This window comes from Clarias gariepinus, chromosome 28 (genome assembly GCF_024256425.1).
Source record: "Clarias gariepinus isolate MV-2021 ecotype Netherlands chromosome 28, CGAR_prim_01v2, whole genome shotgun sequence".
NCBI classification, from domain to species: domain Eukaryota; kingdom Metazoa; phylum Chordata; class Actinopteri; order Siluriformes; family Clariidae; genus Clarias; species Clarias gariepinus.
This window is the reverse complement of record NC_071127.1, coordinates 6,884,268-7,006,163: the sequence shown is the minus strand read 5'-3', so window position 1 is coordinate 7,006,163 and position 121,896 is coordinate 6,884,268. Positions and strand designations below refer to the sequence as shown.

At 37.5% G+C, this 121,896-nt stretch overlaps 4 protein-coding genes across 9 annotated transcripts in view; 2 read left to right on the top strand and 2 right to left on the bottom strand.

Annotated features, from left to right (window-relative positions):
* Nucleotides 1-5,854: 5,854 nt before the first annotated feature.
* Nucleotides 5,855-32,563, bottom strand: LOC128515820 (sodium channel protein type 4 subunit alpha B-like). Its single transcript, XM_053490024.1, has 25 exons — nucleotides 32,283-32,563; nucleotides 25,068-25,380; nucleotides 24,529-24,647; nucleotides 22,567-22,656; nucleotides 22,270-22,398; nucleotides 21,726-21,817; nucleotides 21,145-21,363; nucleotides 20,735-20,798; nucleotides 19,496-19,637; nucleotides 19,030-19,227; nucleotides 18,642-18,702; nucleotides 18,036-18,274; nucleotides 17,758-17,931; nucleotides 14,871-15,227; nucleotides 13,898-14,269; nucleotides 12,273-12,390; nucleotides 11,914-12,068; nucleotides 11,638-11,811; nucleotides 11,104-11,208; nucleotides 10,455-10,745; nucleotides 9,963-10,016; nucleotides 9,548-9,689; nucleotides 8,270-8,367; nucleotides 7,812-8,082; nucleotides 5,855-7,480 (listed from the first exon to the last, which is right to left on the bottom strand). Exons 1-25 carry the CDS (start codon nucleotides 32,381-32,383, stop codon nucleotides 6,687-6,689), a joined length of 4,872 nt encoding a protein of 1,623 aa, XP_053345999.1. The 5' UTR covers nucleotides 32,384-32,563; the 3' UTR covers nucleotides 5,855-6,686.
* A 20,658-nt stretch (nucleotides 32,564-53,221) lies between these two features.
* On the bottom strand, nucleotides 53,222-80,390 carry scn4ab (sodium channel, voltage-gated, type IV, alpha, b). Its single transcript, XM_053490541.1, has 25 exons — nucleotides 80,075-80,390; nucleotides 78,091-78,209; nucleotides 75,747-75,836; nucleotides 75,438-75,566; nucleotides 74,753-74,844; nucleotides 74,026-74,244; nucleotides 73,787-73,850; nucleotides 72,494-72,635; nucleotides 72,062-72,259; nucleotides 70,179-70,298; nucleotides 69,654-69,759; nucleotides 69,274-69,512; nucleotides 68,988-69,161; nucleotides 65,704-66,060; nucleotides 64,168-64,560; nucleotides 62,520-62,637; nucleotides 61,377-61,531; nucleotides 61,098-61,271; nucleotides 60,632-60,754; nucleotides 60,017-60,298; nucleotides 59,846-59,899; nucleotides 59,383-59,524; nucleotides 58,342-58,439; nucleotides 57,914-58,184; nucleotides 53,222-54,804 (listed from the first exon to the last, which is right to left on the bottom strand). The coding sequence occupies exons 1-25, from the start codon at nucleotides 80,339-80,341 to the stop codon at nucleotides 53,711-53,713; spliced, it is 5,220 nt and encodes a 1,739-aa protein (XP_053346516.1). The 5' UTR covers nucleotides 80,342-80,390; the 3' UTR covers nucleotides 53,222-53,710.
* A 24,047-nt stretch (nucleotides 80,391-104,437) lies between these two features.
* myl4 (myosin, light chain 4, alkali; atrial, embryonic) lies at nucleotides 104,438-108,159 on the top strand. The gene is made up of 7 exons (XM_053490489.1): nucleotides 104,438-104,569; nucleotides 106,443-106,470; nucleotides 106,867-107,016; nucleotides 107,140-107,313; nucleotides 107,609-107,686; nucleotides 107,894-107,936; nucleotides 108,043-108,159. Exons 1-6 carry the CDS (start codon nucleotides 104,468-104,470, stop codon nucleotides 107,920-107,922), a joined length of 561 nt encoding a protein of 186 aa, XP_053346464.1. The 5' UTR covers nucleotides 104,438-104,467; the 3' UTR covers nucleotides 107,923-107,936; nucleotides 108,043-108,159.
* Nucleotides 108,160-110,214: 2,055 nt separating this feature from the next.
* maptb (microtubule-associated protein tau b) overlaps nucleotides 110,215-121,896 on the top strand; it is a 44,045-nt gene continuing 32,363 nt past the window's right edge. For all 6 annotated transcript variants that reach the window (XM_053490487.1, XM_053490483.1, XM_053490488.1 and 3 more), the window contains exon 1: nucleotides 110,215-110,363. The gene's annotated coding sequence lies outside the window, so the exon portion shown is untranslated. The remainder of the gene's footprint in view (nucleotides 110,364-121,896) is intronic.

Below are 121,896 nucleotides of genomic sequence, written 5' to 3'. Positions count from 1 at the left end.
TGTGCTACAATTCATGCATGTTTTCTACATTTTTTGTTAAGCTCTTTGCTGTGTAACTCAGATCTATATTCAGTCAGTGCCGAGGTTTGGGCCACATCCTGTTTTGACTTGCTGCACAGGCAGATATGTACAGGAAACGAAATGTTCAGGTAAAATCATGTGTAAAACGTAGTACTTCCTCTATTAATTCTAGGTGTTTTTGTGTAAAAACATAATAAAAATCATCTCATTCTGGCAAATGCAGCCTCAGACAAACAACATACCCTATATGGCCAAAAGTATTCGCCCGCCTGCCTTCACATACATATGAACTTGAGTAACATCCAATTCTTAATACATAGTGTTTATTATGATGTTGGCCCCTTTGCAGCTATAACAGCTTCAACTCTTCTGGAAAGGCTTCCCACAGTGTTTAGGAGTGTGTTTATGGGTATTGTTGACCATCCTTCCAGAAGCACATTTGTGAGGTCAGACACTGATGTTGGACAAGAAGGCCTGGCTCACAGTCTCCATTGTAATTCATCCTAAAGGTGTTCTACCAGGTTAAGGCCAGTACTCCAGTCAAGTTCTTCCACACTAAACTTACTCATCCATGTCATTATGATCCTTGCTCTGTCCTTCTTATTGGAACACGTAGGGGTTGTCCCAAAACTGTTCCCAGAGAGTTGAGAGCATGAAATCGTCCAAAATGTCTTGGTATGTCTTGGAAATAAGGAGTAAATGTTACTCGAATTCATATGCATGTGAAGCCAGGCGTGCAAATCCTTTTTTTTTTTTTTTTTTTTTTTTAACAATTATTTATGTGACAAAAATGAAGACAAAAAAAAAGTCGGCAATACTAAGTACTTTCATGATTCAATAGGTTATAGATAAAATAGCCTATAGCTTTATAGATCAACCTTTAGCAGCAATAACATAAAGCAATCTTTTTCTGTGTAACTTTTACAGTCATTATTGAGGAATTCTGGCGCACTCTTTTTTACAATATTGCTTCAGTTCATTGAGATTTTTGCACATTCACTTATGCACAGCTCTTTTAAGGTTTCTGCCAGTGCATTTCAATTTGGCGGAGGTCTGGACTTTCCAGGTCTGGACTTTGACTAGACCATTCCAAAACCTTGATTCTTTTACTTTTCAGCCATTTTGCTGTAATGAACTGGTTTGCTTTAAATCATTGTCCTGTTGCATGACCCAATTTTTCACCTTCCTAGCTTCTACACATGACTGTATATGATTCTTGCATTAAAAAAACGCATTACAACCATTTTGCAATACAAAAATGAATGAAGATTGTTTCTTGTTGCTCTGATCTTAATAAATGTGTCTCTTAACCAGACTGCCATGACTCATCAGATAAATACCAACAGGCAATTATTCTTGTATCCTGATGGGAGTAAGAAGGGTAAGTGTGCCGGTTTAATATTACTCTCAAACCAAGCTTCCTCTATTAAATATAAGATATTAGATGCTATATATATTTGGTTCTAAAATAGATATTCTTCTTTCAGTTTATCTGTCTTGCTGTCAGACTAGGATTCACTTGCAGTGTCTGAGGTTCATATAGAGGCTCTGATCATCTTCCCTGTGCTATGAACCCATGTAAAGGGCAGCTACATTGGCATTATGGTGAATATTGCATGCATGAAGGGTATGCAGGGCGTGGCTCAAGGAGGACGGACTGGTTGTGGCATTTGCTGGCTTCTGTTCATTCCTTCAGATTGGGAAACGATATCCTGAGTGCCTTGATTAGGAGAATTATAATGAACAGAAATCCTACTGCACTTTAGTCACTTTAATAAATTTCATAAGTAACACTAAAGAGAACGTAGCACAGTAAGAGACGGAATAAAGATATTTAAAACCTAAAGGAAAGAGTTGTAATAAAAAAAAATGCACAAACATCCAGGTCCACCGACATGTCTTAGTTTATTTTTTCTTTCCTTTTTCCTTTCCTGTCTCAGTGTTAATATATGGTGCCCTGCTTGGATGAGCCCGCCACAGGCTATTTTAAAGTGCTATCATGTAACTCTGGTTTTAACAGCCGCATCCGTTACTTCCGCTGGTGCTGATGCTTCCCAAAAATAACTAAATCCTTTCATGTTGATGCCAAGTTATAGATGGAGTAGACCCTCTAAGGGCTGGATGTATTAATTACTTAGATTGTTCAAAGGTATCTAAGACCACAGAACCACAAAATGTTAGATGGTTAGATGTGGACATGCATTTAAAAAAAACAGCTTCATATATTTCTACATTGTTGATTCATTTTCTAAAAATAAATAAATAAATAAATAAAAACGCTCTAAGAATAGTAGACAAATTACAAGTTTACAGTAATGCACAGATTCTGAAACAGTATCGTTTTCTAAAGTAGCAGCTTATGGACTTGATATGTTCACAGGATAGTATAGCAGACGTGTGCAGATTTTCTGACATGTTAAAGAGGAGGTTTGCATGTTCAGGTTTCTTAGTAATGCTGTAACAAGCTGTGTTACAGCATTTACTGTATGAATCTCAAAACAATAAAAAAAAAGTAACAGACGGAAGGCAACAAATGTTGATAGCTATGTTTATAACATAAAACATAGAAAGAGTAATTCTTTAAGACCACAACAATTCTTAATTGTTGTAGAATAAGAGCAATAAATTATGGGTTGAAACCCCCTTCATCACAGTTTATTATAGCAATGTCTCTTTCTTCATACAGTATCTCCCAATTTCTTTCTTTTTTCTAAGCGTCCAAGGTTCAACATCATTTCTTTTAAGCTACTACAGTTGCTAGACATTCTGTCTGCTTGGGATTTTTAGAAAACCTCACCAATGACCTTTAACATCGAGGAACCACTGACCTTAAGGGAGACAGTGTCTCGATTTTCTGATTCGAGATCGAGAGTGACACTGTTAATGGTAAAGGCTGATCGCCTGCTGAAGTGAAGCAGATCTTACAGTGCTCTTCCTTTCACCCTTCTCTAAAATTCCACCGTGTTCCTCATGCCTTAGTCCCGGCTACAATTTCAAAGCGAGACATGTTGACTGTCGGGCTCTGATATGCGATGTCTCACATCGACCGCCGTCATTTCCGCCACAACACTTGTGTGCTCTCATGTTGCGTCTTCTAAGCAACGCTAGCTTGTTCGGAGACTGCTTTTGATGACAGGATAAACTTCAACTCGAGACGTCCATGTAGCAACCTGTTATCAGTAGGCTCATTCCTTTTATTCTTCATTCACAAATGAATGACAACAGGACGTTATATTTTTTAATTTTATAGTGCCTCACCCAAGTTACTCCAGTTGTGTTCAGAATCAGACCCAACCATATGCAGTGGGACTGTTTCTGGAAAGCAGAAAAATTTCTGTCAGTTTCAAAATGATGATATGATATCTTTTGGAAAAACTGCTACTTTTTTTTAAATAGGTGACAACTATACTGTAAAAACATTTATTTGTCACAAATACATAAAAGTGAAATCATTTTCTTTGAATATACTAGGTGGTTAAGAAGTTGGGGTCAGTCTACAGGGTGAGACTTAATCAATCATTTGTCCGCTTGGAGGTGCTAAACCCCCCAACGTTCTGATCCACTGAGCCCCCCCCCCCATAAACACGGTCTCTGGTAGGATAGGTTTTTGCCTTGGGTGAACCACCCTCTTGATGGTATCTGTGCCAAGTAGTAACCTCATAAAAGTTCATCACATTTTTTGGTATGCTACGTTCCAAAAGGTTTACCAGAGTTACTAAGTCATGCTATTGGAATCTACTACATAGCGGAAAAGGTCATGGCTGTGAAGTATATTTCCCAGAAGTCATCTAGAATCCTGACTTTGAGATTACAGTACTTCTAACAGCATTGACCTGGTTCAAGTTACACTCTCACTATAACTACCTCATCCGGCCCTGCACTCAATCAGTGTGAAAGCTTTGTGTTAACTTTAAGATAGCATTTTGCTCTTCATTCAATTTCTGGTTTTGACCTTGCGTCCTGTTAAATGTTAGCTTTCTTTCTTTCTTTTAGATTTTGCCCATTTGCTAATCATCTGACTGGCGATTGGATTCTTTGCCTTTGATCAGCCTGTAACATGCATTTATCTCTGCCATGTACCTGATGCTATATATACACCATATTGCCAAATATATTTAATCGTCTTCCTTCACATGCATCTTAAGTAAACTTGAGTAACTATAGGGTTTAATATCATGTTGGCTCGCCACCAGTTTTAACAGCTTCAACTCTGCTGGCAAGGTTTAGGAAAGTGTTTATGGGATTTTTTTTCTTCCAGAAGCACATTTGATAGGTCAGAAGATCTGGCTTGCAGTCTCCGCTCTAATTCATCCTAAAGGTGTTCTGTTGGGTTGAAGTGCAGGCCTCAACAGCATCAAACATTTTACCCTGTGAACATTCCTGGAAAACGTTCTTTAAAAAAATCATTTTACCCGCATTTGGTTACACCTATAGTCCAGCTCACTTAGTAGAGAGTGCTTTCACATGGGCAACTCCTAAAGCTTAAATGACTTAAAAGTCACAGTCCCAAAAATGACCTTATAGGACCAAATCAAATGAGAGAAAACTGCAGATAAATAATCTCCTCTTAGGTAACATAAATACCAAAACCCAAAATAATAGCAGCATATTTCAAGTTTTTTTTTTCCTTTAATGTTTTTTATGATAAACACATTTCATTACACAAATTATACAAAATGTAGGGATTCAACATTAAGAGAATCAAGCTTAATGATAAGGAAATTCTGATGTTTTTAAAGCATACAGAGAATTCCTCTAATCTCACATGTGAGCATATTGTAGATTTAAATTTAGAAAATAAAAAAAAATTAAAATGCATTCCTTGGATATATATCAGATGTCTTATATCATTTTTCAACTAAATTTTGTATACTGCTGCACTGCTAAAACCTTGATTCTGACTGGTTAGGAAATGTTGGTTTATCTCACTTTTCTCAGATAACAGGTTTGTCAGTAGTGCAGCTGCAAATCACACCTTATAGAATCACACCTCTAGTACTAACCAGTGTTAAAGAACTGGATTTGTTGCATATGCAGATTATATATGTTGAAGTTTTCTGTAACAAGATATTTATTTAAGTATATTTAAGTGTCTAGTATGTTATAAACATCTGAAGTGAGGAAAAAAAAGTGTATAATACATTCAGCATTTCCTATTACAGGAGAATATCCACTTTCAGGGAGGAATTAGTCATTTTAAAAATCTAAATACACCCACAAGTGTTTAAACACTGTGGTAGTGGTCAATTAATGGTTAAACGCATGCTACATGAACACATCAAGATTATAATTGTCTTGTTTTTATATACAGGAACAACTACTATAAAGTGTTTATTGGTATTTATATCAGTAACCTGAACACGTTATATAGGTTACATTATACTGCGTTTGTAGTCTTCTTCTTCTTCTACTTTATTCTATTCTTCTAATTATTATTATTATTATTATTATTATTATTATTGTTGTACTTTTTTATATTCATTGGGACTAACAAACAAATCTTACAGCAAATAAACCTAAACAACTTGTTTAAGGCCTCCACCCTTCTATATATTTCCGACAACTTTGAAAACATATGTAACCCAGTCTTTGATAACCCAGCTAAAGTATAATTTTTTTTTTTTAGGATTTATTGAGTTTTACATAAAAATTATATGCAGAATGATATAAAACTAAAATTCCAACCCTGGAATATAGATTAGAAGAATCAGACAAAAACATAATCTCTAATGAGATCAACTAATCTAATGAGAAACTTAATGTAATCAAATAAAAAATCTTTATCACCCTAATCAGCCACTTATATCATTAAAAAATGATTATTATTATTATTATTATTATTGATGAAGTTTGAGTTAATACTAAGTCAATAATGTTTTGTATCTCAAGGCTCACTGGTTTTAATCACTAATGTTTGTGCATTTAATAAAACACTTCCTTGGAATCACTCTAGGATCTAAAGGCAAACTGATCAACAAGGATTTTTGTTTTGTGTAGTTTTATCGCTATTCTGTATTATTTAGTTTTGCCTGTGGCCATAACAGTGAATAAACTATGATAAAACATTTGCACAAAATGTATCAAGAAAATGTATAAAAAAGCAAATAAGTAATTAAGCCCATTTTGAAATACTGTAATATTCAGATGTTTGCCCACTTGTCCGCCATCGCCCAGGAGGCTTCCTAAATTATAACCATGTATATATTTATATTTAAGGATAAACCCATCTATAATGAATTACATTATTATGTACACTGACCTGCTTCAAATGTGAATGAATATTTTGATTCCGAAACTGTCTGGAAACCCAAAAACACTGGTACAGTACATTGAACATATTTTAACCTAATACTGCAAAGCTTTTCTTCATTATATTTAAGAAAAAATTAAAATCAACCAAATGCACCCCACTCCCCTTTGGTACTGTACCTTTTGTATTTAAAATGGTTAGTGTGCTAGCACGCACAAGGTTGTGAAAATTTTCCCCATTTCTCATTATTTTGTTGTCTGTAGTCTACAGACAGAAGGAGAATCCATTACAATCTGACAAAACCTCTTTTTCGAAACACTCTTTTCACCTTAGGAAAGTGACATATTTGGAGGTAAACCAGCAGTTTTGTAAAAACCTTTGATGAATATGTAACCCGAAAAATTGCAAGATGTTTCTAGACCACTGACTGCACGTTTTTCTCAGAGGTCGTGCCAGGAGCAGTGACAGAGGCGGTGACCTTGTTCTGCAGAACTCCACCCGACGCCTTCTCACACGGGGACTTGAGTTTGTATTCGCGGTAGGCTCTCTGGATGACCTTAGCAGCCACTTCCTCCTGCTCTGGTTCAAGAGTGCTGCTTTCCAGCTTGTTCACCCTGAATTTCTCCTCCGAATTCGACTCGAATATCTTGGCGTCGTCCTCACATAAAGACTCGCTGCTCTCCTCTGTTGCAATGTTGAAGTTCTCCAGAATGACGACGATGTACATGTTGACCACCAGAAACAGGGATATCACTACGTAAGTGCAAAAGAAGATTATTCCCACAGCAGTATTCCCACAGTTACCCTTTACATCCGAGCCAGGATTATAAAAGTCCGGGTCACAGTCAGGAGGTCTGGTAATGATAGAGTTCATAAACCCGTCCCATCCAGCAGTTGTTGCAGTTATGAACAGACATATTAGACTGTTTCCGAAGGTCTCAAAATTGAACATGTCATCAATGACGGCAGATTTTTTTACATAGGCAAAGTTGTACATGCCACAAATGGAGAAGATGAACATGATCACAGAGAAGACGAGGCAGATGTTAACGACGGCAGGGAGGGACACCATCACGGAGCACAGGAGAGCTCGGATGCCTTTAGCAGGTCGGATCAGATGCAGAATGCGGCCAATTCTTGCAAGTCGGATGATATAGATAACCCGAGAAGACCCAAGGTACACCTCAAAGATGTCTGCTAAGAACATGCCTGAAAATGTAATAACTTAATGTAAACACATTAAGCTTAAATGTGTGGCGAACCACTATTTTAACTATTTTTGTTTTCATTCAGAAAAAAAAATTACACAGTAATTGTACTGAAGTTTCAAGAACTAAATTCTTAGTATTTAAAAAAATTGGTTTCATGTTGAATATTAACAGTATGTTCACATCTCCAATGCCAACAGCAGGTTTCATTACAAATAAACAAAACATACAGTTACATACAGTATTTGTTATATTCAATCTGATTGATGAGCTAATTTGATCAGTAAATCTCTCTCTCTTCTCTTAAAAAAAAAAAAAACTTTAATACTCACCCAAAATTGAAAGCAAAACCAGAATAAAATCAAAAATATTCCATCCAATGTGAAAGTAATACTTCCGCAGGGCGATGAGCTTAAACACACACTCTAAAGTGTAAATGACGTTAAAGATGAAGTCGATCATAAACAGGATAGTCTCCGTCTCGAAGCTCATGTCAACCGTCTCCACCATCAGGGCGACCATGTGCAGAAAGATCAAGCCCACCATCAGGATTTCGAACGACTCCTTTGTGACAATGTTGTAGATGAAGACTTGCAAACAATTCTGCAGGAAGTTCAGACATCAGATGTGAGGAAAAGAGATTTCAACATATCAAAATATTACAAACAGTGTTTTAATGTCAGATAGCGTTAGAGCATATTTACATGTGCGACCAGATATTTTGCTTAAGTGTTGCAGATATTATTGTTGGAGATGTTTATTTAACCATCATGTTGAGTACTGGACCTACCTTGGGGCGTGGAATCTGTTTCTGAGGTTTGTTACAGCCACGTTTTTTCAAAGCGTCACAATATTTCTTCTGGCTCTCTGTGATAAAAGGGTTTTTTCCTAAGTAATGAAAGATAAGAAGATAATTATTCTTTAAAGCATATTCTTCAATATTGTTTTAACTCATTTGACATGGTGATGAACACGCCTTACTTCATTCGTTATCATTTTCATATTATTATTATTATTATTCTACCATAGGCTGATTAAAGCTTGCTTATTATACAAGTATATTATTTACACTCAAGCTATATTTTTTTGACAGAGAATTAGATGACTTTGCTTATCTATTATTAATTATTAATATTAATATCATTCATTTCTCTCTTCTGATTGGTCAGATTAATTTATTCACACTTAATTGTTTTCAGGAGATGATTTACAGGGATTCTGCACTTTTAAAAATTAAAAAATAATTAAAAGGCATTCAAATTTGCCATTCAAAAAATGTATAATGTTAAAATAATGCCATCTTCTTGGGTGAGAATTTATTAGCATTTGATATTTATAACCATTCTTTATGAGTCTCTTTTGTGTCAGTAAGATCTGCTATTGGTTTACAGCTGCTATAACATTCTACCACATTTAAATGTAACTACAGTGCCATGAAAAAAGTTTTCGCCCCATTCCTGTTTTTTTTTTTTCCATATTTGTCACACGTAAATAATTTCATATTATCTAACTAATTTTAAAACTACACAAATGTAACTCAAGTAAATAGAAAATGTAGTTTTCAAATTATGATTTTATTTATTAAGGGGAAAAAAGCTGTCCAAACCTGCCTGGCAGTTCTATGTGAAAAAAAGTAATTGCCATAAAAATCTAATAACTGACTGTAACAACAACTGCAATCAAGAACTGGCAATGAGGCTTTCACATTTTGGCCCAATCCTCTTTGCAGAATTGTTTTAAGCCATATTGATGGGTTTAACCAGTTTCAAGTCATGCCACAGCATCTCAATCGAAATTTAAGTCCGGACTGATTTGTTTGATAATTTATAATTATTGTCACTGGAGTGAAGTACAAAAAGCAAAAAATAGAATGAAAAAGAGTAAAAGTAAAAAGTACACATGTTAAACTACAAGCAGAATGCTTGTAAGCTTTTCTGTCTGCCTTTTTCATTCTGCATTCTTTTTATTCTTATATTATGCACAGTTAATTAATTTTGTTTTACTTAATAATCGATTCTATCTTTTTTTTTTTTTGTTCAGTTGTCATCTTACTTTGTGTTAATGATACTTATCTTCAATTTTTGTTTCTTGAAGTTATCAATGATGATACCGATGAATAAGATGAGGGTAACGAAGGCCCCAAAGATGATGAAAAAAATAAAGTACTCGTACATGTAGAGGTTTGCCTCATATTGTGGCTGGTCCTCCACCTAGTTACAGAGGCAAAAGTAAAAAGTGAGTTAAAGGTAACACATCCATGGTACATAAACACTTTATACATTTAAATGTGGATGTTAAGTCAGATCATGTAAATAAGTTATATGTAATATGTAAATAGATGTAAATATCAGTTGCAGGGCTGAAAAAATGAGATAAAACCTTTTCAGTCATAGAACTTGTGTATTAATTCAATATTATTCATCAGGTTTTTGCAAGTACTTGAGGAAATATGTCCAGTGTTGTTCTGTTCCTCTGAACCTTACCATACGAGAATCAACAGCAGAATACATGATGTCCATCCAACCTTTAAATGTTGCCTGTGAGCCAACAAGAAATTAAAATTTATTATAAATAGTATATAATGCTATTCTGTAATCATACCTCCAATCCATCCATCCATCCATCCATCCATCCATCCATCCATTCTCTCTGGGCGGAGCTAAGGGTAGGACTGGAAAGGACGACCTACCATTTTCCATTAATGTTACTGACCATATTAACGGCATTGCTCAATGCATCTGCAGTCACCTACTTGCATAAACCACTTGAGGTTTAAGGCATTATTGACCCTAAAAAAAACATGCATATGTGTGTGTGTGTGTGTGTGTGTGTGTGTGTGTGTGAATGTTATAGGAAATCGGGGTGCACATTAGAAGATGTGCCTCCTCGAAAGCCACTGTGGAATTCAAATCCTGCATCCATTCATTCATCAGTCAAACCATTCAGTGATGTATGCAGTAGTATGGAAAACTAACCACTTGAAACAAGGCGAGGAAGCCCATGGCCACGTTATCGTAGTTGATCTTTATGTTCATCCATCGCACATCATCCATCGCATTGTTCTCATGAATCAGCTCTAAACATTCGGTTTTATTGTTCACCACATCAATTGTGAAAAACTCTTCAGAGGTTGTGTTAAAGCAATAGTGGAATTTTCCAGCAAACAGGTTTACGCCTATTATGCTAAAGATCAACCAGAAGATTATCCAGGCCACCATCACTTTAAACATGGAGGGAATGGCACCAACCAGGGCTTTAACCACCACCTGAGGAAGTTCACAAACATTCAAAACCACTTTTAAACCTAAATGAAAATGATATTATATAAATCATACTCAGTATTTAAAACCCACACTTTCTGTGTCCACTTCCTGGACCTGAAGTTTTCACCATGTAGATTATATGTAATGATATCTAATCCCACTATATGGTGTCACCCAGAGAAGCGTGGGATCCCTTTCCACTGAGTTTTCTCAATGTTTCTTCCTTGTGCCATGTTATGAAATTTTTATCTTCTATTTATTGCTAGACACTTCATTAGGCATCGAAATCTACAACCAAGTTTCTATATAGCTGATTTGTTTTATATATAATAATTTATCAAGGGACGAATAATGTACTTGCCCTCATTCCTTCAAATCTGGACAGGATGCGAAGAGGCCTCAGGGGTTTGATATGTTTGAATGCGGAGTAACCCAGAAAGTTCGACGTCATGCCGATCAGAAAGACCTGTGTGATAATTTTGCAATTTAATCATGTTGGTACATCAGATACATGAAAAATATTGCTGTTATTTTTTCTGTAAATTTTATACTTATATTTTTAATAAATATTATATTTATTCATATTTCTTATTCATATAATATTCCATAATGAGTAATTTTCTATCAGTAAATTTTAACTTGAGTAATTTTCTATCAGGATTTTAAAATGTAGGTGAACTATTACTAAAGTGGTACTTGGAAAACCAACATTATCCAAGAGATGCACATTAAGGAAGATTTGCTGCTTATGTTTTAATTAAACTTCACCACAAGGTCTTTGCCAATCATTAAGGAAATATAACTCCAATTAATTATGCTATAATGTCTTAAGACAATCTATAAAAAAAAATGCATATTAGGTTTTTCTTTGAAATGATGAACATAAAATACATACATTGACAATGAAGAAGTCCAGACAGCACCAAGCATTGGTGAAATAAGTCTTGAACCCATACGCAAACCATTTCAGGAGCATCTCAATGACAAAAATGTAGGTGAAGACCTGATCTGCATATTCAAGGATGATTTTAATGACCGTTCGCTGCTCCATGTAAATGTCTTCAAATGCCTTATAAGAGAAGAAGAAAACACAACATTTTCAGATCTTAAAGCTCTACCAGCTCATCAGAAATGTTTTTTAAGGATATCAATACTTTTCCCTTTAGCTCACCAAGGCAATGCTGCTGAGAAATATCATGAGTGTGATGAAGGCTTCGAAATAGCTGTGCTCCACAATGGCATAACAGATCTTACGGAAGTTCCACCATTTCTTTCCTTTGCCCTTGGTGATGTCCAAATTTAGGCATGGGCAGCATCTAATGCATTCTTTAATGCAGGTACCAGGATGTAAAGCATATGGACAAATTACACATTATAAATGATGTTAAAATGATCTCATTAAGTTTTCACTTCTATTACACAACTCTACTTTAGATCCAGTAAATCCAGTATAGTAATCAGTTAGTAGAAAGAAAACATTACATGATTAATTCTCATTTTACTTAAGGTTGTTTTCATTTAAAGACTCACTCTCTGAGCAGCAGTCCCCTGGGGTCATTTGATCTGTTTCATCATTTGAATCTGCCTTCTCCACCTCTGGAACTTTGTCTATAGTGCTGCAGCTGGAGAGGTCATTTTCTTCTTTCAGCTGTCCAAAAGAAGTGATAAAAAAGATATACTCATCAAAACATTTTCTCTGTGCTGTCTCAGGAATGCAGCATATGGAACAGGGTTAAACATATGGAAGCAATGTGGTTAGAAAAAAAAACATAATTTATAATGCTTGTTGAAGTTTTAACAAAAAAAAAATATATAAGCTATGTTCAGTGGTGAAAGAAAGAGCATTTCCCATGCACGCAATGCCCCAAGAATTCACTGGCTTGGGACTAAGCATCTGTTTGGCCATAAGAAAATAAATTCTTAGTAAGTCCAAATGGGAAAAGAGGCCCCAGTTTGCTAGGGAGCATTAGGATTGGACTTTTAAACAAATTAAAAGTTCATCTCTTTCTTTGGAGAGATAAGGTTTACTCTAAGATGTTTATTTAAAATTAATTGAAGAAGTCTCCAGTTTCATAGCTTTTAACACACTTCCTTTATATTGTACCTATTACTATCACATACATAATCAATTACTTTAAAAAGAACTCGTTTTCATGGTGCGCATTCCATCCATCCATCCATCTAGGACCCTCTCTAGTCCAACTAGGGAGGATGGAGGCCAATGGTGATCATTGTATTTATTCCCATTTGTCCAACATTAACACACTACGGGCAAATCTAGCCTAATCTAGATGTTTTTGGTCTTTGAGAGGAAACACACTAAGCACAGGGAGAACATGCAAACTCCATTCACATAGTCCCCGACATGGAAAGCAAACCCAGGACCCAAATGTAATTAAATGTAACTACGAACAGCTAAGAAGTACAGTAGGACTTGTAAATTTCAATTAGCATAAATAGTAATCAATGGCATATTGATGTGGTGCAAAGAATAAAATACTTTAGGACATGAAGGAGGATAATGGGAAGAGTGTTTGTACTGTATGAGTCTCAAGTAATGTGTTTCTGAAATGTCTGCATTTTAAAACAGCGTGTGTCAGGGAGGAAATCTGGGGGCGTTCAGGACCTAATTGATTATTATGTACTTATTAATATTTTCACAGTAGACATATAGACCGATCAGCACTAACATTAAAACCACTGACAAGTGATGTGAGTAACATTGATTATCTCATTACAAAGCTGATGTGTTGGGAGCAGGAAGAAGTTGCAAGAACAAAGATCTGAGCTAAGGATCTGGGCCAAATTGTGATTGTCTTGCTATAGACACGAGATCCAAAATGATCTCCAAAAGTGCAAATCTCTAAGCAGGGTGTTCCCAGAATGCTGTAGTAAGAACCTAATAAAAAAGGAAGGACAACATGGTCATGACCACCGAAGGCTCACTGCTGCTCATACTGTTGCTGCCACTCTGCTTTGATCCCACAGAAGAAATTGCTGAAAAAGTTAATGATTGCTGTAATAGAGAGTTGTGCTGATGATATGTGGTGTTCCCATTATGTCTGATCTGTGTATATACACCTTATTGAATCAATATTTAACAACTGGACCATTTTCTGCAGTGTCAAGTTGTGAAAAAATAAATAAATACTCACTTTCTTCTTTTCATCGATCTTCTCTTCATTCTCAGAAACAGTGTCATCAAGACAAGGGCTTTCAAAATCAGTCTCTCCTTTCGCGATTGGAACAAGAGTTATTTTAAGAGGATCATTAAGCTTTTTCAGCTCCACCTTTGTCTCGTCCTCTGCCCCATCCTTGTCCATGTAGTTCAAGCCTATTTTTTTCCCCTTTTTCTCATCTTCCCTTGATTTCCTGCCAAACAAATGACTTATGTGTGCCTTGACCCTGTTAATGCCCCTGCTGATTCTTGATCTGGCAATTTGCAGGTTGTTCACTTCACCATTGGATAATGCCAGATTGTCTCCACTGAAGGAGCTGAGCAGCAATGCCAGGAAGAGATTCAAAAGCTGTAGGAACCAAAAACACGTCTTTTACTCTTTATTTCTTTCTTCTAAAGCCTCCAGGCTCAGTAGAAAACAGATTAGTAGCACATTTTTGTCTTTTAAAAGAATGTACTGTATAACAACTTGATAAAAGAAATTATACTGTATATGTACTGTAGCTTTAAATAATCTGTTATAATTGGTCATTGACATTAACTGAGGACGATGACAATTAGCTCCTGGCTTGCAAAAGTGTTGAAAAGAATGAGTGGCACATCACAAGTTAATTGACTCAGCAAGACCTGGACTTTACAATTAAATGGATGCCACAATAAGTATACAGGCCTCAGTAGATTCTAGGAATAGAGATTCTAGAGCCACTTTTTGACACTATTAAAAATAAACAAATAAATAAATAAATAAATATAAATATTATATAATATTTTTAGACCATATAGGTTCATATCATGATGGGCTTTGCATTTGTACCACTGTAATAAAATTAGAAAATAATACCCACTCTGGCTGCTCATTATAAATACCTTCCTGCCTATACTGAGTCAAATGGATCTAGCCAACAAAACATTAGAACAAAAAAAAACTATGGGACTGAGATGAAACTTACCACCACTTTTCCAATTATAAGGACCATCATGTAGAAGGTAATGCACATGGTAGGGTTTGCAACCTCCATGCAGTCCCACATGGTTTCAATCCACTCACCACACAGGATCCGAAACACAATTAGGAATGAATGGAAAAAGTCTGTCATGTGCCAGCGTGGAAGTCCACAGTCCGCCGCAATTTTACAAACACAGTCCTTGTAGTTTTCCCCAAACAGTTGCATGCCCGCCACAGCAAAGATGAAGACGATGATGGCCAGGAGGAAGCTCAGGCTCCTCAGGGCACCCAGAGCATTACCAATGATCATAAACACGAAGTTCAGGGTAGACCATGGCTTTCCCAACTTACAGATACGCATCTGCATTAAACATAAGCCACAATATTACCTTCAATAGAACTGTCAAGACATACAGTTTAATAAGAATTAATAATGAACCTTGAGATGAAAGAAACACTGCAATGTTTGGATAATAAATATAAACAGCTATATTATATTATATTACATTACATTACATTACATTACATTACATTATATTATATTATATTATATTATATTATATTACATATCAAGAGAAGAGTTTTTACCTATTATTTCACATTTACTATTAAAACACATGGTCCACTTGAGATTTTTTTAATGTTTGCTCTATGATTCACGTCACTTCCTATCCACTCTCATAATTCATAAGGTTCCTATGATTAAAAATGTTTATACTTCTCATATGTGTACAATCATCCATCATCCACCATCCATCTAGGAACCTTTGTAGTACAACTAGTCCAATGGTGAGCATTGTATTTATTCTCATTTGTACGACTGTGATAGGACTCACGCATGTACTGTATTCACACACTATGGCCAATTTGGAAACTCCAATTAGCCTAATCTGCATGTCTTTGGACTGTGGAAGGAAACCAGAGAACCCGGAGGAACGCACCAAGCATGGGGAGAACATGCAAACTCCATGCACACAGACCCAATGCTGGAATCGAACCCAGGACCTAGAGGTGTAACATTTTAGAATTGGTTTGTTTTAATATATATATCACTTTTTGTAGTGAAGGAAGGTAAATTTATCTTGAGATGAAACCCATAATTTTGCCATATTCTCCACTCCCCTCCCATGGTTGCACATGTTGAAGTCCTTCCAGATGTTTTGTGTTACAGGGTTGAGGAGGCAATTGTAACATGACTTATATGTCTTTTCTTTCTTTCAGTGGGGGTGTGTGTGCGTGTGAATGTCCATAACCCAAAGTTGACCTAATGTTTTGTACAGACTCTTGTCTCTGGTTTTGTGTGTCAACCCTGGGAGAGGTCCAAACCATAAGTTCTTTATCAAACGCCTCTGCTTTCAGAGCACATCCTGCTATCATTCTATTCCCATGACTTAAGAACACAAAAAGCCCCGTTAGTGGATTGTATAATCATGTGCTGAGGCAGATGGTTACTCAAAAAAAAAAAAAAAGAAAAAAAAAAAAGAAAAGCTAATACTAATACACAGTAATCAACTAATCACCCTAGGTCACGCATACAGTAGGGACAAAAAGAATGTAAATCATGACATGTAGTGTATCTTTGCTCAGAGCCATTGATCGCATATGCATTTAAATAAAATGTATAAATCTATGACTGCTCACCTTCTAAGTGTGTGTTATTTATTTTTTATTTTATTATTATATTTTTTTTCAATGGAAGAGAAAAGATAAATGGTTTTCCTATTTTTTATAGATAAAAATCTGAAAAGTGTGGTGTGCATATGTATTCAGTCCCCTTCACTCCGATACCCCTAACTAAATTCCAGTGAAACCAATTGCTTTCAGAAGTCACCTCATTAGTAAATAGAGTCCACCTGGGTGTAATTTAATTTCAGTATAAATACAGCTGTTCTGTGAAGCCCTAAGAGGTTTCTTAGAGAACATTAGTGAACAAAAAGCATCAGAAAGCCCAAGGAACACACCAGACAGGTGCATTTGAATAAAATGTCGGGGATAAAGTTGAGGAAAAGTTTAAAGCAGGATGAGGTTATAAAATAATATTCCAAGCTTTGAACATATCACAGAGCACTGTTCAATCCATCGTCTGAAAATGTAAAGAGTATTGCACAACTGAAAACCTACAAAGATATGGCCGTTCATCTAAACTGACAGGCCTGGTCAAGGAGAGCATTAATCAGAGAAGCAGCCAAGAGGTCCAGGGTAACTCTGGAGGAGCTTCAGAGATCCACAGCTCAGGTGGGACAATCTGTCCACAGGACAATTACTAGTCATGCACTCAACAAATCTGTCCTTCATGGAAGTGTATGGCAAGAAGAAAGACATTTTTTAAAGAAAGAAAGCCATAAGAAGTCCTGTTTGCAATTTGCGACAAGCCATGTGTGGGATGTTGATCAGATGAAAACCAAAATTTACTTTTTTGGCCCAAATGCGAAATGCTATGTGTGGCAGAACACTAAGACTGTGCATGGTGGGGATAGTTTTTCTTATTCTGCATATTATATGCTGTATATGCTGCTATTCTGTCTCTTGGCCGTCCTGCACCTACATCACTTACCCTTTAACAGCCGGTCTCACTCATATAACCTGCCACTGCATCACTCATTCTGTCCCAGTTCAGGTCTCACTAATGGAGTATGTCTCTGGATCATTCACCCTTCCCCAGTGTCTTAGTTCTGGCCCTGCACTGTTTTATTGACACTAGTGTTAATGTCTGTCCACATTCCGCTGCCTCTTCTCATCCCTGGGTCCTCTATTACCCAACATGCTGCAATCATGATCTTTCACATTTAATCCTGCTCATGTGACCCATACTGCCCCAATATTATTTATCGTGTGTCCTTACCCTGCATCTGTTTACATGCAGTTTCTAGTAAGTGTGTACACATACTTACAACTCGGAAGACGCGGAGCACAGACAGTCCTTCTACATCAGCCAAGAAGAGTTCCAAAAGGCCGGTAATCACAATAAAGCTGTCAAACCTATTCCATCCAGCCTTGAAGTAGTGGTATGGGTCCATGGCTATGATTTTAAGGATCATCTCCAATGTATAGATGCCTAGGAACACCTAGGAATAAATGTTTATAACTTAGTGATTTTGATTAAGCACAATTTGGAAAATGCAAGTAGAAATATCATATTCATCATTTAGGTTTGTATTTAGTGTCTTACCAAATTCCCAAGAGCTACGACATCATTTAATTCTACAGTCATTGGATATTGTTCAAGGGCCAAAAACACAACGTTTAGTATGACGCAGATAGTGATGCCCAAGTCCACAAAAGGATCCATCACAATGAAGTAAAGCCATTTTTTAAATCTGACCCAGGGTGTACAGCAGTTCCACTTTAGGAAAATGTCTGCAAATTTGTACCAGCAAGGTGAGCATCGTCTCTTCAACTCTTCTGATTCTGAAAACATAATTTTTTATTGTATTGCATTACATACAATACTGCATCATGTCCTGCTCTGTTTGATTCATTGCCCTGCTCTACCTGAATTATGCCCTGTTCTGTCCCATCAATGCCCTCTCCTGTCCCAGCAATACCATGACCTGCACAGCGATGCCACATTTCCCTGAACCTAACCCTAAAAATCATCTTTGATGCCGTTGTGCAACCTCTCGTTTCCTGACAAAATATGTATACTATTGTAGTTGAATATTATATTAAATCTGTTGATGCACTTTTTAATATTAATGAACAAACTACAGTAATTACATCACCTTCTAGTGCTTGGCTTTCAGCATTCACTGCATTGACTTTATGTTGTGCTTACCAGGTACTTCATTTAGGTCCATAGTTCCTTTGGATCCATTTGATTCAGCAACCTCCCTAGACTTTAGACCCAGCAAAAAACAAATTGAATTAGAGTCAAATTGAACTGTAACCCCTTTCCAACACAGAAGCTACACAATGACTATGAACCAAGCGCTAATACTAGATCCACTTTATATTATTATTTTTATTTTCTTATGCAGCAACCAATAACATGCACACTACAAATTCCATTGTGCATGTCAAGGTAAAGTTCTTTAATCATAAATTACTAACCATAAACATCTTGTCAGCTGTAAACTGACAATGTAAATGTTTCTTAGTGCAAGTTTCCCTTGGTTAGGGGAACGGTGAATGAAATGAATGACATCATGATGGCTCATGCTTGCCTCAGAGTGCTTTTTGAGTTGCTCCATGATCTTGACATACGCCTTCTTTTTCCTTTTAGCTTCAGCTATAGTCGCTTCGTTCTTCTCTGCACATGCCATTGCCACCACAGCCAAAATCATACTGATCAGGTAGAAAGACACTGCAAACATAATGACCATGAAGAAGATCAGGTAGGTCTTCCCTGCTGACCGGAGAGTCTGGAATAGGCATTGGAAAAATGAAGTCTTTAATGTGATTTCCTTTCTCATTGCTTTTTTTGTAACTCATCTATTTTCATATTAATTTGTAGTCATTTTATTGCATACTGTTTTATTCATCAGGATGTATTTATATTTACATTATTTCAATGCTTACTTAAATACCTGCACAGCTTCATTAGTGAAGCATGACAATGCAACAATAAAAAAAGATGAGCAGACTAGGGTGTGTGCATATTAGAATGGAAAAAAATGTGGATGTACAAACCAGCTGGAACAAGTTTTCCCAGAAGTCCTGTGTCATGAGTCGGAAGAGGGCGAGAAAGGACCAACCAAAGGTGTCATAATTGGTGTATCCATAATTTGGATTCCTTCCTGCTTTCATACAAATGTATCCCTCAGGACATCTCCTGTCAATATAACAAGCAAAAGCTTAGTTATACACAAAGGTCGCCATAGTTGTACATACAGTAGTAGTACTTTATTCACAAAGGAATTGTTCAAAAGTATTTTTTTTATTTCTGCATATTTTGTCACACTTGATGATTGAGATCATCAAACAAATTTAAATATTAAACAAAGATAACCCTAATCAATACAAAATGCAGTTTTTTAAATATCATTCTCATTTATTAAAGATAAAGCTATCGAAAACTACCTGGCACTATGTGAAAAAATAATTGCCCCAAATGCTTTTTAAAAAGCTGAGGTAAATTTCACTTTCCACACCCATGCCTGGTTACTGCCAGAGCCGTTGAATCAAGAAACCACTTAAACAGAACATGTCTGACAAAATGAAGTGCGTTGAAAGATCTCAAAAGCAACATGAAGTAAAGAAATTCAAGATCTGATAAATAAAAAAAAAGGGATAGACATGCAGCAGTCTGGAATAAAAAAAAGTCTTTAAGTTTTTGCAGCAGCCTAGTCAAAGTCCCGACCTAAATCCGATTGAGATCCTAAATCAGGCTGTTTTAGATCGGGCCAAAATTTATCCACAGAGATGTAAAAGACTCATTGCCAGTTATCAAATGTTTGATTGCAGTTGTTGCTACCAAGGATGGGAGAAGTTAGTTTGATCTTTGTGTAATATTAAAAGATGATTTCCATCATTTAAATGTGATGAAGATATACATTTTTATAATATATAAATGTTTTATTTTAGATTTTAAAAAATTCAGTAGTGTTTGAGAGATACATATATTACAGAAATATGTCACAGAGTTACTGCTAAAGTGAACTGGAATGTTAAGAAAAGCTGATAGCATGTTGATGATTTGTTGTCACTACTCTTTTGAATGGCATGATGGATGGATGGATGGATGGATGGATGGATGGATGGATAGATAGATAGATAGATAGATAGATAGATAGATAGATAGATAGATAGATAGATAGATTTAGACTACCACACTTTTGTTTCCATAAGTTAATTATTATGAATAATTACAAAATATGAGCAATTTACAGTATTAACCAGTGAAACAGAATATGTATCTGACCAACCTACCCAGAATCTGAGCTGTTTCCACAAAGCAGTGGGTCTATGTGATCACGCAAATAGTAGTAATTCGCTGAAAAACAAAGAACTAAAAATCAGGATGATATTGTTTGGCCTAAAAAAAAATATATACATCTAATATTTCATAGGACAGTGTTTCACTTTTATTATGTCATGCATTCACTATGGCGGTGTTTTGACAACATATTAAAGATTAATCCCAGAGGGAAATTGCTTAAATGTCAAATTCATTGTCAAAATATTAATTTATGCCCAGAGGGCAGAAGTCTTGTGTAAGTGGTGAATGTGAAAATGATTCCTCGACAGTCCTCAAATCACTATTTTACCAAGCCATACACAAAATGAGGTTGGTAGAAATTTTAAGGAGCAGCAAATGTTAAACTCTGTAGTTCAGTTACATTGATCGTTGCGGAATTCTTCAAAGTCGAAAGTGCTGTTTGTATCTGCAGTATCGTTGGAGCTTGCTGGAGGCCACAGCACACATTTATGGCGCAGATTTCCCATGAACAGCTGCATGCTCAAGAGGGCGAAAACGCTGAGACAGAAGACGATCAGGATTACGACGTCTCCCACCTTCTTCACGGACTGAACCACTGAACCAACGGCGTTTTTTATACCTGCAGTGGACACACATGCATTCTGACCGTCATACCACTGCTACCAACAATGGCATTTTTCCTCATACCCTCTGAAAACTTTAGCTTTACCTCTGACCCTTACAAAGTCCTGACACTGGAGACTCTTCTTATGAATGTTAAACAGAAAGCAATATCAACAGTTAGGCATGTTTTCTTGCAAGTTATTTTTATTATAAAAACATTAACCTATCAGAATGAACAAAAAGATGATTAATACATAGCTAAGATTCTCAGATTTGAGATGTAAACTGTGCTTTGGTAATCACTTTGCTAATCAAAATGTGCTTAAAAAAGGATTTTTTAATGATAGCGTTCGTCATGTGATGTAGTCCAGAACACACCTGGAGTTATAGTGAATACTTTCAGGACACGAATCACACGCAAGGGGTTCAAAAATGAGACTTTTCCAATCTCTGCAAAGACTGTGATGTACCTGCAGACACAAAGGAATTCTAATTAATTGATCGAAACCTTTAGTTTATAGGAGCCTATAAGGAGGGGGTGTCTGAACAAGCCTCACTAATATCTAACTATCTAATGCCGTAGAGATAAATGTAATCATGACTGCTTTTGTTTTATGTAATTACTGTGACAAAAGTATAGAATATATAAATGCTGTCAGAACATTTAATAAGATAATTGCATGAATCGGTAAAACATGAAGCATGTTCCTAAGAAAGTGGACAGTAAGGGTTAAAAGATAGAAACAAAAAAGAAAAGACAGGAAAAAAGCACTAGAGTGTGCACCTGCACTCTGTGTGTGTTATTATTATTATTATTATTATTATTATTATCAATAATAATAATAATAATAATAATAATAATAATAAAATAGATTTTTTTAATTAAGCTGTTTCAGTAGCATGCATCACTCCTCATACTCACGCCATGATGACCACAATAAAATCCACCCAATTCCATGGATCTCGAAGGTACGTGAAGTGTCCAATACAGAACCCTCTGGACAAGACTTTAATTAGAGCCTCAAATGTGTAGATACCTATGAAGACATACCTGAAACACACACAAACGTACACACACACACACACACACACACACACACACACACACACACATACATTTTTATGTAAACAGCATTATACAGTATAATATGCATTTTTTTAAATAATGTATGTAATATAATAATATGTAAGGCTTGTTACAGTTCTTGTTCAGACTCACTCCATAATATTCCCCCACTGTGGCATACGGTTTATCGTCAGGAAAAAACAGTTCAACAGGATTGTTAGCATGATGAATATGCTGAACAATTTACTGAAAAGTCAAGGAGCAGTATGTGTGTGTCTGTGTGTGTGTGTGTGCAATTCAAAATAATTAAACTTAATTTAAAATATTTTATATCAATCACAGACAAACACTAATATCACTCATACAGTAGCGTTTTATGGTCTTGTTCATGCATATTGAGTCGTTATATTGATCAGCATAGGATGGAAAAGCAGAGTAACCTCATCGTGCTAAAAGGAGTCAAGCGTTTAATTTGACTGAAAGTCTGGGTTGTAGAGATGTTAAATAACAACATTGAAATGCTGATGTTTATATAAAAAACAGTTGATAATGTAAATGTGAACTATGCCTCAATCCTATCAACTTTCACAAAACTTACAGAAAAGAATACATATTTTTAAGATGCAGAAACCTGGAAAAGGCCACAAAGGCATATCTAAAAAGTATTTTTCAGTTCTCAGTAAAACAAAGGGTGTACAATTATGGGAAATAACAACAAAAACAACAAAAGATATGCTGAAAAGATTAATGTTAAGGGAAGAACACCAGGAAGGAAACCACTGCAAACAAACGCAGACAAAAACCTTATCACAACTCTGAAGAAGAAAGGAGCATCATGGACATGGACACAATGGAATGTTGATGGAGAAATGACTCCAAAATCACTGCATACAGTATGAAGACATTTTAGAGAAGAATGTCAGTGTACTGTAACTACTGTATGTATGATCTTAAGTTTAATAAAGTTTTGATGAGAATAAAAAACAAAATCTAATAAAGAAGTCAAGAAGACAATTTAGAATCCTGATTTAAGATTTTGTGGCATGTTGTGAGGAGGGACAGTTAAATAAATAAATACATGAATAAATTAATAAACTTTTTTGTAGTAAGAAACAGTGCAACATTTTTTCTCATCATTGTGCCACAAGGTTACTATCTATGGTGTCTAAGGGTCTACACTCTACAAGTCATTAAAGTTACTTACTTTTTCCAGCCTATACAATAAAAGACAAACTGTTTAAGTGTTGTTCTTTTGGGCAGATTTGTTTTTTTACACTGTCTGAAAGTGTGACATAAAAAAAAAGATAATTTTAGATTATTTTAAAAGATTATTGTACAAATAACTAGTTACTTACATAAGACTGTGATTTACAAAGCATTTTTTGTGCAACTGTTTATTTGCACAGTGAGATCTGTGTGTAAATCATTTACAAATGAAGAGAGATCTGGATTACAACATCAGTGATATTAAGCAACCCACTTTAGTAATATTCCATCTGGTTCTCCCAGCTCAACTCCATCAAGATCAATTTATGGAGAATGCGCCTTTAAGAATTCTTTGAATCCAGGCATGTGAAATGAAACATACCAATTTAATGGTAAAAGTATGTTCTACTTAGATTTTAACATTTAAAAAGTATATAGCAATCAACACTTAGCTACTTTTATTACTGATGAAAAAATTGGGTCAAAAATGGCAAAAAAGTTAGACTTTATTACTTATAAAGTTAGGCTAACTATTTTAGCATATTCTTATGGTACTGACACCAATATAGATCTTAAAAAAGCATGATAATAGTCATTGATTAGTAAACGTCTCATAGATATATAATTATCAATTATCTAATCTTCTTGTTTTTTCAGCTGCTCCCATCATGGGGCAAGCGTAACACTGGATACCCTACTTGACACAAGTCTCCCATTCCATCTTGGGATTGGTACTTACAGTAGGATGCCCTTCATCCAGTGGTTGGGTATTGAGGCCAGGCCTTCCACAATCAAGCAGCCTACCACCAAGCCACCAATGCCCAATTGTTTAATTATTTAACAATTAGAAGTTATTTCACTAATAATATTTTCCTAAGCAAACAGGACTTTATAAACCCCAAAGGATATGAGTGTAAGTGTATCCGGATGGCGACCCTTCGGATGGGGTTAAGGGGACTGAGAATGTAACAGGCTGGATCCACATTGAACCTATTGATTGTATTTCCTTTGCTGATCACATTGAAAGTCTGCAAAACACAAAAATAATTAACCAAATAAAATGCTTTGACATTATCAGCATTTAATTGTTGCAATTGAAATGATCACATATTGGAGAAAACACAGTAATATTCTGTAAACATGTGTTTTAGTTTTTACCATAAAAACTGACTACGCCTCAACATCTGGTTATGGTTATGTTTGGAGGAAATGTGTTCTAAAGTTAGTTCCTTTGGGAAAACTAAATATGGGAAGAGTTCTATGGCCCAAGGCAAAGGGCTTCATGAAACAAATGTTCAGATGTTAAGTTAGTTCATAAGTTAATGATGAAGTAAACATAAATTTGGCTTTATTTTACTGCTTTAAGGAACTTTTTTTTTTTTTTTTACTAGGACCAACTGAAGAGGAGGAAATTTAAAACCAGTATACATAAAGGAGCCAGGACTGACTTTCTTGGACCTGTAGTAGGGATCGAGCTCTTCCAGGGGGATGTTAAGGAGCTCAGGTGGAGGGTCTCCATAGATAAAAGGTAAAGATTTTCCAGCTTCCAGGTCTTTGGACGGTTTGGACAGTTCCTCATCAGGGATCTCTTTCTTGTGCACCCGTTCAGCATCGTTCTTGGTCTTGAGGTGCTCACAATCAGCAAGGGACTCCGGTGTGAAACGGCGGAACACATCGGTCCCTGCCGGGGGGAGCAAAGACACCATCTTCACATTCTGTTGGACAAGAGAGGAAACCACTTCGGGCTCTCTTAGCAACGCCCTATAGTGAGAGAGAGAAAGAGAGAGAGAGAGAGAGAGAGAGCACAGAGGTTAATTTGAGTTTTTTTAAATGTTTTTTATTAGCATTTTGTAATTTGCATCTAAACCACAGAAATTGAGACTAAAACTTACTTTTTATTAATTCAGTAGTAAGAGCTCAATTGCACTTCAACCTTTAGTCTTTTTCATAATTGTTTACATGGAAATGTTTTTTTTTTTAAAAATCTAACATTTATGGAAGGAATCTCCAATGTCAAAATATTGTAACAGTCAGAGGTAGAGCTGTAGCTTTCAGCTTTCTGATATGTGCAGAACGAAGGAGTGTATTTTTTTTTTTACAGTTTTTCAGTAACACGTCATTCTGTTTTTTTCTTAACGGTGGGAAAACAACTGTTCGTGCAGCTCCCTAATTGACAATAACAGAAGAATCCAAGACCACTGCGGTGATCAGACTCTAAGCAGCAGTAAAACAAATGTTGCAAACTTTAAAAAAAAAAATCTGTATGGACCATGAAATACGGCTGAGGTTCTGGCTGAGGTGGCCCATTGCTGTCGTTCTCGAATTAGAGAATCTGAAGCCTGATTCTGGAAAATCAACAGACAACCTGCCACCAACTTGTTGTAGAGACACATCTGTCTGTGGGAACTGTACACAATCAATCAGCAACACCTTATTACACAACTCAGCTAGGAATTATTGCCACATCCCCCATACAGTCCTGTCCTCACTCCAAGACATTTTTATATGTTTGGGCCATTAATGAAGTTCCTGGGAGACCAGCATTTCAGATGTGAAGTCAACAGTGCCAGTCAAAAGTTTAAACACAAGTTAGGATTTACTTTCTACAATACAGAATAATGTTTATATGTTATTGCAAAACCCATCAAGCATCATGATGACTATTACAACTATTTCTCATGAAGACCATCCCAGGAAAGCAAGACCAAGAGTTACTGCTACAGGGGAGAAGTTAATTTAAAAGTTCCAGCCTCAGACCAGAGTCAGGCAAGATGGCCAGGTTGATTAATATTTCCACCCCATTTTTTTTATTTCATTCATGTTTCTTAATTCATGTTTAACATAAATAAAACATAAAATAAAGGTAGATGTAGCCTAGCATATTTGTAAGTTGTATGTCAGTTGTGTAATTGTCAGTAATGCATGTTTCTGTGTTTATTGTTACCTTTGAAATGAAAAAGACATAATATACACATACAGTACACACCAACAATACTACATGAATATGCTTCTGAGAACAAAAGGGGTAAGATGATCATGGGCTTGTTGTCAAATGCAAGTTTGTCCAGGTTGAACAACTAACAGTTTTCACATTTTATAACATTTGTAGGCATAGATATGATGTTAGTCAGCAATAATATCATAGGAGTTGTCCTTTATCCAACAGGGGGAGCTTTTTGTACGGGATAAATGAAATATTCTTTAGTGTAGGCATCCTGCCCCACTTATATTACCAGTCAAAAGTTTGGACACACCTTCTAAGTCCATGGTGTTTTCTGATTTTCATTTCTTTCACCCTGTAAAACAATACTAGAGGCGTTTATCCAAAATACACAATAATCTCCTTTGAACAGTTGATATTGAGATGTATCTGCTACTTCTGCTCTGTAAATCCTTCATAACGCCTCTAATCTGAGGTGCTGGTTGTTAATTAGTGATTTCTCAGGCTGGTGACTCTAAATTAACGTCTCCTCTGCAGCAGAGGTAAGTTTTGGTCTTGCTTTCCTGTGAAGGTCTTCATGAGAGACAGTTTCATCATGGTGCTTAATGGGTTTTGGAAATGCACTTGACACAATACTGTTCCTACAAGAACTGTTCCAGAAAGTTTACCTTCATGTCCTAATAAATCCCTTAGGAGTGGGCGGACCCGCCGGTGGGTACACTTGCATTTTTTTCTGGTAAACGTAAAATAACTTAAAAGCTCAATTTTTTTTATCATATACATAAGTGTAGTACAACATTTGAATCTGTAAAGGGTCTCCTTTTATTAATGTACACTTACAATATTTACAAAACATTGTGCTTTTGTAAAATGAATAAAATAAACAGGGTGCGCTTTCAGCCGTCTCAGTCTTCGTGGAAATATTTTTGAAACGCGTCACTAAAATGAACTGAAACCCAGCAATTACTTCACACCCCTATATCTATAGAAAGCATAAAGGGTCTACTTTTAAATGATGCATGTCGCATCAAAAACAAACATTCTCAGTTCATGTAATCCGTATAAATCCAAGGGGAGGTACAAATTTTTTTGTCGCACTTTATTACCTGATAATGACCTGAGGCAGGACATGGCCACATGCTATTCACAGGGAAGCAGTCTGGGTACTCTACATACAAGGCCACGCCCTCATTAAGTGCCCTCACACAAACACACACACACACAGATTCAGGGAGTTTTCTTTGTGTTTGGAAGATGGCATTAGAGATGAGAAAATCGGGTTCTTTAACAGATTTGACTCCTGAATCATTCACTAAACGGATCTGGGTCTCTTCAGTCCTTTAAGTCACTTGAGTCAGTAGAGATTCAACGAATTAATAAAATAATAAATATATCAGCTGTATTTTACATTTACATTTACATTTAGGCATTTGGCAGACGCTTTTATCCAGAGCGACTTGCAAAAAGTGCTTTAAAGTTTACATCATTGGATACATACTTACACTGGGTTAACTAGGTTAATAACTAAGTGCCATTAGTCCAACACAACAGGGAAGAGTTTTTTTTTTTTTTTAATGGGTTAGAAACAGATATGCTATCGAGTATACTGTAGTTAGTTTTTAAAGTTTTAGATAGTTAAAAAAATAAAGTTCAGGTGGTAAAGCTGGGGTTTGAACTTGATTTGTGTACATTGCGCTAAAGCATCACACCGTTAGCATCTCACTATTCTAATCAAGTTGTGTTGTGTTGGATGTGATACAAATTCCAGAGCCGTTTTTTTTATCCCAGTTTGTCAGGATACACATCTACATCACACTAACATGTAACAAATATGTTGGGTGCTAATAAAATTAAATTATAGAGCACTATGTCTAACCACACACTATTGTAAAAGTGAAACAGCGGTGCTCAACAAATCTTCAGAATCCACTGAATCCTTGGACTCATGAACACACACTGTTTCACTACGCGCTACGAGTCTGCCAGATCCGCCGAGTCTCCCGGTTCAAATGAATCAAACAAATCAGAACCCACTTTTTTGAGTCTTTCAGGTTTCTGACCTGCATAAAGTTTTATAAACAACTCAGTCATCCACTTGTTCCTAGAGTTACTAGCTAACAACTACTGAGAACAAGTGAATTGTATAATTATCAGTTTGTATTGATGTATGTTGTTGTTAACAACAAGATAATTCAGTACTTAACTGATCCAAGTAAAGAAAGAAAAGGATTTGTGATTCGTGATTCGTGAGTCATATAAAGGATCAGGTTATTTAACGCAGATGAATCCGTATTCGCTCATCTCTAGATGGCATGCACTGTATAGCTGAGGAAGCTTTCAGAATGTTCTGGACAGTGGGAGGAGTTTACCTTTTCCTCCTTTTACTCATAACAACCAGGAGCATTTTGAAAAGTGAATAGATAGAGCAGAGGATATTCAAGCAAGCTGTTATGACAATGGGCAAATTATAATGTCTTATATAACTCTTAATCAGATAATATAAAACTAATATTGTTTTATTTTTCCCCATTTCCTCTAGCTTTTCTAGTTCATATGAAACATTGTTTTTCAATGTCACTTAGATACAGTAGTTAAGGGTAGCATGCTAACATGCTATCTTGTGTAGCTTAGCACAAACATGTTATTTTCCGGTGGCTATCTAGTTCCCTATGGAGTTTACAGATGTTTGTAAATGTTTTAATGTATTTCACCTTTAGATCATCGTTGCTAATATACATATATGTGGCTCAGTTCTTATGTTTAGCTTGTATTTACAAATATCTGCTTAGGTGTAAATGTTTAAAATGTGTTTAACATGTGTGCAAAGCATGTCCAGTGTTTGCTAATGTCCCAGTCTAAATGTTTGAGATGCACAACATGGTCTATTGCCTATCCACAAATACAGAGTTGCACAACAGATGTATACACACTTTCACAGTTGTTATCTATGCTAGGGCTGTAACAACGAATCGATAAAAATGTAAGTCCTAAAAATGTAAGATAAAAATGTAAGTCGCTCTGGATAAGAGCGTCTGCCAAATGCCCGAATGTAAATGTAAATGTAAAAATCGATACAAATAGATTACTAAAAGCGTTGGCAACGAATTTTATGATCGATTTGATTGATTTGAATCGAGCAATTTGATTATTAAAAAAAAAAAAACACACACTCCGTTGAGTGCGGAGCAGAGTGAACACACTCGGTCTTGCGCACTAATGCTAGCAGAGTTCTGCGCCTCATAGACAGGGCGGAGCAAAAAAAAACAAAAAAAACAAGTGGAGGTAGAGTAAGGATACATGGCGGAGGCTGCTGGGTCTTAGTGCGCAAAAAAACAAAAGCAAGTCTCATTAGAGACGTTAAAAATCCATGTTCTCTCTCTGCTTAAGGCGTAGCCTGCCTTTTGGCTGCTGTATGTGTGTGTGTGTGTGTGTGCGCGCATCATTGGACACCATGCCTCACACACACACACACATAGACCCCTCCTACTTTTATCTTTACAGACACTAGTGATCGGAAGTTTGAATCATTTACGTACTCGGTTCTTTGAATCTCGTTCATCAAAATGAACAAATCCTTTCTTGTGTCATTTAGTTTTTTTTAAACAGAAATAAATAAAAATGTTGCGTTTTCAATAAAAATACCCCCAATACGTCTACATACACAACTTTTGGTTATAGTTCCAGTTATGGAAATATTACAATGCAGCTAAGGACATATTATATTAAGCAGAATGAGCAGCTCATCTCTTATATCTTCCAGTCTGAGTCGTTTGTTCTTTTGAATCTATTGCACCACATAGCGTCTATGGGAGTCATCTGACAAAGAAACAAATGACTTGCGACTTGAAAACTCATTGCTAAGAATCGTTCAAAACTGTTTCCCTTTGTACTGCACTTATAGCGTCTATGGTAGTCACGTGTGAAAAGAACGAATGACTCAGGACTCAAACACTCACTAGCAGAATCGTCCAGCACTGTTTCCTGTATATTTTGCCATGCGCATGCGCGCCCAGTAGAAAATGAACGAATCATTCTTCTGAGTCATGTTAAAGATTTGTTCAAAAAGAACGAATTGTTCATAAAAGACCCATCACTAACACACTCTTTCTCTCTGCTCTACACAAAAACACTGCTCTGTCGTGATTCTTTTCAAAGGTAAAGGGCAGGTCAATTTGTTTTATTTTTACTTTACAGCAGTGATTCCGTTAGTGTTTTTAAAAATTTAATGTTTTTGAATATGAACTCGCTTCCGGGAATGAATTATGCTCGTAATCCAAGTTTCCAGTGTATATATTAGACAGATGTAATAACATTAATGTAAATACATGACTTTGTTTTTGTAAGTCTATTTTTATTTTATTTTATTTATTATTATTATAACAGCTCAGGGAGCAACATGTTTGTGCACTTTCTAAAGATTTCAGTTCTGTTTTTAAATAAAAGGATGGAAATAAATGCTTCTCTTGTATTTTGTCTTTTTGTCCGATTAATCTAAAAAAAATAATCGACAGATTAATCGATTATTAAAATAATTGTTAGTTGCAGCCCTAACCTATGCTCTTGTTTAAAATTTTTGTTTTCTCTAAAGATGTCAGTAGTCGCACCATCATTGCTGCTGTTATGTGACCATCAGAAGAGTGGTATATGTTTTTCATGTTGAAGTGTGTATAATTTCTTTGGGCCTCTTTATATACAGTAATTTATACATTAAAAAAATTATATGTGTGTGAAATTTGACATAAAAATATGTGCATCCCTTCCCATCTATTGCACATCTGCTTACTTTTAACAATATAGACTAACAATTTTACACGTTTTATTTACCTTGAAAAAGATTTTTGCAAGGGAATCCTGAGTTATTCTGAATAAACAATGAAGACAGAAATATTTTTTTTGTCCTCTAATTATTTTCTTGTAGCCCTGCTCTCTCTCTGTCACATACCTGACTGAAAGGCTCATTATGCAGGTCTTTGTCTTCTCTGCTGTGAACTACAGAATTACTCATGATCATTCTCTCACATATGGTCTTTCAAAACAACATGTGTCTTGGAAAATTAAAAAAAAAGATATTGTTGTTGTGAATAAGTGAGCTGGATGATTGTCGCATGATTTTTAAGTTAAAACTCCAAACTACAAGATCCAGTTTACAAAAGTCTTGTACAAATGTTATGAATGTGGCCATATTTAAGTGATTTATTTTGTGTTCTTGTTTTTAATAACCACAAATAAGTGTAATTTTCCTCAAAGTCCAAACTTTTACATACAAGCTGCTCACATATTACTGTAGCTCATATACAGTTTACATATACAGTGTAATCAGACTTTAGACATTTATAGGTTTATACTGTAAGTCACTAAAAAAATATACAAATGTCAGGCCATGTCAGAACTTCATTAGGAAGTTGCAGACGTCCTCCTGCAGACTGTTGGTGTTGTTGCTTAATTACCTAATGTCATATGTGTCATTAAATTTTTTCAGCATTGTTCTAGAATAAAAACAATAAATACAAACTTCTGCCCAAACTTTTTAGATAGATAGATAGATAGATACAGTAGATAGATAGATAGATAGATAGATAGATAGATAGATAGATAGATAGATAGATAGATAGATAGATAGATAGATAGATAGATAGATAGGCATCAGATGCTCAGAGAGAGAGGGATTACTGTAACATTGCTGATTACAACAACATTGTCTATAAATTAGCATCTCACTTACAGTTGTCGAGGCCATAGTTTCAGATTTTCAGCTTCCTTCAGGTGTGCTGCCTGATTCCTGAGCCACACCTCCATGAGTGAGACCTTTCGCTTTTTAGACATACTTGCTGCCCAGTTGCCGTGAAACACTCTGCACGGATGAGAAAGTTGTGTCCAACACACACTCTTAGCCTGCCAATTTTTTTTTTTTTTTTACTTCCAACCCCCCTTACAAAGTCTGTAAACTGTCCAGAGTACAATAACTCTATTGGTCCTTTTTTCCAGTTCTTTTCTTCTTTTTTTTCTTTCTTTCTGAGAAGTGCACTATTGGGGAGTGCAGTGTTCCATCTGGTGCTCCAGGCTCAGAAAGGATGTGAAGGATTTTTAGCTCATTATGGAAGTTTCACAGACTTTACCTTAGATATATTTTATTCTTCTCTCAGTGCTAACTTTTTTTTTTATGTATCATTATACAACCAACAGATCAGCAGTTTGCTTAAAACTCCCCAAAACCTTATCTAAAATCACCAAGGTGTTATGCAGAGTGTGAATGCGTGTTTATTTTTCCCTGTGACGTACAGTACTGGTATCTGACTTCATACCTAGTATTCCTGAGACACTTGGATAAAGGAATACATAGATAACTTATGTTGCTTCTATTGCATTATCCTGTGCTTCCTGGTCTTTTCTCAGAACATTCTCTGTGTTCCAGTGGGCTCAGCATATACAGTATTTCATTTCAGTCTTGGATAAGGCACTGCACTTCCTCAATCATGGATGGATGTATGGATGGATAAATAGTTCTTCTGTATTTTTTTTCCCCCTTTTGTGGTTTGTTCCTAATAAATTCGTGGAACTGCACAAATGGGGGTATTTCCTTCTCCTTCTTGAGTAGGGCTTTGTGAAGAAGGGGTGCCTCACTTTAAATACACACAGGAGGAGCAGCTAATCCAAAAAGCTGGAAGGGGTGGGGGATTCCAAGAACTTTGAATAACAACTTGTCAGAGTTATAGTAAATTATTATGTTCTAGAAGGTATATAAAGCAAGACTTTATGTAAAACTATTATAAGTTATAGTAAAATGTATTAAACTAGACCCAATTGTTCTATTCAAGGATTAGAATAAGAATTAAAAAAGATTCCACATAATGACAGCGATCATTATCGGCAATTTGGCTGATTTAACTATTACAGAGATCAATGTGTGTTTATGTTTTATAACAGCCTTCCAAATTATTGTTCATATTCTTTTAATATTTTATTACCTTCTGTGCGTACTATTTTCATAAATGCATGTCTATAATAAATGTTTGAAAATGCAGCCTAGCTGTTATTTTTATAACATCATCTTAATGTCAGCACTATGGTCCTTACTATAGTGGAGCAACAAAAACCTTTTCCCCATAGCCTCTGTTAATGTATCCTCTGTGAATGTCTATGTGAGGCATGGTCAGCCCTGTTTACACTTTCCATCTGCAACTCGTGGGTGCCAAGCACACACCCAGCAAATCTCATTCACTGTCCTGCTGAGGGGGTGCATGGTGCTTTGCTGCTGCGTTAATTCAGTCTCGGTTTTACTATAAAACAACAACAACAACAACAATATAGTTGCAAGGAACGAGGAGCGGGCCCAAGCACTGTGCGCCATCACCACCAGGGTGCACCGCACAACTTGGACACGTCACACACTATATAGGGCTTGGGTCGTAAGTATTGGTCGAGTGCATTAGTATGTTTGTGTGGGTGTGTCAGTGTGTGTGTGAGACATGTGAGTGTTAGTCTCTGTGAGAGAGAAAAGTGTGTATTTGTGGGTGTGTCAGTCTGTGTTTGTGTGTGGTGTGTGAGTTTGAGTGTGATGTGAGACATGTGACTTGTTAGTGTGTGTGTGTGTGTTTGTGTGTGTACTGTATGTGTGTGAGAAAAAGATGTGAGTGTTAACATTTGTGATGTGTATGTGTGTAGAATAGGGAGGATTTTATGTTAAGACCTCCAAAAAGCTGCAGGTGCTGGGAAAAAAAAGCATCATGATATCGATCAAGATGATGTCACTCAATATAATGCCACACAGACTGTTATTAACTACTTTTCAGCATAAGTTTGAGATATTAAAGATCCCTCTACAATTTGGCATTTAATAATAATGTCATTCTTATTTTGTATTATAGAATTTTTATTATTAAATTGCTATCAATATTATTATTAGTTGGATTATTATTACATATTGGTGGAGTATGTATTATTTAATAATGTAATATTTGATTTATCGGTTTTTACAGATTTATCTTGTTATGAAAATTTTTTCTGTCGATGTAAAAAAGCTGGAAGGGGGTGAGGGATTCCCAGAAGTCACTTTGAATAACAACATGTTGAGGTTATAGTAAATTATTATGTACTATGAGGTGTGTTATCTGTACATACTGGCCCTACCTCCTGAATAAACTTTCAAGATACGCAAAATTTTTCAGCACTGCTGCTAATACAAGCTGTAATTTTTGCCCATTGGATTATTTTTATCATTACCTTATCATACCATGTTCATACACAACCCCTGATAACACACCAGAATAAATATTTGGGAAAGTTTCTAAAAGTTTTAAGACACATTGTCACTATTCAGCTTTACAGAATTCCAAATGGTGATTTATATACCTTCTTTGCAATGCACTGTCCATGTACATAAAATGAAGTGGGCACAACCAGATCACAAAAAAAAAGTTTGTTTCTGAATCATTTAGTTTGTATTTTTTGTCCCTGATTAATAAGATCATATATTACAAATTCTAATGTGTTTCAAATACAAATATCCTGCTGTTTCTGGCTCTGCGCCCCTGCACGACATAGACAATATAAATGGATAACTGGCTGTGTTTATTCAACACTCTGTCAGCCTGCCTTTTGGGACAAGCTCATTTCCTGCTTTTTTCCAGACCTTCACCAGACAATTAGCCAAGCTAGGGAGGCCTTGGGGTTAGGAGAACTGCCCAAGCAACAACAGAGCAGCATTCCAATGTGCTGTAGACTCCCCAAGACATGAGGCCTTGTGGTTAGCTTCAATAGGCTCAATCTGTTTCATGCATCTAATGACGGGAGGTGGAAGTTGGGCTTTTCTCACCCTTTGCAGAAAGTGGAGATGCTGGTGGGCTTTTTTTTCTATATAACTGGTATTGAAACAGTTGATGGTTTATTCCAGGTTAACAGAGGAATTTAGTGCTTTTCTCCACAGAAAAGTTGTTACTGCTCAGCAGGGAGTGTTCATTCTGTGCTCTCCTGATGTCTACATTCATCTCTTTAACTTTGTTTATATTATAGAGACAGGTTGTTGGCATGGAACAAGTCCCTTAGCCATCTTTTGTGCATCAAATCAAGTGTAGAAGTTCAGCACATGTTTAAATATTTATACAAGTTAATACATTTACAAGATAAATAAGTTTCATGCATTTTTTTTTATTTCATGATAGCCAAATTTGCATACTGTTACACCCCTGTTGTATACCCTTATTTTAGTTTTCTATAAAATATTTACTTACCAAGTATGCACTTTTGATAGACATTAAAACTTTGTATCTTGTGTATAAATGTAAAGCACAACATGGCCAGAAAGAAATTAAGGTCAACAAGAAATGTCAAAGTCAAACATGTTCGAAATTGTTCTGCCAAATGTTAACGTCTCAGGTTACTTTGCTGTAACCCTGCTCCCTGAAAAAGCGGGAACGAGATGCTGCCTGAAACCGCTATGGGAACGCTCCTAGCGTTACCCGTTGTTGAAGCATGTGTGTCAAACACGCTAAAAATTTCGACATATTTAACCTCGGTCAGGTGACGTCATTCGATTAGGTGCACCTGGAGGTTATAAATAGGCATGAACCGGAAACATCCTCAGGTCAATTTTGTCTGACAGGACATCCAGTCACGCATGCAGTGCGGCATTGGAGCACAGCAACTCATTCCCACTTTTTCAGAGAACAGGGTTACAGCAAAGTAACCCAAGACGTTCCCTTTCAAAACTACACTCGATGCTGCGTAAAAACGCTATGGGAATGAGAATATCAACTCCGCCGCTTTGCAAGTGTCTGGAACCCCAGGGTTGTGTAGTGCGCACAGTCCCCACAAGGAATCTAGACATAATTCTGAGATGCTGACTCGAGGACCCCCAAGACTGGCATCCAATCATGAAATCTGACAAATGTTTTGCGGAAAGGGCAACCTGCCGGATAACACCCTTGGGAACACCTTTTGCCAGAGCAATTGATGAGGCAAGCTTCCTGGTCGAATGGGCCCTAATAAATAGAGGCGAAGTGTGCAACACGCCCCATAGGCTAGGGCACTAGCATCTCTCACCCGACTCGCCTAGTGACGGCTGCCCTTCGGCCGCAGTCCCATGACATATGAAAACCTGCTCTGATTTACGCCACTGACTAGTGCGGTGGTATGCTATAAATTTGAAGAGCATGAACTGGACACAGTGAATTAAGTCTTACTGCTCCGGAGCTGTAACGGCAGAGGACAGAGGCTTCGAGAACAACTGCAGAAGATAGTTGGGTAAGGACGCAGAATAGCTTTAGCTGGCCAATTGGCAAAGCAGTCAGGACGTACGTTCTGAGTGTACTAGGGCATAAGCCCCAAGTAAATTTTCTTGCATAAACTCCAGCACTGAAACAGTACCGCAGGGGACTGGGTCTACATGTTTTACTATGTCCTGAAATGTAAATAATCCTGAGGGACAAGAATTTGTCCTGTCCCCAAAGCAGAGCATAGTGTGATCGGATCCCACATGACACTCAAAGTCATACTTTGTGTAGGAAAGAGAATGCTTACCGTGGCGTTGAGACTCCATCCTAAAGAAAACAAGGTGAGCTAGAACAACATTTCGATGCAGAGGCGCTAGCTCCATAGAGAGGGTACAAACTTTTCTGCGCTCAACCCTTATTGCCTCAGGGGATTGGCCCTTGGAAAAAATCCCCTGGCTTTTAGCCTCAACTGGAGTGATCTTATGTGCAGAAGGTTCAAGTGTATCGCTGTGGAAACCGGAAGCTGCCATGAGACCCAACACTCTCTGGAAATAGTAAAGTTACTTTCTGATCTAGGTTGATCTCCTTTAGGGTATTAAGAGTGGATTCGACATGCGCAGGAGACAGCTGTGCCCGCATTGCGGTCAAATCCCATATGACACCCATACTATGTAGTACTTGAGCAGGAATGAGAACGCTTTCTGTGGCGTTAAATCTCAATCCTAAGAATCAGAGTGAGCTAGGATGACATCTCGATGTCGAAGCGCTAGCTGCTAAGACTGAGCCAGAATCTGCCAGTCGTCTATGTACAGTAATTCAGGATACAGATGCCCTGGAATCAAAGAGCAAGGGCTGTCTTCACCCGTACCAGGACATGGCAGCCTTTCAGCTGCTAAAGGGAGTATTTCAGGGCAAGAAATAGAGTCATCATTTCAAGGCAATTGAAGTGCCACACGAGAAGATGACCTCTCCAGATCCCTTGGGCTGGATGGCCATCTAAGACCGGACCCCAGCCCATATGAGGGAGGCGTCTGTTGTTAGCAATCTGCGACGACAACACGGACCTAGAGTGGGACCCAGAGTCAAAGACCGGGGCCTGAACCACATAGAAAGGGTACAAAGCACTTGCGCGTAACCCTTATTGCCTCAGGGGACTGGCCCTTGGATGAAATCCCCTGGCTTTTAGCCACAACTGGAGCGATCTCATGTGCAGAAGGTCCAAGGGTATCACAGTGGAAACCAAAAGCTGCCATGAGACCTAACACTCTCCGAAAGTAGTAAAAGTCACTTTCTGGCCTAGCTTGATCTCCTTTAGGGTATTGAGAATGGATTCGCCACTCGCAGGAGACAGCTGTGCCTGCATTGCGGTCAAATCCCATGTGACACCCATGATATGTAAGATTAGACAGGTGTTAGATGTTCGGCATCCTGAAACGTGGCAGGAACCGAACACCTAACATTTCGCTTGAGACTACTGCTCCCCGAACACCAGTGGTGGCGGAGATTGAAACCACGGCCTCCTGCCAGTGCTCAAATCTCTTTAGGTCATCCTGGTATGCATGCAAAGTCATTGTGTGCAGAACAGCATCAGCCTGACTTGCTGCCTGAAAAAGCTTTTCCCACCAACAAAGATGTTAGTCTACACGCTTGGTGGGAAGTGTGGATTTTTCCCGGGAGGATGAGCTCCCAGGAGAGAGATAGCCTGCAAGTGTCTCTTTAATCTGGGGCATCATCATAAAGGATTGCACTTTCATCAATGACATTGGAACAAATCAATGTCAATAGCACAAAAACACGGGATAAATACAGTTTATTCCATGAAAGAGTTAACACATAGAGGTCGCCAAGAAAGGGAGGGGCCATCATTGATGCCCGACAGAAATCTGTCGTCTAACTTTGAGCGTTTGGGGGATTTTTTTTTTTTTTTACGCGAATTTTACATTCGCCCGCGCGTGTTACCTTCAATAACAAATGATACGATTGCTCATCATTAGAGAAGCGCTCTGAAGGGACAGTTTCCATCTCTGCAGAGGTGAGAGAGGAAGTTTCTTCCGCCCACTCACAGGAAGCGTCAAAGCACGCTTAAGAAATGGACGGTAAAAGCGTATGATCCGGCGAGAGAGCGAGAGAAAAGGAAAATTCCGTCTCGTGCACTCCCGCCAGATAGGCACGCGAAAAATGTGTCGCGGCTCGCGGTTTGATTTTAAAAACGCCAAGGTAAGCGTGAGGGACTTTAATAGCAAGAAATCACAATACTTACCTGCTCCCTCAAGCCCCTCAAGAGATAGCGTGCTCCTCCCCCAAACACTGAAAACAGAAAGCGTGAAGATCGCACTCAGCGAGATATTCTTTTACACAGAGGGACTAACTCATGTCTATCTCTTCCATCTTTTTGGTGAGTAATAAGACACTTTCTACTTTCACTTTCTTTTTAAAAGAAGATAAAAAGAGTTTCCGGTTCATGCCTATTTATAACCTCCAGGTGCACCTAATCGAATGACATCACCTAACCGAGGTTATACCCAGATAGCACACACACGTTGCGGAGACGTCTATGCGACGTCATCTTTTTTATCTGGCAGATGTCTGGTAGAGGGCGTTTGCTCATCTGGCAGATGTCGCCAAGACGTCCGTGCCAGATGTTAGACGTATTTAAGGCGTAAATAAATTAAAAAATCCCTGATCCGCTCTTTAGACGATTTTAATCAGATGTTCATACATCTGCCAAATGTCTGATTCATGTCGGATAGACGTCGTTTTATTAAAGGGGTCATACAGGCCTACATGCACTTTTTTAAGCTGTTTGGACTGAACTGTGTGTTAGGAAAATGCGTACACAACCACTCTACGATGATAAAGAGCCACCCAGTGGTTTTCTTTTCATTTATTACAATAACACGCCCCTTCTGAAATCAGGCCAATCGCAAATGCCTTGCCGTGTGACGACACCACAAGAGGTCGTTCCTACACAAGTTGATTGACACTGGTGTTTTAGCAAAGACCCGCCCCGAGTGAGAAGAAGCTGTCGGCCATTATTTTTCGCCGCTGGAGCAAAATGGCGCCTAAGCGAGTGTTGTGTACAGTTGTTGGGTGTAATAGCGAACACAGCAGTTGTCATTCACTACCTAGGGTTAGTGACCTAGTTAGTACCTACCTAGTGAATTTAGTTTTTAAAGCTAACGTCCCCGCCGATTTACCTAAATACGCATTTAGGTAAATCGGCGGGGACGTTAGCTTGTTTGCGATAATCATTCTTCACCAGACTGCTTTATAAACGCGGGTCAATATAAAGCAGGTTTTACTAGGAAGCAGCTCCTAAAAAATGGATCTGTACTACTGCTTCGTGTTCCTGCTTCATCTTCACCAGGCTCAGTGAGTGTGATTTATTTTACTATGAATCTTTGCAGATCGCCTTTTCTAATAATCACGTTGAATGCGGAGTGTAAGTTAACTTATACTCTCATAGAACATGGTTATGGCTTCTTCTCTATGTACATCCGTCTCTATATAATCCCTAATCGCCCGTTTATAATAAACAATGGATTAAGGTGATTGTCTAGTTGCAAACTGTGTACGTAGTCGGAAAACTATATTATGCTTACCTTTGTTACGTTAGATGGTTTATAACGATGTCTGTCGAAGATTAAAAAGGCATGTAAACACATCAGTAAACACATCGCGTCTGTATCTCTCTCGGTAAGCTTCTCCGGTTTTTGTTGTTGTTGCTCGCGGCAGCGCAACAGCCCGTTAATTCATGCACATGCAGTGATGAGAAAGACAAATTGAGTCGATGCATGTCCATTCTTTTAATTTCTGCGTTGTCAGGCGATATTACAAACTTCCGCGTAGGTTCCGTACTTAAATCAAACCAAAAACGACTGAAAAAAACAGGCTCAGGCTCTATATTCCAGCGTTTTCCAGTTTGGACTGCATTACCCACAAAGCACTGCGTTGTGGGCAATGCTTTGTGGGTAATGCAGTCCAAAGCATTGTCCACACTGGACTACACTTCCGTGGCTATACCCCACGTGTGTTGTGAAGACACGCCCCACAGAACTGGGGGGGGCGGGCTCAGCAGAGGTCATGAGCATTTAAATTAGCATGTACTGAAACAGGTTGCTGAGAACAGAGCTAGTTTTTACCAGGTAAAATTAGTGTTTTTTTACACAATAATTTTAAATTTTTAATTAACGTATAATACAAACTTTTCATTAGGACCCTAAAGATCATATTAACATTTAATGAAAAATATGATGTGTAGGACCTTTAAAACACCCCCCTCCCATTATTTTAATTAAATAACCTCGGCATGTCTATAATGCTCCCTAATGCATGTTACAATGACCAAATATGATAATAAATAAATAAATCACACTCTCAACTAATAATAAAACACAGATTCGTTTATTTTTATAAAAAATAAATTTAATAACAGTCAAACATTTAATTAATTTTTACAAAAACAAAAAAACGGGATATCTCACTATATACACTACAGACAAAACAATACACTTTATATTTATAACATATATACATGCATAACAAATAACAAAAAATTACATTCTTCCTGGGGCCAAGCGAAGGAAATCTTTGATAAATTTTAGCATTCGATTCTGTCGAAAACTGAAGGATTGGATTCCTCATAGCTGAAGCATGACAGTTAGATACGGTTGGTCAGGAAACTCTTGAAGTCAGATGCAGACAGGACACTTTTCAGTCACAAACTGCTGTAAAAAAATACAGAGATAGATTCAATTAAAATTCATGATACTTAATTTATCAAATGAACAATATTTATACTTAGTTCCTCTCGCTTCACAACTCATGAGAACAGACCGAAACCAGAACCGAACCACAGATTAAGCACGCGCATATAACCGTCGGTATTTTAAGTGTGATTAAAAATACAAGAAATAGCTTAAACCAAAATAATGTGACTAAACATCGCTAAACAGCAGGTGACATTTAAATTTCATGCAAATACAACATAATTTATTCATGTTCATCTTGAAAACATAAAATTATTATGTACAAAACACATATTCCTTTTATGAACATGTAACAGGTAGCCAACTTCCTTTTTTTTGAGTGTATAAGAAAGAAAATGGGAAAAGGAACATGAACCTGCATTTACATCTACAAAGTAATGTAGTGTTCGTCTTTAAACAAACTAATGTCCGTTAACCAGATGATACGCTCTTTAGCAGGCGTCTCCGCGACGTACCTGTGCTATCTGGGTATATGCCAAAATCTTTGCCATGTTTGGCACACATGCTTCAACAACCGGTCACACGAGGAGCGTTCCCATAGCGTTTTTACGCAGCATCGCGTGTAGCTTTTAAAAGGGAACAATTGAATATCAAAGCATAGAACTACGTACTGTATAACACAAAAACAGCCCATTAACACTGTGTGACCCTTACTTAGAGTTTCCATCTGAAGAATCCGTAGATTCCAAACCTCATACACACTGATCATTGTTCATTTCTCAAATGTCATAATCTGGAAGAAAAGAAAAAAAAAACTTGTCCAAACACAGAGATCATTGTGAAAGTCATCAGTCTGACCAGCAATTACAAAACACAAAAATGGCTCTCACTCAGACAGCATCCTTTTTAACTTCTCCACTATGTGCACATGGATTCTTGGGTATCGGAGACATGAATGATACACACATGTAATGCAAGTCCTGTCTTCTTATTTTTTCCAACCTTGTTTTTGGAGAATGGTTATCATGATGGCAGTAAAAGCAGTCTTGCTGATAACAAACACTGATATTATTAAAAAGCTCCAACCGGATCTCTTAGTCCAACAGGTCATTTGCAATCACATGATTATGTAATATCTCTCTGGAAGAAAGGAAATGATATAAAGAACAATGGTCAGTACATTTTCACATATCTGTACTTTATTTGAGTACATTTATCTGTTGATACTTTTGACTTTTACTCCATTACATCTGGTGACAGAGAAATTATGCACCCTTTGTGTGTGTGTGTGTGTGTGTGTGTGTTTTGCCAACAGGCAATTAGAGCAAAGTGCAATTCCATAAGTAACTTAAAAAAAACACAATGGGTTTCTACCAATGCATCACTGATACTGTCCCTAGACCTGTGCCTCAGTTTAATGAACAGAATTGGAGCGGATGAACAGTGGAACCTCAGATTACGAGCATAATTCGTTCCGGAAGTGGGCTCATATTCCAAAACACTCGTGAAACAATTTTTTTTTTCCCATAAGAAATAATGGAAAATTAAATTATTCGTTCTACAGACCAAAAAAATAAATACATAAAAATTATTAACACAAAATATTAAGTAAAAATAAAACAAATTAACCTGCACTTTACCTTTCAAAAAAGTAAAAAATAAATTCTGGCAGATAAGTGTTTCCCTTTGTGCGTGCAGGCACTGTGTATGTGTGTGTGAGGCTAGAGTAAGTTGAGACTCTTGCTTTCAGCCCCTCCTGTGTCCCCCTCCTCATCTTACACATTAAAACTCCTCTCCTCTCGTTTAAACACACTTAAACACACATTAACGGAAAGACTGTTCTCTAAATTATTAAAGCTTCTCCGCTTTTTTTTATGTTGCTCGCGACAGCGTAACAGCCCGTTAATTGATGCTCGTGTAATGATGAGATGGACGAACTCGTCAATGCCCGTTCTTTTATTTTCTGCATTGTCAGGTTATAGTACAAACTTTCAGGTGGATCCTGCACTTAAATCCAACTAAAAAAACTCCTGAAGAGCAAAACTCAGGCTCAATATCCTAACTTAAATCTCACATTCGCGTTCACACACACCGGACTGCATTACCCACAATGCATCTCCCGCACTGGACTACACTTCCGTAAACAGTGGTCATAAATCAACGTCTCTCTCCCGCTACACTGTTTTATCTGAAATTAGCAATAAACTAAGCTAATGACACTCGTGTGAGCGCAAACTAACAGAATCACTGCTGTAAAGTAAAACAGACAAACAAATGACCCAGCACCTCACCCCTAAAAAGATTAGCAACAGAGTTTCTCCAGGGAACAGAGTGTGTGCCTCTGGCCTTCATTTTTGTGGGCTTGTGTGTGTGTTTGTGAATAGGGGTTTTACACACACACACACACACACACACACACGGCACAGTGTCAAATTACGCTTGCATGTGCGCACACACACACACCGCGATGAGGAGGAAAATAGATTTTTAACCTCTGTATTTAGAATTTATTTTGCCTTATTCTCGCGCACACATGCGTGTTATAAGAAATAGTACACGCGCTGTACACACGCGCTTTCAAGCACAAAATAAAATATGATTTACACACACACGGGGTCACAGTGTTATAGTAAACAGTACACGCGTGCACAGATGTTGATTATACCAGTAAGAGACGAGCACAAAGACCCAGCAGGGGAGACGATTCCACAGCACAAGAGAGAGAAAAACCGTTGGCTCAGTTGTGATCACGTGACGCTCTGCGTCAAAACAAAAAGCGCATACGTAAAACATGATACTCGGGGCTTGTAAACCAAGACAATGCTCGTTTTTATAAAAAAAAAATTGCTCGTCTTGCGGAACACCGCGTTACTCGTAATCCGAGGTTCCACTTAACAATGCAAATTTCAAGTCAGTACTTCCTAAATTTCAGCAGTATGTGGACTTTGCAACAGGCCATATCGAAGCTCAGGACTCTACAGCTGATAGTGAGGACAGCCAAGAAAATGATCAGTGTCTTTCTTCCCTCTATCAAAGACATATACACCACACGCATCCGCAAAGCCACTAGCATTGTGACAGAAATGTTGCGAGAAAGCACTTATAATAGTGGGTCTATAGCCAGTGCCTCTTACCCTCTGCCAGCTCTTCACTTAACCAGAAAGAAGAAAGCATTCAGCAGCATGATCAGCTCCCCTGCACACACAGGAGGGGCAGGGCACGTTAACTCACTGTGGCTGGCGGCAGATTATCAGCCACCATCGTACAGTCATTGCCTCCTTGTAAAAAGACCACTGACCATTAGCCACAGATATCTTTCTATTTTTCCACAGTCTCCAAGCTCTCTGGAGATTTCCTAATACAGGGCAAGCCACTGAGACGGGGCCACCTTTTAAATTTAACCATTTCCCTGGCTCACTTGCCTTCAGGCTCATCAGGCTAGGCTCACCAATCCGCTTCATGTTCAAAACTGTTCTGCCATTTTGTCCATACAGTAAGATATTAGAGCACAGAACTATAACACAAAAAAGCCCATTAAAACTGTTTGACTTTTCCTTGGAGTTCCATCTGTAGATTCTGTAGACCCCAAATCTCATACACACTAACCACTGTTCATTTCTCAAATGTCATAATCTGGAAGAAAAAAAAGAAAAATACTTTTCCTACGCAGAGATTATTATGGAAGTCAGCCTGACCAGCAATTACAGAACACAAAAATCTCTTTCACTCACACAACATCCATTTTGACTTCTCCACTTGGTGCACATGAATTCCTTGGCATCTGAGACAAGATAATACAAGTCCTTTCTTCTTTTTTTTCTCCCACCCTATTCGTGGAGAAAAGTCATCCTGATGGCAGGGAAGCTGCGGATGCAAAACACTAATATTATTAAGTATCTCCAACCAGATCGTACAGTTTAATAGGCTGTTTGCAGTCACATGACTATTACGATATCTTGCTGGAAGGTAGGAAATGAAACACAGAATGGACTATATGGAGTAAATTCCATGGAATTGGTATACAGACCCTTCACACACATCAAACTTTTAGGCAAGACATACAAAGAAAGAAATCAGAATCAGTGGGGGACAGTAACAAGGTACATTTATTTTGTTATTGTACTTTATATGTATGTAAATTTTTAATGTAGCTGTACTTTACTTTAGTAAATTCATCTGTTAATACTTTTAACTTTTACTCCACTCCATTACATCTAGTGACAGAGAAATGACACACCTTTTTTCTGTGTGTGTGTGTGAGTGTGTGTGAGAGAGAGAGAGAGAGAGAGAGAGAGAGAAAGTCTGCGTATGTTTTTCAATTAGAGGCAATTAGAACAGAGTAAATGCAAGTCAGTAGCTCAAACAAAATAACAAATAAATAAATAAATAAAAAAACACAATGGATTTGCACCAAGGAATCATTGCTGCTAAGTCACTAGACCTGTACCATGCCTGGCCTTGTTTAAAATAATAATTTGACATAACCGGTAAAAATGATGTCATAGGGATTTTGATGCCTTTTTTGACTGCCATGAAAGAACAATTCTCTGGCTTTTAAATTTGTCATTGGATATAAAAATTACTAAATAATGTCAAATTTTCTAACACTCAAATAACAGTAGTTCTCACAGAAATTAAGTAATTAAGTCTATTCATGAGCAAAAAAAATCTTTTGCATAGTGTGTGAAACATAAAGGTCATTCCCCGATCAGTTAGAATGTCTTTTAGGATTCCAGTGTGTGGGATGCGAGGAAGCGGAGAACTATGACTAACTAAAAGATAAAATTCTGACTCACTGTGGTCTCTCCAGCTGTCATGCAGCCATGGTTCCATCACTAGACCTACAACCCACAGTTCCCACCGAAAGCTCAGGTAAACCACCTGAGGAAGGGCAGTGGATGGCAGTCACCCCAGACCTCACCTCATGGCAAGCTGTTATATTACCACATGGAGAGAAGAGGGGAACAATGTGAACTTTTAGTGACATCCGAAAGGAATGTCAACACAGTAATGAACCTGGCCATTCACACTCTGCGGTCGCCTCAGAGTGAAAAGCAAAGACCGCTGTCAACATTGCCCCAATTGCCAAAAGATAGCACCCAGAAAACCTCCCCCTACCCCCCTCATTCCTCTGCCTGTCATCAGTGTCTCATTTAAACACATTGGAATGAACTTGGTCGGCTTGCTCCCAAACTCAGCAAGGAGTCATGAGTACATCTTATTCATGATAGATTATACCACCCGCTACCCTGAATTACTTTTTTCATCATACAAGGGCACTTTTTGCCCTCATCTCCTTTCTTCCAGTGTCTGTGTTCCGTCCTGACCAACTAATTGCTTAACACACTCCTTCTGGGATGGTACAATTTAATTAGTAGAACTTCAATAAAAAGCATACCTGATCTCACAATGTTGTGAATGCCTGGCCAATGGAAATGAGCCATGAGACAGTTTAGTGTCTTATTCAGTCACAATGGGGCCCTTTCTCACACAGCCAGGTAACAGAGACCACAGGAGGCAGAGCTAGAAAAGGATGATGGGAAAGAGAAAGTGAAAAAAGTAAGCAAGATATGATGAGGCACTGCCTTCACCCCTGTACACTGCCACATGGCCCGTTGACAATCTTGTGGCCACCATCAGCAATGCTGGATATGGCATTAGGCCAACTCTGTTGTTTCTGGTGGCAAATGTTAGTTGAACTTCTCCAGGACAACCAGCACAATGACAGCCTTGGCATCAAATTTTCTTGCCACAGAAGCAAAAGGCACCCCAGAGCTGCTGAGCCAATGGAAATGGGTGGTGTTGGTCACCCTAGCCCTGGGCCGGGTTTGCTGGATGGAGTTGAGGACCTAGATAATTTTAGTGAGCATAGGGTGGACATGGTTTCCTGGATCCTGGGTTTCAGCGCCAGTATAATGAAGTGTAATTGAGGGAGACCAGGAAGCTGGAAACTGGTGGTTTCTTTGATTCAAGATTCTATATTTCTCTTGTTCATGGTGTATATTATATTGCTTATCTGCTTCTCTGCATGCATGCACACGCATGCATTGGGATAAGTGTGTAGTCCTACAGTGACTGGTCTGTTGGTACTCATTCCCAAGCAAGATAGTTTAGTGTGGTTCTGTGTAGTGTTTAAACTGATCACATAGGTAATTAAAATATTGACAAACTGCTAGATCAGTTGGAAACAGTCTGATTTCAGTTAAAACTGGACTTAACAAAGGGATACAGTATTTGCAGATCCTCTTGTTCTCTGTGTGTCATTTGGTTTAAAATTCATAACCTTCTTTGCTCTTCTAAGCTGCAATTCCATATGGTGAAAAATACTCCATTTATATTCTCTTAACAGTGATTTTTGTCTTGAGGACATTTATTTTTATAGCAATAATTGGCAAGGGCAACTACAGCATCTGAGGACTATCCTGAGGTTGTTGAGATACGTGTTATTCAGATCTAACCCAAACAAGTAAAGAATTGAGTGGGTGGAAGTATGATATCTGGGCTTACACCTGTGCCCATGCGCAGATGTGCTCTCGAATTGATAAGACAGTGATGACAGCCTGCTCACAACCGAAGGCCATAAAGGAGTTGAGACATTTTCTGGGGCTGTCTGGCTATTATGGCAGGTATGTACCTAAGTTTTTGGATCCAACCTGCCCCCTAATTTATCCTACTAAAAAGACCTTCGGACCTTCCCCAACCAACGGCTCCAAATATTCCTTTGTTTTTCAGCATGTTTCTCCCAGGGTTAGGGTCCATTATAGGCCAGGCTGCAACTCGAGAGTGCTCCTTTGGGCCATACCCCTTCCAGTCCCCCAAATACTGGGTGGCTCTCAGGGTTCATCATGCGTCTGGTATTCGCTTCAGGGCAGGTGCCTGGGTCCCATCAATAATGCAGGGATGGGGGGGTCCTTACCAGTCCAGGTTTTCTATGAGGAACCGGGTGGCCTTCTGACAGGTTAATTGTACAACTGGAAAGTCTCTAAGGAGGATGCCTCTGAGCATCTCACTTAGAGAACACTTCCCTGCAGTCTAAGTAGTCCTAAGGAGCAGCTGAAAGAGCTACTGGTTCAGGAGGAACTTGAGGGGTCAGAGGCCATTTAGGCAGCTCTTGGAGCACTGAGACCCCCTGCTAGTGATGGATTGGGTCAGCAGGTCAATGCAGGGGTTGTGTTGGTAAAAGTCAGCGTTACTTTAATTCTGTTACTTTAATTCTGGTAAGTGGATTACCAGAAACGACACATGCTCAGCATATGCTCAGCTGTTGCTACCTAATTGACTGCATGCTCCGTGCCAATTTTAAGAGGTTTATACACATGCATGCACATGACACATGTCTAAATGACAAGACCCACGGAACTGCACGTTCTACTTTTTCTACATTGTAAAACAGTGCATTTAAACAGTTAAGATGTAACTGCTACTCATGCTTTGTAAAACACTGATAAAGGCTTTACTCTGAGGTGCTGTCAACTGGTGAATCCTGAGGTTGGTAACTCTAAATTGAAGTTTTGGTCTTGTTTTTCTGGGTTGGTCTTCATGAGTGACAATTTTATTATGTTGTTTGATGGTTTGCAAATGTACATTTGCCTGCAAGAACTGTTCCAAAACAGCTGAACTTCATGTCTTAAAATAACAATTGATTGTTTTGGTTGTTACTTAATTACATAATCCAATATATGTTATTTCATAGTTTTAGAATACAAAGTAGAATAGAATAGAATAGAATCTTCATTGTCATTACACAAGTGTAACAAAATTAAAGCCTGGCCAGGATGAGATGGGTCCTTTAATATATCCTTGGCCTTTTTTAAGGCAACAGGAACTATACAGTTATTCCAGTGAGGGAAGCCGGCAGCCAATAATTGTCTGAGCGGTGGTGATGATGCTCTGAAGTGCTTTCCTTTTCACTGTTGTGCAGTTTGCAAACCACACACAAACACAGTATGTCAGAGTGCTTTTTACATAGCATAGAAGTCCACCAGCAGCTTCTCAGAAACATGCTGTTTCCTGAGAAATCTGAAGAAAAACCTCTAGTTTGAAACCTCCAGTTTTAGCTCTAGAATGTAGAAAATAAATCACGTAACAAAAAAAAAAAAACTTACTGGTATTTCGATGCTTTATCCTGTGCTACTGAAATGGCATAGTTCCAAAATAATTTCATAGGGGACATCAGTGGAAAACTGCAAATAGCTTGGGTAGCTGATAGGTCACCTAGGCTAGGTAGTAAATAGCTTACTGTACCTACAGTACTGATACTTAGGCAACAAAAATAAAACAAACCCCAAAAAGATAGCAACATATTTAAGAAAGGTTTACTACTTTATTAGCATTGATCATCAAAAAATACATTTTATACACAAATTAACCAGAATACAGGGATGGAGACACAGGTACGGTTTTGTGACATAAATGAAAGTGCCTCATGATTGTCATTGGTAACTGGGTGCATTTTAGAGTTTATACAGAGAATTATCTCGTTCTCTCATATGACCAGGTAGTAGATTATTCCAATTCAGAAAATAAAATAATAAAATAATTGGAGTCTTTGATGCTGTTTTTCACTAGCTCCATTCTGCACCCATGTATAATTGTACCTACTTCCCTGCTGGCCAGATGTTTACTAATGTTTTTCTGTATTAAAGTTCACTTGTGTATTTACACACTCTGATAGGACATGTGGCAGTGTGCACCTAGTTGGTTTGCTATCCACCAGTAAACATGAAAAAAAAGAGTACAAAAAGGCAACCTTCACACTGTGGGTAATTTAAGTAATATTTTGAAGATAAGGGTTTTTTTCTTCATGCTGTTCAGAGTATGAGATGGGTGCAGTGCTGCATATGCAGATTTCAGAGGAGACAGGTGGCATTGATGGCATTGCATTATAAACCTGGCACCACTTCCCTGCTTAGGTACAGTTAGCGTTCATATTTAATTCAAACCATGCCACTAAAGTCTTTACACACATTCCAAGAACATGGACTTAAAGATGATGATTCAGTCACTTTTTATACTGGAACATACACTGTAAGTGTTTGGTAGTAATTATATTAGTAACATGAACATTTTGTACTAGTATGGAGGTAACATTACATTGGTGGAGTTCTTCTTTTAGATATTATTATTATTATTATTATTATTATTATTATTACACATGTTTTCAGTAAATAAAATTAATCATTTTAGTAGAATGTAAAGTTACAAGAAAGACTAAGTGAGCTCCTCTGGGAAAACTGTGATCTCAAGTCTCAAATACACCCTTGTACAATATACTTACTTATGAAAAATTTAATTTTTCTATAGACTGCCCAAAATGTTTTTTTTTATTGTTTAAAATATTTCATCTTAAATTATATTTATAATAAATAATAATAAACAAAAAACTAGTTGAAAATCCAACCAAGGAATTGTACTAGAAATATCAAACAATATTCCAGTAATGCAATCTAATGTCTAAATTTAATCTAATGTAACTGTAAATGGCCAAAATCTTCATTAACCATCTTAACCACATATTTATGTTTTATGCTTAAGAGTTATTGCTGGTGGCTAGGATTTGAGAGGGAGCAGATCCACAAGAATATTGATTTGCATAGTTTAATTGCCACTCTTTATCATTTTGTTTGGTCTGCAATAACAGTCATTAATAAAACATAAGCACAAAAAAAAAAAAAGCTAGCTTCTTAAGTTTAACATTAAAAGCATTTAAGACCTTGAATCTGTATTGACCCATACAATTAATCTACAATATTTATAATATACAAAGCTGCATTTTAGTAGGGCTTTAGGTATAAAGTACTGTGCAAAGGTCTTGACCCTCCATTATTTTTTCGTATTAATTTTAATAAAATTTAATGATATAGATGAAAGTAAAGAAATGGGAACAAATGTTTTACTGTGACCCGCTGTAAAGTATCTAAAGACACTATTAAAGTGGTTGTTTATGTAATAACCTCAGCAGCAACCTCATTTCACCTCTCGTCATTCAGCATTCAGCGTCACCAGTGTACTAATCACAGCCCTGATCACCTGTCTTCATCTGCACCTGTTTCTCATTGGTTCATGCCTAACAAGCAAAAAAATAAATTCCTTTGAAACAGGTACAGAGTCTGGACTGACAATTAGAGCCAAAAAAGTCCCTCAGGATGCCTGGAGAGTTATTCCTCAAGAAAATCCAAGAATCTTTTTGCATGAAAAAAAAAAAAAGAGTGGTGGCTCAAGACTTTTGCATGATACTGTAGGTATATGATGACCTGGTTCAAATGTAAATGAAAATTTAAGTTATTTAAAAATTATAACAACATTTTAACCTAATGTTGCAAAGGTTTCATACACTAAAGTAAAGAAAGAAAATAAAGTCAAGGCAAAAAAAAGTATTTCACAGTACTGTAGGGTTAGGTATATGACATTGCTAGCGTTTCCAAAACACCTTTATCCACTTCTCATCATTACTTTTTTTGCTTAAGCAATTGAAGTAAGGCACAACAACATTATTACAAAGTGTAAAGAGGAACAGAAGCCAATAAATTCTGAAGTTTTTCAAACTATATACCCATGTCTGAGCCTAATCTAATGGGAATTTTTTTGACTTGCCAAACTAGTATGTTGATCTATTTCCAAGGTGAATGTTGGAAATAGATGCCATATGGCATGTTAATGCACTTCTACAAGAGAAGTAGATGAGGTTGATGGTAAGGTCGATGTAAACAGTATCAGAATGCAATTTTATTAAAAAATAAAATTGATGACAGTATAAATATTGTTTTAAAGATTCTTCATTTACATTATATTCAATTAAATGGTTGCGGGGTTTGAGTAAATTTGACTTACAGTGGAACCTCGGATTCTGAGTAACCCGGTTTGAGAGCGTTCCGCAAGACAAGAAAATTTTCAAGAAATTTTGACTTGATAACCGAGCGAGCCTTGAAATACAGGCACCAAATTTCATAGACTATCATGTATCACGCATGCGCTTCTTGTTTTGACACCGAGCATCACATGATCACAACTGACCCAATGGTTTCTCTCTCTCTCTCTCTTTCTCTCTCTCTCTGCAGAATTTTGGGTAATCATCTCCTACGCTCGGTCTCAGTGCACGTGCATCATTTGTGTAGTCTGTGACAATGTATGCACATTAATCATCTTTTATTTTGTATTTGTGTGTGTGTGTGTGTGTGTGTGTGTGTGTGTGCACGCACTTGTGTAATTGAGAGTCTCTATTCGGTTAAACTGGTGTGTGTAGTTTATCTCTTCTCCTCTCACTGAGTCTGTCTGAAAACTGGTGTGTGCGTGTGTGTGTCCATGTGTCTGTGTATGTGTGTGCGCACTTGTGTGAGTGAGAGACTATATCAGCAAAATAGTGTGTGTGTGTGTGTGTGTGTGTGTGTGTGTGTGTGTGTGTGTGTGTGTGTGTGTGTGTGTGCGTGAAAGTGAATGCTACACAGTAACACCCCCTCATCTCCTCTCCTTTCCTCTCTCTGGTCTCAATCACTACAGCCACGATTCTTTTCAAAGGTAAAGTGCAGGTGAATTTGTTTTTATTTTTACTTTATATTTTGTATTAAATATTTTTAGGTTGTAAAATGAATCTCCAGCATTTTCATTATTTTTTATGGGGAAATTCACTTAAATATACAAGTACTTTGATATACCAGGAAGAAATTATGCTCGCAATCCAAGGTTCCACTGTATATGGTTTAAAATTTTACATAATGATCATTATAAGGAAAATAGTTTAAATATTATAGTATAAATAGTACAAATTACAGGTAATATATTACAGTCTATAACACTAAAAATCAGATTTAGCATTATGAATAAAATTGACTTTTTCTTTCTTTATTACATACTAAATTTTAACAAGAAATTAATTTTTGCCATGCGCCATTTGCACCATGTAAGCTAGCAAGTCCTTCAGTCTTGTATCAAAAGTATTCACAGATTATCTAAACGTCACATGCTACATTTATACTTACTACTTTTCTTTTGGAACTAGAAATTTGTGCTTAGTGCTCCTATTAACATTTTGATGCTACATTACAGACTGACTTTTTTCCTTAATTTACACCACTGGTTTCTTCATTAACATTAGTTCTTAACTTCTTTATAGTGAACAATACAGCAGCTCATACTCACATTCCCTTCTTATAATTGAAGTAATAACCTTTAAAGTGAACGAGCAGTTTTGTGAAAACACTGTCACTTTGAAGAACGTTTAACCAGAAAAGATCTCACTACACAAAGGACTCCCTCATGTTGTCCACATAGGTTGAGTCAGGGACGGTGAAAGGGGCAGAATGTAAGACCACCTCATTCTGCAGAGCTACATATGGGGACTTCTCACTCTTTTGTCTGATGCTGCAGGCTCCCTTTCTGTTACAAGTCTTGAGTTTGTATTTGCGGTAGGCTCTCTGGATGACTTTAGCAGCCACTTCCTCCTGCTTCCGTCTAAGAGTGCTGGTTATCGGCTCATATGATGCCTTAGAGGGGTTGTTTGCCATGAATTTCTCCTCCATACTCGACTTGAGCATGTCCATTTCCCCAGATTCACCAAGCACCTCAGCTGTGAGAGCCAGCAGAATGTCAAGACAGTGGATCTTTTCTCCAGGGACCATTGGTAAGTCCATTGTTATCAGCTTGACTGTGTTTGGCTTAGGGATCCTCAGTGGATCTTTCAGGGTGTCGCAGAAATCGGACAGTACGCTGTATTCGATGAACTGTGAAGCATTTGGATCAAACTTCTCCCAGGTCTCATAAAACATGTCAAAGTCTTCCTCGCACAAAGGCTCGCTGCTCTCCTCTGTTGCTACATTGAAGTTCTCCAGAATAATAGCAATGTACATGTTGACCACCACAAGGAAGGACATCACAATGTATGTGCAAAAGAAGACTATTCCCACTCCAGCATTCCCACAGTTACCCTTCACATCCGTGCCTGGATTTTCAACATCCGGGTCACAGTCAGGAGCCTTGCTGTCAAGGATAGGGGACAGCAGCCCGTCCCAACCAGCGGATGTTGTGATCATGAACAGACATATTATACTGTTTCCAAAGGTCTCGAAATTAAACATGTCATCAATGCCGCCGGCTTTTTTCACATAGGCAAAGTTGGACATGCCAAATATGGAGAAAATAAACATGATTAAAAAGAGTAGAAGGCCAATGTTAAAAAGGGCAGGAAGGGACATCATCAGGGCAAACAGCAAAGTTCGAATGCCTTTAGCACCTCGAATCAGACGCAGAACTCGGCCAATTCTGGCAAGTCGAATGACACGGAAAAGCGTGGGTGACACAAAGTACTTCTCAATGACGTCTGCTAGAACTAAGCCTAAAAAAAAAAAGTTAATAAAGTATCAGTATTTAAAAAATAAAAATGTAATATCCATTTTATAATGAAAAAGAATTTTTTTGAAAGAATTATACACTGCCTGGCCAAAAAGATTGCACACTCCAATATTTTGTTGGACACCTTCATCTTTGATTATGTATGCATTTGCCATGGCATTGTTTCAACAACCTTTTTGTGATGTCACAATATTTCCATTCAGAGTTGTTATCAGGAAAAAAAAAAATCCATAGATGTGATAACCCGGTCATTCAGTACATTCAAGTCATGTGAATTAATTTTATTGCCACATAATATTGCTGAGCCTAGACTTGACCAACTGAAGCAGCCCCAAATAATAACCCTGCCACAAAGGCTTGTATAGCGGCCACTATCCATGATGGGTGCATTCCTTCATGTGCTTCTCTTCGTACACCCATCTCTCTGGGTCAGACCACATGACCTTTTTCCATTGCTTTAAAGTCTAATCATTATGCTCCCTAGCAAACTAAAGCCTTTTTTTCTGATTAGTCTCAATAACAAATGGTTTTCTTATGGACACAGCTGTTTAGTTCCAATCCTGTGACCTCTTTTTACTGTACATTCCATGTGTAAATGCTCTTACTGTCACTATTAAACATATCTGTGGTTTCTACTGTCCATTTTTTTATGATTTGTTTACTTGTAAGTGTAAGTGATTTTTCTAAAAAAAAAAAAAAAAAAAAGCCCCTTTTTTTAAAAAAGCCCCTAAGTTATGGAATAGCCTTCCAATTACAGTAATGTTCTGGATTCAGACAGTCTCCATGTTTAAGTCTAGGCTAAAACCTATTTATTTAGCCAAGCATTTTTCTGAATAGGTTTGCCTTAGGTGAAGGAGCAGGATCTGAGGGACTCATGGATGTAGAGCATTATGGTGAACTGGTACGTTTAGATGCTATCTTCCCCACTCTCATTGTGATTGGTCCCTTTACATTTCAAGGAACCCTCATGTCTGTGTTTCCTTCTGGCTCTCCCTTTTAGTTATGCTGTCATACAGTAGTTAGTTATGCCTGGAGTTTCTCCTTGCCCTCTACAGTAAATATACATTCACATTATACATTACATGACTGTGACCAGACCTAACTGTTATCTCTCCTTCTCTTCTGCTTTATCCTCTTTCCTCTTCTCTCTCTGCTCTCTTTTTCTTTCTCTCTCTCTCTCTCTCTTTCTAAACTCCACATGTTGCTCCTGAGCTGCCAGTGATTTAAACCCTTTCTGCCCTCTAGACCACCTGACTCGTCCTGGTGTCCCTGTTCTGACAGTCCAGGCCTTGGCAGATACAGACAGCTGTTCTCTAAGAACTTGTGAGTGCAGTTGCTCAGTAGTTCAGGAATGGAATTACCTACAGTCTACCTAAGCCTCCAAAAATGAACTGGACTTTACATTAACATGTTAGGCCAGGGGTAGCTCAGTGGTTAAGGCATTGGACTACGGTTCGGAAGATCCCAGGTTCAAACCCCACAACCACCAAGTTGCCACTGTTGGGCCCTTGAGCAAGGCCCTTAACCCTCAACTGCTCAGATGTGTAATGAGATAAAAATGTAAGTCGCTCTGGATAAGAGCATCTGCTAAATGACTAAATGTAAATGTTACATTGAACTTCTAGACTAAAAAATGTGTTAATATAATATAAAACAGTTTTTAATGCAATTTCAGTAGTTTCAGCAACCTCCCTAATTATTTTCAGGCCAATAATTTAATCCTTCTGAAATAATGTGACATCTTTTCTGTTACCATGGCAAATAACTTTTGATATAGATGTTTAAGAAATTAGAAAGTACTCACTGTATCAGTTAGTACTTAAAAAATTGTTGCCTGCTGAAACATACCGTATTACTTATTGTAATTATCCAGTGGGCGGCATTTAAGTATGTGCTAATTTAAATCCAAACATTGACTTTTTTTCCAGGCAGTGTACATTTAAACATTTTACAGTTCCTTAAAAAAGTATTCACTATACATTTATATTTTCATTTCTGGACCATTGCACAAGACACTTTAATAAGTCACTTTTTATGCATATTTGCACAATCATTGTCACTTTCAAATTATATATATATATATATATATATATATATATAGGTTTTTTCTTCTATATTTCTATATTTCTATATTTTGTAATATTTTTATTATGCCCTTATTTGTACAGTTTATTTTACTAGTTAAATTTCTTTTCTTTTGTATTTCTTTTTATTCATATTTATTTCTTACGTATAGCTTTTATTTTTTAAGGTCACTGGCGGTTGTATAAACATGTCACTGCATATCGCCCTGTGTATGACTGTGTATGTGACAAATAAAATTTTAATTTAAATTGATTTAAACTTTTTCACATTTTGTCACGTTACAAGAATAAACATAAATGCATTTTTTTGGGATTTTATGTGACAGACCAGCACAAAGTGGCACATAATTTCTTTTTTTTTTTTTAGAAGGGACAGGGAAGCTGTCACAGAGAATCTGTGGCAAGACTTAAAAATTGTTGTTCATAGATGATTTCCTTCCAATCTGACTGACTATGCAAAGAAAAATGGGCAAAAATGTCACTCTCTAGATGTGCAAGGCTCATAGAGACTTACCACAAAAGACTTACAGCTGTAATTGCAGCATAGTATTGACTCAGGGCCCTAAATACAAATGCACACTTTTTAGATATTTATTTGTAAATACATTTGAAAACCATTTATAATTTTCCTTCTACTTCACAATTATGTGCCACTTTGTGTTGGTCTATCTATCACATAAAATCCCCAATAAAATACATTTATGTTTGTGATTGTAACATGACAAAATGTGAAACGATCCAAGGGGTATAAATACTTGTGCAAGTCACTGTAACATCCATGGTTCTGATTTAATGAAGGCTTAACTGTGTAACAATTGAAAACAAAAAGAAGTTTAAAAAATGCCATAACAAATCCATGGACTGGCCTGTTTCTATTTTAAAAGTTAATATGCGATCTTAACTGATGGACACAACAAAACCTGGGTAAATCATTCTATTTAATCTATTCAATCTGACTAGTCAGTTATTTAGTATGAGTCTCTTTGTTAACCTTACTCCAGTACTCACCTACAATTGAAAGAATGACCACAATAAAATCAAAAATATTCCATCCAACATGAAAGAAATACTGTCGTAAGGCAATGAGCTTGAGCACACACTCTCCAGTGAATAGGACGATGAAAACGAGGTTGACCATGTATAGAATTTCTTCAAATTCTGCGCTCTGGTCATCTGTCTCCACCATCATGGTGATCATGTTCAGACAGATCAAGCCCATGATCAAAATGTCAAAAAACTGCTTTGTGACAAGGTCAAAGATGAAGCCTTGAAAACAGTTCTGTAGAAAGTTACGACATCAGATGAGCATTAGGAACAACACAATATAGTAATACAGCTGATGATTTCATATTAAATATAACTTATTTCCAAACAGATTATATATTACATTTACTGGGAGATATTTATTTATCCGAAATATAAAGTATCAAACCTACTTGGGGGCGTGGGATTGGTTTCTGTGGTTTTTTAGAGCCAAGTTTTTTCATAGCATTGTAATATTTCTTCTGCTCCTCTGTCATAAAGAGGTCTTGTCCTCCTAAGTAAGGAGTCACAGGAAGGCAATTATTATTTATGTCCTAAACTCTCAAAAACATGGTATATAATACAGTTTTATGCTTTTGACATGATCATGCGATCATGTCTTACTTACTAGGGTTAACAATTTTTTAAGATTATTATTATTATTATTATTATTATTATTAATAATAATAATAATAATAATATTAATAATAATAATACCTGTCTGGGTTGACATAAATTGAACATTAGATTTACATTGCAATAATTACATTAGCCATATTAAAATACAGGTCAGATTCAGGAACATTGGAACAATAAACACTGTGGGGTTTTTGCCATTCAAGATGTTAGCCAAGTCACAACTTTTAGCTATAATTCAAGGGTTTCGACAAAACCGTTCAAGAACTACAGCCAGTTTCACCATTGGAACATGTTTTGAAACAGATGGAGGCAGGATTATGGAGCAAGAGTGTATTGCTGCCAATGTAACCAGGTATTGGTGTTTATTGAGCTGACCAGCTGATAAATGTAGCAGGATGAAGTATAGGGCTATATTCACATTAAAGTTATGGGTTTTTTTTATGACTTAGATTACACCAAGACACATTTATACAATGTAGACTTTCATAAAGTTATTTGTGATGCAGATAAAAAATATTTTTTATCTGCAAGTTGTTGTGGTTTAAGAGCACTGAAACACTAAGAGATGTGTTGTTTTAGAAACATGAATCAGCTCTGAGATTGCAGCAGCTTGATTTAATGACACTAACTGCTTGTTAATTTAAACTGCTTAAACAGCACACTTATAGTGTTTTATTCCTTAAATATAAACCCACATGTAAATGTTTCATTGCAATGTTATTTACTGATTCCATCAGAAAAAAAGCTTTGTCCAGCAGACTGAGGCTGATGTTTTTTTTTCTTAATGATACTTTGTCTTACTTTGTGGTTGATACTTATCTTTGATTTTTGTTGATTGAAGTTATCAATGATAACGCCAATGAATAAATTGAGGGTAAAGAAGGACCCAAAGATGATAAAAATTACAAAGTACAGATACATGTAGAGGTTTGCCTCATAATCCGGCTGGTCCTCCACCTACGTAAAGTAGCAAAAGTGAAAATATCATGAAACATGTATTACAGTACATTCTCGCTGCAAACATTTTTTGAACATTTAAATTTGGATGTAAAGTCAGATACCATCAGTTGCAGGGCTGGTAACATGAGGTAAATATATTTTAAGTGTTTATTACTCCTACAACATGTATTGGATGTTAATTAATTTTATTGAGATAAAAATGTAAGTCGAATGCCTAAATGTAAATGTAAATTAATTATTGTTTATCAAGTTTGGAAAATAATTAATGAAATACGTCCAATGTTTCTCTCTACTGTACCTCTAAAGTCTGAAGCTTACCGAGCGAGAATCCACTGCAGCATACATGATGTCCATCCAACCTTTAAATGTTGCCTGTAACCCAACAAGAAATTATGATTTATAAATGAAACAAATCAAGCTCTAATCTTATTCTCTAAATCTATCCATCCATCTATCAATTTATTCATTCAGTCGTGTATGAACACTAACCACTTGAAGCAAGGCCAAATAGCCCATGGCCACGCTATCATAGTTGACTTTTGTGTTCACCCATCTTACGTCTGAATCATTATTCATCAGCTCAAAGCAGTCACTTTTGTTGTTCACTTGGTCGATGGAGAAATACTCTTCAGAGGTTGTGTTAAAGCAATAGTAGAATTTTCCAGCAAACAGGTTTACACCCATTATGCTGAATATCAGCCAGAAGATCAGACACACCAGCATCACATTAAATATGGAGGGAATGGCTCCAACCAGGGCATTAACCACCACCTGAGGATGTTCACAAAAATTCGAAACCACAAAAGTTTCAACTTAAATACACAAAATCCACTAATCTGTTTACACTAAGCATTTTTTAAACACATTCAGAACTGTCTTTACTCTGCACCACCTGTTCACTGTAATGATTTTTAAACCCCATATTCAGTGTCACCCATCATGGAGTGTCCAGAGTCAAGTCAACTTTTCCTTACCACTGTCACCTCTCGATAGTTCATTACACGTCTACTGTAAATCTACATCCATATTTCTGTATAGCTACTAACTAAAGTACGATAAAAATAAAATATTATTGAACTGAACTTCATTCAATCAAGTACTTGCCCTCATTCCCTCAAATCTGGACAGGGCGCGAAGTGGCCTCAGAGCCCTCAAAGTCCTCAGGGATTTGATGGGTCCGAGTTCGGAGTAACCCAGAATGTTAGCCGTCAAGCTGATCAGGGAGACCTGCGTCATAATCGTGCAATTTCAAGGTAAATGAACAGTTAACAAAAATGCTGACACTGAAGCTATATGTCTTGATTAATACAGTACATTTCATTTTACTCAGGTTAATTATTAATTACTGCAGTCCCAGTCTCCTTGGGAGATATTGGAGAAGGAAGAATTGGTGCTTACAGTATGTTACATCTAAAATGTATCACCAACAGAGAGATGCATAGGTCTGTGTCAATCAATTGATTTACTTAATTTTATATCCAGTCATTTACAATATATATTATTCCTAGGTTGTTCTATAATAATTGTATATTAGGTTTTTCTTTAACATGATAAACATAAACAAACATACATCGACAATGAGGAAGTCCAGCCAGCACCAAGCGTTGGTGAAATAGGTCTTGAAACCATACGCAAACCATTTCAGGAGCATCTCGACAACAAAAATGTAGGTGAAGACCTGATCTGCATATTCGAGAATGATTTTAATCACTCGTCGCTGCTCAATGTAAATATCCTCAAATGCCTAATCAGAGAAGAAGAAAACACAGGTTCATATTTCAAAGCTGTACTACATTTCAAAAAAAAAAAAAAAACTTTCAATATATCTACACTTTTCCCTTCAGCTCACCAAGGCACCACTGCTAAGAAGAATCATGAAGATGATGAAGGTCTCAAAATAGTTATGCTCCACAATGGAATAACAGGTCTTACGTAAGTTCCACCATGTCTTTCCTTTGCCCTTGGTGATGTCTATATCAAGGCATGGGCAGCATCTAATGCATTCTGTAAAACATCCAGGGGACAGAAGTGATTGAGTATTTGGATTTTTAAATTGTTTTAGTAAAATGTTAGCTTTGGACAATTCAGTTCTCATGCCATTTTCTAAGCCTCATTACACAACTCACTCTTACTCACTCACTCATCGTCTATACCGCTTGATCCTGTATTCAGGGTCATGGGGACCTGGAGCCTATTCCAGGAGGCTTAGGGCACGAGAAAGGGTACACCCTGGAAAGGGTGCCAATCCATCGCAGGGCACACACACATACAGTACTCACACTCACACAATAATGCACACACTACAGGCAATTTGGGAATGCCAATTACATGCCTAACTTGCCTCTCTTTGGACTGTGGGAGGAAACCGGGGTAGCTGAAAAAAAAACACCAAGCACTGGGAGAACATGCAAACTCCATGCACACAGAGACGGGAATCGGGCCTGGCCGGGAATGGAACCCAGACCCTGGACAAGCAAGGCGACAGTGCTAACCACCGTGCTGTCCCATTACACAACTCTACACCTTCTGGGTTTGATTTCTGCCTTGGGGTCTGTGTGCATGGAGTTTGCATGTTCTCCATTGCTGATTGGAATACTTCCTGTTTGGAACTTCAGGCATTCACAGAGCACCATAAACAAGCACATATCTAACTGAATATTTTTGGGAGGTGGTACTCACAGAAACCTAGCATGCAAAACTTTGCAGACACACACATTGAGCTCATGAGGCAGCACCACTGTCATGGAATGTCCAACATTTACTAATCAATAGAAAGAATGCTGGATAAAAATGTACCAGCTAGTAATGATAGCCTACCAGTTTGAGCAGCTCTAGGAGCTGCTGGGAGGTTTAGAAGCTGGTGTTCAGACTATGCTGGATCTATGCTACTGAGTAGCCTATATAATAGTATAACTTTTTAATAGTATGGAATCTGGAATAATCTGCTTCCAAATTTGAAAACATTAAAAGCAAATAGCGTTTAGAGCCTCACTCTCTGTGCAGCACTCCACTGGAGAGATGGGATCTGGTTCATCCTCTGAATCCACATCTTCCACCTCTGGAGGTTTGTCCACGGTGCTACAACTGGACGAGTCATCTGCATCGTTCAGCTGTCCGAAAGAGAAGATGAATATGGACGGTATCAAATGTGAGATGCAAAATATTGACACAGGTATGAATGATGACTCTATTTAAAAAAGTGCCAGTTATAGGAAAAACTGCTGAAAGACTCGATTAATATGTACATCAACCTCAATTATTAACACATGCCATACGCTAAACAATCGAACCACATATTTATCTTGTTCGCTGTGTTTTTCCTGTGCTATTTCTGACTAGATTTCTTATCTCAAGAACTCAGGACACCTTGTATGAGAATATCTTTACGGATTTATAGGCGTAGTTCAAAAGGAGTTATATTTAGAAGCATGAAGAAGACACTGTGAATAATATGTGTGCTACATAAATCCATCACTTGGCCTTGGACGGTATTTCACTTTCACTGACGTAGCCACATGTAACTGAACCTTAAGGAGTAAACAGATCTGTCTGATAAAAAAAAAAGGACCATGTTGTTTATCCATTAGCGTATTTCCATGTTTTTTTTTTCTTTGTACAATTCCATATGTAGTAGCTCATGGTTAAAAATTTTGAAGCTTATTTTATCGCACAATTGTCGGCAACAATACTGGTTGAAGTTATTTTGTCTTGGCTTTCGTCTGATTTAATGCTAGAAGTAGAGCTGATTGCTTAGCGCCCCTGCCTCTACTTCAACTATGTATCCCCTTCCCTCTGGAGAAACATGGCTGCTGTTGTTATGCCAAGCATCTAGACACGCGAGAGTATGTTATGTGAGCTGCGTAACACAACCCAGTTTGCAGGCATACCAACAAACAGTTGCCTAATGAGTCAGGGCTAATGCGCCTCATTGAAGCAAATGTTCAACAAAATATCTGACCTCAAGCAGCACCGCATAGCTTTATTACAACACAAACTACCAAAAAAAGCAGAATCAGACAGATTTTTGGATGCATGTCTAGTTCATGCATCCAAAGTTCTAGGCAGGAAAATTGCGTGAAAGAGGAACCCAAGAGGTCAGATGGTTGTTGAACAGGTTAACTAATCATGCTGTGCTGGTGCGGTTTCCCACGCTCTGTCACTGTGACACCTGACCTCCACTACACCCATAAAAAGTGTCTGTTTCTTTTTGTCCAGCCACACACTGGCCATCATCATATCCACGCATTCTCTGAGGTTTTCAGCTGTACTGGGATTTATATTCCCCTTCTTGACCACCACAGGGGTGTTGAGTTTTTAATTATCAAATGATTATTATAGGACATCATGTAAAATAATACAAAGATTATAAAAACAATTAATATAGGAAGGAATTAATTTACACGGATGTTAATGGTGGATGCTTCGTATAATCTAAAAACATCAATAAAGAAATTAATTGATAAGGGTTTCTGCTAAAAATAATTCAAGCAGCGCAGAACATACATTATACAGTATAAAGTGGTATAGAAGATGAGTGAGTGAGTGATATCTGCAATTTAAAACAGTGGAAGCAAGTGGAATAAATTTTTACATTTAAAAAGGGGCATTACTTTCTGTTGTGTTAACTTGTAAAAACTCACTTTGTTTTTTTCATTAATCTTCTCTTTATTTTCAGAAGTACTGTCATCATCATCATCATCATCATCATCAGGGCTTTCAAAATCAGACTCTCCCTTTGCAATGGGAACAACAGCTAACCTAAGAGCACCATCAAATGGTTTCAGCTCCTCCTTCACCTCATCCCCTGACTCAGCCATGTCCATGTGGTTCAGGGCGAAATCATTTTCTTCCTTTACTTCTTCCTTTGGTTTTAGGCCCAACAAACGTGTGATAACGAAGGCCTTCACCCAGTCAATGCCTCTGGTTATTCTTGCTATGGCAATTTGCAGGTTGTTCATTTCGCCATCGTCGTCTGACGACATATTGTCTCCACTGAAGGAGCTGAGCAGCAATGCCAGGAAGAGATTGAGGACCTGTAAGAACCGAAAGCAATTTTTTTATCTATGCCCTAAAGCCTACAGTCACAGTAGAACGTGGTTCAGTGGTACTGTACACTTGTGTCTTGACAAAAGACTGTGTAACTACTGTATTTGACAAAAGAAAAAAAAATATATACGCAGTGATCTGTTATTATTTGTGATGTAGGTTATTCTAACTGATGACCGTGACCGTTCCTGGTTTTGAGGTTAGTTTAACTCAACCAGGAATTGGGACAATTCATAAATTACACTTATAGTACTCATTACCTGAAATACATATTACCTCATCCCCCAATTTCCTGGTCAAAGGATCTCAGAAAAAGGCTCTGTTCAAAAGTTTGTCTACCTCATCGGATGAGTTATTTCCTCTTTGCTCTAAGAATAGATGAAACGGAAATCTGCCTGGTTACATTTATAGTAAATGGTTGGTTAATACTCAAAGTAAATAAGCCCTATGTATAATTAACTTCTAGTGAAAGGATCACATGATCTACTCTACAGGATGTAAGATCTGTGACAGATCTGTCTTCTAAAGCATGTCAGGCAACATCCACTCCAGTGCGCCTTGGGATATCAGACAGGCAGTTGAGTTCCAAGCATGAGTGGCACGTCACAAGTTAATTATCTCAGCAAGACCTGTCCAATGGATTTCTAATGGAAATAATGGATGTTACAATTAGTATACAGACTTCAGTAGGTGTTTACCAGCGCAAGTAAAGGTTTCTTTGGTACGCTACTTTGTGGGAACCCTTAAAGGAACCATGAAACACATTCAGTGTGTTTATGGTTAAATATTCCCAATGTGGTTAGTCATGATGCAGGTGTTTTAAAGCACTAAAATAAATTCAAATTCAAATTTTATTTGTCACATACACCATCATACAGAGTACAATATGCAGTGAAATGATTTTGTGCGACCACAGAGTCGCGACGGCAGCCACCTAACCGGCGCCACTATTTTAAAATGATTTGATGGTGTAATTAATTCATTTTATAATATTTGATTCTTGTTTGGATTATTGTTTATTCTTTTACAAAATAAAATAAAAAAATATTAGGCTATTCGCTGGCTATTCATCACAGTTCCCTCATTCAGACTAAACTTGTTGAAACAAAAGGACTGAAACATATACTCACCACCAGGTTTCCAATCACCATGACCATCATGAAGACAACAATGCACATGCCTTGGCCTGCCACCTCCATGCAATCCCACATGGTTTCAATCCACTCTCCACACAGAATCCGAAACACAATTAGGAATGAATGGAAAAAGTCTGTCATGTGCCAGCGTGGAAGTTCACAGTCCGCCGCGATTTTACAAACACAGTCCTTGTAGCTTTTCCCAAACAGCTGCATGCCCACCACAGCAAAGATGAAGACGATGATGGCAAGGACAAGTGTCAGGTTCCCCAGAGCACCCACAGAGTTACCGATGATCTTAATCAGCATGTTCAGGGTAGGCCACGACTTTGCCAACTTGAAGACACGCATCTGTATTGAATATTAATCATAACATGATTATATAATAGTTAGCTTAAAAAGAACTATCAAGGCGTTTTGAGGGGAACTATTGAGGCACAGCTCACAAGCAGTTATAATAAACCCTTGGAGATTAAAGAAAGACTGTAAGGTTTGGATAATGAATAAAATGTTAGGCAGCCACAGATTGTAATAAATAAGGATATTTACAAACATACTGTGACCCATTAGAAAATCCATGATCCATTTAATCTTCTTTCTATGTTCACTATATCTATTCCATCCCCTTTTCCCACGGCTGGTCTTCATTCAGACACCAGCGTTTGCTAGATTTTACAACTAGAATTTGGCCCAAAATGCATATAGTATGTGTATCACACATACCCCTTATATGGTATAACAATACTGCAACAACACACACCAATCAGCCATAACATTAGAACGCACAACATTACTGTACTGCATGCCCAATATTGTGCTGGGTTCCAGGTGCGCCGCCTGAGCAACTCGGGCCCTTTAGGAATGACTCCACAAGACCTCTCCTGTATGTCAAAGTGTGCCGTGGTGTCTGCCACCTAGCAGAGGTTCCTTTGGGTGCTGTTGGTTACTTGCAGACTTGCTTATCCCATACATCCCATGGGTGCTTGATTAAATTGGGATTAGAGGAATTTCAAGGCCAGGTCAGTAGGCTCTTTGCCTGCTGGCAATTTTTGGCAATTCATACTGCATTGGCTGTGTGAACAGTTCTGTTATCAGTTTACTGGTATATAATTGATAATTAATGTTAAATGTGTTATATATTTCAATGGTAATGCAATCGCTGATTGGTGCACATGTACATATGGATAAAACTAGGTAAATGTAAAAATACAATATAACTGTACACATAATGTAACTGCATACAGTACAACACAACGAGAATTTTTACAAACAGTTTATAAACCAATATTTGTGCAAGGGTTAGCTGAAGCCAGAGGTCAGCTGTAGCCAACTATAAAAACAAAAGGAATTTTTTGGTGGACAAGCTACCCAGCAATGTATATATATATATATATATATATATATATATATATATATATATATATATATATATATATATATATATAAACATTTTGATGGCTACATTATAATGTAAACATTTCTGATGGTACTGCAAAGGTTTATAAATAATGAAGCCTTTCTTACATAATTTTCTTTGAATAAACCAGACAGAACATTCAGACATTAATGTGTGTATGTATGCTTGCCTGTGTCTTCTGGCTGGGAAGTGGCGGAACCAGTCAGCAAGAAAACATGGCAGACATTTAATCTGGTCTTCCCTCATTTTAAACCTAACAATTTGGGGGCTCAGTCTGTTCACATCATGTTAAATAAAAAAGCAATCTAGCATTTTAACCCTCGGTCACTTTCTACTCACCATCCTTAAAAATCCCATTTTGTTCTGGCCTTTATCTCCCATACACATGGCCTTCATGCACATCTCCAAAAATAAGCCCATGGATTCCTGATTAAAACAAGCAGTACTACGACAGGCAAGATACTGTTTAACTTGCATTTCTCCATCTCTTTCCTGGCCCTTACATCTTTTACTCTGTACACAGTGTTGGTATCTCACATCGATCTTGCAAATGCATCACCCAACCCTACCAAGGTTATTTACCAGTTCTGGTCCTGTACCAAGTATTGGATCCTAGATTTAATCTCATCGTGTCATCATTCCATCTTGTGTTACTGATCCAACATCCCTGACGATCTCACCGCAAACCTGTCCTTGTAGAGTATCACCCAACATGCCTGATTATTCCTCTCATCACTTCTGGTGCAGTATCACACATCAGGCAAGAGTTAGGGAGTCAGGGACATTGGATCAAATATTATGCTTAAATATCAATCTTGCTTCAATCCTTGTCCCTTGTCCATTATTCACTATGCTGGGGTGTCACTTTCTCTAATCAGTGCTGTCTTAGGTTTGTTTTCCCAAGATCTTTCCTCTCTGTCTTCCACTCTTCCACACTTTTTGTCTTCCTGAGCATTGGTCTCTAGACCCTGTCCCCTTACTGTTTTGCAACTTCTCCCAGGCCTTTACATCTAGCTTGACCTAGCTCATTTCCGATTCTGGACACTGTATGTTACTTTTTTTTTTTTTATACAAACATCCAAATAGAAACTCATGTTACAACATGCTGTAGCCTTTCCTTTGCTAAAATAAGACTTGCCTACTAGAAAAAAAAATTGTTTCAATCCTTAAAGTAATGTGTTATTCAAATAGAAATACGCAAACTGGTTCAAAAGCACACAAGCAATAAGTGCACATTCCGGCACACTACAGTACTTGGCAAGCTGTTGAAGTAAAAAAAGAAAAAGTAGCTTGGGGATATTGCTTCACGCATAAACAATAAAAGAGCAAAGTGCATAAATGCTCCAATTTTTTCTCCAGAAATGCCAACACCACACTTTATGATTCTTCCCAGTTAAGTATTTTTTGGTCATTCATACTGTATGTCTGCTTGCTTATTAATAAACTCCAATTATCAATACACATGTAGATCAAAGGTCCTTTGTATCCAATGAACTCTGAGAAGAATCAGTTAGAATAGTTGTCAGCTACGTATTTACCAAAACAAAAGTGTGAAGTCCTCCAATAGGTTTGCTGTGCTCCAATCTGTCATGTCCAACTAAAACGTCCACCGATTGTAGGTCAAATTCTTCATTCTTGCTCCCATGCTATTATTTTACATGAAATAAAGGGACTAGTGTAATGAGTGTCCAATCTTAGAGTTTGGGATACGAGAAGCAATAAGGCTTCCATCATTTCAAATTTTAAAAACCCAGTACGCTAGCAGAGACGGCACACACTCAGGCCATTGCAGGAAGACAATCTATGAACAAGCTCTGTTTACATACACTTTCTGGTGGGAAGTGGGTGAACAATTACTTACAAGTCGGAAGGACCGGAGCACAGACAGCCCTTGTACATTAGCCAAGCCAAGTTCCACAAGACTCATGGTCACGATTATGCTGTCGAATATATTCCAGCCAACCTGAAAGTAGTAGTATGGGTCCATGGCTATGAGCTTGAGGACCATCTCAGCCGCAAAGATCCCTGTGAACACCTGGAAATAAAAGCTCATGAAGTAAGTGGGCAATTAAAAAAAAATTAGGGCAATTTAATTAGGGCAGTGAATAAACCAGTGAAATTATTTAAGATTGTATCTAGTGCCTTACCAAATTCCCAACAGTCAAGACATTTTCAAACTCATGAGTCATTGGATAATGTTCCATGGCCATAAACACAGTGTTTAGTATGATGCAGATAGTGATGCCCAAGTCCACAAAAGGATCCATCACAAACAAGTAAAGAATTCTTTTTAATCTGACCCATGGTGTGCAGCAGTTCCACTTTAGGAAAATGTCTGAAAACTTGTACCAGCAAGGTGGGCATGGTTTCTCCATCTCTTCTAATTCTGAATATAGAATAGGAAGGCATAAACCAGATATTAACATCTTATGTAATACCAACCAAAAAAAGGTAGACCCACTTTTAACCCACAGATCAAATTTGTTGAACCACATTTCATCGTTAATGAATAAGCTAAAGACTTCACCATCTAGAGTATGGCTTGCGGCGCTCACTGCACTGGCTTTCCTGTTGTGCTGGTCAGGTACTTCTATTAGGTCCATACTTCCATTTGATTTGGAAACCTCCACAGACTTTGGAGACAAGAGAAAATGTTGAGCCAAACTGGACTGTAATGCTTTGCAAGTATTGACAGCACATAATAATCAATGTTCAATGTATATAATTTTTTTTAAAATAGTTTTTTCGATTTGAGGTTGTGGAACATTCAAAACCACAACTATCTCTTATCATCTCTCTTAGTTATTTTACAAAACAAAAAGTATCACTTATCCATGGTGAAAAGTTACTAACCGTTACTAAGCACTAACATCTTACCAACGTCCACTAAATATAAAATAAACCCCTCCTAAGAGAGAGCTGCAATATAAAAGTCATCAAGATCTCGGACAAATCAGAATTCAGTACAAGTCAATACAGTAAATTTAATACTGAATTTAATATAGGCCTCGTGCTAAAATCACAGATGGATTTGTTGGTGTATTTGCATTACCTCTCCATTTATCAGGGCAATGCCATGCTCTTCATGCTTCTCATCATACTCAGCACTGCCATCAGCTTTTCTTCTGCTTGAAAGTGAGGTTGTGCTTTCTTTCACCATTGCTTTTCTTAACTGGTCAGACAAATGAAACACTTACTTGTTCTATTTGTTAAATATTAAACTATTGCATTAAAATGATTTTAATATAAATTTGCCAATATTGGTAATTATATGAACATTTTCTATTTTGCCCATATTCATCTGTTATTAATCAGTAAATTTATACATTGTTATTATCATAGGAATTGCATATATTTTAATGGCTCCATTTTTACAATATGTAAAAAAGGAAGGCACAAGCGTGCTTCCAGGCACTGTCCATATGCAGGCGAAAGACTGGGAGATGCTTTAAAGACGGGTGCAGGCAAGGGATGCTCTGGCAGAAGCTCTCTTACATGCTGCTGGCCAACATGTGGGCTTCATGACAACCCCGAGGTCTTCCTCGACCTGTTCGAGCATTTTGTAGTAGCATGGGATTGCCCCAAATTACGATTGGAAACGCATCTTATCCCACTATTTGGGAGCAAAGCTAAGTAGCTCTCTGCACACAGCATGCTGGTGTCCTCTTCAGTGAGGTAAGGTAACTAGCAACCTGGTGGCACTTGAGCATCTCATTTCACGGCTACTGCAGAAGACAGCAACAAGGATTCGATGTCCATGACCAGCATCACTGACAGAGGTGACGTGACTGGCTAAGGTTCATATCTAGGAGCAGAAAGCCCTGCTTCACAACTTCTCTCTTTTACTCTTCCGCATTACTCCCAATCTTCTACATCCATTTTCATGCCCCCTCCAGAAACCGGGGCCCATTCCATCAAAACCAGCCCCTAAACCTGTGGTTTGCCTTCCCCTTTTTCCTCTGCTTCACCATTATTATGTCCTTCTCCAATGTTGGCTTTTGTAAACCTCTCTCTTCACTGGTGGACCTTTTTTGCCCTCTGTAACTGAGGCATAGCCCAGACAGGATTTCTGGCACAATGGGAAAGCTGGAAATTCAACGTGGCCACGAAGACAGTGCATGGGAATATACATAATTATCCACTCTTAAATCCGGGAGTAAAGATGGAGAGAACTCCAAATTATGGAGTTGAGGCAGTAGTTATCTCCTGCATTCATTTTGGGGACAGACTGGCCTGGGTTTTAAGTGTTAACCAGTTTTTTGGTGTGTTGGCCCTGCAAAAAAGATAGGTGGGATGCGAAATGCACAAGATTGGCTGGAGAGGCAGTGTCTGGTCTCTCAATGTGTCTAGTCTGCTCTACATCAGGGAGTCATCAAGGGTGTGGAGGGAGATCTTCAGGGATTTTCAGGGACAAAGGAGAACATACAAACTCCATGCACACAGAACCAAAGGTGAGATTTTAACCCCTGACCCTGGGGGTGCAAGGATACAGGGCTAACCAAAAAGCCACTGTACCACCCTGACATCCAATTACTTTTGAGTCTTTGATACTAGAGGGATTGTGTATATATGGCTTTAATTCCTAAATGGTTAATGCAATTCTTTTGTTAAACTCCTTTATTTAAACCTGAAAGTCTAACCTTCCTTTTTTATCTTGATTGCTATATTTCAAAACCATTGTGGTAGTGCACAGAGACTAAAATTTTGTTGTTGACCAAATCCTTATTTCCCTGGCTTTATATTCTACTGCAGCATCAACAACAGCATGCTAACTTCAAATGTTTTGGCACATATGAAATATATAAATTCTGAATGACTAAACACATATTTTCTCAGTTGAAAAGGGCCAATGGAAATGAAATTCAATGCTTCATGCAATTAAAATGAACTGAAACAGTGAATGAAATGAATGATATAATAAAAGTGTATGCTTGCCTCAGCTTGCATTTTGAGCTGCTCCATGATCCTGGCATACTCCTCCTCTTTCTCTTTAGCTTCAGCTATTGTGGCTTCATTTTGCTCTGCATATGCCATTGCCACCACAGCCAAAATCAGGTTGATAAGATAAAAAGAGCCTAAGAAGATGATGACCACGAAGAAGATCATGTAGGTCTTCCCTGCTGCCCGGAGAGTCTGAGATGCATTAGAAGGCAGTAGCACAAAATGAGCAACGAACATTTTCTTCTGTGCTTGTTCCATTTCTCAATGCAGTTTTTTTTTCTATCTGTAAGTACAACTTTACTCACATAAACTTAAACAACTGCACTGCTCCATTAGTACAGCATGACAAAGCAACAATACAAAAAGTTGAGCAGAATAGGGTTTGCATATTAGGAAACAAAACCCAAACAATGTGGATGTACAAACCAGCTGGAACAAGTTTTCCCAGAAGTCCTGTGTCATGAGTCGGAAGAGGGCGAGGAAGGCCCAACCGAAGCTGTCGTAGCTGGTGTATCCATAATTTGGATTCCTCCCTGCTTTCATGCACGTGTATCCCTCAGGACACATCCTGTCAATATTATAGTCAAAGGCTTAGTTATACACAAAGGCCACCACAGTTGGAGATTTCTAAAAGTAAAAACATTAATGTTTTACACACTCAGGATCTTTTCACTTTAAGTACTCTCAATAAATGTCTTATCATGCATTGTTGTTTCAGTGCTTTATTCCATGAAGATGCATGTCTGTCCAAAATCCCAATTCACCTCAATCCCAAACTCAAGGAAGGAAAAACTGACAATTATTTCCCATTGTGGGATTCCTCTGCAAAGAATCCCACAAGTGTGGCAGTCTGGGAAAAGCCATCATCTGTCATTGTGGCTATTGATAAATTAACCAATCTATTAATAAATGCAACCATCATGCATAGTGCCCACTGTACAAGCCTCTGAGGTTGCTATATATCTTCAGTTATAATGATGGTGGCCTGGTCTAGGGAACCACATCCCTTTCCTTGACATCATGTGGACACCCTGGGGAAGAAAGTCTCTGAGGATGTCTGACTGCAGTCACTCAATAGTTCACAACTGGAATTTACAACACTTTATCTGAGCCTCCAGTAATGAAGTGGACTCCATATTAACTTAAAGACGTTATCTGTTGACTGCACAAGAATGTATTCTGTTTGGTATCTGTTATTACCCAAACAAGACTGGGTTCCCTGTTGAGTCTGTTTCATGTCAAGGTTTCTTTCTATTGCCATCTCAGGGAGTTTTTCCTTGCCACCATCACCCTCATCAGGGATCATTATAATTTATACACATTTTTCTCACATTTCATACACATTTACATCATTTTTCTTTGATACTGTAAATTGAATTGAATTGAATTGAGAAGTAAAGGCACCAGGATGCATTATGTGCTGACCCAGTGTGATGATCTCGACATACATAAGGATGTTACATTGACACAAACCACCAACCTAAATATTGTCATACTGTAGATCAAGCACATCTGTTTTTCAGCAAAATAATGCATCCTGTCACACTATAAAAATCTGTACATGAATGAGGAACCTTACAAATGTATAGCATTAGAAAATCCAAAGTTTATACACATGATTTTTTTTTTTTTATATATTCTGCTTTTTCCAGAGTACAATTTCCCATTTCCAAAATATGGATGATTTTATAACTGACCAATGGTGTCTGGCCAACCTACCCAGCATCCGAACTGTTTCCACAGAGCAGGGGATCTGTGCCACCAGGGATGACGTAATAATTATCTGCAAAACCAAAATACTCTAAATCAGCTTACAGGATAGCAGAATAAAAAAAGTACATCTGGTAAACCTTCCAGATTAATATAATGTAAAAATTTATCAAAAACATGGTCTTCACTATCAGACTCTTGACATTAAACTAATATTAAGATCAGATCTGTACTTCAATCCTTATTACCAGGATTGTTGATGAATTCTTGAAAGTCGATAGTGCGGTTTGTATCTGCAGTATCATTGACGACTGGTGGAGGCCACAGGACACACTTGTGGCGCAGATTTCCCATAAACAGCTGCAAGCCAATGAGGGCAAAAACGCTGAGACAGAAAACGGTCAAGATCATGACATCTCCCAGCTTCTTCACCGACTGTATCAGTGCACCAACAATGGTTTTTAGACCTGCAGTGGACACACACATGTTCTGACAATCATGCAACTCCTACCAACGATGGCAGTTTATTAATTAGTTTTAGATTTAATTTAGCAGCTCTAAACAGTTTCTATGTTGTTCACTTGATTTATCTTCTTAAAAATAAGTATTTACTCTGAACCCTATGAAGAGCTGACACTGGAGACTCCTTTCATAAATGTTAAATAAATATCTCTGTAGAGAAAACATCAGCAATATCAACATTTACACACAATTTTTAATACATTCCTGCAAATTCGTCTTTACAGTGAAAACAATAGCAGATTATAATTACTGTAATAAACATTAATATAAACGTGTGATTTATCACCGTCAGTGCTGCTGTTATAGAAAAACTTCTGAACAATCAGAATTAAGAATTCTACAGTGCTTTGGTAATTAAAAATGTGGCGGGGGGGGGGGGGGGGGGGCTGTTGCGTAATGTTTGCATAATTGACAGGGCTCAGTATGTGATTTGAACTGTGGTGCGGGACGCACCAGGAATAACAGTGATTGTTTTCAGCGCTCGAAGCACACGGAAGGTCCTCAAAGCTGAGACATTTCCCAAGTCCACAAACTCAGTGATGTACCTGCGAACACATACACACAGATTATTCAGGAAAAAACATTTTTGTAACATGGTGTACGTTATCACACTTTTGAGAAGATCACATCACTTCTGAGTTTTGCTCAATATCCCTCTCTAACATCTGACCACTGATTTATAAATTAACATATTGACTTCTGATTGTGATTACTGTGACAAAACGACTAAATATTGTCCATTTTGTCTGATAATGTCATGAATCAGGGTTTTTCCTAATGATATGGATACTAAGAGAAAGAGAGAGAGAGAGAGAAAGTGTGAGAAAAACAAACATGGTGATGGTGAGAAGTTGAGGGCCACAAAGTGCTATGTGCAAAAAGAAAAGAGAAAGACAGACAGACCTCAAACAGTGAAGATGAGGGGGCCGTATGTTTTAAAGAAATAGGAAGAAAAAAGAAATAAGGAAAGAAAACTGTCTGGAAGGAAAAGAAAAGATGAAAAGAACAAAAGGGTGAGAAAAACAAAGTGGCAAATGATGGACAGATGTGTGTGAGAGAGAGAAAGAGGGAGCTAGAGGTGAAGAACATATTCCTAAACGACGCTATTCCAGTACCGTGCCTCACGTCTCATACTCACGCCATGCTGATCACCATGAAATCCAGCCAGTTCCATGGATCTCGAAGGAATGTGAAGCCTCCAATACAGAACCCTCTGGACAAGATTTTAATCAGAGCCTCAAATGTGTAGATCCCTGTAAAGACGTATCTGATACACACACACACACACACACACATATACATGCACGCAAGAGTACTAAGCATGTGAGAAAGCACAGTGGTGTATGATGAGATGTTATGGTAACAGCACTATACATTGTGGTGTATTTATTTTATAGAATGCGTAATGTGATAATGTTTCGGTGTCACGGTTCTCAGTGAGACTTACTCCATGATTTTGCTCCACTCTGGCGGGTCACTCATCGTCATGAACACACAGTTGGACAGGATAGTTAACATGATGAACATGCTGAACAATTTGCTGAACAGTCAAGGAGCAGTGTGTGTGTGTGTGTGTGTGTGTGTGTGTGTGTGTGTGTGTGTGTGTGTGTGTGTAATATCTAAATTAGGTCCACAGCTGTAATCACTTACTGTGCCCAAGTCACATATACATTACAGCAAACCCTGAGTAACCCAGAGCTTTAACCCACTCAGCTACCACTGAGACAAAAAAAATGTTTTTAACCCCTTTTAGAAATACAGATTTTATTGATTGCTGATAAAATGTGGTCCGATCAAATCAAGTCACAGTTATAGACAAACACATTTTGGCTAAACAAATATCATACATACAGTAGCAGTTTACTGTATATCTTTGTCAACCATATTAACTACTTATTTATAGTAAAGGCTAGGAAAGTGAGTGAACTTCTAAGGAGGCAGGTGTTTAATTAAGGTAAGATCGGAAGGATGGGTTGTAGAGATGCTTTGGATTTTAAATAACGTCACAGAAATTCTGTGCACCTGAACTTTCCCAGGACTTTAGAAGATATACAGTATTAGCGAAATGAAAAAATCTGTAAGTCTACAGAAGCATTCAAAGACCCAATTGTCCATGAGTCCACAATAAGCCTAGTCTATAATTTGAGGAAATTCTGGACTGTTGTTAGTCTCTTTACCAGTCAGCGTCCTGCAAAGAAAAAAAGGAACAAAGGATTTTTTTTTTTGTGCATGTATTTTGGTGTTACATAAACAATAAAAACAATTCTATAGAAGAAGCAAATATATATCTGACCAGCCAAACAAACACTGAACAAGAGTGGTCTTAATGGTAGGACACTGCTGTCTTTAAAAGAAAGACACTTTTGGCACATCTGCCGTTTGCCAAATCCTGCCTGGGTATTCAATAACGTACCCAGAAGAATGTTCAGTGGACAAATAAGAGAAAAGTTTACTTTTTGTCAAACATGCACAATTTAAGCTTTGAAGGATTAAAAGAGCACTTCAAACCATCACGCATGGTTTAGGGAACCTAATGGTTTACAGCTGCTTTGCTGCCTCTGGATCTGAACACCAGCAACAATTAATTTGAAACTCTAACCAAACATTTCACAGGACACTTGTAACAGTGCATGGTCTAAAGTTTAATAGAGGTTATGTGATGCAACAAGATTGTGTGGCTTAACCTGGAGAGAGCTGTTCATTTAAAAAAGACTGAAAATACTGAAGAACTGGAATATTCCAGCTTCTCCTCTTCTATACCGCTTCACCCTGTATTCAGGATCGCGGGGACCTGGAGCCTATCCCGGGAAGCTTAGGGTATGAGACAGGGTACACCCTGGACAGGGTGCCAATCCATCGCAGGGCACACACACATACACACACATACACACACTCATTCACACACTATGGGCAAATTGGGAACGCCAGTTAGCCTTATCCGCATGTGGCCTCGCACCTTCAGCGTACAGGGTTCGATTCTCACCTTGGGTCTGTGTGTGTGTGGAGTTTGCATGTTCTCCTCGTAAACAGGCTGTACAATTTGTCTATACTATAAATTATTACTTGATATGCTCAGTAAAGGTTTAATAATACAGTATGCTACTAATTTGTGCGTTATTATTTTAGACATAATCTGTTTGTCTATAATTATGAAATAGATGAAGATCAAACCATATTTTATGAATAATTCATGGCAAGGCTGATATCCCCATAGGGTCCTTAAACTTTTTCTTGCAACTGTATGTTAGCACAATCAATATGAATTACCGTACAGTATGTAGAAAATATTTACAAGCGAATACTAGAGCACAGGTACAACACATAAAAAGAGGGTAGGAGTGTTGAGATGGAAATAACTTAAAGATAAATATATTCAATTCAATTTCATTTCATTTATAGAGCGCTTTTCACAATGGTCGTTGTTAAAAAGGATAAAAAGAAGGTACACAGATGCACCGCTCTCGCTTTCCAGTCAGGGTAAATTGGAGAATGTTTTTTTTTTAGTTCAATAATGTTTAGTTAAATCTATCAATGTATTATATGCTCAGGTTAGATTATTCAATAAATATATACAGTAGCTGAAATAAGTTAACTATATTTATGATGGATGTTGAAAATGGTCAGAATTAATATAATTGTACTGACACCAATAATATTCTAGGAAAAGCACATTAAGCTTCAGTGATCAGTCATCATGTCACAGTTGGCAAATCACATTCAGAAATGTTATGTGTCTAAGTAAATAGGATGTCCTTAACCCCTTAAAAACCTTGTGAACATCCAAAGGATATGAGTGTATGAGTATTCGGATGGCGAACTTGCGGACGGGGTTAAAGGGAGAGAGAATGTAACAGGCTGACTCCACATTGAACCTGTTGATGGTATTCCCTTTGCTGATCACGATGAAAGTCTGCAAAACACAAAAAGCAGTAGTCAAATAAAATGAAAATCTAGTGGTTTGACAAATGCTGATGTAGTAAAATAATCCAAAGTGGGGTGGTGAGATGGAGTGCTATTAATTTTACATATTTAAAATGCATTTCTTTTTCCTATAACAGCATCTCCTTAAGTGTTTTATTTTTTTTATGGATATATGTAAAGAATACAATTTTTTTTTTATTCACCAAAAAAGTTACTTCCTTTTATAGCAAAAACTTTCTCACTACCATCTATTTACTGTCTTACCTCTAATTATTACAATAGGCTGATGCTGGAGACGTCCTAAACCGTGTCCTTATATAAAACTAAACCAGGATATAGAAGTGGTTATTTTATGTGTAATGTCAGACACCCATGTTTCTTTGGTGTTAATTGTTATGATACAGAACAAACTTTGCATTATAAGAGCAAACACATTATTATGTGGATTTACTTTACATTATCCAAAGCTTCTGATCAATTTTAATTCGAAACGAATTAGCACTGTGGATAAATTATATCTGTTTATCTAATATTTCCATGCCAAGCTAATGACTTTTCATTTGTAGCTTCATGTTTCTTGTGTTTCTGGGTTGCTCTCACGATATGTAGTAATTTTGTTGGATGCTGTGTGTGTGTTAATGACCTTGAGTAATAGATCTGCCTGTGTTAATCTTGGCTGCCTGGTCTAACAGAACTACTAAAGACTTTGGCCATGATTCCTGGAAAAGTCTGGCCATCCAAAGGTCTGTGAATGATTAGAAACATCTGACTGCTTCTGACTCCACTTTAATACAAGAAGACATGTTTTTCTCTGATGGTGTTCTGGAGAATTTGAGGAACTGACTACACTGAGATCTCTGATTGTTATCTAAATGGGACAGACCATGACTTGGCAAGACCGCTCTAGTGTACTCTTATGTTCCACATTGACAGTTATAATCTGCAATAACATAAAAACAAATATTTTCGAAGATTACCACATTACACTCCCTGGGACAAAACAGCTGCACTTAGCACTCCTAATCGTTCTTCAATTTGTCCCTCTGGTGAAACAAAATGAGGGAAAGCATCTGTGCACAGGGCAGGGCATCTTTTATTGATGCAGGAGACAAATTTCCAGTAAAAAAAGAAAAAAAAATATCTGGTACGGAAGTGAGCAAGCAAGTAGCTAAATAATACATGCTGTTGTTGACAGCTTTATTAGAGGGCAAGACAGAAGGAAAGAAGCAAGTTTCTGAAATAGATAGATAGATAGATAGATAGATAGATAGATAGATAGATAGATAGATAGATAGATAGATAGATAGATAGTATCATACTCAATAATTTATTTAAATAATAAATAAATAAATAAATAAACTATATAATAATAATAAGACATTATTATTAATGAGACATTAATAAATTAATATTTGTTAAATATATTGAATGATAGTAAAAATAATAAAAGGAAGATGATAAATAATAATAATAATAATAATAATAATAATAATAATTCCTTGTGCTCATTCAGTGCCGATTTATTCTAACACACTGGAAAATTTAAATATCCAGTACTCAGTACTTAAATGTATGCAATATACTTTTTGCCTTTTTACCTTTCTGCCTATAATATAATATAATAATATTATATTAGTGATATTTGAGATATATCATATAATAATATAATTTAAAAAATGCTGACTTCCTCACTACAGAGACTCCAGTGTGCGACCAGAACCATTTTACGGAACCTTGTTGCACAACTATAACTTAGTGCAAACCCTGTTCTAAGGCTATTTCCTAACTTTCTACAATAGATGACAGTGCTCGTGCTCTATAAAAATGCAATGCACACATAGGACCCGGACTGACTTTCTTGGATTTGTAGTAGGGATCGAGTTCTTCCAGGGGGATATTAAGAAGCTCAGGTGGAGGGTCTCCATAGATAAAAGGTAAAGATTTTCCAGCTTCCAGGTCGTTGGAGGGTTTGGGCAGTTCCTCCTCTGGGATCTCGATGTTCTGGGCTTTCCTGTTAGCGGCTTCAGCATCTTCCTCGGCCTTGAGTCGCTCACATTCAGCCAGCGACTCCGGCGTGAAGCGGCGCAACACATTGCCTGCGTCGGGAAACAAAGGAGGCATCTTCACATTATGCTGAACAAGAGACGAAACCAGCTCAGGGTCTCTCAGCAACGCCCTGTTCAGGAAAGAGAGAAAAAAGAGGAAAAAATTATGCATATTTATAAACCTTTATCATATGTCAGTTATGATTTATTAGGTACCAGTTAAATGTTCCAGTGATGTTGTGAAGGCTTAATATAAATCTTCTGAAAATAGTTTAAAAACAACTTGTAATCACGTAGTTTGTACAAAGTTAATACCGGCCCTTCAGCTGTTTGTGTTACTCACAAACTCACTTTTCCTGACGTGACATGGAATCAAAAGGACTTAAAGAAACAGGACATTAAGGTTAAAGGATTTCAAAAATTTTCAAGGCATTAGCCGAAGCAGGAGCAGCTGTTACAGGCTATCACACTCCGGCACGGTGTTCAGTTACACCTCTACAGATGACTCGGCTCATTCCAGCTTCGCTGCCACTCTCACTGGCCCCGCCCATCACAGTGTAATCCCGCCCCCTATGAGAAACTTTCATTTAAGTTGTTTAAATTTAAGATTTACACTTTTTAAAATATGGAATACGGATCAATAGGAATAAATATGACAAAACTAATTACAGCTGCAGATATATAAGGATATTGTTCTAGATGTGCCCAAGGTTGAAATGCTATTGTTTGATCAATTGACTGGTTTTTAAATAAAATATATTTAAATATATAATATTTATTAATAATATAAATGAATAATAATAGAATACAAACTTTTTTTTCCCCCCGCTGCAAGCATGCTGCCATCTGTCCTCTTACTCATCTGTATTCTATACCTTCCACATCTTACACGTATTCCATTCCATGACTTTTATTTTCGGACCTATCATAAACAATTAACTGACAAAATAAATGGCTGAATAAAATTCTATAGACTACACAAAGACACACACTATATCTTAAATATGAAATTATTGCACTATTATAGTTTTTGTATGAATATATATCATCATATTTATATATACAATATAATCGACATAATTCCTGATATACCATAATGAATGTGTCCTTATATAAAACATAATAATCGTTTATTAATTGTTTTCATTGAAATGTTTTGACAATTAAAGAAGCAGTATATATATATAATTTATATAACAAGTCATGTTTGTTTTGTGAAGTCATGAAGACACTTTGTAGCCAATCTGTGCTAGATGTGTTTAATATTAAATAGTTTTTTTAAGAATATACCAATATGTTTCAGAAAATAAGTATGCTGAATTTGTTCATGACAATATTGTGATCATTAAGCACCTAAACCTTGAGAACACACATTGCTAATGTTTGACAAATTTCCTAACATGACAGGAACCGGAGAAGAACCAGACTCAATGGGGAAATGATTATGTACAGTAGCAGCACCACTCCCTTTTAGTTAGCTTTATTCTAATACATTTCTGTGGTAAAGCAACTCTCACTCCATAATAAAGGTGTTTGGAGTGTGATATACTGTAGAGTGACATATTGAGTTCATCTCCTCCTCTTAACCGCGTCAATGATGGCTCATCTTTCATTCCATCTGTCAGAAACAGAAGACTGACCAGTTTGATTCCCACAACGATTGGGCTTCACCGAGCCATTCCAGGCCACACACTATATATATTATAAGTAAATATATATATTAATGGACTAAGTGTTTTGGATGGGAGTTTCCTGAATGCTATCTTCATTTTCACCAAAGCATTAGCTCAAATTAGAGCTCTGCAAGGCTATAGAAGCTGCACTCGGCGTATCACTCGTTATATAAAGTAGGAGCCCATCTTCTTGTTTAACATGGGCCCCAAAGTGTGACATGAGCCAAGTGAAATCCAAAGCATGCCATTAAAACCTGGAAAAATCTGATCCATCCTACTTGACAATAAACAGATGAGTAAGAGGCCAGATGGCAGCGTGCTTGCAGCGTGTTTTCACGCCAGTCATTTGAGAAGAGGAAATGTATAAGCAGTGACAGTTTAAAAAACCCCATTGTGTTGACAATGTCACCCTCCAAAGAAGGTGGGAGGTCACAAGGTCAGCGCCACCAAGCGACAAGCCATTTAGCATGATCTCACAGTCCCCACACATCTATGAACATAAACAGGAAGAGAGACAACCAGGGGGGTAATCACAAAAGATCACAAATCACAGGACTAAAAAAAGAAATCAATTTATCACTGAAGAATTTAGGTAAACAGTTTCCCTCACACAATACACATGATACCCCACAACGACAAAAACAGCTGTATTTAAAAAATAAAGACCTAAATATGTCATTCACGTGAGCATTCAGATCGCTTAGTACTTGGTTAAAGTGCCTGTGGCAGGAATGACAGCCTCAAGTCTTTTTGTGAATGATGATACAAGCTTGGCACGTCTCTCTTTTGTAAGCAGTGTGGAGTATTGTGTGCTGTGAAAAGAAACAGAGCTTTCCGTCGGAAGTGGGAGGTAATATTTTAGATCATTAAGTAACAACAATAGCAGTCAGTTGTTATTTTAAGACATGAAGGTCAGATATTCTGGAACAGTTCTTTGCAAGAACAGTATTGTGTCAAGTGCATTTGCAAAACCCACCAAGCTCCATGATGAAACTGTCTCTCATGAAGACCTTCCCAGGAAAGCAAGACCAAAAATTACCTCTGCTGCAGAGGAGAAGATCATTTAGAGAAATCACCGATTGTCTGCTTAATACTTTAAATGTGGAATGTCAATGAAACAAGTTACTTCTTGTTGTCTTGTTTTTCTCTCTTTAAATGAATAAAAATATATAATATGGGACGTTATGTATCCTGAAGAGTCCGGCCAGGCTGGATTCCTGTCTCTGTGTGCATGGAGTTTGCATGTTCTCCCCGTGCTTGGTGGGTTTCCTCCAGGTTCTCCGGTTTCCTCCCACATTTCAAAGGCATGTAGGTTAGGCTGATTGGCATTCCCAAATTGCCCGTAGTGTGTGAATAAGTGTGTGAGGGTATGTATGTGTGTGTGTGGCCTGCGATGGACTGGCTCCCTATCCAGATGTGTCCTACAGTAAGTCTCCTGGTAAAGGCTCCAGAACCCCCGCGCCCCAACATTTTCAGCCATTTTCTGAACAATATTCCATGGACAAAGGACGAATTCAAATGTCTAATAGCACTTTCATGGGATGCATCAGTACAGGCAAAGCTAGAGGGGATGTACAAAAACACGGCAATATATGTTTACCGTTCTTGCATGTACGCTTCTGGCATTGTTACCACAGCAACCAATACAAATAGATAGACAAGTGTGTCAGATTTGGGCTGCCAGTCTGAACAGAGTCAGATCTGATCAGATCACTTTCAAATAAAAGTATGAGTCAGTAGTTAAGATCAGATTTGTGAAACAAAGGGAAGAACACATCAATTTTTGGAAAGGGTTGTCATGTTTAGAAAATTCCTCCATAATCACTATTCAGAACTTAAACAAGATTTGTCTAATACAATTGCTGTTTTAAAAAAGATGGACAATGCTGCCTCCCACCTGCAGGGTTGGGGGTTTGAATCTTGCCTCAAGTTAGTGATATATTGGTTGTTTTAATAATAAAAAAAAATATATAGCAAACTCATGCATTGATGGTGATTTTGTATTTGTATTGAGTTGCATTGGACCAGTGCAAAAAGTGTTGAGATTTGTTGCACACAAAGCCTTCTTAATTACAAAGCTTGTTGAATATCATGAGAAACATTATAAACGATATGAAAAAGTTTGGTTTACAGCATCATCAACCTTCTATTCCTCTACTCATCCATCCATCTAGGAACCTCTGTAGTCCAACAAGGAGCCATGGAGGCCATTATATATATTTCTATTTTTAGGACCGTTCCTTCTCTACCCATTTAATTTTAACTTCAGTAGTTGAACACATCACTCTATCACAGTACACAGATGCGATGTACCATGTCTGTTATGCTGTCTGTGGTCCCCTAAGGTTATATCACAGGTCAGAAATCCCAAAGCAAATGCAAACTCTCCCTGCACACAATGCCTGTATCTAGTCACAAAATCTGTGTGTCTGTGGATCATTGTAATTTTATGTCTCTGCTCAATTTCTTTTGAAAATATTACTGTATAATAAGTGCATCATTAGGCTCCTCATTCCACCAAAACTGTATTAGTGCCAATGCTAGTGCTAGGAGCAAGAGAAAATAAGAGAAGTATTGACTTAGGAGTAAAATAGAAAGTTACATTACATTTAGGCAGACGCTCTTATCCAGAGCGACTTACATTTTTATCTCATTACACATCTAAGCAGTTGAGGGTTAAGAGCCTTGCTCAAGGACCCAACAGTGGCAACTTGGTGGTTGCGGGGTTTGACCTGGGATCTTCCGAACCGTAGTCCAATACCTTAACCACTGAGCTACATTACTGTATCCTACGTACTATAGATATATTAAGTCTATAGCCTGGTGCTAGCACATCATCCAAGTCACATAATGTCCTATTTCACAGAGGGTAAGGCGCACACACAGTACCGTACCCCTTCACAGAGTGTAAATGTCTTTTGTCCTGACTTCAACATTCTCCAAAAATCTATTGAATGCATTTAGTTCACTCATAGCAGCCAACGTCCTGCACCGCTTCACTGCTCACAAGGCAAAAAACAAATGCAATTGGCTGTTCAAGAGATGTTGACCTTTACTATGAAACTCCCTGTCATGGTTTCCCCAAAACGTGGAACTTCAAAACTTCTGAAAGGAAGATATACAGCTGTTTTCCAATCAAACGTTTTGTCATGTCATTTTCGAAAATTGACGCCAAACTGTTCATTGTTAAGGAACTATAAGTAACACATTATCCGTTAAATGTGCATACAAGCGGAAGATGCTTTCCTGCTTTTAACTACTTCTTACAAATATGAACACAAGACCCGACCCGTCCATTAGGAGTCGGAGCTCACTCGGTGCTGATAGCGCGACGCCACGTGAAGAGGCAGGGACTTTTCTCTCTAGGCTTTTTCATCCTTTCTGTCTGTCTTATTCACATCACACTAACTTCTCTGTCTGTCTCTCTGTATCTCCTGCCTGCACTCAAGTATCTCTCTGTTTCTTTCTGTTGTTCTAGCTTGCTCACTCACATCACACTCATCCTGACTGTAGTGCACTGCTCACAGGACGTCCTACTACTACAGAGAACAAACTACAATCTGCAGCAGCAGCAAGAATATTAACAATTATTAGAGAACAAGGCATGATAGATCCGTGTTTAAATCTTTTACAGCAACTTTTATCTTTTAACTTCGAGCTTTTATCAATCTATGCTTCACATCATGTCTCAGGATCATCCAGCATTAAAACGAGAGATTTATTATTAAGACTTATTATTCATTTTTAAATTAATTTATTTCTTCATGCAATTTTTTCTTGGATTTTCTCATCTCACGTATGGTGATGAGACTCTTAGCCGCAATTAAACATTTGAACAGAGTAAACATTTTTAAAAAGGCCGTATGACAATTTCCACATGTTTGGGCCATTAAAAGAGTTCCTGGGAAGCCGGAGTTTCTGACATGAAGCAGACTGTCTGATCATTACTTACAGTCTGATTATAGTTTCATAACTGTGTTCTGTTTTTTTTTTTTTTTTCTTTTCTTTCGTGGTGTGTTTTATTAACCTGCACTAACTGTACTGTACAAATAAAAGTCGCACAAAAATAAACACAGTTTCTGTAAAAAAAAAGTGTAGATTATTATTATTATTATTATTATTATTATTTGATTAATTAATTTATCTCGATTGTCAGTTATGTCTCTATCTAAAAGACACTGTCAGATGTGCACCCTGCTCGCTGTGTCAGTAAGATGGAGTGAAGAGCAAAATAATTCCCATGGCGACAAATTTCAATACCACACGCAGTGCCAAACGCCACCCATTAGACACACTCGGGTGTCTTTTGCTGTGGAGACGTCCTACCAAGAAGTTGCAATTTCATCCGAACTAATCGAGGTTGTAAAACCGACCGCACACACACACACACACACACACACACACACACACACACAAGCATGCAAAAACATGTTTTTAATTATGAGAAATTCATTATTCAGTATGTAGACTTCTTTATATATATATATATATATATATATATATATACTACTTTAATATGGTATTGTATCGTTACAGCAGCCAGTTCACTGATCATACAACAAGTAAGCAACAAACAAATATATAAATAATACAAATACACTGTTTCTATGTACACATGCATGATGATTGCATATGCAGGTGGGAACAAAACTGTACATAAGATAACAAAAAGTCTAATATTAATGAACCAGCATGTCTATAACCAGCAAGGTTTAATAAAAGTGATTATTAAGTGAATGATGGATGTGACAATAGTGCAGTGAAGACAGAATGTACAGTACTGTATATGAGCCTGTTTATTGCGATGTCAGAGAAAGAAATTGTCTCCCCTAAAATTGTCTCTTGAAGCAGAGCAGAGTTGCTATAAAGTCTAATTGCGACCAACAGAAAAGACTTCAGGGCAGAACATTGAGCTAGCTTTATAGCAAACTGAGCAATAGACAAATTAGATATATTAGATTAAAGCATGAAGCTACAACCTAAAACAATCCAATAAACCAAATGGCCTTTAGTCAGAGACCCCAACTCACACACATACACACTGAGGACTGTGTTACATTTCTTGAATGCCACAGTCTGTGAGACAGGAAGAGACAAGCGCTCGTCCAACACAGCCTCCATTGTGGATGTTGTCCATCTGGCCAGTGAGCACGATTAGATAAAGCGCAAACATGTCTCTCACTCACACAGTATCCGTCTTGTTTTTCGAGGCAAGATGGATAGACTCGTATCACACAAGTCCTTTTCTTGTTATTTTTTCCCCTGTTCTTGGAGAAAAGTCATCCCGAGGGCATCCTGAAGGGTGTCATGCTGATGACAAAACCGAATATGAGTACGAAGCTCCAACGTGATCTCTCTATCTAATGAGGACGCAGGGGGACTAGTGTGCACACCCTTCACACCCTTCACACACCTCACACACACTCGGATGGGCTACTGCATGACACGAGGGCAATAAAAGAATGGCAATAATCATAAATAAATCGATTGAATCGATGTTGGTTTTAATGAAATGTAGATACATAAGCGGGTCTGTTAATCTGCAGTTAAATGTTGTCAGAATATCAAAACCCAGGGGCCTGCGTTAGGTCGATTGTTTCCATTTAAACTGCTGTTGCTTATTTTTCTGTAATTTTACTTGTTTATTTATATATGCTTATTTATTTACTTAATTAATTTATTTATTTATTAGTTATGTTTGGAAGTGAAAGGTTTTGTACATAATACAGAAATTATAAACTAATATAACTAATATATTTGTGAGAATGTTTTCATATTAATATATTAATAAAAATGATATGGTGCCTAAGACTTTTGCACAGTACTGTATACAGTTTATGGCAATTAGAAATATATTTAGTGGACGGGACCTTTTGCCCACTAAGTTTTAACATGTTTTTTTTTGTTGTTGTTGTTTCGTTTTGGTTTGTTTCAAAATAGGAATCAGAGCTGGACAGCTTTACAGGTTAAATCTACACACACACACACACACACACACACACACATGGAAACTAGGAATTCCTCTCCTAATTGCTGTCATTATTACAACATCAAAGGGAATTCCCTTGTGTGTGTGTGTGTGTGTGTGTGTGTGTGTGTGTGTGTGTGTGTGTGTGTGTGTGTGTGTGTGTGTGTGTGTGTGATGGAGAAGGAAAATTTCTTAACACACTAAGAGGTGTGACTAAGGTCTTCAGAGATCATCCCACTCAAGATTTCAGCTCATGTTTCTGGCTCTCCTTCACTCATGTGTGTGAGGTCAGTGTTTGGAGCAGAGCGGTAGGGATTTGCGCTCGGGATCACATTTATGAACTGTGTACATGACATTAATGTTGTAGTCTTCTACTGTCACTACACTCCTTTACACCATATTTCTCATGGCTTCAACAATGGAAAACTTTGGAAAACTGTAGGCTTGGCTGTTTATATATACAGTGTACAGTATACAGTATGTGTATACGTTTATATATATACAGTGTACAGTGTACAGTATGTGTATACGTTTATATATATACAGTGTACAGTGTACAGTATGTGTATACGTTTATATATATACAGTGTACAGTGTACAGTATGTGTATACGTTTATATATATACAGTGTACAGTGTACAGTATGTGTATACGTTTATATATATACAGTGTACAGTGTACAGTATGTGTATACGTTTATATATACAGTGTACAGTGTACAGTATGTGTATACGTTTATATATACAGTGTACAGTATACAGTGTACAGTATGTGTATACGTTTATATATATACAGTATACAGTATACAGTGTACAGTATGTGTATACGTTTATATATATACAGTATACAGTGTACAGTATGTGTATACGTTTACTGAATGCAATATAATAACACTGTACTTGACCACAGGTTTTATTTGCAGCAGCTGGACACATGGATGTGAAATAATGACATCACTGCAACCAATAAATCTATGTGTGTGCTACAGTATGTATTTATGTTTATGCTTCAAATAGTATTATAAAAATAATGACCTACTGTACACTGGCCTGCCAAAAAATCTATCTATTTATACGGCTGTCCAGCCATCCATCTATCCTCAATTTATGTTTTTCAGTTCTGTTCATTGGATCCTATTTATTTTTATTTATGGATTGTTGTGTTAAGGTGAGTGTTTTATCGTGGATTGTTGGTATGTTGGTCCTTGGGTATGTATTTGGGAGATGGGAGGAATTCAAATAAACCTGGAGGAAACTTAAATGGACATGGAGAGGACCTGCACAGAGAAACTCAGTTACAGACAGGAACTAGAGCTGCAGCACCATTCAATTCTATTCTATTCTATATTATTCTATTCTATTCTATTTTTCATCTCTTAAATCTTCATTCTCTCATCACTGTCTTCACCTGCTCCTTTCCATTTGTCTAATTATATTTGTTTAATATTTCTCACCCATGTTTAATTCTCTTAGAATAATAGTTTTTTCACCTTTCACATGCCCTGCTGCATTTCCCAGCAAGTTCTCCAAGGTTTAGCCTTTACCAACTGTGTCTCAAAATCATAAACTATTTTAAAAAGTGCTTCATTTCACACCTAATGAAAATGTTTATACTGATGTAACTGAAAAAGCTCTTATCATCCATCATCCAGGTCCTCTCACCTTTTCAAAGTCCTATTACAGACTTAAACACGTGCCTGAAAACGAAAACGTCTTGGATTTTTTGTGCAAACGTATCAAAATTATTTGTTTGTAACCTTGTGCAATGCTTTAAATAGAAGGTCAGAACATCTGAAGGGCAACGCGATTAAAAATAATTCAGAGTGAGATCCAAGTGAAAGTTAACTCAGTCTCTCTGTTGAGAACTAAATTTATCCTGTCAGGCTTTTTTCCAGTCATATCGGTGATGTCATTTATTTTTTTTATTTGTTTATTTGGTTATTTAGTTTAATCCTGAGTTAGCCATCGAAGATGGATAATAAACTTTTCTACCTTAAAACTTAAAGTTTTCTTGCATTTTTAACAAGAATAATCTAAATAAAAGTAATTAGTTCAAAACAGATACAAATTTAACATTTGTACAATATTTTGTAACAACATTAGAGATCAATGATCATTTTCTAGCCATTGAGTTTAAAGTTATCAGTAATGGTGTACAAATGTTAAATGTGTTAATTTTTTACAAAACACCATTACTCTTTAATGTATTATGGTTTCTCCCCCAAAAAATTTTAAAACATATAGTTTTTTTAAGTTGCAATTCATTTAAAAATATAAATATGTACTTTTTTTCCTATAGAATAATACAGTATTGAAAGAAAACCAAAAAAAAAAGCATTATTGATTTGAAAAAAAAATATATTTAAGATAAATGTAAAGATTTCACTTCAGCTTATTAAGATTATGTCTTTAATAGAAATCATCATTATAATTAAAAACAATTAAAGAATTGTAAACAAGTATATTTACAAACACTTGAATAAAAAAATTCAATGAACTATTCACACATTCTGCTCTGTAAAACTGCACACTTTTAAAATGCTCGGTTAAGAGAATTCTCAAAAGAAAACTAGTATTGAGTTACTGCCATGTTTTTAAGCTTAGTTTTTGTATTTATTTGTATTTTGTAAATAACCTGAAAATTATATAAAATGTTTTTTTATGCGTTTAAGCCATGTTTCAAGATACACATATAAAATACAATTAAAGAGAAAATGAGTTTAGAAACCAAAATGCTAGTCTACTTAACCCAGAGAAACCTATCTTACCTAATCTTACTTGTTACACATTCTTCTCTCTGTGTGATAGCTAGAAAATGTTTTTATGTTAAAATATGAAGATTTATTGTATTAATCCTGTAAGATTTTTTAAATCATTTTAAACCTTGGAAACATTTTAAGGAAATTTATATAAGTATCTCCGTAAACCCTATAGACCCAGTCAAGTCATCTAATAAAAGGAGATTTACGGGGGTAATATTTAAAAAAAAAAAAAAAAAAAAGTATAAAAAAGAATGGAGCAGAGGGTGTATGCAGTGTGAGAGAGACCTCTAAGGGCTAGGAGTAAAAACTGTCTCAATTCTGCTCTTAAAAGAAATCACAGTTCACATTTCATTGCATCAGCAATTCTTCCCAACACAATCTGCATTTCCCGAGTAAGAGCAACTGCGCCTAAATAGCAGCGTCTTTCTCAGCAGGGCTCGATTTTGCAACAGGTGAATGCCTTTTCCATGTACGTGTGCCTCTATCCTCTGTCTTATATTACTGTAGATCTCCGGCTCTAATGATGCCAAGCGCTGCTGCATGCCAAGCTACCAGATCACATATTCGTATCTCATCGACACACACACACACACACACACACACACACAACTCCAGAGCATTAAATCATAGGCAACCTTGATGAAGTCATCATTTAGGGACATCTATCTGTGAATCTGCACTAAACATAAAGGCATGAAATATCTTAAAGTTACAAGCAGGGAGAAACAGACGGTGAGATTACATGAGACATCTTATGCATGTGAGACCTTTAAAAGAAGGTCATGCACCAACGGGCACTTCAGGACTCCATTTCAGATGACTTTCACTGTGGTTTGGACAAGAGAGTTGTGTTTAAGGCAAATTAAGTTCATGCAACGTGATAACCATTAGAATATCGCAAAGGACATAGCAACAAGGAAGTGACATCATGTCTTAAAGATATTAAGAAGCTCTGAGGAATTAAGATACACATTTAACCCTAGTCTGCAAAATAAACCATGTTTTTTTATTTCTCCTTTTGATTTACTAGAAAATGATTCAAAAATCATTTAATTTTTTTTTATGTCTAGAAATACAAACGGCAACAAAAATCTCTGATGATATAATTCTAACAAATAGCCAGTCTTGAGTGAACAAACGACCAATAATGTTTGCATCGATCTAAGCAGAAACATAATGAAGTTTCAACAATTTCTACAGTTTCATGATCCATGAGTTCATCTATTTCCTTCTAAACAGGATGGTGTTGTGTTGAAGTGCTTGACTACACTTGACTAGCACAAAATGCAGTAGCATTCAAGACACAAACGACAGAACCTTAGCGAGCTAGCTAAATATGGAAAGCAGCAAACAGTTTTATGAGAGAATGAATACAGTGTATAAATACAGAATCAGGTTCTTGCTCAGTCCAAGAAAACAACACACTCCCTTCAACACAGCCCCAAGCTGATAGAGCAGATCTGACGTCCAGCTGTCACTCAGCTGTGACCTTGTTCAAATTCCTCTCTCTTGTCATCACAGATGACTAACAGACACATTTTTTTCCACCAAGTCAGAATTGGGGATAAAGTGCAAAAAAGTCATACACCCAAAAAACACATGTTTGCTGTGAGTGAGCTGCCAGGGTAGAGCAAGGCCTGCCTCTGGGGGTGGGGCTTATATGGGTTTAGGGGGCATTTAATTGGATGATCGTGAACACTCGCACAAAAATTAATAACCAAAAAATCTTGACCCCATCCTTATTTCTTTATATTTTTCTTCCAAAGAGCCAGACTTTTTATTTTCTCTCTTAATGTTGAATCTACAGTAGTCTTGAGGAATGGTTCTCCAGGCTTCCTGAGCTCCTTACTGGCTCTCATTATTGCCTGTACCTGATCAGCTTTAGAGGAATGTTTTTGTTTAAGCCACACCATGATCTATGAATCACTCAAGCATAAAAACGCATCTAACTTAAGGCATAAAGCAATGAAAAACAGGTGCAGGAGATGACAGATGATCAGGCCGGTGATTAGTACATAGTGTTATATATTAGCATATTAGTATACTTGTGATGCTAAGTGTTGAGCGCTTGGAACAGATGAGAGGGGAAATGAGGTCGCTGTGGAGGTTGTTACATAAACAACCAATTATTAAATTGTATCTTTAGGCAGTTTGTAGTTTTCAGCCTGTTGCAGTAAAAATGTTTGTTCTTGCCTTTTCATTAATCCACATGATTTAATTTAATGAGAGGAGCTCAAGACTTTTGCACAGTGCTGTTTATGTAGAACGTTTTTCCTGATATACTATAGTTTTATATCACTGTTCATCAGGTACTCTATAAAACTTTATAAAATGTTCATTATCAGTTCATGTTAGATGTAATTTAAGTTTAACACTAGTAAAGTTAAGACAGCATGAAAGCAGAGTAAGTAGGTGTTAATTCAACACAAACACTAAGCACTGCAACAGTTCATGTAATACTGTAGGTGTTAATTTAACAGGACAGCTCGTGTTGACTCAACACAATACCACTTTATTCTGCTCAAAAGCTATAGTGTAGATTTAAGGAAATTATCAGTTATTAATTGAAGGATAAAAAGTAAAATTATTTAGTTACATTTGCATCTTTTACCTGGAAATGTGGAAATAGTGTAACTTTCATTTTCAGGGTATGTTGTTGGACGTTAAGAAACACGGTTCTACCTTTAAGTCATTGTCAATGTACAACTTTTTGGGTACTAGTGTTTTAACAGTCATAAAATGCGGTGAGGTGGAGCCAGGCGGTAACGAAAATCACAACCTTGAAAACTACGTTTATTGATGCTTTATAGCTATTATTGGAAAGAAAGAAGGTTTAAAATTCTAGTACTAGAATTTTTATAGTCATAATTTAGATGGACTCGTCCATGGTTCTCAACATGGGGTCCGAAAATCCCCAGGGGTCCGTGAGGTGGAGCCAGGCGGTGGTGAAAAAACTCAAGCTGTTTTTATAATAGTTATTTTTAATGACGCTTAATAGCTATTATCGTTAAGGAAGAATGACAGATAGATCAAACAAATATTTAAAATATCTTTGTAAGCACTGAATAAAAAATGAATTAGTGAGGTTAGAAATTATTTGAGTACAACTGTTTGTGTACTACGGTTTTTAAAATGCTTATTTTACAGCATTGTATGACAGTTTTATCATAATTTAGATCACATGGGGTCTGAAAATTACTGGAGCCAGGCGGTGATGAAAATCACAAGCCATGTTTATTGACGCTTTATAGCTATTATTGGTAAGTGAGTGAGTAAGTAAGTGAGTGAATGAGTGAGTAAGAAAGGAAGGAACGAAGAAAGGAAGGAACTAGTAAAGTAAGTGAGAAAGAAAGACAAAAAGAAAGTAAGTAAGATCAAACAGTTTTACAGCACTAGAATTTTTATAGTCATAGTTTAGACGGATCTGAATGTGGGGTCCAAAAATCCCCAGGGGTCTGTGAGGTGGCGCCAGACGGTGGTGAAAATCACAACCTGTTTTTATGATAGCTATATTTATTGACACCTATTATCGGTCAAAAAGAAAAAAAGGAGAAAGAATTCATTTTTAAAAACCCTCAAAATATCTTTGTAAGCATTTTATTAATATTTTCAGCAGTTGGTGTGTTTATAAATTTTAGTATCATATTAAAATAATCTGCACTGAATGGGACTGTTATTATTATTATTATTATTATTATTATTTTAATCAGTAAAAATGTGTTAATAGAACCCCTTATGCACCTTCTCAGGTAAATGATGCACAATAATCGTACAAACTGTAAATAGTACCCTCTTCTGCCTTTTTTCCCCCCTGGAAGTGTGGGCTATTAATAAAGCTCTTGGCTATTAATCTATGAATCATGCCAGTCCTAATATCTCTACTAACTCTCAGTGCAGAATGAGTCATTAAGGAGATGAAGGGTGCCAATACTTTTAGTTGCCTCGGATCTAAAGGGTGTAGTGTGCAATTTGGTGATAAAATGGTCTAAAGGGGTTATTTATTACAGAGTCTCACACACACACACACACACACACAGCTCCATGCTGAACCCCAGAGCCTTTACCTTGTCTGTTAAATCCTCACTCTGGCTTCTTCACTCTCCGTGTGTGTGTGTGTGTGTGTGTGTGTGTACACTCTCTCCGCGTCTACAGCGAGTGCGCGCACCACTGCTCCACACACACACACACACACACACACACAGACGAAATCTGAGAGTTTACTTCAGGTACCATCACCATCTCATATGAGCCGCGCGCGCTCACGGGCGCACCCGCGCGCGCACGCGCGCACACACACACACACTCACACACACACAGGAAGGTTGGAGTGCTGTTAGGACAACTTTATCCAGGGTTCATTCGGGATACCATTCAGGGATAATACACACACACACACACACACACACGTGCTCCACCCTGCTTTCAGCAAGCGTCAGCAATCACACACACACACACACACACACACACACAGCCATGCGTAATGGATGTCAACATTGTGGCACGCGGTTTAAAAGGAGCCCTCAGACTCTAGCCTTTGATGTTGAATTCTGGATTCTGATTGGTCAAAAGTTGTTGATTCTATTTGATCCATAACAGCAGGTACAAGAAAAAATCATAGGTTTAGCTGAAGAAGTTTGGAGAAATAAATTTTACCAGGGGAAAGCTAAAAATAAGCTGATCAGGGTTTTTTTTTTTTTTATTATTATTATTATTATTATTATTTCAGATTAAAGCCCACGTACTGTACATGTCTGCCTGCAACAAAGATGAACCTCTTATTATTTTTCACAAAAGAAATTCACAAAATTTTGTTTGGTTTTGACAACATTATATGGTTTTGAGAAATTGTACAAAGGGTATCTAGTTTATGGAAAGATTTTGTATCTACTGTCATTTCATTTTATTATAATCAATGGGAAATGGAGGATATACAGTATTATAGTATTTATATATACAGTAGGAAAATTTGTGTTCACACCTTGTTTACACTAAGTTGTATTTCATTCGTCGTCAGCCAGTTACACTCCCTGTTCGGTAATCGGAGAGTAGATCACAGATAAGGAATCATGAAAAGTAGATCGGATAAAGATGAAGTTTTGTCTTAAAATGACTCTAACGAGTTAAAATTCACTTATACCACTTCAGGATGTGTTACTTCAGTGGTGAGCATATGAACTAATTCCAGTAAAATATTCAGTTTATCTTTTCTAATTAATATCTATTGGTGCAGGTGTTTGTTAACATTGAGACAGTAGCGCATTAGTATCTTATTTTAAAGTAGATTAATAAATCCGGCACATAACTGTTCATTACATCGCTTTTACTCCATATTTTGATCAAGTTTCATTAAATTCTGTCCAGCAATCGATTTGATGCGTGCCCACAGTTTGATGCATGTGCAGTACGCTGTCCAAACATGTGGTTTATAATCTGGGACATAACTAACCTCACTTCGACTCAAAACTTTTATTTAAATAATGGTGCAGGATTAATGTCATCCAAGTACCTAAGTAAAAGTTTCATTAAATTCAATTAAAATCTGGCAGGACAGACATGCAGTCTCATTTCGTGAGACTGCTTCAGGTCCTCCAATGTATGGAATGTACAGTAAATATATTATTAAAGGGGGGGGGGCGGGGTTATGACCAATGTACAAACAAAACCTGTATTTTAGTTATATAGATTACCGCACTACTTCTAATAGGATGTTGTTACTATAGTGACACACTCTTACCCAGGGACCTGTATGGTAGATGATCTACATACTGCAGCTTTAAAAATATATATATATATATAATCTTTTAACAGACAAACAGAAAATGTTTGTTTTCTGGCCATGGTTTCGTGTTGAGGTGACAAGCTGATTTTTTTACTCCAAAACAAGAAGCTGGTGAGTGAACAGCTGTTCAGTAACTGCTATCATATGAGTGAGTGAGACAGGAACTAAATCTTTGCAAAAAGTAACTATCGATGTATAAAAAGGGCCATGGTGTTGTTTAAATGGTTTATTATGGTAATTTCCTATATGGGGGTCTATATTTCCTATTATAATTGCCTGAACGCTAAAATCAGGGATTTCAATGCTGCCATCATCCCAATCCTGCTCTATGCTCCTGGGACCTGAAGCCTACTGGTGAGGGACCTCCGGACCTTGGAATCATTCTATGTGGGATTCTGGGCCTCACACTTTTTGACCACTGGCGCAACAGGCCCTTAGACAGAGATTGATTGATTGATTGATTACAGCTGCACAAAATCGACCACAATGACAACCTATAAGTTGCTTTGATATAAGAGGAATAAAACACTCCATACTGTTTTTTTTTTTTTGTAAAAGAATCAACTTCTTATCGTAGCTTGAGTCCAAGTGTTTCATGTTGTTCTCTAGGTGTCTTCAGACATGAGGTTGCAGTATCATGTACTCTGTGTATATATTTTGTGTGTGTGTGTGTGTGTCAGTTGTCACATACCAGGCAATTCCCTGTTTGGGAGGTGATTCTGCTTGCACTCGCACAGACATGGCGCCTAGTTATGACTTCTATTGCAGGATCATCAGTACACATCCCAGCGTGTTAAAATGTGTGTTAATTTACATGGCTTGGCAGCTTACAGCTGATCCAGCACACAGGGACATGACAGAAGTGGAATGTAGAATTTGAGCAAACGATGCATGTGTTCAGAATGTGTGCAGGTTTTGGACTGCAATGATTCCTAGACCTTTAATGTACACTTGAAAAAAAAAGTGATGTCTTTAATGCTGTGAATATATGGCTGCTTTATCTATTGATTGTTTTGATGACATATGTTTTAATAGAAAAATAAAATAAAAATAAACTAAATGTCTATATCAAAACAGCTTGTTGTGTTATAAACTGCAAAATGTACAGTAAAAGCCTTTTTTAAAAAAATTTTGAGTTAAAGTTAGAACCTTTTTCTTGGACTTTTATAAAGCACTGACACCAGAGACTTATTGCTTAAATGTTAAATTAATGTCTCTTTAAAGTAAACTTCATGTCAGTGATTTAAAAAAAATTTTTTTTAATTGTCTTGCAAAGTGTTTATCATAGAAACTAGTATACTTGTATCTACTATAAAAAATGATAACATCTAAACAACAGCATTAATATAAACTTGTCATTTTAAGGTGCACTAAAGTCAAAACTGCTGTCATGAAAAAGTAATTGTCACGATCAGAATATTTAGATTGCTATGACTAAACTAAATTAGAAAACGCTGCTCTAAAAGTTTGGTTATTCATTCCTCAGCCTCTTCACACACCCATCTTCATAATGATCTGTTTGACATGAGGCTGTCCATGTGCATGAGTCTATCCTGTTTAAACCCTAATCACAATTATGTGTATTAAACTGATCACAGGTCAGTGTAATGTCCTTAATTCCAATGCTGCCACATGGACCACGGATCACGCTCCATCCCTTCTTTCCCCCTGCTTGACTGGTCTGAAACTAACAAACTAATTCTAAATAATGATTTTTTTTTTTTTTTTTTTTTGGTGAATATGATATAATGCTGAATGGAGAATGCAGTGCAAATTAGCGTGCCTGTATTTGACCATCTAAGGGGAAAAACAGGATGTGTAATGAATAGAGTGCTTTCATGTACAAGTGGATGTCTGCCAATTATAGCCTGTATGCTCATGCACTGAATGTGTTCTCTCAGACATTTCTAGATGAAAAAAAAATCTGATTCCCACTGACCACCCAATCTGAACTATGTAGCTTTGTAATGTGACAAATGTCACAAATGAAACGATGTTTTATATTGTGATCATTTGATAAAGTGGCCTATTTTCCATTTATGCCACAGCACTGTTGACTGATCAGATGAAGATTGATTTATTTTCTATATTTCTATATTATGTCATATTATGTCATTTCTGTAGGAAAAACTCATTTGCAGTGACCTGCGTGAGTATACAGTAACAGTGTCCTAGTGGTTAGCACTGTCATCTCACACCTCCAGGTTGGATTCCCTCCTTGAGTCTGTGTGCATGGAGTTTGCATGTTCTCCCCGCGCTTGGTGGGTTTCCTCCATTTATTCTGTCCAAAGACATGCAGGTTAGGCTAAATGGCCATAATGCGTGAATACGTGTGTGAATCCTACACGTGGGAATAAACACACTGGTAATTGGCCTCTTTACTTCCTAGTTGGACTACAGAGGTTCCTAGACGAATGAATGGAATTTCTGTTATTCAAAATATCCCATCAAACATAATCCATGTTCAGCCTTCAACTTTGAGCAAGTTCAGATTTTACATAAATAAAGCGTACTTAAATTCCTCTTTAACTTAACGTAGTCACATTTAGTGTCTAAATCTTGTTTTAGTTGTAAACTGGTGATAAAAAGCTACAGCATTTAACAACTAATGGACATTCATAGCTTCTAGTTTAGCAGTGGGCTGCACAGTGGCGCACAGTTGCCTTGCATCTCCAGAACATGGAGTTTGCATGTTCTCCTCCTCTTCTTGCATGTTCTCCTCCTCTTCTTGCATGTTCTCCCCATTGCCTGTAGTTTTTGAATGAGTGTGCGTGTCCTGCAATGGAACGGTACCCCCTGTCCAGGGAGTAACCTGCCTCATGCCCTAAGTCTCCTGGGGTAGGATCCAGGCCCCCCGCGACCCTGTATACAGTAAATACAATGAGTGAGTAAGAGTGAGTACGTTTGGCAGAGTGAATGTCTTCATGTCTAAATCATCTCACACTTGTTTCTCAGACATGAAGCCTAATATTACTCAGCGGTATTCGTGGTATTGGGAGTGTGAAATGTTAAGCTGTTCAACAAAAATGTTCACAGCTCCACCTGCTCCAAACACACCTGTCAACCAGGGCAACTTTCTCAGTGTTACGTGGTTATTTCAGCTTGTGTGTATGACAGGAGAGCCACCTGCTGGTCCCTGTGTATAGTGCATCACAATAACATGTCGTGTTCCTTTGTATGTTTGTGTGATTTTCATAAGACAGAATTGAAGTGGATTTTTTTTAATTGTCTGACAATGCTCATAACTACTGTATACCAAATTGTTACGTCATCTCCTGTAGATGTAATCTATTGAGTATTTAAAAAATGACAAAAAGTTCACCACTATAGATGGTATAATCCCATGTCAATAGTTTGTAAAAGAAAATCTAAGTATGGCAATTATAGTCAATGGCAATGCCAGTGAGTTTTTTTTGATAGCTGAAGGAGTTGACTCTTAATAGTGAGCTGAGCCAAATGATCTGACCTGCTGAAAAGATCCAGGTATCTTAGAACTATTTGAAACCCTCAATCATAATTGAATACTTTGCTGCAAAAAAAAATTTTTTTTGGATCAAATTACCATTTTTACAGATCAGAAAGAACATATTTTTACACTGGGGCATTTGGCAGAAGCCCTTATCCAGAGTGACTTACATGTTTTGTTACTTACATTATATATCTGAGCAGTTAAGGGCTTTGCTCAAGGGCCCAACAGTGGCAACTTGGTGGTCATGGGATTTGAACCTAAGACCTTCTAAACCATAGTCCAATGCCTCAACCACCTACTCCTGCTTATTTTTTGTACATGTACTGTAACACCACATATTCGTACATCCATCCATCCATCCATTTATCTATCCATCCATCCATCCAACTTCTGTGGTTCAACTAGGAACCGTGAAGGCCAATGGTAACCATTGTATTTATTCCTATTTTAGGACATTCACACACACACTCACACACTACGAGCAATTTGTAAACACCAATTAGCCTAATCTGCATGTCTTTGGACTGTGAGAGGTAACCAGAGCACCTGGAGGAACCCCCCCTCCCAAAGCACAGGAAGAACATTTAAACTACATGTACACAGACCACGAGATGGGAATCGAACCCAAACCCTGAAGGTGCAGTCAATGAATATATTGAAGAGATGAGTAGTTCCATCTGGCCAGTGACAGCATTCCTCAAGAGCCAGATCGACAGTTCCCAACATGATAATTCTGTTCAGCTGCTGATAGGAGGCATACACAACCATTATGAATGTTTTGGAAAGGTCTGTGTATTTGAGGATAGGGATGTGATGAATACCTCCTGGAGCTTTAGGAAAAACTTTGATTCCTGTGTGCCCCCAAGTTGGTGCTTTGCCTTATTTTGGAGAAAGGATTTTAAAAAAAATCCATGATGGAGCTGAATCCATAAAGGAATCATCTGTAAAAAAATTAAAAATAAAACTGCAAAGAGTAGAAACTGCAGCATTAGAAACTTTGCTTTGATCCACCTTTTTATATTTGACAAATACAGTAGCTGGTTATTAAGAACGCAATACTTATAGTGGCCAAAGGAGGTGTTTAAAGTTGCTGTCCACTTTTTGGCATATCTTCATACCAGAATATATGTCGTTCTGAAATCTTGTTTGGTCAATATCTTGGCCAATCAGTGTTGTTCTAATGCTGTAATGACTAGTCATAGTGGATGTCATTACTTAACAGTGATCTGTTTTTATGCAGAGCTGAATCACAAACAAGAAAGCATTCATGGTGTGTGATGTGGGAAGGCGAATATAGTGTACCCGTGTTGAAGTGCTTCCTATAGTCCTGTACTCAGCCATAGCACATAGATGCCCACCAAAATAATGTAGCTCACCAGATTTAGGAGCTTCTGAGCCAGCATTAAACAGGAGTAGAGGATGTGTTTCACATGTGTTTAATGTGTGCAATATTCAAGGACACAGATTTTCATCTAAGCAAATGAATGAGCAGAAATATTGATGCCAAAAATACATAAGAAAAAGAAAATTAATCATTACTCTCATCGTCTATACCACTTTATCCTGTACTCAGGGTTGCGGGGGGCCTGAAGCCTATCTCAGAAGACTTAAGGCATGAGGTGGGGTATACCCTAGACAGGGTGTCAATCCATCGCAGGGCACACACACATACACACACTATGGGCTATTTGGAAACACTAATTAGCGTAATTTGCATGTCTTTGGACTGTGGAAGGAAACTGGAGTACCCGGAGGAAACCCACCAAGCACAGGGAGAACATGCAAACTCAGACTGACATGCACACCGAGACTGAAATTGAACCTGGTCTTGAACCCGTGAGGTGCAAGACGACAGTGCTAACCACTACACTACCGTGCCGCCAGAAAAGAAAATCATACAAATTATTAACTCTCATTGGAAAATGTATATGAAATCCATTAAAAGAAACTGTGTCACATTTGATTCAATTTAAATGCAGAATCTAAGGCAAAATGAACCTTGGTCTGTTGGAAAACATCTTTGAGTTTGTGGTATTCACGGGGGAACTCTGTGACACATTTCGGGTACTCAGTTGTGGCTGAAGGAAGCATGAGAAGTGGTGTGAGGATCCAGTTTTAACAGCAGTTGGATGGACAGTAAGTTATCTCTTTAAGGGTTGTACGGAAACATCCATGGAGACCCCATGCAGCTGTGATTTTAGTGGCTACATCGACCAACAACGGAAGTGCAGTGTGTTGACCTATAAGAAAGTGGTATTGGTACTGAGTGAAATCATGCCATCCCCAATGGATCCCACATTAACAGTATGAATATGAAGTGTGTGAGGCAGTGGTTGGATAAGAATGCTAAATTATTCTACTGTGGTTTGATCAAATAAGTACACATAGTGGTGGGGTTTGCCACAATAGGAATACAATCTGTCCCTGCAGCGGACTTCTCTATGGACAGCACCATGTGCTGTCTAGTGGCCTATGCTCAAGGCTACTGGTGTGTTCAGTGTTGGCCATGGAGTGGTGGCAATGTTTTAGAGCAGATGAAGGTCTATGAGCAAACTGACTGTCATCTTGTCATTCCGGTACACATCTCCTTAAGTATTTCTGAGTTAAGACCCTGACGAAAGGCAACCTTAAGAGTAGGCTCTGGCACTGATGGTGCAGATTTGCTACTTTTGTATGCAGAGTGTGTATTTAGCTACTTTGTGCTGGCCTTGGAACAGGGTGAGTAACCATTTTATTTCCCCCGTGGTGCAGGGTTGAAAACACATTGGAACAAAGCAGTTAAAGGAAAAAAGTTTTCCTGATGAGGAGACCAATAAGTTTGGCCAGCTTTTGTTGGTTCAATAGTCCCTTGTAACTGGAGAATTTAACAAAGAGGTGGTTCTCCTACATACTAACCTAATTAGCAAATCAATGAACTTGAACCCAAGGGTGCGCATGGCATAGCAGTAGTGGGCAGGGCCTCTAAGATCATGTTGACTTTGCAGTCGAATTCTTCCAGATGTTACCACTGTTTTTATTTTTATAAGGACAATTGGACAAAACAATGCATAAAGTCTAATGTTGTCTATAAATGCCATTCCTTCCTTACTATAATGAGAAAGATACCCTCAGATCCTGTGTAATTCCTCAGTGGTCCATCCGTCCTCTTCTCCTCCATAAGAACAGATCCCAGAACACATTCCTCCTCAAGCTTGTTAGAGAGTTCAGTGGTAGAAACAAGCGACACTGTGGTCTTAAAAAAGAACACTGATGTGAATGGACAGGTCATCTCCCATAGTGTTTGTGAGACCAACACCAAGAATATATATTTTTAATAAATATTCATTTTTAATCACAGAGCAAGAAACAATTCCGAGATTTTTATATCACTTATATTGGATTGTATTCTTGTGTTCAAATTTAATGGAATCACAGGAGACCTTAACATATTTGTGTGGACCGTCGGCATCAAATTCTAAATAGCAAATATTAAAAAATGTCTAACGTTGCAGTTTAAATGAGAAATGATGTAAGACAATATAAATAACAATTTAGTAAGTAAAAACCAAAGATAATTTATTTCACTTGAGTGCATACTGTTACAGAAAAATAATCAATGACAAGATGGATTACTACCCCACAATTTCCAATAACTGCACTTCCTGAAGTGGTTTATTCCTTTCATTCATTAAAAATCTGCCAATGTTACAAAAAATTATGTGTACTTTATAGTTAAATATTGTCAATGTTGCATGCTAGTTCTTTTACGTAAGAACATCTTTAAATTGCATCAGATTCAGACAAGCTTGTCATGTAACTGAGACATTGCACAGTATAAACTCCTCTGTCCTGAAAACCTTTCCAAATTACAGCTTTACCTGTAACAACACACTGACACAGAAAAGTTCTTATTGCAACGTTGAATAAAATATATTTTCACAGAAAATCCAGCTTTGCCATACAAGACCTTGCATTAATAGTTACTAAAAATATATATTATATATTAAGGAAATTTAATTAATACAAACCTGGAATTTTCCTTTGAGCAAATCTAAGTTCAAAACTGCTGTTAATAGAACATTAATCAACACCTACTTGCTAGTAAAGAATTTAAAAGTGATGTCATATTATTTAGTTAAAACCATTTTATTTTATTTCAATATTTTTATTTTTTTTTACGCACGTTTGGACTATATTTTCAACCCATAAACTCTAAACGTTGCCTATCCTCAAACATGACCAGTATCTGCCTATTCCAGTCTTCCTAACTCACCATCTCACCATCCCACAAAATAACTCTAATACCGCCGCCATTAACCCATGGTCCTCATAGTGAGAACAATGTGTGGACATGCTGATACTGTCCTCTGAGTGCGATTATACTGGAGCCTCATCACTCAGTGCTCCAGCCTTGAGACCTTGTATGGTTCATGATGGTGTCTCAGATGTTTGGTCTGTCCCTCCGGTTTAAGCCTGAGGGAACTAGATGGGAGTATAAAACCCACTTGATGGTAGTTCTCTCTGCCTCATTTCACAGCTTCCTTCTAATTCTTTAGTTCTTACTGTTTTTTTTATGGCACCAAAAAAAGTAGAACCCAAGAAGGAGTCAATTAAAGCAGTTATATCTGATCCAAAGATGGCCAGAGAACCTGATTTTGACCCAAAGAGCATTGCAGTGAGTAACTAAAAAATGCTATAAATAATTATTTCACTAATCATGGGTGTTGAAGAATGTTTATGGAAACTAAGTAAAAGAGAAAGAACTTAATTCTATGCCTCTATTGTGTTTTTCCAAAATGAGCTAAAAATAATATTTTCCTTTCTTTTATTTTGTTAACCAGAACAGTCTGGAGTATCAGTAATATTATCAGTGTTTCAGATTTGTTTCTCATTGTATAATGGCACAATAATAGTTCTGATAGAAATTTAATCATGGTCATCAGTGTATGTTTGCTTTCATACCACCATGCTTTTAAATTCTCTAATCACTTTGGTCTGGAAATGTTGAACAATTTTCTAAATAGTTCCAAATAGTTAACATTTTTGGCTGTAATAGGGAAAATATGCTCTGATACATTATTATTTCAATTATCCCTAACACACACACACACAATAATATATAGGCTACATAACAAGGTATTAAACTAATAAAATGCAAGTAAATCAGGTAAAGCCGCACCATTGTTTCAGCCACATCTGGAAATTACTGGTAATTGCTGCTATTTTATCAAGGTTGCATCAAATCACCCTATTGTTAATTCTATTTTTTCTGTAACACTTGAGGATGTGGTAATAAATTTTCATTTATACATTATATATATATATATATCGTATCAATCTTCTGAGGTGGGATTGGGCAGAGGAATTTTGATTCTCATAAAAACATCCGCTTCATCATCAATCCATGGTGCACAAAATATTTTGTAAGATCTTGAGATCTGCTTCCACAGACTAGGAGAAATATACTAACCAAGATTAAAATATATTCATGATCATGTCATGCAGTGCCCCATTGAATTTCACATGTTCCCCATTCCATGTTCATTTCCTTATACACGATTAGTGTTATTTATATTAGAGCTCTGTTGTTGAATGCCAACATGCCTCTAATCCAGGAACAGTTCCAAGGATGCGGCAGAATGATGGTAATTCAGTGTTCCCCCTTGAGTTTAGAAACAGTTGTCTGTTATTCTTAGATCTTGTAATGGGTGGATGGAAATACGGGAATGACCTCGAAAAGGCTGCCTCTTCTTAGGGGTATGGTGAACATCTGTAGCACTGTTGATTAGAGTGTGGAAAGGTGGGTACCATTTGGCACAAACCTGGGTGGTCCTTTCTTTGTTTGAAGCTTATGGGTTACTTAGGGTTCATGTGCCAGTAACAAGATGGTTGTGAATTTAAATGCCAGTGTGGTGAGAAACCCACTTTCGCTCTGCTACAAAAATTAAGCTTTCCTAATAATTAATGTTTGTGGCTTCTTTCTGAATCCTTTTTTTAGGGAAAACATTCTGGTATAGTCTTTAACCCTACATTGACTTAAGACTTAAGGTGTACTTCAGTAAAAAAGCTGACAAAATAAAAGTAGTTCTGATAAATGTGTCTGCCATTAAAAATTAAAAGTCTATTGTCACCAAGATAAGCGTCATTCCAACATTAAAATCCTGGATGATGGTAACTTCTGCTGCCACTTGGTAAAAAAAAAAAAAAAAAAGAGGTTCTATACTTACTGGCAATTGCTAAGAAACAGCATACAAATAAAATTGAGTTGAATTGAACTTTGGTCAGGGTCACCAGTCAATTGCACCATGCACACACATATTTGCCGCTGGAATAATTTAACTGTATATTTTTGAAAGAAGTCACATGTCAAACAAACCTATAGACAGGATCTATCCAGTTCTATCAACAGCACAATGACCAAATAATCCACAGGGGGGCACAGAAGAGAAAAACCAACAGTAGCCTACAGTATTGTATGTGGTGTGGTGTGATATGGTGTAGAGTGGCTTTATAAGTGACATATCAGTTTTTGTTGCCTTTCTTCTTAGATTGAGTTCACCGCTGATCAGATTGAAGGTAAGGTCATTTATTTATGTATTTGTGGTTCAACATGCTAAAATAATATATTTTAAGCTTTTGACCAAAACATCTGTGATTTCATTAGATTTAAAGCAGAATATTTGATACAAGTATTGTATTATTGTTAACAGTAAAGACTTTTTATTATTAAAGATTATTAAAGATTTACAAAAAAATATATTTATTGACTTTCTCTGATGATGTCCACATTTTCTTAAAAAATAAAAACCAATATATTGCTGTAATGATATTTCATCATGTCATTCTGTCCTAATGAGAACATCATAAAAAGTACCATTTGGTTGACCTCATATGGTCCAATATGGATGTCAAAAAATGTCCTTTTATACTTTCTGTAACTTTTTATTATGGGTTTATTCTCTGTCGTAACAGAGTTTAAAGAGGCCTTCATGCTGTTTGATAGAACACCAAATGGAGACATGAAAATCTCTTATGCTCAATGTGGAGATGTGATGAGAGCTTTGGGCCAAAACCCTACCAACGCTGAGGTCATGAGGGTGCTGGGCAAACCCAAACCTGAAGGTCAGAGGTTCAAAGCCCCTGCAATAGCACTGGTTTTGTTTATGTTGCTATTCTTTTATCTAGATAATGATTCAATTGCCTGTTTAATGCAGCAGTTCATGATTGTCATCTGATCTTTTTCAGAACTGAACACCAAGCTCATGGATTTTGAGACCTTCCTGCCCATGTTTCAGCATGTGTCCAAGTCAAAGGACCGTGGCACGTTTGAGGACTTTGTGGAAGGGCTGCGGGTTTTTGACAAAGAAGGAAATGGCACCATAATGGGAGCAGAGCTTCGCCATGTTCTACAAACATTAGGTAAATAAATTACAATTACATTTACAAATTCTTTTGGCTGATGCTCTTATTCTGTATTCTTGCTTGTTTTCCTTTTAATACGGATTGGTATCATTCCTATGTCCCTACAATAGCTTGATATTGTACCAAAAATAGATATTAATATAAGCATTATCACGAGTTTTTACCATTATTTTGAATGACAGACATCCTTTACTTGGGACAACCATATGCTGATTTATTAAAAAGTTTGTAGTTGGTGTGAATGCTATGATGAAGTGAAATATCCTAACTGAGTCCTGGCTAAATCCTGTAGGCGAGAAAATGACAGAAAAGGAGGTTGAACAAGTGTTGGCAGGACAAGAGGACGCTAATGGCTGCATCAATTATGAAGGTACCATCAGCATTTTAATCATATCCTGTCCCATAAACTTATAAGAAAACTACAGCTTTAACACTGACGCTAAAAACTTTTTCTTAACAAAACTTCATCTGGTAGATGATTATATGTTTTTTTTTTTCTTTTATACTATATACTGGGTGTTTGGTCAAAATACATTCAGACTTGATTTAAAATCCCTCTCTATTTCTTTTCTTATAGCGTTTGTTAAATACATCATGTCAGGATAAATTGAATATCAGAGGTGAGCCATTGGAGTTACAGTGCCTTTGCATTGATTGTGTAAAAAACAGTGGCGCATGTATCTAATAAAAATAAAGAAATCTTAAACAGTTTTGTTTCTCTTTCAGGATTTATCAGTCTCTGCGGTGTCTAGACCCCACAAAAATATTGGAGAACAAATCTATCCATACAATATATTTTTGCCACACCATTTTTTTAAAACTATTTATGTTATGTTCCTGATGTCTTAAATAAATGATTCACAAAAAAATTATAATGTATTCTGTGTATGTTTGCTTCACAGTTTATATGTTTAAAAATATTGTCAGTCTCTGTCCTGCCACCTCCTTCACAGGCCAGAATTAAAACTACAATCTATATTTTAATAACTCTACGTTGAGGCGGCATGGTGGCGTAGCACTAACAGGGGTTAGCACTTCGGCCTCGCACCTTCGGGGTCTGTGTGCGTGGGGTAGGCAAATTCTCCCCATGCTTGGTGGCTTTTCCTTTTAAAGATATGAAAATGTTCCCATATTGACTGTAGTGTATGTATGTGTGTGTGTGTGTGTGTGTGTGTGTGTGCGCCCTGTGATGGATTGACACTACATCCAGGGTGTACCCTGCCTCGTGCCCAAAGTCCCATGGGATTGGCTTCAGGCCCCTGTAACACTGTAAAGAAAAGTGGTGTATAAGATGAATGAATGAATGAATGAATGAATGAATGAATTCTTTGTTAAGCCCTTTAATCTTTACTGTAAAAAAGATACAAAAGAACAGTTTTATTTGACACAATAACAAGAACAACACACATTTCTATGAACTATGAATTAACAGAAGATGAGGACTTAGGATGAATTTTGGAGAGAGACACACTTACAAGAGATAATTTTAGTTAGCTCTTTATTAAATATAGCTTAGCTCCTTAGCCTTTTAAATTCAAGTGGCGGAGATCTGTGCTGGCAACACAGCTTAGGCTGATGACGATTTAAAAAAAAACAAAACTCTATATATGTAAATCTTTCTGTATATATAAATAATATATTTACAATATAAAAATCTCTATATACTGTATGTGTGTGTGCGTGTGTGTGTTTGTGTGTGTTTTGCTTAGTCATGTTTGTATGACTCAGTTGGTTGAATTAAATAAAATTCTGTTCATCATATTGATTAGGTTGTGCTAAAAAATATAAATACACTCTACAGTATACTGTACAATTCTGAGCCCTATATATGTAAAATTAAAAAAGCAAAACAAATAATGGCTAAAATGCTCTGAGTTTTAATCTGTCTACTAGAGCAATGCTATAGAATAGAACTGGGTGAACATGTACTCAGTCTCTTTAGCGCCCCCTTCTAGACTTAAGGCCAATGAATGAACTGCATTCTATTGTAACACAGTCTGTATAGCGCCCACTAGATTTCTCAGCTCAGAGGAAAACCTGCACTGTTATAATTCAGACTTTTTAGCGCCCCCTTGATTCCTAAGGCCAAATTCAGAACTGCAACTCTGTTGCATATAATTTGGACTCTTTAGCGCCCCCCCCCCTTCAGGCCAAAAGAGGAAGTGCATTTCAGTTGCTTAATGCACACTGCTGCAGTTGGATGGACAATAACCGTGTGTGTGTGTGTGTGTGTCGCGAAGGTTGGATCAACATCTTTTAAATCATGCGACACTGTAAAGATTTAAGTATTGGCATCTACAAGTGACAAAAAACACTGACTCAGATGATTTGCTGTGAGTGTGGAATGATTTGCATTGCTGTGTGTGTGTGTGTGTGTGTGTGAGAGAGAGAGAAAGATAGGGAAAAAGAAAGAGAGAGCGGGGCGGGGGTAGAGGATGGGCTGGTTCTGGCAACTTCTCTAAATGTTGAGCCATCAGCTAAGCTAGATGGTTTATAAAAAGGTATGATAGAGATTTACCTATTTATGTTTAAAATATAATAAAATAAAAATTAGTAGTTTGCATACGTTTTCATTTTTAAAAAATCCCAAATTTGTTAAAGAAAAGCCTGCAGGTGCATGATGACATAAGCAAGAAGAATAAGAAGAGCATTATTATTATTATTATTATTATTATTATTATTTTAAATGCACAAGACGTTTTATTTTTATTTCCAGCTTTTGTTTCACGCCGAGTCTCCTGGTTAAGAGAAATAAAAGAGCAGTATCTCAAACGCAGTTCCTGGTGAACCATAGTGCTCACTTCAGCGCTTCTAGAACACCATGACGTCACTCCCTATGCAGTGCGCCTAATCAGTGCACGTGGACAAGTTTGGGCGCGAGCCGCGCTCTCTCGCTCTCTCTCTCTCTCGCGCTCTCGGTATAACGGGGCTGTCGGTGGTGCTGATGCTGCGGCTGCCGGTTGTTGTAATGCTGAAACGTTAACGCTAAGTTTTATCGTCATCGAGAAGTCTGTGAGCGATCGCTTTGCGTTTATTCTTCTTATCAGGTTAGTGTCTGACATTCTTCATATTTTTTAGCGTTGAAAAAAAAAACAAATCCAGGAAATGTCATTATAGATTAGATCACCCTGAGCAGGTGTAACCTGCCCTGTCACTTTCATATATATTTATATATATATTATTTTCCACGTCTTAATTACTGATAAAATATCAATTTTAAAGATATTAATGATAAAAAAAACATCTTTAGCTCAATTTAAACGTTAACGGTTATTGCACGCGCTGTGCTTTGTGCTTGCTGGGTTAGCTTTAAAGCTAAACAAACATTTTTATTTTAAGCCTTCTTGTAATATACAGTAATTCTGATACCTATTCGTACATTTTGCCTTTTAGAGATGATTCAGCAGGTTTGTGTAGAGGAAAAAAGAATATTTTATTTTTATTAATTTATTTCTTTTTTTTTTCTCCTCCAACGGACACACCCTCTCTCTCTTGCGCGGTGCGCGCGCTCTCCACGAGGCGGCTCGGCGATGGCGCGTGCGCGCACTCGCTCGTGCGCGCACCCATCGCTCGCGCCCTGGTTTCAAGCTCGACGCCTTAAAAACGCCACATTTTTTATTTATTTGCTTATTTATTGTTAATAATTACAGGAATTTTTAAAAAGAGTAATTCAAAGAAAAGAGGAGAGGTGTGTGTTGTGTGTGTGTGTGGGGGGGAGGCAAATCAGGGCTGTGAAGATGAGAGCATGTCGGCATCTTTGTCACTTCCTCCACCTCCACGCCCATTCCTCTGGCTGAGTCCTGAACGCTGCATTCTCCCTAAATAGGGACCCTACTACCACATGGGTGGGTCTGTACGGGTTTTCATCCGCATGTGAAGATTTGATTTACAAGATAAATAATAAAAAAAAACAGCGTTTCTGCCCCTTCCTAAGCCTTCACAGTGCCTGACATGCGACGGTAATTTTACTATATACTTTTTCCATTTTCTCCTCTGACTCTGCTCTGCTAAACGTGCTACCACTGAGACATGTGAAGCCACCGCATCTTTTCCCGCAGCCTCACATGTCGGTGTTAAACACTATCCGCCCTCTCCTGCATACACGACCCCATTATTCTTTCTATGATTGACAGGGAAAAAAAAAGATAAAGAGAGACTACATCATCCTTTCCACCTTCAAAGCACATGACATTTTACTTTCTCCTGATGATAGAATATAGGTCGATAATGTGACGCGATAATATTGATGTTATGATAAATTGTGGGCAAATATCTCTAAGCTGTTTTATGAGATAAAAGATTGCAAACTATAAATATCTCCTTTTTTGTTTGTATTTTTCCCCAGATTTTCTCCCTTGTTTTAGTCCTATCCAATTCCCGCTCGTCACTAGCGGTCTCCCACATTAAGGCTGCTACTACCAATTAGGAAAGGTGAAAGACTCCATGTGACAGCCGACCGCATCTCGCAGACGCGTGTAGAGCCGCATTTATGTGAGAGCACTAAGTGCCTCACATTTCACCTCACTGAAAGAGCTCAGCCAATCAGCTCTCTCCAGGACCCCAGCTGCAGGAGGCTACAGCACCGTCTGGGAATTGATTTAGAGTTTTCTAGATGAAAGGGCGACCACGTAAAGTGCACCACTCGTTGGCATAAATGTCTCCTTTCCTAACGTATTATAGGCACTAGGTATGGTAAATCATCAGTCACCACCTGATACAATGTTATCATGATACTCTGGGGCCGATTTTGCATCAGGATATCATGATAATATCATATCGGCAAATTGAGATGCTATAAGTATTAGGACTGATTCAATGTTACATTTTTCCCAGATTTTGTTACAATTTTTAACCTTTAAAAAGTTTAATGAGTAATTAAATGCAGCCTATTTCTTATAACATTAGGTTTCTAAAAAAAACACACAAATGAGTTTAACATTTAAACTTAATTAATATTTTACTGAGAAGTGCGTATCACTGTCACCTGCCGTAATTATTATTTCTAAACAAACTTAGCAAATAAGTCACTCCTACCACACGGGATGCCGTGGTGATGTGTAAATACAGTATTTCAGAGTGCGCCACCTGTAGGATCATACAGAAATGGTTACATTTTACCTCAGACGCCTTTTGCCTCGCAATTCTTAAAGAACAACTTGACAGTAAGTGGGCGTGTGCGGCTTCTAACATAAGCACTCTGGGATTTTAACGCACTAGACTAATTAGCGCTCAAGGTGGCTTGAAACTTGTGTAAGCGTGTGTGTAATGAGTGGGTTCGAGACTAATCCACTCAGTTTGGAGAGAAGGGTCGATCGGAGGCTTTTAACTGATGCAATTTTTGCCAACGTAAGGCCATAAAAATGCGTTTCTGTTCCACCACTCGGAAGCTTCTTTGCTGAGTACAGAATCCTTTATATCTAAGGCTAATCGGCCAATCAAACTGTGAAAACCAGCCAATTCTGTTCCCTGGCTGATTGTCTGGTGCATCTCTGTTATAAATGTAAATGTACTTTTGTAAATGTAATGTACTTTTTTTTTTTAAGTGGCAAAGTGGGAAAATTGCAATTCGTAACTGAATTGATTTTCCCCCATCTCTAATAGACACCTGTGCATCACAGAAACATGCTTGTGTATTAAGATATGATGTGTCTTAATCATGGAAAATAGGCAAAAAAAAGTCTTATTTGTTCCCGACATATTTGACTGGAGAGTGCTGGTGAATTACGATGACATAATTGTTAGTATGGTAACAAATGGGCTGGGGCGTTACCATGGTAACCAGCCGTGTTGGTGACGAACTATCGTACAGTAGGTGTCGTCCGTGTATATGAAGACAGAGCATCACTTACTGTATAGTGTGCTGCTTTGGATGCAAGTAGATCTTGAGGTCATTTTTTTTTTATTTAGTGCCTGTGCTGAGAAAAGGTTTCTTTTGTAAATATAGTTATGTAGGGCGTAAATCTCACACATCCTGATTGTCATCATCTAAAGCACCATATTTCACTTTTGAATATAAAGAATTGACTACATAAATGATGACCTGCTGTATCGACATAATGTTTAGCCCTGTGTTGTGTGGTTTTGGGATGTGGCCAGCGGCTTTTACAGCAGGTTGAAGGATGATCTATCATGGAGGAGCTTCCCAAAGTTCCTCAGTGCCTCTCATACTGTAAGTTCTAAATAAACATAACCTGTTCAGGGGAAAACAGTTAAACCACAGTTGATTAAGTAAGTATTTAACCCTGGTATCAAGAATATAATCTTTGCTAGACCATCTGTCTTTTCTAAACCAGCTAATTTTATAAATTGATATAAACGATTAACTCCGTATTGTATGTACTATTCTCAACAGTTTAGAATGAGGATAATGATGTTTAGATAATACCATGCGATAATAAGTTTGAGATTAATTTGTTATTCTTTGACACTCGTGCGGATTAAACTTTGGCCATGCGTGCATTTTTTTTCTTCCTAAAACCAAGCTCCGGCGCTGTTCAATTTCCTTTTTTCCTCTCCACATAATGCAGTTATCCACGGTGTTTAAAGAACACAGGTCGTGACGCTCATTTAGTTAACCTACCATGCTGTGTGTTAGACATTTCCATACAGATCGCATTTTCTGGGTAATCCTTTCTCTTCTTCATGCTTATTGCGGTGGCTGTAAAAGTTATCTGTGTGTCATGGTGTAATAGAAAGTTCAAGGTGCGAATACTTTCACATATATAGAGGTCAACTACACATCCTGTACAGCTGTGATGAATAATTTAATGCTCCTCAGGGTTGCCAACACAAATAAAGTGTGCTCAAAAAAGTCTTTACATGATGTCACTAGATAACATCATAGACTAATTTACAATATTTTTTTGTCATGATCTTAAACATAAATTACTAATTAGATAACATATAGAAGAAAGGAAGAAGGAATAATTTTATCAGAATAGATATAGTTTACAATAACAGTTATTTCATAGATCATTTTATTTTGGTGGGGGTGGATACAGTAGCTCCACTAATCTCAGGAGCTATCGTTTGTTGTTGGTGGCAGAGATCCCCTGCTGGAGTTTCCCAAGGCAGCCTGGTCCCTGGTGGGGGGCCAGAACAAGAGATTTTCATAGATCATTACGAAAGAAAAAGAACTAAGGACCCGTATACCTTAAGGAAATCTGGGCTCTGGCCTGAAGCCAGGACTAGTAGCCAGTGGGTTAATGAGGGCCTGGTGATCTGCACCTAGTTCATGAGGCCCAAGCAGGCACATTCCAGATAAGCTCATAGCAACTAGTTTACCAATGGTATATTAGGTATATTACTCAGTTGAATAAGACAGTTCTTCTTTGGCTTTATGTCTGTGGACAAATTGTAACCGTTGTTTATGCTAATTTGGTTTTGGCCTAAATGGGGTCCTTGAATAAGGTATTAGAAGTTGCCGTCTTAGGAGACCTCTACCTGGGGATTTTAACACTCCTGGGTGATGACAGTTAAAGTGATTGGGAGGAACTACTGGCCCAATCTAAACCAGAGTAATATTTTATTATCAGGTGTCTGTGCTAATCACTGCTCATCCATAATTACGCACCACGTTTGACCAGAAGGATGGTTACGATTATGCTTGTTTTCAGGGCACCCTAGATTCCAGTTTCATGATGGATCATCTGGCTGTATCATTGGACTTGTGCCCATTTTTGACACTTAGGTAAAAAAGAAGCTGAGATGTCAACTGATCACCACCTGGGATAAAAGGTGGTAGGCAGGTTGAAAAAGAGCCTGAGCTTGTTTATGGGAGGAGTCTAATGAGTCCATGGAAAATGACTTTCATTCGTCTTTAAAGAAATTCTGGCAAACCGCCAGGCATTTTGGGGCGGGAACCAGGGCTTTGCCTTTGCTGTTTAAATTGGGGCTGGAGAACTGTAACCTCATCTGGGGACATAGTTGGACAGTGGATGTAGTACTGTGAGGACCCCCTAAATGCCTTCCTTTGGGAAAGTAGAGTTGGAGGCCTTAAAGGAGGACTTGGCCATTACCACAGCTAAGGTCACTGAGTTACTTAAATAATGCATTAGTGGCATGGTTCCTGAAGTGAATGAGATTTTTCCTTAGTTATTGAAGTCTATTGTGGCATCTTGACAGATACACCTTTTCAGTGTTGCTTGGAGGTCAGGCACATTTGGAGACATTGTTTGGTGAATCACACTGCTCAGTTTCCCTGAATAAGTCTATGCCAAGGTACTGGAGAGGAGCTGAAGAAAAGACAGGAGGCAGAGTTGGAGGTAGCAGAGCTGAAGATGTTGAGGTTCTCCTTGTGTGACAAGGATGGATAGGATCAAGAATGAGAAGGACAACCCATGTTCTTGAGAAGGACAACCCATGTTAGATCTTTTGGAGACAAAGTCAGAGAGGCCAGATTGAGGACATGTTCAGAGGAGAGATGGTGACTATATCGGTAAAAGGGATGCTGAGGTTTGAACTGCCAGGCAGGAGGTCTTGAGGAAGACCAAAGAGGAGATTTTGATGCAGTGAGAGAGGACATGAAGTTAGTTGGTGTGAGAGAAAAGGATGCAGAGGATAGGGTTAGAAAGAGGCAGATGACCCCTGTTGTTATTACAGTCAGGAGTCTGGTTTCTATCACAAAGATCTAGTTAGACTTGTTCCTTGTAGAGTAGCAGACATGTTTAGCCGGGGCAGTGACCAAGACGTAGCAATGTAGGTGTAGCAAGACGGTGGGTGTCCAGTGTGCTTTGCTGTGGTTTTCAGCTGAGTTTAAAACAAACAGAATGAGATTTAGCTCCCTTCAAGTCTAAGGCCCAGATTTTCAGCCGGAAAAGGGTGGATTCTTTAGGAGGGGAATAAGATACGGTACTGCCTCAAGTTTAAGTATCTTGGGAAATCGGTCAAAACTGAGGGTAGAGTTGAGTGAGAGATTGAGAGACAAATCAGTGGAGTCAGGTAGTAATATTGATGCAGTTTGTCTTCGTGAAAAAAAGGTTAAAATGAAAATCTTGTATTGGCTTGAAAGATTGCGGTTGTGGATACAAGCAGTAGGTTTAAATTTCCATTGCAAGTTTGGCCTTATCCTTAGAGATACAATCAGGTAGAGCTTAATAGTGAGTTATTGCTCCTTCACAACAAAAGGAACCAGTTAAGGTGGTTTGCGTATCTGTCTGAGATGCCTCCTTGATGAGTCCCTGGGGAGGTGTTTTGGGCATGTCCAACAGGGAGAACAAACACAGGACAGACCAAACACTAGACGGAGAGATTATATATCTCATCTGACCTTGGAGTGTGTGGGTATACCTGTGGTAGAACTTGAGGAGGTAGATAGGGAGAGGGAGGTCTGTGGAGGTCTGCTTCTCTGTGGAGGTCTCTGCTGTCCCGACATGGACCCAGATAAGTGGCAGAAAATAAATAGATGGATGGATAAAACTTTATTTGTTTAATTATGTATTTTCAGCAACCAAGTTTGTTACATATAAGAAAGCAAAAGAAATATTAATTGCTTCATTGTTTAATGAGATACAATGTAATTTCTAGGTTACCAAGTTAATCTTGTTCACAAACCTACATTTAAATTCAAATTTTAAATATAAATTTATCATCAGTCACAACGACAAGGTTATTTGTTCCGGTTCTGAGTGAATTAATAAAGTCACAATTAGGCAACACGTGAACAAACCGCTCCTGAAGCTGTAGTCGTTTTGAATAATTTAAGTGCTAATAAAATTTTTTGTGAGGATTTTTTTCCCCCCAGGTTCATCACTGCCATAGCAACTAGTGATGCTAACAGAGAGAAGCTCATACAGGAGGAGGAGGGGAGACAATAGACAGCTCCCATGGCGATGTACGAAAAGTGATGTGCAGGGATAAATATCGATCTTCTGATTTTAGTGGCTGAGTAAATAAATCTGCACGGACCGCATCTTGAACAGTTTTATAGTTATGGTCTGACAGCTTTATTGACGTTTTTACTCATGGAGACAGCTTTGAAGAAAGTAAAAGAGAGAAAGGAGGCATCTGAATGGGATATCAGTCAAAGTGGAAACACACACCTGAGAAAAGATGTAAAGAGAATATTTCTATTGTAATATACTTATTTAGAGATATATGATATTTAAGTGTATACTAATGTCCTTATTTGTATTCTTAAAATTAGGAGGTGGCTGCCTGAGGGGCATGGACTAAAACTAGAAAGACAACCTTCTACATGTAGTAGATGCACCTGGAGAGCATTAACTCAAGTTTTCTACTGTATAGGCACCCTAGACTGGCCATTTCTCTTCACTAGGACCACTTTCATTTCCTTGCTTTGTTCCTTAGAGCACTGCATCTCATTGCCCTAGAGGGCATTTTTCCCTTTTTAAAAAAATATATATTATTATTTTATTTGAATGGCTGCCATTGGAGTACTTCACCATGATTCCTTACACAACAGGGGAGTCTAAATGATACAGCATCTCTAGTTTTATTTACTAAAATGATCCCTCATTAGGGCACATTATCATGTTCTCTCAAATGTAAAGATATTCTAGAGACCACTGCTTCACCTTTTTTTATATGTAGGAGCATTTAGAGAAACATTGATCTCTTTTTCTTGCATGTAGAATCCCCCATCACAGGTAGGGGTGCCAACAGGATGCTGCATCTCACATAAAGAGCACTTTATTACATTTCCTAGTATGTAACAAGCACCCTAGAGGGCATTTAATCTTGCTCTTTATTTATTTGAATGGCAGCCATTAGGGAACTTCACCACACTTTTCTGCTGTAAGTGGGAACCTAGTGGACATCTTATGATGTTTTATTCAGCACAGGGTTCAGCCTGGAGGGCATTTCCGCTGTGTTTTTTTTTTTTTTTTTTTTTGGCTGGTTCATTCCTCATTAGTGTTCTTTATCAAAAAGAGTAGCTAAAGTACCTAACTTAACAAATATTAGATATTATGATAGGTTACAAGTGATTCACCTATATTGGGATTCTGCTATTGTAGAAATAAATAACATTAAACATTGTACCAAATCTATGTGTAACTATGATAAATTTTTTTTGTTGTTGTTGTAGGTTACAGCACAGTGGATAGTTTTAATTTAAAGTGACATCAAAAGATCATAACAACAATCGTGTTTTAGAAAACAATTCTAGGGTTTTTTTTTTTCATATGAGGTAACTCATCACTGACAGACATATTTAGTTTCAATGTGTAAAGACGCTCAGCACATCATCTGTATCAAGGTGTTAGTTGTAAGCATGCTGGGAGTTTGGACCCGTTTCAGCAGGACACACAGATGGAGGACACATCACACACATACATACACACACTGTGGAAGTAATGGACATGTTTGTGTGTGATACTGCAAGGTCAAATCCGAGTCTCCAACTTGCACTGTAAACTAGATGATTTATCTCTTTAAAGCAAAACCATTACACTCATGTATAAGATGAGCTGACAGACAGGAAGGTCAGACTACACAGACCACAGTCTCTTACTGAGTTTAAAATGAAGAAAAACAAGAAAGAAAGATAATAAAAAGACAATGAGAGACATACAGTTGTAGAAATAATTAAAAGACAAAATATCTACAATAATATAATATGACACAGATTGTAAAGTAAATAAGAACATATACAGAGGAGAAAAGAGATAAAAAAAGAGACATCCAAAAGAGGAAAGAGATACAAAGAGACATACAGAGGTAGTCAAGAGAAACTAAGACATCCAGAGGAGAAAAGAGAGACTAAAACAGACATCTAGAGGTGAAAAGAAATAAAAAGAGACATACAGAGGAGAAAAGATATACCAACAGAGACATACAGAGGAGAACAAAAAGGTGAGACTATAAAAAGAGACATAAAAAGGGATAAAAAAAAAAAAAAAAGTAAAGGAAAGGGAGTAAAAATAGAAAAGGGAGGAAAAGTAAGAAAGGAGAAAGACAGAAAAAAACTGAAATTTGTAAAATATGAGAGACATACAGAGAGGAAAAGAGAAAAGGATAAGTACGAGAGATACAGAAATACTGGGGAGAGAGTAGTGAGAAGAGGAAAAAACAAGTAAGAAAAAGGAAGACATGCTAAGAGGTAATACAGAAGGGAAAGAGAGAGAAAAAAGGATTGTGTGTTTGTGTGACAGTAACTGGGACAGTTCACGGTTTCTTACGCTTGGTTTTTACTTGATGAGGTGCCCGGGTGGTGAACTGTATTGTATTGTGAGAAACTGGGAATGGATAGACGACAGGACCAAATGAGAGAGAGAGAACCAAGGGAACGAAGTCAGAGCAGTTGTGTAGTTGATGCTCTCTGAAAGGTGTGACACAATAAACTAGGTCAGGACCAATGAGATGTATATTGAAAGCACAGACAGACAGACTGAGACACACACACACACACACACAGATAAAGAGAAACATGGCCGATAATACATTCTGCTCAGTTAAACAGTAGTTATTTGACCAGCTGCCGAGCCTGTTATTACGTCGTGTGTTATTGTGTTACAGTATTTATAACACACCTGCAGCTGTTCTTTGTGTTACGGTGATTGTGTTCTGGTTAATCCAGTGCCGCCGAGCTGGATTTATTTGTGTTGATGGTGTTTGAGCTCCACAAATGTCTCCATGACATTTCAGAACCATCACGCAGGGGTTTGATTATGTAAGCAGTCTGTCTGTTGGGCCACGAGGAAGATTTGCTCAGTCATCAGCACTCAGCAATCCGAATAATACCAATTTCTGTTACGCACATAGCCTCAAGTCAGAGGTCAGCTATATAAACCCAAATCACGTTATCATCACACAGCCACATTGTGTTCAGATTCCCAAAATGTTCTCGTAATAAGAATGTGAGAACTGTAAAAGTGTCAGTGCTAAATACATCGCAGCAACGTAGCGTTACAGTGTGATTAGCCAGTGCTCACGTATTCTCTCAGCAAACTGTAGCTGTCAGCTAGAGCTGTTGATTGGAATCAAATCGATTTCGGGACATTGCGATTTTCAATTCGATTCAGTAGCATTAACGTTTATTGTCAGCTCTATTTCTTACAGGTTTTGAATGATAAAAAAACCACTAAAAATATCTAATAAACACTAAAATGTTACTTGTGTTGTTTATTATTTAAATGTCACTTTTCATACAGTTAAAAAATTTGACGTGTTACTGTGAATGTGCGGAATGAAGGCGTGAGATCTCGTTTATTTAGTAGATTTCAGTTGCACACTCATAAGCGCGTATTAAAAAAATGTACAGCAGCATCTTTTGGATTTTGATATGAGCGAATGATTTTTTTATGATATAAGGGCGTTTCACATTTGAAATGTTAAGTAGATCTTCTCTTCCCGTGGGCCGATTGTGATGAAACAGAAGTCTATAAGTTACCTCAAGCTCGGCCAAACACACCTGTAAAATCCGTTCAGTAGTTTTTACGTGACGTGCACAAACAGACATCTTGAGGTGTTCTATTGCTCATCTTACGTCTCCACAAATTATTTTTTCGCAAACATCATCACTGTACAGACACGCCCAGTTTACAGTTTTATTATATGTATAGATTTTAAATATTTTTTGCTACTTTGCACATTCATGTGTTTAATCCTGGATAATTCTGAAGGACAAGGCAAAGTGATTCACACTATAACATGCCCTTCTTTTCTTTTCTTTTTTTTCTTTTTAGTTGCAAGATGATTTTTTTTTCTCTAAGGGCGTGTCCCAATATGTCTATTAAAAATATATATTATATTGAATTCACTGAGAAGTCAATAGACAGCTCATATTCCCGTATGCTGGTACATGTTCGGGTAAATATAGTGAATATGCAGGTGACCAGGTACAGTATGTACACACACACACACACACACACACACACACACACACACACACACACACATAAACCTGGGCAAGGATGGACAGATGGTCATTTTTCTGATTGAATAGGCAAATGAAAGGGCAGGCACTGGTGGAGTGAGAGCTGCAAGAGTGCACTCACCACACACACACACACACACACAGACACACACACACACAGAATGTACTTATCCACTGCTTTAAATAACACTAGTGCAGATAATCAGTTTTCTGGAAAAAAAAAATTGTCTTTTATATCTGTCTGGAAAATATAAAAAGAGTGAAAGTATAACAAATTTATTTTATTATTATAGAAAATAAATATATTATATATACATTATAGACAGATGATGAAAATCCCACACGAACATCCTTGTTATTTCAGTCTTATTTTAGAGGTTTGTGCTTATGTGACTCATAGTCTTAAAGAAGAGAGATGAGATTTCACAGCTGATTCTCTCTTCGCTGTGTGTCGCCTCTGTCTCGGTCTCTTGCTCCTGAAATTTGCTCTGTCATTCTACTCTCTCTCTCTCTTTCTCTCTCTCTTTCTCTCTCTCTCTCGGCGTCTGAATTCTTTTACCTCAGTGTTTTCTTTGTCTCAAATGATCTCTCGCTTCCCTCCTCCCCCACATGCCTCCCTTCACACATTCCTTCCATCCTCTCTCTCGTTTTTTCTTTTCTTTTTTTTTTCTTTTTCCTGCCCAGCACTTCTCCTTGCCTGGATACAAGGTCCAGCTGTTCCCGTGTATTATCGGTGTAACACC

Bases quoted from the DNA above. Each gene is read 5' to 3' on its own strand.
- myl4 (XM_053490489.1), top strand. From the start codon at position 104,468: ATGGCACCAAAAAAAGTAGAACCCAAGAAGGAGTCAATTAAAGCAGTT. The intron at 107,314-107,608 runs GTAAATAAATTA...TAAATCCTGTAG, and splicing joins CCATGTTCTACAAACATTAG to GCGAGAAAATGACAGAAAAG. The intron at 107,687-107,893 runs GTACCATCAGCA...CTTTTCTTATAG, and splicing joins TGGCTGCATCAATTATGAAG to CGTTTGTTAAATACATCATG.
- LOC128515820 (XM_053490024.1), bottom strand. From the start codon at position 32,383: ATGTCTAAAAAGCGAAAGGTCTCACTCATGGAGGTGTGGCTCAGGAAT. The intron at 22,399-22,566 runs GTGAGTCTGAAC...TGTGTGTTTCAG, and splicing joins CAGTGGGGGAATATTATGGA to GTATGTCTTCATAGGTATCT. The intron at 11,209-11,637 runs GTATGTATTTTA...ATTATCACACAG, and splicing joins TGGACTTCTTCATTGTCAAT to GTCTTTCTGATCGGCATGAC.
- scn4ab (XM_053490541.1), bottom strand. From the start codon at position 80,341: ATGCCTCCTTTGTTTCCCGACGCAGGCAATGTGTTGCGCCGCTTCACG. The intron at 62,638-64,167 runs GTGAGTTTTTAC...TCTTTCGGACAG, and splicing joins AGATTAATGAAAAAAACAAA to CTGAACGATGCAGATGACTC. The intron at 54,805-57,913 runs GTGAGTACTGGA...TTTTTTTTTTAG, and splicing joins GGTCATTCTTTCAATTGTAG to GCTTAGTTCTAGCAGACGTC.